The following is a 108,612-nucleotide window of genomic DNA, read 5'->3' as shown; positions in this document are numbered from 1 at the left end:
TTCGATGAAATCTGCTTCAAAATAAGAAATAGTTGGTATGTACTGACTACTGTACATGTCTACTGGAAATTCAGTTTCTTCAGTGGAAACTTCAAACACGAAAAGTATTAGAACCGATAGTATTTAGAACCGTGCATGGGTTGAAGATTAAAAAGACAGAAGATACTTGTTGACCTAGACTTTAATTTCTGTAGATTGGAATTTTCAGGAAATTCATGTGAAGGAAAATTGTTATAGGGAACAGAAGTAGGAGTGATAAAAGAGGAAGTGGAAAAGTTTGTTCTGTGAATTTGAACAGTGAATGTGTGCTGACTGGTTCAGGTACGTGTTCAGACTGGTTTGGAAGTGTGTGAGGGGAATAATAGATGCCAATTGAGAAGAACAATGCCCATAGAAGCAATGGAGGTCCTAGGATTTCTTAAAAAGTAGGAGAGGGAAGGACTAAAGCAGTGTTCAGGGGAAATATTTAGCTTTAATCATCATATAACAGTAAAAAAATCCACATTATTTTGATCATAAGAGTGGAACTATAGTCCCTACTTAAGACAGCCAGTGCAGGGAAGAATCTGTAGAAAACGCAAGCAGCAGAAATTGAACGTCTTAGAGACAGATAATTTTTGAAGATAAAGCACTCAAACCTACATTGGTATAATGTTTATTTCCGAATGGCAAATGTGTACATAATGGTGTCACCCGTTTCGTGCTATTTTCTTACCACTTCTTCAGTGACAGCTGTCTTTTCAATATCACCGTCACAAAAGGCCACTTTGGGCACAATGTCTTGTGACCGTGGTTAATGCTGCTCAAGGAATACCTTAGACTAGAAACACTTCGTAAGGAACCGATCATTAATTAAACTAACTGCTATCAGCGTTTAGAAGCTTGAGATTTTGCGAATAACGTTCCATGTAACGTAGAGTAGATTTGCACAACAAATAAAGGAAAAGTAACGTCGAGAGTGAAAAAGATTTTTTTTTTTTTGTAGAAGTAGGGAGTAATATTTGTGATGTGCTTATGCAGAGAAAGATTAGAAGTCAGGGTTATCTCTAAAAGAGATATGTGATCTTGTTTAGAAATCTGAGTGTCATCAAAGATGAATATAGGAACAGTAGACGTTTCCTGAGAACAAAAAAAAAAAGGTTGAATTTTAAAAAGATTGAAGTTAGTTGTGTTCTTTGTTCTATTGGAAAATTTCCTGGGGATCGGCAACGTCAGGAATTGGTGGTGGATATTCAAGAAGCTGTAGATATTTGTGCAGAACAGAGGTTCTCAAACTGGAAGGCAAGTTTATCATGCTATACTCTGCAAAACTATAGATAAGATTTGCAGGCAGTGAAAGAATGTCATTAATATACAAAAAACCCTCGCGAATAGCACAGTGGCTATAATCACTGTCCTTTCACACCGGGTAGAAAAGGCCTGAATTCGAATCCCATCAAGCGCGAGGAATTCATATGGTCTTTTTTTTTTTCATAACACAATGTGTCCGGGTTCGTTGGAACTCAGACAATGATGGCAAGGTTTTTTCTCCCAGAAAAGTAAATTTTTGGGTTTTTTTTTTTTTTTTTTTTTTTTTTTTGGTAGTTGTTGGCGCATCAGCTTCTGTGGCCATAATGCACCTCCCAAGGTTTTTGCAGTACTTTGATCCAAGCCCGAGGCGGGATTCGAACCCGCGACCTTTGAGTTGCCAGGCAGGCACTTTACCCACCCGGCTAGCCCGGTCGGCTAAATTTTTGGGGTGGCGAACGGATATGCAATTACTGACACGATATATTGACGCATAGTACTAGTTTCTTTGGCGCTTAAAAACATACCAAATCTAATACACGAGTACAAGAGAGAAACGTAGGGAACACCAAAATTAATTGAGAGGTTAAAAGACAGATCCATCCACCATTATCTACAGTGATCGCTCAGAAAGAAAACTGGTTACCACTTGAAAAAAATAAAATAAATAAAACACGCAATCCATAACATGAGAGCTTGTTTAGAAGACCTTATTGACAAGCACGATCAAAAGACTTTAAAGTGTTGAGTACCTGCTTAAGAATCAAACTTTTCCAGTGAATTTGTCCGAAGATGAGTAGCATAAACCAATATACTCTTATCACCAGTAGAGCGATATGGACGGAATCCATATTAGCAATCATTAATCAGATAGGTTTCCAAATAGTTTTAGAATTTGACAATTTGATGAATTTCTCCGTTACTTTGGAAAGAGTAGAGGTAAGTACAGTGGGAAGCTAATTGGAATTCAGGGATTTGTCATCCTCTTTAGGAAGAGGCTGCATATGAGCAAATTTCCATGCAGAAGAAAAAAATATCAGTGGAATGAGAAAGTTTTAAAAGACAATAGAAAACAGAAGTAAAGGTTTTGAGAATAGGACCCGCAGCTTTGCATAAAGATTGTTCATTTACACGCATCACTGGCTACCAATGAACTCATTTGCACTATTCTAATTCACATCTAAATCCGTCCACCTTCTTGCATTTTTAACTTTTAAGAAGCACATGAATTACTCCAAGGAAAAAGTTATGCCAACAAATACGGTACTATGAAATTTATATAATTATACGGGAGATAAAGACAAATTTGCATAAATCATAAATTTATATAAATAAATCATCGCATGAAATTCTGAATAAGATACACAAATTATAAATTTAATACAAGTGACTAGTTATTCACAGCCACTAATACTTTCGAGAGTTCATTAATCCTTCAGAAGTTATCATTACCTAATGATAAATGTCTGTAATATGAGAGTAGCAGTCTCCCAGCCCAGTAATGAGTTATCATCCTTCTGTATAGGGGTTTAATGGTGCGTCCAAAGAATGTCCGGAGAATGTGTAAAGTCAGAAATGTGTTGAAAGTCATTGGTGTGGGAAAATAACATTAGTATAAAGAACTTTCTTATTAGTCTAAGACAGGCGGTAACTAAGATGCTGTAACAGAATACAGACAACGGGGAATATGTGGCTGTTGTTTTTTTAAGATTGTTAAGAAGGACGCGACTTGAACATGAAGCCACGAAAGAGAGTGCACTTCAAAAAAGAAACGAGTCCAGCAGTAGGCGGAGATAGGCGATAAGTGTACGCAGATTTAAAAAAAAAAATTAATTCGTACAGGGGAGAAGTGTTATTGTTGAGAGATGGGTACTTACATCTCTGGACGAACAAGGAGAATGCATTAAGGAGCTCTATTTTCTTAAATATAGACGCTATTCTTAATGTTTATGAGAATATCTAGTCTATAAAAAGTAAATCCATTGAACGATTGTCAACACTCTCCTGGGAATTTCGCTTGTTCAGTTTAAATTTATTGGACACGACACTCAAACATGGTATGGTTGTAGAAACTCCCATGTAAATTTACCTAGATGGTCTTACAAGCCCACCAGTGGATCTAGAATTGCAAGAATAAAAAGAAAAAACAACATACTAAAGTCCAGAAGAATTCCAGTTAACCGAATTTTTTCACTTTTATCATCCCCCTAATTTCATAGATGTGTAGACAATTTCTTCAGCAGAATCTTTATGCAATTAAATCGATGTGGTTGGTTTTACATGGAAGTGGCGTGGATAATCTATCCAGCAGCCTGCTTGGCTCTTCACAGACACAAACTTCCTTTCTAATACATATTATCCTTCAATTTTTTATATTGCGATTTTCCGTAAAAGGGGTGGTTTCCTGTGTACAGTTCGAGGAACTATATTATACTTGTTGACATTGACTGCAATGCACAAAACTCGACACAGCACGAATTGAGAGTGGCTGCAGAATGTTTTCTTAATGAACGATTCAGGTTTGTTTTTTTTTAATGATAAATAGTATCGTCATTAATTATATTATACCAATCAGAATCAAAACAAAGTTTAAAATTAGGGACATTGTGATAAATGTACATCAAGGAAACAGAACAGCTAATGAAGCGGTTACCATCTTTAAGTTGGTAACCGCTTTCTGCTACTAGATTAGCAGAATCGCAAGAATTGAATGCGAACCAATTATGTGTTCAAAGAAAATACAGAATCTGACCAGAAGAGAAGTATCTTATAATAATTTTAAAATCTTATAAGTATGTACAGTACGGAATTTGTAAATAATAAAAAAATTGTAATTTTTACCTCTTAATTATTTTTTTCCTACTTTCGTTTTATCCTTGGAGTGAGAGTTCATTTAATACCAATTATCCGAACTAACACTCGATCCCGACTGTCTCGAATAATCTGGATTCGACTGTACATTAAACTTTATTGCACAGATCAGTAGAAACGATTGTTTTTTAATTCTTATTGGAAAAACGAAAGAATTATTTAGAAGTCCTCGAAAATATTTACATTAAACTGGTATTAGTCATACAGTGCAAAGAAACCACCAGCTCTTGGTGCACTGGTCAAAAAATAAATGTATACAAAAATAAAATAATAAAAAAAAACAATCCATGTGTTTCCCCTCCGCAGCACGTAGACAACTATCCAGATGATCTTTAACTTTCCCCAAACTGTCAGCTGCAACTATCCACCATAAATTGAGGTATTGGTTGAAATTCTTTGCTTAAATCCAAATACACTAATCTCGAAATTATTATTACAAATGATCTGGATGTATGAAAACTGTTTCAAAACAGCTAACCAAGCTTAGTTAAAGAGGATTTTCCCTTAACAATACACTGGCACTTATCCAGTCCAAAGGAATCTCTCTCGAGTCCAATGATGCCCTCATAATTAACCTTAATGCTTCAATGCACTCTCTCGCTGCCTCCTTGAATTACCGGGTATATGCCATCGACTCCAAGAAGCCTTGTTCGCCTTTAGGCTGGAAAGTTTTTCTAATAAACAAATTTTCAATACATGAACTGACTAACAGAATCTTAGACACAAACCCAAACCATCAGATATAAAAATTCTACGCAGTACATTTTTATTTACTGTTTCATTATACAGTATGAATAATATTTTTCGTCATCCTATCAGATAGTAGACCTAGTGGCCTGTTATGGTCTCCAGCCATCTCTTGGTTCGCCTTCCTGGCATTCTTCCTTTAGGGATGAAGAATCTTATTAATAATAAAAATACCTTTAATGTAAAATATTTATTGCAGGCGGATTGGCAAAATACACTTACGGAGCCTAGTAAGTCGCGTGTTCGAATCTGCACAAGGACCCAAAACACGCAGCCAGTTAACAATAAGCTATCTTACTGTAGCTATGATTCGAAGTTGGGGGAATTCCTCCGGTCCTATGAGAAAATTTATTACCTGATTTTACTTGCAGGTCTTCACTTGACCATAATAAAATCAGCAGGTCTCAGCAAATAAATTATATTGTTTTTTTTTAACTATTTAATAGAGAGGGATATTTTTAAATCTGCTGAGGTGGTGTAAGTCAATTACAAAAAAACTTTCTAGACTCCGAAAAAAGATATACGGATGGATACAGAGAGGAAAAAGACAAACGGATAAACAAAGATCAATTTCTGTAATCCCGGTCATAAACAAACACATCATGTCGAACCCACCATATTCGAGCACCTCCCAATAGTAAGGTACCTTGGCATTAGATGCTTGCATCTGTTTTCTTACAAAAGACCCTTCTTGTGGACCCAAAATGACCCTCTTTTATCATAACTGTGTTTATAAATCATTTTTTTTCTCCAAAAGGATGTTACGCGCTTCACGAAACTATCTACTTTGGACAGTTTCTTCGCCGATTCTTTTTATATTCTGGAAGAGGTTCCCGATATTTCCCTTCTAGGTCACCTTAGCAATAAAAATGTATTATTACTAAAATACCGGAGGGAGTCGCCAATTCACCAAACTCTGCCAGTGCCCGAGTGCTTAAGATTATGTTCTTCTGGGAACAGTTTGATGGAACAACAGCTGCCGATATAAGTGGGGAATTTTTTTTTTTTATTCTTCTGTTTCACTTATTTTAAACAAATGCAAATATCTCAAAAGACTTGTCTGTTCCTCACGAGATAGCAGATGAAGTCTAGATTCCTTTGGGTTAATAATCTTCTTGGTGCTGAAGGCTACAGTAAAAGATGTGCAGAAAACGCGTTGTTGCCAAGAATTCGATTTGCAGCAAGCAAGCCTCAGAACTAATGGTAGGGGGAAGAACCCACACTCAAAATTACTAGAGAGTCATTTAAAATATTTAAGTAACTGCTAAATTCTGTCAAAATTGCTAACATTTGTATATGCAGGAAACAGCGTCGCCAATTCAATTATATCATCACGGCACCAATGAACGGTCCTTTGCTTTTTAATTAGCTTGATTGACCTCTTCTTTTTGTTCTGATGTTTTTCTTCCAGTATCCGCTTTTATTTCTCACTTGAATAAATTTTTTGACGATCCTAGTAGTCAATAATTCTTATAAACAATTAAATGTAGGTACTACTATATCCTGTTTATCAAAACCTAAAAAGATGGACAAGATTTCAATTAAAACCGAATAAATTAATTTTAAGATCATATAATGGAAGTTGCGTTTTGTATGGAAAATACAGAAGGCTTTACCTAAGAAATATTCAAATTATTTATAAATTTTGTGCAATGGGCTAAAAATAAAATCTAAATATTAAAATGCATCAGTATCTAGCCATCCACAGGAATTGCAACCATTCTCGCTAGACAATATTCTTTACCAGGTTTTGAAGTTTGGTTTGTCGATATTTAAGTTTATCAAAATGGTGAGAAGGTTCGAGACTAGTAAAATAAAAATCGTCGTACGTAAGTGGAGCTTTTTCATAAACAAAACCTTTCGAATTTTAGTAGGTGTACATGTCGCGATCTACAGTATATTATCCAAACCATTCTTAAATATATATCTATCTTTCTTAATTTAAAAAAGATTTATTAAAGATTTATCTGGGTATACCTTACCCAGAAAAAGGTCTAGTTAGTTCAAGTTATTCAGCCTTCTTCTGGAGAGCACTGGCAAGGAGTTCTTTAGTGAGGGGAGAGGAGATGCTCCCTCTTCTTTTCAGCTTATCTTTCTTACAGTTTCAGAACCATGCCACCTATAAAAACATCTTCAGTTGTAAACAATATACTGAGAGATAGCAAATAACAGTTCTATTGCGTTTAGATTCAGATATTGTATAGTCACAAATACAGAATCATAAAACTAACGCGCAATGTTACTTTCTTTACATCATTCTAATGATCTACAATATCCCCTTATTGTACATATATTAATTTCAGATTTTAATTAAAAGTTAGATACCCTGCACACTCCACTTGTAACATCAAGAGATTTCCTTTTGGATATGGACTTTAACAACCCGTGTACAGTAGCGTGCAAAAAATAAGGTGCACCCAGTACCTTTCAACTATGTCGGGAAACAAATTAAAATGAACTGATCGGATGAATACGCTGGTCGACAAGGTTTTGGTAACGAAATTAAACTAATTTCCTAAATTGATTACATTAATTCCGCATCTGAAACTAAATTTTACAGTACGTCACACTCTGGGAGAGGGGGAAAAATACACCATGAAACTGATTTTCATCACAACGTTAGAAAATGCATGCATATTAGTCATCTGTGCGCATTCCAATTCAACATGGCGGTAGTCAGCGAGTGAAGAATTTAAATGAATATCCAAAAGATTCATTATCCAACAAATTAAATTATTGGAAAAAAAATAAACCCCCAGTGTCATGTATTAGTCCAGGTATTAGGTAAACTACTGACTTATACTACTGACTTATTATGCACAGTAAGTAATGAAACACAATCGAATGAAAACTATAGCACTATTGTTGTTGTTTCTGAAACAAATCAAATGAATCTGTGATTAAAGCGGCATTTCTTAGTGCGTTCTTTCATTTTGCATTCGGTTAGCCAATTTAAAACTACCGAAGAATTGCTCGATAGTTTTCAATTCACTGTTAAGATAACAATGGAATGATCAATAGGTAATCCATTCCAGTCGATTGCTCGAATACTGATCATTCATTGATTCACCTGAAGTTTAAAAAAGGTAGCAGTAGCGAGGGCAAATGAAAGAAAGCAAGCTTATATAGCATCAGCCAAAAACAAACAAAAACATTTACTACACACTTCATCCATCAGTACCATCCACGAAATTGTCTAGTTCTTCCTTGAATTTATTCAAACCATTCCCTTCCACAATAACAGATCGAAGCCTGTTCCTACAATCAACCACCTGCTGGCTGAATACATACTTCCGCATATCTATCCTACAACCATCCTACTTGAGTATGTAGTCTCAGCAAGAGGAGGAATGCCATTAACATTCAACATACTCGATGCATTCAAGGGCATTAAACACCTCAATCAGATCACCTCCGCAGGTGCCTAGTTTCCAGAAGCTGAAATTTGTAGAATTGAAGCCTTTCTAGATAAGAGCATCCCTTTTTTCCCTTCACTAATCTGGTTGCCCTTCTCTGCACACGTTCCAGTCCTTCTAAAACTCAGTCCTGTCTTATATCTCGCAAAAAAAAAACCTTCTGCTCCTATGCTTATCGTCGATGACACTCAGTTTTCTAGATACAATCACATATCTCTATTATGGATTGACTTCTAACTCTCTCTCTCTCTCTCTCTCTCTCTCTCTCTCTCTCATCATAAGTACATTACAAATATTGCTTAATTTGCATCTAAAAAACTTGGTTTTCTCTTTCGCTCTGGGCATTGCTTTTCTTTCAAACATCTACTCACACTGCACAAATCCCAAATCCGCCCTACCATAAAATATTGTTACCGCATCTGGGGTGGTTCCCCAAAATCCCTCAGGCTTCTAGACTCCATTCAAAAGAGGGCAGTTAGGTTAATTAATGGCCCATCGCTAACAGTCTCTCAACTGTCTCATACACGTTCTGTTTCTGCTGCATGTATTTTCTATAGATATTTCCATAGGCACTGTTCTTCTGAATTGGCATCTGTAATCCCCCCCCTTTCCTCTCTCTCTCTCCCAAACCAGTCCGGTCACGTGCAGCAACCACTCAACATCCCTTTACTGTACAACTTCTGACTCAGAACCAACTTCCCAAGTATTTCCTGAAAATCAATCTACAGAAATTCAAGTCTAATACCAACAAGTATTCTCCTTCATCTTTTCAACCTTCAACCCACGCACTGTACTAAGTACTACAGGTTCTAATACCTATGTATTTGGGGTTTTCATTTTAAAAAAAAATGACAAATTTCAGATAATTCCATTACGTCTTCTAGGGTGGCAAAATTTATCTGACACCGAGTATATGCGTCCATGATAATTAAGTTTAATGAAAGTGCTTTCTACTCGTTCCTTATACCCTTGAAGAAATACAGCACACATTTCGAAACAGTTTTCTGTTGTCACTGTTCTTTTTATACAGAACTGTGACGCATTAAGCGACCATAAAATACCACACTGATTTCATTTATCTTTTCCCACTTGCTTTTCTAAGAACGACATGTGATACTTAACGTCACACATATACATGACCTCTTCTCAAAATTTATGCAGAACAAAAATACAATTGATGGCATTCATGAACAAACGCCTACTCATTGAGCAAAGCCTCGAGATACCGGCGCCATCTAGTAGAAAGAACGAAAAATATCCAAAACAAAATTTGCATAACAGCTGTAATTAAACAGAAAATCTGAACGTCGTAACCATTCCATGAATTATTAAATGTAATAAGCCATCGCAGAATGCGAAATGAAATAAAATTTTAGAAGTTTAACTTCAAGATGTCATAAATGCGTTTTGTGGGTCCCAGCCAAATTAGTGGTAATTGCAGACATAATTGTGTTAATTAAAAGTAATTACAGTGGCAACTTCATTTAAATGAATTCGGGCAATATTCATTCGCCATTTTATTTTCGTATGAAATAAATGCTTTTAGAAGACACGATTCTGTTGAAGAGTCCCCTGATGGCTGGGAAAATGACGGTCAATATTGAACCCAAGTTTCACCGTGAAAAATCCAACTGAAATGGAGTTGTCATTGAAGATCAATCAAGACTAGAAATTGGCCAAAGATCATATTAAGATGACGTAATTATTATTATTTTTAAATCTGTCGTTTTTTGCCTATAAACAGTCATCCAAAGTGGATTTTATGGGCTTTGAAGCGAGACACTCCAAAAGCTAATTGTGAATTCTTCACGCAGCCGAAGACAGCGCCATCTAGTGACACTTAAGAAATCCCCAAGCGAATATAAAACTGAACCACTTAAGTTTTAATCCAAGTGGTCTTGAGCATACGTTTTCCCTACTAACCTTGACCAAATATAGTTCCGACCAGGAAACAGCACTCGAACCAACTCTCAGTGCTCTCCTGCATCGTAGATTACAAGTGGATTCTAAACAAGCGAGATGTAATTTCTACTCAGAAACCCAAGAACCGGAAATGAAAATACAGCGTCGATTTGCTTGATTTAACTAATTTTAGCCATCATCCGAGTACGCCAGTTATCAGTTAGCTACCTCGTATTACCCTTTCCGTTTTGTGTGGGCGTCAATCATTGTTGCCGGCGGTCAAGTCACGGACTCACCAGATCATAAATTTTAGTTTCCATGTGGCAGCACGACTTGGCAATCTTCCAACCAACGGAATGTTACAGAAAAGTATAAGCTATGCCATCTTCTGATGCTCAATTGCAGTTCTGTAGTTGCCCCGATAATTTAGCTTTAACAGCAGGGTTGGATTAACATTTAGTGTCTGGGAGGTACATTAAAATACACTTAGATTAAGCTCTTTTAAACCATTAAGAGAAATGGTCGTTTGTCGTCAATTGTAAAGACGCCCACGTTCCCAGACCCTCCTTTAAGAAATAAATTAGGAAGATTCTTCTAACCACGCAATGACTTCATGGCCACACCATTATGGCAAACTTAGAAATTTAAAGGTAGCATCACCTCCGATATAAACCATCTGCTTGTTAGTTCTTAATGGGATTGTTAGAGGGAGCGCTTGTCGCACCAAATATCTATACTGTAATTATCAACGACAGGCAAACTCCTATAAAAGCTTTTCACTTTTCTGTTTTCCTCTAATCTGAACTCGTATCATTTCTATTGAAGGTCAAGGACCTTCCTCCTCCCCCCCAAGCGCTCTTTTCCTCATGTACCAACATCTCCGGATGTCATCGACACAAATTAGATATTAACCTCTCGTTTCGCATGACTGCACCAGACAGTATCTGATAAACAGACAACGGGCACGTGTAGCTGTAAATCACACCGCCAGATGGCTGCCTGTTCTCTACCTATCAGTTCAAGATGTGCGAGGAGGGTAAACAACTTCTGAAAACTAACTTCTGACGATATCGACGGTAGGCCCTCCCTCTCTTAGCAAGTGAAGTGTGCAGGCAACGAACCAGTATACAGAAGCGCTTACAGTAAAAATAGGACAGCAAAACGGTCAACGCATTTCAGGTCATATTGATAAGGTCCTGGACCACATTGCTTACAGCTATGGTAATGCAGTTTTGCGAAGATGCCTTCTTAATCTTTACCGCAAGTTTTTTTTTTTTTTTACAACTTTCCGTCTTACATTTCTTTGCCTGTACTAAGGGAAAAACGTTTTTCTCGGTTACAAATAAGACCAACGTCCTCCAACATGTCTAACATCCAAATCATGTGACAATCAGCTTCTAGTTGAAAAGTGTGACCAAAAAGTTACTCTTCATTGATATAAAAAAAATTGTTTTGTCGCTTACGGGTATACTATGCTATTATCCCTAAAAAGGTAGCGACCCCTTGATACAGCCAATAAACCAACTTCCAATCTCCTTCAGTATGCTGCGGTCTTTTTGTTTGATCTGTGAAATGTCATGAGATCAAAACCCTTTGAGTTCGAAAGTTTGGTTTATTAAAGCAACAACACGGGGAGCCAGATCTGAAGATAGACTACAGTCCACAAAAAAAAAAAAATTTGCATAAACAATATTCAAAATTAATAATTTGACTGTGCACAGAAGATTGTAGAGTAAGTACCAAAAAATAAAGGTCAGCAAACCGAAGAATATGTCAAATAAGTTATCAGTTGGCTGGATGTTATACCGAAACAGGGTTCGAAAGAATTTAAGTCTATTATAATTGCACCCAAGTTTGTTTTTGGATTAATAGAGTTCCTGCAACTGCTTAAAAAAAATATATTTTACTTTACTTTTGAAAATCTAAATGTGTTTATGATTATACTTCATATTCGTCCTGATAGTGAAGCAAGTTCGGCACTTATCACTCGTTTGAAGATGTCTGGCTTCGAATCCCGTCGATAACTGGAGGAAATCGAAAAGCCTCTGCAATCGGGGCTGTAGTTAACCGATCCCAGTCGAAGGGAGTAGGGTCCTTCTCGTGAATTATTCGGTCTACCTGCTTCATTGAAAAGTCCTGCCGACGTACTTTGAGAATTGTTGTGGTGGTTTTTAGACGCTACTCAGGTCATACTGAGTTGCTATTATGTATAGAACTGTGTTCACCGTTCGATTTCCATAATATGCGGACTAAAAATCCTGAATAGCTCACGGAGAGGGAGATTACCCCCAGCACCCTGAGATCGGTTAACTACAGCCCCGAGTGAAAAAGACTTGAGAAATTCCTCGAGTGTATGACAGGACTGGAACCCAGACTTTCCAAACAAGTTGCATATGGCAAAACCACCGTCAGTGGCTTGACCACATATGAACCCCTCTCTCTCATGACCTTCTGCATTTATCACTTCTAGTTTCACCCTTATAGTGTAGGAAAACCATTTCTATTTTGTATACATGACAAACCATGGTCTGCCTCTACATAAATCTCAATGCAATGCGAGCAAATAGTTTTTTTATGATTATCCTTTGTGCAATTTTATGCATAAAACAAACTGTATTTAATATCTTCATTACAGTAATCCGTGGATGGATTTCTTGGATAAAATAAATAAATTCTCTGTATTCTTGCAGCTGAGTCAATCGTATAAGACATGCTAATGTGCGAGATCAAATAACTCGTGATAACTATAAGATTATGTATATGGTTTTCTTTTTCTATTTCTTTACTTAAAAAAAAAAAAAATTCCGAGTCTGTAACTTGTTTTACTCGATCCAATACATATATCTAGATGTTTATTCTGGTACATCTATTATACAATCGCAATGTTGCAGACACCAGGAATTATAGTCAGCGATTCCTGTATCCAACAATTCTATATGGTGTCAATCTGGGGATCGACAGTCCCCACTACCTTAAAGGGCTGTGTGCTGGAAAATACTGGTTTCTCAGGAGGATGGCATAAACATCGACGTCACATCCTCCGTGGAAGTTCGGAACTGGCATTGGCACTTGAGATAGCCAGACTTCCAGGATATTAGGCTAATTACCACAGTGTTGAAGATGCTTGTAGGACTTCATACACCGAAGCCTCGCCGATATGAAGCCTCAATCTCTTCAAACAATAAAGATTCCCTAAAAACCTTAAAACACAACACTACATTAGTAACAAAAAGAATGATTAATAATCCCGACGTTCCAAGGCATTGGTAAGCCTTTTTCTTCAGAGTGTCTCACACGCCATCTGTCTGACATAAATGGTGGTCAAATGCCATTACACTGGTTTTGTTATTAATGATGTTGCGTTTTAATGCATTCGCTTTAACCAATAACCACATCATGTCATTCAGAAACTATATTAATCCTTATTCCTTCTGTTTTACTTCGTAGCATTGTATGATAACGCAATGAAACTAACCAAGGACTTGCAACCAATTTTTTAAAAGCGAGAAAAAATTTCCTAGACGTGTCTTTCTGAAGAAAACTAAACCTCGTTACACTGGCAACCACCAGCAGAGAATATCATCAGACAGCGAGTGTTACAACTGGCTTTATCATTCCTTACAGAACAAAATAAAAGAAATCTTCTCTTAAGCCCAATCTCTGGAAACTTTAACAGGAGATGAAGATGTGAGGGCAACGCTGTCTCTCCGCTGCTAGGACGAAGCAGCTCAAGCTATTAAGACACCTGAACTAATTTCGACGGCTTGTTGGCGTTCAGCTGTCTCCTATTAACACCGTTGCTATGACACGAAAGGGGAGGGCCGTTTTCATGACGGGATGTTGGCCGAGATCATTGACGGGCGCTTCACACTGAGCCACGTGGCTAAATAAATAAAAAATAAATAAAATAAAAAAAGAGTGCAGGCTTTAAGGTAAGCATGTGCCAGTCTAGCGATCCCAGCGTAGAAAAACAAACTAATGAGCTTTAATTTTACAGTCTGACGCGCGAGGAGGATCTTGGAAGCAAGAGGCTCGTAGAGGTAGCCGTTAGCAGCAGTAGAGACTGCTGAAAGATTGTCTCTGTGAGAGAGAGAGAGAGAGAGAGAAAAAAAAGGGACGAAGACGTTATGGGGAAAGGTACCTGACTTTGAAGGGCCAGTGACCCTTCACCCCGGTCGTTTATATTTGGAATACCAAATGAAAATCTGTATTCTATTAGAGAACTTTGCGCGTACCTTGTTTTAACCCAATAACGGCCCACTTACAGCTAAAAGTAACAACGTCTCGTCACTGGGAAGGGGGGGGGGACTTGCTATGCATGTCTCCCTTCCCTACACTTAGGTTGGATTGTTCTGAATTGGCGCTGATGGGAAGTAAAGCAATGAGCCATCAGTGTATTTTGAATGTAAATTGCGATTCTACAGTTGATTTGTGTGTTTTCTGGATGAAAAATCAATGTTTCTGAGAGTAAGAAAAATCGGCAACCCTCGCCGGAGAACATAACTCAGCGACGACGGGATTTATTAGAACCCAGGCCTTTACTTGATGTTGGGAGCATGAGAAGAACTGTTTCGAATAAAATGATGTAAGTGGAAAATTTCCCAAAGATTCTGGTAGATGAAACATAATGAGGAAAGTTTATCGAGACGAAGATAGGAGTTCTGTATCCATTAAAATATTTTTATATGGATACAGATGAAAAATCCGATTTTCCAGAAGGCAACCCCGTCCGAGAGTCACTACGCTGGCAACGAGGGCTAAAATACTGAAAAGATGGTGCATCCAGAATAAGCCAGACTATTTTAATCAAATCACTCATGGGTTTCTTATTCGTAAATTTAACTTTATGCTCGGCCTGTGAAACTGTCAAAAAGAAAATTCGGACCAAACGAATCCGAACCCAGCAGAACAGAATTTAAGAAACACTGCTTTAAATATTAATAGCATGTATTACAGTTAATTTTTGTTCCATCGATTAACCCTCTGGAAAAAAAATTTGAGGCTGAAATGAAATATGTGAACTTTCTTGCTGTTTCTAAAGGTTGCAATTGTACAGTTGTTACATTATTCAACCAGATAAGTTCGCGTGTTGGACTTGTTTGAAGATATATCAAAGAGTTGTATTTAATTTTGATGTCCAAGTGCACGATCTTTCAGGAAACAAACTCAAGAAGGCTCCTTTATCTGGACAACCATAGATTTTCAGAATAAACACTACTTTTTTTTTCCTCTTCTCTCCCCCATCCTTCAACCATTGTTAGCCAGGGTCAGTAGTGTTTGCAGTAAACGTCTGACGTCACAGCCGATCACGCTAACAAGCATTAGAGACCATCTAAACAAGTAAAACTTAATCTTGGTGTCCAGTAAACTCAAAAGACGTGCCAGTAACGAGTGGCTCGGCTTGCTTTTTCCGTCTATTCCGCTTTTCTTTCTCTTCTGTTAAATAGACACACTTCGCTACCTTCCATTTCCTGCCATCATTCAAGTGTCAAGAGGCCTCTTTGTCCTTTTGTAGCAAGACACGCGCTCTTTCTGAACACCCACAACCTTTAGTCCTCCGTCGTAGGGGAATTTAGATGGTTTAACTTGAAGCCATCTGATTGATTACATCTTACCTTAAGTCAGTGAGGTTAGATTAGAGAGGAGTGCATGATGGGAATGAACTCGGTGGAGTTTTGCTAAAATAAGAAGAGCTAGATATCGGGAAACAAAGCAAGTTCCTTTCTTTAAAAAAATAAATAAAAAACTACAGAAATACATAACGTAAGTACTTTTTCTCAAACTATAAAAATTAGAATCGTTAAAACTGAAGAAAATCTTATTCAAAACAAAGATGTTTTCAAAATAACGTCCATTTTTAGGCCAATCTAAGAAAGAGCACTTACGTTATTAGCTTTCGAAAAAAAGAGCATCCGGTCTATCACTGTATTAAATCTGTCGTAGGGTTTTTAGGAGCATTAGAGACTCAGACCATATTGCTCCGTGTACATTATCTGTAAATTGCGTGTGTTCTGTGGTCGATTTTCTGTTTGCTGGACGAAAAATCCGAGTTTCTGGGAGGAAAAACATGCTACCCTCCCCTGAGACCGACTAACTCGGCCACGTTGTGGTATAGACCCATAAAAATTCCTCCTGTCGTCGACGAGACTCAAACTCGGGTCTTTATCACCTGGTGTGGGGAAGACAGCGATCCTACCAACTGTGCTACCCAAGAGGACATTCAATCTGAGAATGCACCACCCAGACACGTTATTATTATTAGCCATATGATGCAAGGAAGCCTAAGGTTTATGCTGCACAAGCCAAAACAAAATTTTTCGAGTTACCCTGAGAAAGAGGGAAGTAGAAAGGAATCACCAAGATATCCAAAAGTTGAGGACCTGGGGTTGCCAAGCCCATACTCATGTGAGTCCCTGTGGTCTCAAAGCCTTATTGGCATATTTTAAAAGGACGGAGTGATTAACTTCACACACCCACCTCAATATGAAAGTCAGTAGCAGATTTTCTGCCAAATAACTTAAACGGAAGATATAATTTCTCACGTGGCTCAAAACATGTCTAAACGGTATATCTTACTAATTCCGAAACTGGTGATATTATTGCAAATTAATCTAAATTTTATTACACATAAGCAGTCTTACTATAGAATTCTTCATATCTCATAATACCATCCCCCCATCCCATTCCGTGAGTTACTCCAGTTTTCCGGTCCATACATTATGCAAATCGTCCAGTAAGCAGATTTCTACTAACAAACACAGCAAAACACTGCCTCAGGTGCTAATCCGCTATGTAAATTATATTTAAAATAATTCAATATCATATGTATTATAATTTAATCGTATTCATCTTGATTTCATAATAATCATATTCAGATTAACAGCGTGATGATTATTTTAAGATTAAATACAAATTATCTAAAGAAATGTTTATTTTCTTTGCATTATCCTCAAATTTTAAATTACACAGACTACGTAGTCTTACTAGAGAATTCTCCATATCTCACAATACCATTCAGAGAATTACATGATCTAATCATGCAATTCTCCGAACTCTTTCTCGTAGATCATGCTTCAAGATAGCATCCGCATACAGAAAAGAGCGGCGATGTGTAATCAAATTTTTGGTGAAAGATGGGTCAAAACCCGCTGATATTCACCGAAGACAATGCAGTCAAGGACAGAGGAAAGTGTTTGGTAAGGGACCACCGGTCGCCCCCACATCTGCGCCATAAATACTCTTATGAAGAAATACAATACACTATGAAAGCCAGAAAAAGTATAGTGTGTAATATTGTGTTGGGTTCTGTTGTAGTGTTCGGGCTACTTGGCCGCAGCTCCCCAGTAGAACTAAGGTTCCAGGCCACCACCGCTGGGAGGCGAGTCAGGAGGTCCACCATACTCTGACTGCTCTCCGACAGAGTCGCCTGGGCTTGCTGATGGAGATTTTTTTTTTTTTTTGAAAAGAGTGAACAGGAGAAATAGCGAAGAACGGTGGGTGAGAATGAAGTTTAAAAAAAGGTAGTAGGCCAATAAGAAGAGGCCCTCCTAGGTTTGAAAATTAATGGGAGGAATGGGAAGGGGGGTATAGTCCCAGAGAGTAAAGTCATGGGAGACTGATGCTTCCATGAGATCGCCATAAGAGGCCCATATGGTGGGAATCAATTCTATCCCCGAAGGGGTTAGCAGATAATCCTACCCTGGATGGGATTTGGTGCTTGTCCTACCCTAAACAGGAGTAGTATACTGTATACGTTTTCTTATGTCAGTCCAAGTGTGGCCTCGTTCGTTCCGCTATACTGTACTCATAATCCAATTTGGATGTCACTTAGTGTGCTGGTAAGTTGTTCATACCGGTGGTCTTTAATATCACTGCCGTTCGTTTCAAGTTAGAGGAACAATCGCTTCTATTCTGCACAGCAACAAACCCGCAGTCATTCATGTAAACATTAAGCTCTAAAGCCTATTCTGGACAACAGCCGCATTTTAAGCATGAAATCTTATAAGAAATTTAGATATTTCTCACTGAGAAAAATGGCTTCTGAATTGAAAAAGAAAAGCCTTGGGAACCAAGTCAGTCCCACAAAGAAATTCCTTTTGTGATGAAAATTTTCTATAGTTGGAGAAAATTTTTATATAGTTGGTCCGTACCTAGATCTAATATAGTTCTCCAACTACATTAGATCTAGGTAGGACCAATCACAGTCGGTCAAATCTTATCGTTAAAATAACCTAACTAGAAATCTAGACAAAAATTTCAGTTATGATCGAAATTAACGTTTCTATTCCCATCTTTGTTAGTACATAAAAAGAACTTGTTATGCCGTTGGGATAGCTACAATGGGTTTATGGGATTTTAACTGTGTACTCTGACCCTGACCACTCGACTTACAGCATGATGCTGAATCACTTTGCTCCTTGTTCTGCACACAAAGAAACGTGCGTCGTCAAGTCAGTTTGCTTCCTTGTGACGTTCAGGATAACAGCATGGCAATGTGCGAGGCCAAAAACAATGCAAAAAATCCATACCATCTCCAGCTGCTTGAGTGGCGGACACTAAACAGTTGGTATGCATGACTTCATGAAGTTCGCGCTTTTGATTTGATTGATTGAGTTTTTTTTTGGCGCATCAGCAGCTATGGCTATAATGCGGAAGTTCGCGCCACACTTTCACCATAAGATTCAGTGCCGGATTAAGGCACGGGCTAGCAGGGCCTTGCCCGGGGAGCCGTTCTTTAAGGGGCGTTAAATTTTACAAATCATGAAAATATATCTCCTTAGAAAGGGGGCGTCGAAAAATCTTTATGCCTGCGGCGCAAAAATACCTTGGTGCGTCACTGATACCATTGGTACAAAACAAAATGTAAATTGAGACTCGTAAGATCAATCTTTTCCGTTGTACCCGCAGTCCAGTCTTAGAGTTAGCAGCACAATCCAGTCAAACCTGGTACCAAGAACTTGTGATCATACCATGCGACAACTTACATTTGCATACAGTACGTTTAATCATCTATTGTAACCAATTGCAAAAGGTTTTAATTTTTTGCATTAGTGAGTATAGAAACGTCGAATGTCATTTAATGTATTCAATTAAATGGCATTCGACGCGAGAGAGTCGCCAGCATGGCGAAAAATACGAAGAGCATACGATTAAACCAACAGGTGATAGTACAAAACAAGACATGCGTAGTTTCACACAACTTTATTACGGTTGCATGTATTTTTCGTATGGCACTTGAAACGGACGGTATCTCCAAAACGGCCCAGACTGCATCAATTCAATCCTTACCGAAATTATCGGAAAAAACCAGACTCGAGAAAGTATAACAGGAATATATCCACCAGAAGGTATCCGGAAATCCCTATTTTCATAATCCATTGGACCTTTCAGGGTAACAAAACGGTACCTAATGGTTATGAGCGAAACAAGTTAGCTATTCCCATCGTGGCAGGTGGAGCCGAACTACTGATTTCAAAAATGTCACATTTGCTGGCTTGTTGATTCGTGAGACTGCTGACACCCCCTACAGCATTCAAAATCGACCATTCGTGATATTATTATGAAATGGAGGTGGGACAGACTACAGTCCAGCAATGCTCAGGAGAACTGTGGGAGCTCGCTGCACACAAACGTAGGGTACTAGAAAAGAGAATCTCTTCAAATACCAGTGGAAAAACATCAAGAATTTAGCTTAAGGGCATCAACAGGGATTGAGGTCTGTACCAATGTTAGAGCTCCACAGCCTCAGTTTTCTGGGAGAGGGGCGGCGCATAAGCCAACCATTATCGTCGATCCCATAGAGCAGTTGAAATCAATACCGTTTAGTAACAAATCCTGCTCCATCAGATGGGTGGCGTGGAGGATGCGTGTATTGTGCCAACAATGAAGTTCGGAGGAGGAAGAATTATGTTGTAGCGCTGTTCCTCATGGTAATGGCCTAGGACATTTAATAGTTATGAGGGGAACCATGAAGCCTAGCTTAACACTTTGGATAATTCTATATTCCCTACGTGGCCGTTGTTTGCTACGGACCCATGTTTGTACCAAAGAACTGACATTTTGGGAACAGTGTTAAGGCTCCATGACATATCTCCAGTATTATTCGAGAACATAAATTTGCAGAAGTTAGAATGGCCAACAGAATGCGATTTGAGCCCCATGAACTGAAACATTAGATGAGCAACCGACCATGCCCCACATCGGTAGATCAGCTGGTCACTCTTTCACAGTGAGGAACGGGAGACTACCACCCGCTGCAGTCTATGACACACTCCATCCTCCTGGGTGAAATGTAATAGCGGCCAAAAAGACATACGGTATTGAAGCGAGTGGTAGTAAAATTAGTGTGAATCCAACATGCACCCGGATACTTTTTGGAGGGTAATGTATGTAGAATGGAGGAAACATCTCGCCGGTTAAAGTCGTGAAAAAAAAAAAGATAAAGTGGCATACACTATCTCGTGTTAACTGTTAACCCACCTCTCTAACGAGTTGTGAATCTTAACACTAAATAAATAACAAAATACCTCCTTTTGAGGTCTGTTTGAAAGTAGTGCTATACCGAGGCAGCTCGTTGAAAAGAAGATATTAGTGCAAACGAGAAAACTAAAGGCTTTTGTTTTTATCAAAGAATATCACAAAAATTATGGATTAAAAAAAAAAAAAAAAAAACACTGGAACTAGTGTTAGTGGTGGGGGGGGGGGTCTGCGTCAGGTTCTCAATCTAATTCATATTTGGCATTAAATTTTCGCCAATTGACGGACCTGTATTTTGACATCTTCATTTGTATTGATTTTGTTTAACTTCATCCGATTTTATTTTCCACTGTATTTTATTGTCTCGAACTAATATCAGGTTTCCGTTCATATCAGTTAATTTATGTATAAGTTCTTTTCAACTCGTCTTCCGATTGATGGCTCGCTCTCTGTGGAATTGGACTAAGAATGCGTTTGCATATCAAATATTATTACAAAGGCTGGCTTTCACAGCACGATATGCAAAGCAAGTTGTTTTCTTTCAGAATACGCCTTTTATCCGTTCCTCTCTTATTCACGCGAATGGCACCGAAAATGTCCCACAGGAAAAGCCATTAGGTATTCGTTACAATATACAGTCGCCTGTTGCCATCTATCGGTCATAAAAGACACTATTATCAATAATATTTCTTTTTATTCCTAATCCTTGCATCCATTGACTGTATTGCGCTGGTGGCGTTCATCATTCGGGATTTATCAGATGTCAACGTGGCCGTCTTTCCCCCGCTTCCTTAATAGAACGTTATGCATAATGTATGAAGCGGATTTACTCCAAGTCAGAAGTAGGATTATCCAAAGCTCCCATTCCCAGAGTCTCCCTTGGGGGCGTTTTATCGAACCCTCATTATCATCTGTGACTTCATTCAGTCGATTATGTTGAACAGTCATGATGATGCTGGAATTCTTCATCACTTTAGTGCAAAAGATGGTGAAAGAGAGGAGACGCGAGACACTCAAATATTTTATATCATATAAAAAAAATGAAAGAAAGAAAAAAACTCGTTTAGAGCAAAAGCAGCGTGAAAGAACTTCTCACAATAGAGAAACTTTAGCATAACAAAAACAGAAAACAAACAAAAAAAAAAAACTGATATAAATATAATTTTCTGATACATGCCTGACAATTATTTGAAGTCTTACCCATTTTCGGAACTATTTATATTCGGCTTCGAAGATATTTCTTTATTAACAACAGCTATGTACGTATTACCGAAGATTTAAAGCTCGTTTCTCTTTACTCTGTAATGACACTTTTCCAAAGCTCTATGATGAAACATTTCTTGTTTCATCATTATCTCAGACTTTAGTTTAATTTCGAATCTTTCACAATCAACAACGCGTAGGCTGAGACTTTTACTTCAGGCTTTCTTTTATCAGTCGCACACGAATGTTAGCCGGCAACTCCTTGGATTAGCAGTGTTCACGGAATAAAATTAAACATCCAGACTCTAGATACATCTTGAAGCTACTAGAAACAACTCAATTCTAAGTCAACAAAAAAAAAAAAATTGTGAGTCTCACGATAATCAATTCATTACACGAATACAGTACAGTTCTTGAAAATGCGGTTTTTTCTACAATCTCACACTTCAGTTTTGAATCTACATAGGTAATGTATATATAATTCCAAAGGCCATAGTGATGAATTGAATTTATGGTATTACCACGATAATTTCCAATTACGAAACTACATAATTGAATAATATTTTCAATCATGAAGTTTCACAATTCAACCGCTCACTACTGTGGCGTGGTAGTAAATCTCAATAAAAGGTAGTTATAAATATTTATTGCTTGAAAACAACTGATGTTGAAATTCGAAAACATTTTAGTAAAAAAATAAATGACTAAATTTTGTTTGAATACAACGAAAGCGTCTGATAGTGCGTTTGTAGTTGCTAAATCAACTACATGTTGTGTGGTTATACTTCTTTAAATGCAATAGCCAATGTCCTCGGAAGATCTATTATTGACCAACTTTATAATTACTCATCTTTTTAATTTGTTAGCAATTTTCTTTTTTTTTTTTTTCCTAAGTTCACTGTGTCCAAAAGATATTTTAAGATGCGTGTTGATAAGTGTTAAGAGTTAGTACTAAGTTTAGCGTTCTGTTCACTTAATACAATACAATGTAGTAATTCTGATATTACCCGACAATGTGTTTTGTTACCATACAAGACTGGGATGGCCACTCACAGCTTCTCGATGTGGGAGGGGAAAAAAAAAAAAAAAAAAAAAAAAAAAACCAACAACACGTAAAATTATCTAAATAAAAAATTTGAAAAGTCAGATATGAAGCTGAACACAAACAGCAGAATTTTCCTTTGGGTATCGCGCCGTGACCCAAATTCTCCATATTTTGGCATCACATCAGCATTGTTTCCATTCTGATTTCTTTTCCTTGCGTATATATATTGACATAAGTAATTAAAATACAATTATTAATTAATGTGTAAAACACGTACATTATTTTTTCATGTGCTTTATGCTTGGAGGACTGATTTCCACACTTGTTCTTTCTCTTTAAAATAGTCGATTTTGCTTGATCACGCCATTCCTCCATTGTTTGGATGTTTTTGGCTGGAAACAAAGAAAAGTTGTGTAACACCGCATTTACCACCAACCTAAACATAAGGAACAAAATAATGTGGGTGTAGAATAATTGCAAAATTCTGGTGGAGTGTTTAACTGTTTTCGGCATGTCGGAGTCAAAAAAAAAAAAAAAAAAAAAGTTTTGAAGGCACTGACATACAATTTAAATTTCAGTTTTATTATTAGAAATGATAACTCCGTTCAGCATGAACCTTATTTAGCTGCTTATATTTACTGCCGGTAATACTTCAAAACGGTGTACCCCTCCAACATGGCGGCAAGCAAATCAGTGATTGACAAGTCGACTCGCCCACTCACTGCGTCCCCCTTCTTGACATCACACGCGGATGTCATGTGACAAATCGTTACGTCGCAGCTGAAAATTCACAAAAACAAACAAAAAAAAAAAAAAAAACGATTCCACACACTAACGACGAAACAGCTCTTTCTCAATCCACAAAATGTCTAAAAAAATAGATTTCGAAATAAAATATTTACGGCTACTGCCCTCAAACCACCGCTTTTGCAACCCACCATTACCAAACGATGCCACGTGCAATTACTCTTTGTACATTCAGAAAATATCCAAAAAAAAAAAAAAAAATGCGCTTTTGTGAAACTCCAAAATCTCATAACTCCTCCTTACTCTATAAAATCGCTTCTATCTGTCCCGAATTACTACCGTAATATCACCAATCGATGTACAAAAAAAAAAAAAAAAAAAAAAAAAAACCACCTCATGAGTCCTGACCGGGCCAACGACCGGCTTTTTGTTCGAGTCCTTCCTGAAGTAGCGAAAAAAAAATACTTTTTTCGCTTAACTCAAAATACAACCTTTTTTTCTCAAAAAACTAGACAAAACCGGCTTCAGTTCCCCCCCCCCCTTTTCCAACTCACCATAACCAGACGATGCCACGTGCGTTTACAATGAAATTACGCTTTACGCACCCACAAAACGTCCTAAAAAATGCATTTTCCTGAAACTCCAAAACATAATTACCCCTCCTTACTTCGGCGATAAAATGGTTTCTATTGCTTGAAACCGTTACTAACCGAACTTAACCAACCAAACCAAACACAAAAAAACCCGCACTTCTTTTGCTTGATTTTGTCACAAATTCAGCGACACAAACAAAAATCACATGAATTGTAACCGCTAACAACGATCGGTTTTTTGCTTGAATCCCTCCCGAAGTCGCGTAAAAACCCTAACCTTTTTTCACTAAAAACTAAACCAAACGTAACCTTTATTCTCAACAAACTGAACGAAAACAAAGAAAACTCACCTCGTCAGTGGTCTCCTGAAGGCCGGTATACGCCGCCAACAGCATTCAAAAACTCCATTCCCGATACCCGAATGCATACGCCGCCACATATATTCTGCAAACTGACCATTTACAGTCCTCGGTGGCAGTTGCCGTATAATACCACTCCATGTTCCCTCGATACTGTTAGTACTACTTTCTGTCCCAAATTACTACCGCAACATAACACAACCCACACCTCAGCATAACAAAAATCACCCTGAACAAGTAAAACTCATTTTTTCGTATTTTATATGGTCTTCTACAATTCCAAACAATAAGGCTGCCAACAAGAAAATGATAATTTCGCATTTATCGCTACAATCCCAAACAACCTCGTACTCTCGCGTGACATCCACCTGTCAATCACAGCAGTCAAGTGTAAAAGGAAGTTGGCGGCATTATTAGGGGAGTATTGGTCGGTTTAGTTAGAGTGGGGAGGAAGACTGGGGGGAAACAGGTAGAAGGAGAAGGATGATAGAGTAGGCATCCCCCAAAGAGGTCAGTGGGGACGAACCCCACCAGGCGAAGTATGGGAGAGGCAAGGAGGGGAGGAGACAGAGACTCATCTCCTCCCTCCCCGGGGATGGGGTTTTAAAGGGAATCGGATTATAGTATCCAATACAGATGGTCATAGTAAGCCGCAATATTTCTTGGTCAGTGATGGTTGTCAGGTTCATGCAGTGTCGAATCCGGTAGGAAGGTTAAACTTCTCTTCCTTGGCGATTTCCTTCTACTTATCTCTCTCTCTCTCACTCAGGGTAAGTCAGAAATTTTTTTTTGGCTGGTGCAGCAAAAATCTCAGGCTTCTTTGTGCCATATGGCTAATGATAATAATGAAAATAGATGAATTTATATAGTCTTTAAAAGGCAACTTTGCAACGCCAAAATTAAATTAAATTTAATTTAATCCTCCGTGGAATGATAAATCGACACTTGTTTGGAGAATGTCTGGTTTCGATCTCCATCTGTGGTTGGAGGAACTCTTTACGCCTTTTCAATTGTGGTTAGCCGATTTCAGGTGGGAGGGGAGGGAGAGCAGGACTTCGGTGCGAGTTACAACAGCTTTTTCCACACGCAGGACATGCAAATCGGCTTGTGAAAATATACAGTCGTACAACTAACTCGCACGCTGTTCGTATTGGAATTAGTCATCGAATAAGCGGTGGGGGAAGAGAGTTGAAGTAAAGGATGACTACAAAAAGAACAGGAATTGCTTCCCTACCTATAGCTGTGTGGCAGTCATAACATTGTCATCAATTTAATTTAAAGACGGTGCACTACATGTGAAATTATTTCAGAAGAAAGCCAAAATGTTGCAGAAATAATCACGAACGAATGAACTGGGTTGAGATCCGATTAGACCAAGATGCCTACTAAAAATGGTTAGTAGATTTGAAGACTTTGGCCGTTGGGTGATAATAGCAACTGTCACCCAATGATCCCTACTGGATAACCAATTCTTGGTTACACATAACAGAGTGGCAACCCTTCTGCATAATAAGTTACAGAGGAGTTGCTAATCAGTTAGATGTAGCCAGTAAATGAGAGATATACTTTAAAGTAGAGCACAAACGGACGTTTATCCAAGTTCAAAGAGGTAAAGAAAATTTTCTTGTTATCCATTCGAGAGCCATCGTCATAATTCCCTGCTGATATTCCAACAACTCGATCTGCACGCAAAGCTTTTTTATGAATGAATTATTTATTACTTTTATTTTTTTTTTGTTTATTTATTTATTATTATTTTATATTATTTAATATTGAGAAGCAGTTCCTTAAATATCCGCCTAATAATAACTAATGGTTGAAAAGATAAAAATATGGAATTAATACCTAAAAGCAAATACTTACTTTTCTGCGGAGCTGTAAATCAGAACATTCCAGATATTTGCTTTCCTTAAAAGTTCATCATTCCATGGACATAAACGACACGAACAAATAAAACCAATTATACAGTGCTGTGTGGTTGACGATAAACAAAAACTAGCTGCATAATTGAATGAGGCATTGCTACAAATAACACTAATTTCATTTAGTGTACCGAAATCTAGCAATTGGCAATTTCACGTTCTTTTGCTTTTACAGAATTCGTTTACTTGACCACTTCGGAAGGACCCATATATGAATGACACTTCATTCAAAGTCCGTTTGACATGTACTGGTCAAGCAGCAACGAAAGTGTTCAAATGACAATACGCTTCAACATCCTGTAATGTGATGTGTTTCTAGTGCTGCACACGGCATAATGGTTTTGTTTGATGAGGAAGTTTATTATCAACTCTTTTTTTGTAACAGGATTTGTGCTAGGTTCGTAAAAAGTCAGTACTCCCTTTTCACTTCATGTGACGTGACCATACCGAATCTCCAATAGGGGTTGACTTCAGGACAATAGCTTGCCACCTACTTTCCTGAGATTTCAGTGGCTAGGTCCTAAAAAAATTCTTCTTTCTTTTGGGCCCAATTCAGGTGTTATATTATATGCTGTTTAGAGGGGCTATGAAGGATATACGAAGGAAGTGATAAGATTTTCTAATAGGTCGGGCATGAATTTTGGTGTTTTAAATTTGGACATGTGGGGCAGGCGCTGTGTAAAGGGAAAGAGATGGAAGGGGAGGCAGAAGACTTTCGTCACGTTCGTGTGTTGCGTTATGTATCTACTTCAGGTGGTCACTATTTCAGAGTTTTGCAGTCATTTCCTTGATGTTCACGTCTGTATTTTGGGAGATAGTTACATTGGAGTTATCTCTTGAGATATGGTTGTTTCTAGTGTTCCCTTTCTGTTTGTTATGTCCTTGTGTTGGTCCAGTTTGTTGCTTTTATTAGCCTCTACTTATGGTATCTCATTCTGGGCTTCTTAGTTCAGAAGTTCAGATATCAGCTCGTGTTTGGTATTTGGATCATAGGTTAGTGATGGTGTGGCAGGGATCTTTGTCTTTCAAAGAGTTCGCGAGCTAAAACGGTGAAAGCCCGGTAATTGTCTTCTTCTTACAATATTATGTCTTCTTGGTTCCTTGGCAAGGAGCTGATACATGTGCATAGCTGACATCTGGGGCCCTCATAGTTGTCACAGTCGTGGATAAGGTGTTCCCAGGTTTCCTCCTGCCCGCAGTTACAGCTCGTGTTGTCGGAGATTCTCAGCTCGTGGAGTTCCCCCCTCTGAAGGAACCGTGTCCCGTAAGAAAGAAGATGGTGTGTAGGCCAGGGGAAAACCAGGATAGGGAAATGGGATATACCCAGCTGACATCGGGTATAAATTTTTGGTGAGTTGCCCTTTTGTGGTAAGATTCCATCTATTTTGCCAGATAGATTTCAGATGTTCCATTAACCTCTTATTTTTTGAGGATTTGCTTTTCTGTGGATCTGCTGTGTAGTCTGGATAAGTTGTGGTTCTTCCTTCCGAATGTTGATGCAGCAGTTCACAGCACACAATCTCCAGGTCCAGGGGATAGAGAGCCCACCAGGACCTCGAGCGCATGGGTTATCACCGTGTAGAAGACTCTAGTCGTTATCAATAGTGTGGATCGACTCCAGCTTTTTCTTGTTGACTGCTGTGTTTGCTTTCTGATACCAGGCACCTGTGCTATAGGCCAAGATAGGGATGAAGAGAGCTTTGTATAGAAGGAAAAGGGGCCCTCTTCTTTAGTCCCCAGTCCCTCCTGGTGATTTTGGTTATCAGGGCCAAGAGCCTCCTTGTTTTGGTTCTGAGGTAGCAGACATGAGATATGAAAGTCAAGTTTCACTCTAGCATTATTCCTAAATATTTAGTTCCTGTTTGAGTTTGATGGTTGCTCCATTTATTTTGATTAGTGGGAGTCTACCAGGGTCAAGAGCACCTCTGAGGAGTATTGACTTTGTCTTTTCGGTTGAGATCATTAGAAGATTCCTCTTGGCCCAATCCTGTAGCATGTGTGTGAAATTATGGCCTATGGCCTCCAGTTGAGCCCTGCTGTCTGCTTGAAGCATCATAATCAGATCATCGGTGTATGCCTGTGTAGTGACATTTGGAATATCCAGATTTAAAAACCCATCAAGCACCAGGTTCCACAGGAGCAGCCCCAGAACGGATCACTGGGGGAATCCTCTGTAAACTGGTCTCAATACTCAATACAGCATAATAGGTTTGATGGGATTTGAGCCTGCCAGAACACTGGGCCACTAGAATGAGTCAAAGGCTCCAGCAAAGTCAATTGAGATGAGGAGAGAATATTTCCTGATAGTTTCTGGCTGCATGGATGATCCTCTCGAGTGCTTCAGTGGTGGGCATCCCCTCCTGAAACCGATCTGGTTTCTTTACATCAATTGAGCATTCTGGTATCGGTTTTCAATTCTGTGGTAGAAGAGTCACTCAAAGAGCTTGCTCAGCTTACAGCAGAGCGATGGGCCTGCATGAGCCTAGCATATCCTGGGGTTTAGTGTGGTTTTTCAGGATATCTGACTCGGACTGTCTTCCAAGAAGTTGAAAAGAAATCCTCTGCGAGACATTGATTTCCTAGGTTTAATACAGTATCTGGTATCATTTCCACTGCCTTTTTTAGTATTTCCAGCTCTATTTGATCTTCGCCAGGAGTTTTATTGTTTTGCATTTTCAGAGTGCCCGGCACATGGATGACTGGACCCAGGGTATCCCAGCAGAACATTGGCCAAAGCATGACGCTACCAGTTTGGTTTCATCCCATGGTGCATCCAGGTCCCATCACTCCCCAGGTAAACAACGCACACGTACCTGGCCGTCCACATGGTGCAACAGGAAACGTGATTCATCAGACCAGATGACCTTCCTCCAATCACTCAAGGTACAGTTTCGATGCTCGTGTACCCATTGTAGGCACTGTCACCAGTGAACCGTGGTTAGCATGGGCACTCAGAGCGGCCTGCAGTTAAGCAGACCCATTTTCAGCAGGGTTCATTGTACTGTGTTGTGACACATTACTCCCATCACCAGGATTCCAATTACCAGCAAGTTGTGCCACAATCGCCCTTCTGTTGCCACATACCATCCGGAAGAGCCTTTGCTCACCTTGAGCATCAATGAACCGTGGTTGTCCGACACCTTGCCGGTGGTTTGTGGGTGTCCCCTCCTTGGCCACTTTCAGTAGGTACTAACCACGGCTGACCACGAGCACACGACCAGCTGTGCCGTTTCAGATATGCTCTGACCCAGTCGTCTGGCCATTACAATTTGGCCTTTGTCAAACTTGCTTAAGTCAGCTGCCTTTCCCATCTGAAGAACGAGAGTAACACTGATTAACGGAGCTCAGTATCAGGTGTTTTTTTATACCGTGTCCCGACCCGCGGACAGGCCGCAATTCACCTGCAGTTGCTTCGATTTGCATAACGACTCGCTGGTCATAATGTTTTGACTCATCGGTGTATATGCCTATTACTATTATTACAAATATTTTGACTGAAGTAAAATATTGATACACACTCCCTTATCAAAACCAATGCTACTTTGGATGTTCTCTAATAAGAGAATGTATAATAGCATGAATGTCCAACTTTAGGGATGACGACTTTGCATGCCATGGATTCGAGTAAGTGACCACAATGCCCCAGGTGATGGATATTATACCATTCCTGAAAACGACCTTTAGATTGTTCAGTTGCAGAAGCCTATCACATGTGCTGATCCAGACAATCTCGCAGTTTCTCGATGGGATTGATGTCCACTGACTGTGCAGACCATGGTAGATGCTGCACATTGCTAGTGTTCTGGATAATGCATTGCTCGACAAAATTAACAGAACACGTAAAAAACGTTGTGTAACTCATGCAGCTTGTGATGAAGTGGGACAAAATTTAGTATGGTGGTGTAGCACAGAACAACAATGAAATGAGGAGACAGCGAGAAACTTCAGACAAGTATAAGTAACATTTATAGGGGTTGTATATGAATTGCCAAAAAGACCACATTACAGAAGTCAATGTAAGATGCTCGAAAATACGGTTATGACACCAGTATAGCGTATGATCTCCTCCAACAGCTAAACATGCTCAATATAAGGGTGTCTATAATATTCTGTGGCAACTAATCCCATTCTTCCACCAGCACAGACCTTAGCTCAAGTGACCAAGGAGTTGGTTGTCGGCATGCAATGCGATGCACAAGGGCGTCCCACATGTTTGATTGGATTTAAGTCTGTGATCGGGCTGGCCATGGCAGTCATTGGGTATTTTCAGTTTAAAGATATTCTTCCACCACTTGAGCTCTATATGCAGTGGTGTCGTGCATGAAAAGAAAATCTGGGCCAACCTCATCCCTAAAAAGTCATGCATAGGGTTAGAGGATCTGTTCTTAATACCTCTGCACAGTTACGGTGCCCCTATCAAAAAACATGGAGGGGTGCGGCTGATGATCACTATTCCACCCCACACGAGAAGTCTCTGTGTTCCTTTCTCTGATATTGGAAGGATGGTACCACATTCCTCGTCTCCAGGTGAAATATCCAGAATTTTTTTATAGGCTAAAACGGGACTTTTCAGAGAACAGGACTGTACCCCATTTCCCAGGACTCCAAGTCACATGTTCATGGCATCAATTGCGATGAGCTCTGCAGTGGTTGTGGTTAAAGGAATACAAACCACTGGCTTCCTTGCATAGAATCCACTTGATTTGTCTTCTTAACACAATCCAGTTGGAAATGTTTTCAGCTGTGGCTGCAGCAACCTCAAGAGACAATTGATGACAGGACATCGTAGTGTTCCATCTTGCTCTTAGAGCCAGATAGCGGTCTGTTCTGGTTGGCTAAGCCCTTGGGCAGCCCTGGTTCATGTCTGCTGAAACTGCCTCCATAGTGCAGTGCAAGATGACACATTAAACCAAAGTGTCACCTTCCCTCTGACTATAGATGTTACAGCAGCCACCCCAGACATTGCCAACAAACTAGCTAAATGGACTGTACAAGAAGCCTGGACCACGTCGGACCACAGAGCGATATCATTTTCTCTGGTTCGCTTTGTGGAACGGACCCCTCCGATCCCACGAGATGTGATACGGTACAATTCAAAAAAGGCAGACTGGCAACGTTTTCGGACTGAGCTAACAAGAAGACTTCCTGAAGACACTCCACTCCCTGAAGCACTCCCTTCAGACGATTGTGTACAGATTATTACCACTGCCATAAGATCTGCATGTGATCTCTCCATCCCACGCAGAAGGCCCTACCGATATGCAGTTCCCTGGTGGAACCCCCAACTACAGGATCTCAGAAGAAGAGTCCACCATGCAAGAAAAATGTTCCAGCAGGCTCGATCAAGGCTACCTCCCCATGAGGTAGATGCCGCCAGGGAGGCTTATCGCATTGTCAGAAATGAATACACCAAGCTAATTCGTAAAAGGAAAAAGCAAACGTGGCAAACGCTGGTATCCACTTCTGGGAATGAGGTAGATGCCGCCAGGGAGGCTTATCGCATTGTCAGAAATGAATACACCAAGCTAATTCGTAAAAGTAAAAAGCAAACGTGGTTCTTCATATCTGGCGGTTAAGCGGTTAAGCTGGGAATAAGGACCCCTGTGGCATAGTTTTCAAGATCGTAACAAACAAGCTGCCACGAGAAGAGGTACTCGATACGACACTAAAGATGGATGGCTCCTCTACTTACACCTGGAAGGATAGCATTAACAATATTCTAGACACCACTTATCCCATTGAAGCTGCAGCTATGACTCAACAACAAGAAATAGTAGATGAAAATCACAACTATCATCATGCCTCTGTGGAATCCCCCTTCACTAACATTGAGATGGACTTGGCAATAAACAAAATGAAAGTAGGAAAAACACCTGGTGCTGATCTGCTGGAAGTGGATGTGGTTAAAAAATTTGCAGAATGCTATCCTGTTACTCTCCTAAGCCTTCTAAATAGGTGCCTGACAGAAGGCACATTTCCAACATCCTAGAAAACGGCAACCTTGAAATTTATATTGAAAAATCCCGACAAGCCACCACAAATTCCAACCTCCTACCGCCCGATTGCCTTGCTCCCTGTAATGGTCAAGCTACAAGAACGCCTGCTCCTGTTTCGCTTAACCGCCAGATATGAAGAACAAAAACTTCCAAGTGACAAGCAATTTGGATTCAAAGCAGGTAGCAGCATAGAAGATGCCATTAACAGTTTAATCACTCAAGCAACTCACACAGCCTTTAAGTGCTCCCTTGCAATTATGGTAGACTTCGCTGGGGCCTTTGATCGACTATGGTAGCCAAGAGTTCTTCGGAGTCTTTGGCAATCAAATGTTTCCAACAACCTATACAACAGTTTAAGGTCATATTTAACTGGTAGAAAAGTCCAAGTTACCAACAGATTCCAGACAGTGACTAGGTACATCGATCGAGGCTGTCCGCAGGGCTCTGTGCTTGGCCCTTTCCTCTGGTCTATTGTCCTGGATGAGTTCCTGGGCATGGACCTGGGAGGTGTTGAGCCCTTGGCCTTCGCGGATGATCTTGTCCTTTTGGTATGTGCTAACACCAGGATGAACTTAGAAAAAATGGCAAATGGAGCACTGGTAGAACTTCAGAACTGGGCAGCCCTGCACAACCTTACCATTTCAGGAGAGAAAACAAAGTCCATACTCCTTAAAGGCAGGCTACAAGTCACAAGACCACCTACAATAAAATTAAACTTTATGCCCATACGGCTGCACACTGAAGTCAAGCTCCTAGGTATCTTCTTAGACTCGGGGCTTACCTTCCACCACCACCTAAAGTATCTAGCCAACAAAATTCAAAGGTACAGTGCTATGATAAGGCAGGTCAGCAGGGCAGACTGGGGGCTGAAGCACAAAGCTCTTACTCTGATATACCAAGCAGCATACATGCCAATTGTGTGTTATGGTGCCTCCATCTGGTACCGAAAAGCCATCCTAGCAAGAAATAAACGTAAGCTGGATTCAATCCAGATTCATGCTCCTTTCAATTTGCAGGGCATGCCGCACCGTGAGCACCCCTGCTCTGCAGGTATTAACTGGATGTCAGCCACTATAGTTAGAAGTGGTTAAAAGAGGGCTTTTTTTATCACTTAAGGAAGGGAGTTCCAACCCAACTGCTAAATTTTCAACTTGACACCACAAACGGCACCAGGCAGGAAAGACAACGGATAACCAAACATCTACAAGAGATATGGCAACATGACTGGGATACTACAACAAAAGGGGCCATCACAAAACGATTCCTTCCATCCATAAGTTCAACTCACCCAGAACCTCCACCCTGGTTTTCGCCTAGCCTCCATGTGACCTTTATCATCACCGGCCATGGATCCTTCCAACAAAAACTGATTGCCATGGGAATCGAGAATGATCCACATTGCCACTGCGGCGAAGAGGAGTCCTGGGGGCACCTCATGTATGAGTGCCCCAGCTACGACAACATTAGGCTTAAATTCCTGACCACAATACAGAGAAACACTTGCAATCAAGAATCCACTCTGCTACTCGAGGAAGATACCTATAAGGCATTAACCACCTACACGCAAGAAACATTTGCACTTAGGCGAGCTAAGATTGCAGAACTCAGAGCCCAAGAACTAAACCAGACCGGCGTGGGATAACTCTCCATTCCCCCGGAAAAACGCAGACATAATTATGCAAACCCTAATAGGGTAGGATCCATTGCAGGCACCATCCAAGGTGCGGGATGCTGGCACTCCTCGGAGTGCGGGATTTAAAAGTCATCGCAAACCCGAAATGGGTAGGATATACTGCTGGCACCGATCTAGGTGCGGGATTGCTGGCACTGACCTCAGTGCGGGATCTACAGGCACTATGCCATTGGCAATTACACAGGGGCACCTGTGCCCTGTGACTTTTAAACCCTCTTTCCTATACTTCGCCTAAATTAGGGTGGATTTATTCTCCCGTCAACCCACCCAAATTCATTCTCCCTCAAATCCTTTTTTCTATGCCCCTCTCTCTCTCTCTCTCTCTCTCTCTCCCCTTTTTTTAAAATTTATTTTTTTTTTTTTTTTTAATCTGTTACTTTATTTTACTTATTTTTTTTAATTAATTTTTTTTATTTATTTTTTTTAATTTTATTTCTTTTTTTATTTATTTATTTTTATTATTTTTTATTTATTTATTTTATTTTTATTTTTTTTATTTTATTTATGTCTCCGTCAGGAAGCTCAGGCAACCCTGGCGGAGGCCAGCCAGAGTATATTCCTGGCTCACCTCCCAGTGGTGGTGGCGGGCAACGTGGGGTTCCCTTAGGGGCCTTGCGGCTAAGCAGCCAGAGACAGAACAACAGAACACAGCACAACTCTCACAAACCAGACACCACACTTTTTCTGGCTTTTACAGAGAGTCTGTAAATTCTTCACAAAGTACCATGGTGCAGATGTAGGAAACCACCGGTGGCGCCTTCCACAAAACACTATGCTACTTCCCTCTGACTGCCCTGCTTCAAGTTGCCCAACAGCTCACCATCTTAAAGAATCATATAGACGATGACTTGCCATCCTGAATACTGGAGATGTGGCTATCCTACTGAGAAGCTAGAAAAAAAGGGGAATGAAGCAGTCACAACCCATGTTTTTTTATAGGCATGAATAAAGTGCATAACGTGCCGCTCCATAAAGTGGTAGATCAATTTCTATTGGATACTCTGAATTGCATGCCAGAATGCATATCATATCAAAGTCTCCTTTAATGACACCGTTCACAAAATATTCATAAAAAACATTTTGTCAAGCAGCGTATTCTGCAGAATTCCCAGTGTTGCAGCTGTGGCTCATTTCATTCTTGCCCTCTCTGCCAGTAGCATTGCCAATGAATGATATTTCTATAATCCAAGAAAGAATGCAGTTGAATCCTGACATTATTGAGTCAGTCGCTGTTCTAATACGTTATGGGATGAATGTGGTCAGCAAGAAAATTCAGATATATCATATACCCTCCACATTAAAGAGGACCCATGCCAATGACAACTACCAGTCAGGTCCACCACCAGGACCTACAGTTGATACAAAATAATTATTAAATATGCGAGATGCTTTTGAAAATTTTACCTTATCCCAGAAGATGCTGTTGTTGTTTGGTTTTTAGGAGCATTAGCAACTAAGGCCATATTGCTCCGGGAATATGCAGTGGTCATTCCCTGACCTTTCCACATCCTCCATGTTTGGTGGTGACGGCCCAGAAGGTGCAGTTAAGGCACCACATGAAATCAGTCCCAACACAAAAAAATCACAACCTGGTTGCTTAACAAATTTACCAGCGGCTTGCTAAAAGGGCAAAATAGCATCATGATTTTCTCCAACTTTTATGGTACTAAATAATGTGAACCATATTTTGTCTGACCACATTACTTTTCGGTGTTTCAACCACTGCCGCCGATTTGAAAACCCTACTGTCGATACATGGGTTAGCTCCACAACTACCCATAACAATACTCAGGCTACAAAAACACCTATGATCATCCTTCTCATGAGGTCACCGTACCTTATCACACGTCTTTTATACTGTTGTTCAGCATGTTACAGTAGTCCTGTATTGGGTCAGGTACCCTCACCATCCACAGTGCAGGTCGAGTCAGATCTCAAGTTATTTTGCGATTCCAGGCTTTATAATTCATTGCCACAAGACATTGAAAGACCAGAATTGAAAGGTTCAACAGAAAGAAAAAGGCCCAGTTTTTGACACTGATTTTCAACTGTTGAAGTGGTGGGAGCAAAAAAATTCTCGTTTATACTCTGAAATAACCATCAGGTCAGAGTTTACACCAAATCACAAATGCAATCATTGAACATATTGAGCAGTCATACAAGCTTGAACCACGATCCACTCAAAGAGCACAAGCTACTTCTCTCCTGACCGCTCGGCTGCATTAATTTCATTTCTAAATCTTGCAGCTGTGGCTCATTTCATTCTTTCCCTCCCTGCCAATAGAATTGCCAGTGAAAGATATTTCTGTAGCTGAATTTCTATAATCCAAGAAAGAATGCAGCTGAATATAGCTGCTGTTGTTCTTTCTGCAAAACAAAAATGTGTGAAATTGCCTATATTTTCATTATATTTTTCTATTAATTGTACTTTTTAATTTTTGTATTATATACAATAAAAATATTATTGATTGAATTTTGCTTTATTATTAATTGGTGTGATGTGTAATTTTTTTTTTTGCCGATTGTTGGTACAATGTTGCTCTGGTTCAGTTCCATTAATTGTGAATGCAGGTCTAAGCCCAGCTCGCTCTCTCAGATGGGAGGGCTTGGCAAGGTCCCACACAAGGGACTGTTCAACCACGGTTGGGTGTTACACAGCCGGCAGGCCGGATAACAATTGGCAATGCCAAAGCACCACCAGCCACCTTCCATCACCCACCCTTATGGCTGACAATTTCCATCTGGAACCCAACTGGTTGCAGCATCCAACTAGCAGAGGGAAGCAAGTCAGCAACCAGAGTCCTGGTTGCTGACCTGGCACAGTCCTTCTTTCAGACTTGCACCAGCCACCCTTACTGATTGAATTCCCCCACTTTCAAGGGCCCACCCATTTGCCTCCAAGTGGTTTCATGTACTCTTGAACTATTCAAAGTTCTTTGCAACATTCCCTCACAGTACTTGTTTGCATTCTTGAAGACAATCTTATTATATTGGTCATTATTTTATTACAGATCAACATCCGGCAAGGCCTACAGGAACACCATACCTACATTTTCTGTGGAAAAATTTGTAGGAACTATTAGAAAACACTCCTTGAAAACTAGAAACTAGTGGTTAATATTTCCACTTCCTAGTTTTTTTTTTTTTTTTTTTGTTTTTTTTTAATTTAAACTATAAGTGGTGAACTGGTCAGAATGACAGTCATTCTGACCAACCCATTGTTCATTCTATGCATGTTACCATGAAATATGAACTGAAATTTTATTTGGGAGGCTGCTAAAACCATTAATAGTCTGAAGTGACAAAACATGCCAGGGAATTATGGATGCTCATCTTTTAGAGATTTCAGTTTCATGTTTTTTGTAATTTATGATTAATGTCCTGTTTAATAGCTGCAATATATGCTCTGACATTTGTTCCATATACTTTTGAAATGCTCTGCATAATTTTTTCCCCTCACTGTCAGATTGTGTGGATTCTTTGCCATTTATGAGTACTGTATATACTATACACTGATGAGCAAAAACATTGACCAATAAGTAGTTAGGCAAATTGAAGCAACTGCAGGTGAACTACAGTGCATGCATGGGTCGAGACACTATATAAAAACACCTGATACTGAGCCCCGTTAATCAGTGTTACTCTTGTTCTTCACATGGGAAAGGAAGCAGACTTAAGCGAGTTTGACAAAGGCCGAGTTGTAATGGCCAGACAACTGGGTCAGAGCATATCCAAAATGGTATGGCTGGTGGGGTGCTCACGGTCAGCACCTCCCGAAAGCGGTCCGCGGGAAAACCCACAAACTGCTGGCAAGATCTTGGACGACCACAGCTCATCGATGCTCGAGGTGAGCAAAGGCTTTCCTGGATGGTACATGGCAACAGAAGGGCAACTCAAAGGTAATTGGAATGTTGGTGATGGAGTAATGTGTCACAACATACAGTACATCGAACACTACTGAAAATGGGGCTGCGTAGCTGCAGGTCACTCCAAGTGCCCATGCTAACGACGATTCACCAGTTACAGTGCCTACAATGGGCATGCGAGCACTGAAACTGGACTGAGTGATTGGAAGGTGTCTGTTGCACCATGTGGATGGCAGAGTACATGTGTGTCGTTTACCTATAGAAATGATGGCACCTGGATGCACCATGGGATGAAAACATGGCGGTCGTGTTATGCTTTAGGCGATGTTCTGCTGGGATACCCTGGGTCCAGTCATCCATGTGCCGGGCACTCTGACGTCTACCACCTACCTAAACATCATTCTCACCAGGTACACCCTTTCGTGACAGCTGTCTTCCCCTCTGGCGGTGCCTTCTTTCAGCAGGATAATTTGCTATGCCAAACCACCCGGATTGTTCGAGACTGGTTTGCGGAACAAGAGGAACCTCCAGGTATTGCCCTGCCCTCCAAATTCCCCAGATATCAATCCCATCGAGCATCTGTGGTTTGTGTTGGTACAGCAACTCTGATCTGCAGCATCTCAACCGTGGACCTTACAGGAGTTAAAGAATCTGCTGGTTACGTGTTGGTACCAAATACCACAAGACACATTTAGAAATCTTGTAGCGTCCATGCGAGCTGTTTTGGCTGCACCTGGAGGACCAACATCATATTAGGTAGGTGGACAATGTTTTGGGTCATCAGTGTATATGTGACACTCATAGGTGCCAATTCAAGAAGTTTATTAAATGTGATACCTTTTAACATCTTTTACGCCGTAAATCAAGGGAAACAAAACTTATTCATCATCCCAATAAACTGCTGTAAGTGGCCTTGATTATCTCAGCATAAAAATAAGAATATAGTATTCATTATAATTCTTTTAAGAAATATTGCCTGACCATTAGTCTTTAAAGAAGATAGCAGCTTTAATCCTCTTCCTCCTCTGCCCTTAAAAGGCTGAATGGTAGTGAATTCAAACCACAACAGTGACACCTCAAGCCTAATAAAGAAGTTGGGGTGAAGTTAAACTGACAACTTTATATTTAGTGTATTACTCAAAAAAAAAAAAAAATTCACAATAAAAATAAAAATTCCAAGCTTTTATTTTTGCTTTGTTTCCATAAATAAATCTTCATATTTAGAGAAAGAACATAATTTATATACCTATTTTTCTTTATACTTCAAAGTATGAGTGACAAACACTTAAACAGTGGCCCTTTGAAATTTATAATTTACCTAAAGATTTTTAAATACCATAAGTACTTTAAGTAACCACGTTACAATCATTTTTTACTCTATAATTACATAAATATTGAATATTTAATAACAATTTTAAATCTAAAAAATAGAATTATACCTTTTAAGCATGAATAACAAATGCTTGGTCAAACACTAAATAATTTAAGCTACATTTATGTGTGCGCTCCATTCAGTGCATAATACCTCAAAAGTAAAAAAAAAAACCTATGAATTCCTTACACTTTGAAAAATTAAGCAGTTATCACTATTTCATTAATTATCACAGTCATAGTAATCTACAACAATTTAATATTACATAATCTCATGTTATCCTTGAGTAATTCAAACAATATTCATTTTTAGGTGAACATGATTAACGAACAACATTAAATGAACATTTTCATTTATCACATGAAAATGAAAAGTTTAACGAAAAATTTAAACTATTTCATCATTGCTAAAACCTCAATATAAATTTCAAAGTGTTCCAATTTAACTTGCATAATGAACAAAATCTTTTTTTTTTATAAAATACAACAGCTGAAATATGAAATACTGCCTGTGAAATGTGCAAGAGTTAAGTAAGGGTAAATGAAGCATAAACAATACTTTGATTCAAAATACTTGGGATAATGAATGGAATATATAGTATTTATGAAAATTACAATTATATAGTACAAATTAGTGTGCATCTCATAACTTTAAGTACAGTGCAGAGGAGTATGCATATATGAATTATTCTAAAACTTTGACATAGACAAATCTGCACACATTACAGTACTTAAAAGCTACGTATTTCTGAGCCTAAATTGGCACATGTAAGCCTAAAAAAACTGAAATTTTATTACAGAACTACTCAATTTTTGATACAAATCCATTCAACTAAAAGCACTCTTTATATACACAAAGAATGGATCAACATTCCTGAATCTTAATTATTAATTTTAAAAAAATATCAGATGCAAATTTTTTTTTTTAAAGGGCTTATATGAAGTATATCATATCAAAAGGGTTCATATCATAACTCTATTCGCTTAACTGAAGTACATGAATGGAGATATGAATATTAATCACTAAGCCAGTCAAATTTTCCACAAGACCAGCTACTGAAGTTAGCTAATGCTATATATTGTATAACACTTAGAAACAAATTATAATTTTATTCTTTAAAGCAAAGTAATACTGTCAAATTAATCCATCATATTCCCATAATATGATTTTATCAAAGCATATATTCAAACTGAAACTTTACTAACTACCTTGTTGGTGTCAGTACCAATTACAAGCAACTAAGAGTACATGTAACAGTGTACCCGATACCACTCGCATAATTTATCGCATTAAATCAAAATTAATACACATTACCTGCATTTCATTACAATCACTTACAAATTTTAATTTGATAAAATTACTGTATTGGGATACCACTGCAGTTTTATCACTGACTTATCACAGTTAATCCCGACTGTGTTAAATCTATATCACTTCAAAGTTACAGTTGGCTATTGAAAACTACTGGTATATTTTTAAATGTTTCCAATCAGAAAAATTAAGAAGACTATATTAAAGCATTTGGAAGAAGTTTTCCACAGTTCTGGAACAAGTAATAAACATTCCAAGCACTCTACAGAACACTTCTTCCAAGTTAATAACTACTGGGTGTCACATAATACAATGGGAAAGTTGTGTTATGAAATGTAATAAACAGTAGTGTATATTTGCTTCATTCTTGAAGGTACTTTTCTTGTTTAATTACACAGTATTACGAGTTGTTGTTATTGTTGTTTGTTATTTTGGTTTTTAGGAGCATTAGCAACTAAGGCCATATTGCTCCAGGATATGCGGTGGTCATTCCCTGACCTTTCCGCATCCTCCGTATTTGGTGGTGACGGGCTCGAACCCCGGTCTAATCAAGAAGCATGTGCTACGCACTGCTGCTCCTTTCCCACCTGGCCACAGAGGCGCCTAGTATTATGAGGATATCAAATCTGTTTTCTGGAACCTATTTTCATGCGGGGGGGGGGAGTGAGAGATTAATGATAGTCTGTAGAATATGCAACAAGTAAAACAGCCAGAATTAATGTTACTTAAAAAAACAAACACTAAAATTAAAACAGATACATTCAATGAAATCCTATGTAAACACACAAAATGTTTCCTCAAAATATGTCCTACCAGATTTCTTCTTTTTTTTTTTTTTTTTAATACTTCATATGCAAAGAAATATTATTTTCTGGTCATGCAACATTATAACATCAGCAAAAACTGCCTTTTGTGACTCTAAGACAATATCAGCACAGGTTCCTCTAAACTCAAAAATATTTCTTGCTTCTGTTCCAGGTTCACAAAAATATTTCTGTGAACCTGCCCCCCCCCCTTTTTTATGCATATACATTTGAAATAATGCAATAACAACTACAACCTAACTTCTTTGTGGCCACAACAACTAAATATCAATAATGAACAACTATTAAGACTAAATGAAATACATATATTTATCCTTCATAGGTAAGAATTAGGAATGCCCATACTTCATATTATATAAGACATTAGGTAGTGAATAAGCTTTGAATGAAGTTGATTCCTACATGTTTCAAGAATTTTTCATTTCAGAGTGGATTCCTGGTATATACACTTAATGAAAATAAATTAATCCTTAATGCAAACTGCATATTATCAATACTTTTTTAAGAGCAGATAATTATTCTAAAATATGATGCCCCATGGCTTTATTATAACCCATTTGTGTGAACATTATGCAAATTTAGCAAATGCTGCACAGCATATGGAACAGATTTCTATAAGAAGGGTGTATGAATATTACTACTGCACTTTGTTCACTAGCAAATGGTGATAGGAAATGATCTGTATGGTTCCAAGAATGATTTGATCATCTGTGCAAGTTTGGCAAGTGCAACAGAAACTACTTTGTCAGGCATTTCAAGTTTACTATTATTCAAATATTCCAAAAATGAAAAAAAATGCAGAAGAAACAGAGAGAGGTTGGTGGAGCTGCAAATTTAGGATAACTGAATGAGACAAATGCCACCTGGAACAAATTATTATTAAGACCAACATCAAGCAACAGCACAATTAATTTATCATTGAGGATGTGAATCTTGAAATCCATTGGCCCTCGACATAGGGAGAACTCTGCAGAGAATGAACGTTGACAGTCTGAACCAACTACAAATTTCACTGATCTTGGATGTGAACTAGGAAAATACTACTGTACCAAAAGTAGCAATCTAGTGAATCTCACTTTACACTGTTCCACAGTAATTGAAGAGTTCACATATGGGGGAAAAGGCGGAAAAAAACAACAATGGACCTTGTCTGATGTGTACTAAGAGTGGGGGAGAAACAATGGTATGGGTCAGGTTTTCACAGCACACCTCTGATTCCCTTATCCCAATTAACTAGCAATCAATGCAAACAAGCTATTTAGTTAGAGCATCACCACAAATAAAGCTTCTGGTGATATCACAAATCTACTCCCAGAGATAGATATGTCTAGATTAGTCAGTATGCCAAATGTGTGACTAGTTTAAAGAACATGACAAGGACTTTGCAAATCTGTCCCTGTGAGTGTAACCCACAGATTAATCTAAATGGGAATCAGTGGTATGAAATAGAATAAAGTTTGTGAACACACTCCATTATATCTCTGCAAAGTTTTGCTGATTACCTGGTAAGGAATTCTTCCTGATACCTTTAAGGAGGCACAGCAGTATGGAAAATAAGGGGATCTACAGTACACAGGTTTAGCCAAGACCTTAGTATTATATATAAGTAATTAAATTTTTTAATAATTGGAAAAATTATACAAACTTAAAATAAAAATTTTATACATTTATCTTATTGATTTATTATATGTTAGAATTAGTTTTCAATCCCATCTACTTGTGAACACACAAACACAAGGAGAACACATCATGCACCTTGGACTGGGGCCTGCATTATCTCTTGAAAATACTGGACGGACAGGCATACAAGTTTCAGAAAAAGGAGAAGGCACAAATCTCAGAAAAGCTATGATACTGTTACTGTCCCTAAAGCCTCTTACAACACATACTTGGAGCACACAGTATTTTGTATTAAACATGAGTGGAGCCAAAGCCATAGAAGGAAAAAAAAAAACTTACTGAAGCCTACATCAGTAAATTTGTTATGTGGGTCTGTGTTTGAAAAACATAATGCAAACTTCACTGAAATTAAAAATAAAAGAATATTTTCAAAATGATAAAAAAAAAAAAAAAAACTTAATTTAAAGAATTCTTAGAAAATTGGAAAAGTTGACAGGTATGTATCTTTCCATATCATATTCTGCCCATAACAAATTAATTAATTTTTATATATATCTATCAACAATAGGGATAAATATATAAAAGTTATAAGCCAGATCAGATTAATGCCATCTAAATCAGATTGTACATTACATCAGTCTGTAATATATTTATTATAATAAAAGCACAATAAGTGCATTATATTTCATACGTCTATAATCTAGTTATTATAGTAAAGGCATAATAAGTACATACAGGTGCTGAATAAGTATATCAACACAACAGTATGCAGCTAGCAATAGACCATGAGGCCAAATTAACTTATAAAAATAAAATAGCCCAAGCAGGCATACATGGCCAAACCCTGGAAGTAAACATATAATTAGTAATAAAATAAATATATAATACAATGATGATTATTTAGTTAATTATTAGTGTAGAGATACATTGAAAGGGACTGAATTGTAATTTATGGTTGGCTTTCTTTTCCTATTCTACATATTTGTCTCGAAAGGTATCTGTTGGGCTAAATGTTATCTTGCCTGTTTGCTACTAAATTATAACATTATCTAGTTAAAATTTTGGACTTTGTTAAACAGGCAGATGGCAATCAGAAATAGATAGCTCTGTTAATTATAGTTGGGACACACTGAGAGGGTTAGCCCTTGTAAAAGTCCCTTTCAATGTATCTCTACACTAATAATTAACTACATAATCATCATTGTATTATATATTTATTTTATTACTAATTATATGTTCACTTCCAGAGTTTGGCCATGTATGCCTGCTTGGGCTATTTTATTTTTTATAAGTTAATTTGGCCTCATGGTCTATTGCTAGCTGCATACTGTTGTGTTGATATACTTATTCAGCACCTGTATGTACCTATTATGCCTTTACTATAATAACTAGATTATAGACTTATGAAATATAATGCACTTATTGTACTTTTATTATAATATATATATATACACACACACACACACACACACACACACACACACATATTACCACCTGGCCTGCTCTCAAAGAAATAGATCTCTTGCCCAACCTGCAAAGATTCTTTTATCAATTGAAAGACAAGATAAAGTTGGTTACTAGGAACCCTGAAAGGCTCCCTCTATAGGCTTAATTATTTAGAAATTTTGGCTTTCAACTCTGTCATATTTTTATTTTGAGAATGTAATCTTTTGTTAAAATATTCTAATTTGTATATTACATTTATTTTCATAATTCTGCACATAACACAAATGGATTCAAGTTACAATCCTCAAATGATTGAGTACATAAATTATTTTACTGTGCAACAAAAAGTTGGCATAGTTCTCACTGTGTTGGAACAGAATATACATTCTTATTATTATTATTATTATTTTTTTTTATTCTTGGTAAAGCATAACCAACATTTATCTAAATATGACAAAAGCCAAAAATTGTGTGCCATTACAGTTTACATCTGGAGGCTGATTTCAATCATAAAGGCTAGATCACACATATTTATACAGGAAGTCCTTACAGAAAACAAACTATTCATACATCAAGGTAAGATTACAACAGATTACATTAGAGTACAAGGTAAGATAACATTAGAGTACAAATTAGATAACATTAGAGATAACATTAGAGTACAGATAACAGAGTACAAATGTACATGCTGGGCACAGTCTATAAACAGTCACTGCCTGTTTTTTTGTCCAAATCTGGATTCAGACAAAAAGCAAAAAAAACTACTCCCAAGAAATGAATAGTCCAAGTTCACCAATTTGCATTCAAAATATAGAAAGCAGTAGCAGTTCTGACAGCAATAGATAAAGCGATGGAACACCTTGTATAAAAATTGCAAGAGCTTTCAAGCTTACCTGAATTTATTTTATTATTATTATTTTTTTTTTTTTCATAGTATGAACCAGAGTTATAATACTCAATATTTATTTATTTTATTTATTTATTTTTTTTTTTTTAACAAACCTTAGGTTTGGTCAAAAATAATAGCTGTGTTTTGACTGCACCCAACATTCATGTGCAAGCACCACTTCAATACACTAATGAATAACTATACAATAAAAGCAATATTTCACTGGTGAAGCATAATCAACATATTCTTTGCTGTCAATAATATAAACGATGATATGTTTTCAGTTAAGAGAAATCTGAATTTAAGGAATGCAAACAAAAGTTTGCAACCATTACAGTGCAAGATTAATACTATATCCTCTCAGTACAGTTAAGAAACATGTTTTAAATAAATAAAATATATTCAAGTAATTAAAGAAAGAAAGCCAAATTTAATTTGACACAATGATCTATTCATTAACAAATTATATAATACAATTACTCAAAAAAAAAAAAAAAACTTCCTCAATTTTAAAGAAAATTTAAATTTATTTCAAAACATTAACTCTAAATAAATAATTCAAAAACAATTTAAAACACAAAACAACTGCATCTGGAAACAGTTTCCACTTTTTACAATTTTTAACATTGTACAAGGAATACATAAGAATGAGTAACAAAAATAATCTTGTATTAATAAATATTAGGATGAATAAAAATAACTTGAAAAGTATACACTAAAAAAATTATACAGCTTATACCAGATCAAAGTTGAAAACAAACAAAAAAATCTCACGCATGATTCTTATGCCATTTGTAGGTACCATAAAATTTGAAACCATATTTCTGCATCAGCTGATCTGCTTCTTCAGGGCCACGGCTGAAATCAAAAATATTAACTTAGCTTTTCACTTCACTTCATTAAGTAAATACCTGATAAAATTACTTATTCACTCATATCATTAGCATAATATAATTTACAAAAGTAGATGGAGTAAAAATACTGAATACAAAGAAATTTGCTCTGAACTAAAAATTTTAAGAGAATAAATTCAGATAAATATAAAATATCACACAGAAAAATATACACTATAGGTAACCCTTCCAAATTGGCCTTACCTTCCAAAACGGTAACGAACAGGTGCTATTTTGCCTTGGTCTATCTGGTGTAACAGTGGAGTAAATATTCTCCATGCTTCGGCCAATTCATCACTACGTACAAAATGCATCTGACTTCCACAAAACACATCTAGAATTAGCCTCTCATATGCATCAGGCATTGTTACTCCCTAAGTCAGAAAAATTTAAGTATTACATTTTGCTTGGTACCAAAAATTACATTAATAGACTGAATAAAATACAAAACATTAAATGTGCAGGTCACTTTGGGAAAAGAGAATTTTACAGAAGGATTATTACTTGAAATTTCTAGGTAGATAATTTAAAATTAACAGAATCTGACCTATCATAATCTAAATTAACTAAAACTTATCTAGTCCAAGTGTTGAGAGAAGGATATGTCTGTTTAAAGTCTGTTTTCATAAAGAAACATTGCAAATTAAGAATAATATTAATTAAACCACATGAATGTTATAAAGTGAATTTGATTACATAAAAAGGATTACTTTATTATAAGTAGGCTAAAATTCCCATGTTGACTGCTTAGCTACCAGTTTCTAGATTCCATGCAGAAATTAGTCATCAAGCCTGTATTAGCATATTCAATTGTGTACCAACTTTGTGCAATTAATAGCTCAATACTTAGGCCTATTAACAGGGTTCATCATGGAATATAGGAACATTACTGTCTATTAGATGAAGTGTAAAAATTGTCTACTAGAAGATACTAGGTGGACATTTTCACTGAACTGCATTGTGAAAATTGCTATAGAATCCTTTTGTAGCATTCCTGGTTCACTCTTTGACCATGTAGAACAAGTTCATTATGGACAAAGCCCTGCAAGTCAAAAAATATGATAAGCACAATCTTAACATTTGATCAAGATTGTCTTGCTTCTTTGAGGTTTTGGAGAAGACAGAGTCCTCCACTGAGAAAGGACTGGACCTTTATTTCTGGGTCATAGTCATACATTTATTATTCTTAACCAATAATAGTCAGCAGCAATACACAGTAATGAAAATCCCGAAATGCAAGAACCCTCTGCGATCAGTAAGGATGTGATGCACAAACCTGGCTGAAACAAGTTGCATTTCCAAATCTTGTTTTAAAATTTACTGATATGTTCCATAAGGAATACCAGTTTCACTGACAACTTCATCAATAGTTAAATAATGATTGCAATCAACTGAATCATTGGTTTTTGAAGTTGAAGGGTGGCCAGAATAAGGATTATCTTCAACAGACCAGACAGGCCCTGCTTAAATTTTTTGAACAACAAGTAGCATCTTCTCCAAAAGCTGTTAACATAGTGGGCTTCTGTTGTGCTTTTACCTAATTTGAAACAATATTTTATGTATATTCACTGCTCAATAAAATCATTCATTTTAATATGTGACAACAGGCATAATGCTTTCTATTCAATTCACGTTAATTTGGGCAGACTGCAGATAAATTACCAATTAAATCGTTTTCTACATGAGACACTGAACATGTGATGATGCTGCAATTTCAAGATAAAGTCAGTCCCTGAACTTTTTGATTACAAACTATATATATACATAGTGAGTAAAATAATAAAAGAAGTTTACCTCAATATAATACGTAGAACACTTCCGTATGATGCTCTCCAGAAATCAAAACGAAAAAAATCAAAAAAAAAAAAAAAAAAAAAAAAAAAAAACTTACATTAGAGTAACAAATAATTTAAAAAATAATTAAATCAATTTAACACAATAAAACTCAATTTAACACAATTAAAAATAAGGAAGGAAAATCGTTTTGCAATTTTTTCGTTAAATTCTTTTAATTAATTTTCTTATTTTTAATTGCGTTTAATTGATTTTTAATTGTGTTAAATTGATTTTTAATTATTTTTTAAATTTGTTACTCTAATGCAAGTTTTTCAATTTTTTCGTTTTGATTTCTGGAGAGAATCATATGGAAGTGTTCTACGTACTATATTGAGGTAAACTTCTCTTATTTTACACATATTGATATCAACGTAGAATGTATTAAGCTTTACAGCTCTGATTCATACTACATATATAGTGAGAAATTTCCATTTTAATGCCACTTCTTCCCAGACGTAGGAAAAAAGCTTTTGCTGTGTTCCACCTTCATTCTTTTAATATCAGAATCTGTGCCGAAACACCTGTCAAATTTGCAGCTGAAGAAATGATTTTGTTATGCAATTTACCTGGATGACTTCCCTTTAAATTTACAGAATGATCTACCCAAATAATTATTATATAAGTATAAAATTATTCATGATGCATTTTCAAATCTATGCAATGTCACAAAATATGGAAATATGCTTGTAAATAGCTGAAGCACTTTTATAGGTCATAGTATTTATTTAAATGCCTACAGACTGATAAGCAGAAGCACTGTTTACAGCATAAATGAGGACACAGTCACTCAACTGTAGATAATCGATGGAATGGGTTACTTAAAAACATTGATAATATATGAATAAAAGACGTTGCTAAATGAATTCACATCCAGTATTTTATTAATTGATGGTTAATATAATTTTAATGAGGTTATACAGGTAATCAAACCCACTCCCTATTATTCACTGCAGAGATACTGCAATGAATATAGGGAGTTACTTATATAGGAAAAGGCTAAGGTTAGTTTTTAATACAATTATGTATGCTGCAAAGCTCAGATACATGAATGGGAATCTGGTATACAGGCTACTAAAAAAAAAAAAAAAAAAAAAGGTTGAACTTGGAAAATATGCCTTAACCTCTTTCTAGGAATAAAATATAGAATTTGGACATAAAATTCAAATTAAGGAAAAATAATTGCAGACCGGATATAAGAAATTTTGCCTTTAGTGAAAGAATAATCAACTACTGGAACAAGTTCCCACTTAGCCATGTTAAAGAAGAACTTATATACATTTAAAGAGAAATTATATAAATATCTAGATAATGGAGATAAAATATGAAACTTGACTCATTTTAAATTTTCTCATTTTTAATCCATTTTATTATTATTTTTATATTTTAGTTTTAAATTTTTATTTTATTATTATGGCAGATGCCACATGAGCTTTGCTTTCTTGAATCAATTTTGCCATATCAAGAATAACACCCATTCTTTTTCTGTAATGCTAATTAGTTTTTTGAAAATATTTCTAATTAAATTACTTTGAAATACATAAAGAAAGAATAGGAAAATTATATGCATTAAAACAAATTAAATACTGTTGTCCTAAGTAAAAAAGGAATAAATAAAAATAACTTGCCTCTAATATATATTTTATATACAACAGTACACAAGATTATACTAACATACGTTTTATTTATTCGTATGTTTGCAAAAAAAAATATTTTTTATCCCATAAACGTAAGTAGCAAAATTTAGCACCTAATATTAAAATGTCATCTATTAACAATAGATTTTGAAATATTACCTGGTATCTCTGACCATAAGTGAGATCTAATTCAGTTTCTTCCATATCAAAAGACATGCCTGGTTTTTTAGTCATCATTTTGACATAAATTGCTTCTCCAGGTTGCACTCTGATCACAAGTTCATTTCTTTTACAATTACCAGAGAAGATATCACCCAAAACATCACGATACTGTATACGAACTTCTGCTTTTCTCTCATTTACAGCTAAAAAAAAATCAATTATTATTTCTTCACTTTAATACTTTATTAACAGAAATTATTAAAAACATAAAAATGGATTCCATGTGTACAATATATGCCAAAGAATATTTTATAAAGTTACTTCGTAACAAAATTCAAAAACAAAGATTATATTATATTATATTTATAGATTATAGTTTATTATATTATTTTGCATGTATTAACAAAAATAGCAATCTCACTTTAACATTATGAGGGCTATCCCAAAAGTAATGCACAAATGCAGTTAATTTTAAATAAATTTATTTTACAACAAAATTTACATTAAAAACCTTCAGCGTAGTCTCCAAGCTTTATGACTGCTTCCCAATGTTCCAGTAATTTTTGAATATGGTTCAACTGTCTGCTAAAGTTAAGCTGTCTGATATGCTGAGTCGCAGCTGCACTCAATATTTCTAAACACAATCTTTGTCTATGCAATGGTTTCTTGAGCTTTGGGAACAGAACATAACTTTAAGAACTCATACCAGAAAAATAAATAAGCACTCTATAAAAACAAGATATGACATAATTTACATAATCAAGCTGGTGCACTTGTACTCATGGAGTACATGCACAACAGCTTCCAACATCTATGCCCACTTCTGATGGATTTTCAGGTGTATTTCTGATGAAGAAATGTTGCAGCATAATAGTCTCCAGTTACTGATCTTCCAAGTGGCACATGATCAGTGGCAATAATGCTCTCATAATCGTAGGCCATGATGACCATTTGCTTCACCTTTATTTTTCCAGCAACATTTAGAGGCGATTTTTGATTTGGTAGTTGTTGGCGCATCGGCTTCTGTGGCCATATTGCACCTCCCAAGGTTTTTGCAGTACTTTGATCCAAGCCCGAATCGGGAATCAAACCCGTGACCTTTGGGTTGCCGGGCAACATTTAGAGGTCTGACAAGGTTGGATGCTTATACTCCATAGCCTAGTGGTCAGGAGTGCAATAGCACACGCTCTTTGAATAGACCAGGGTTCAAGCCCTGAACTGCTAAATACAGTTGATCTGCCAACCTGCACTGGACCAGCATGGCAGATTATGGTCCATTTCCCTCAGCATGAATTGTTGAGGAGACTTCCATCCTGCACTGAAGTGGGTTGGTAATGGTTGCAGTTTACCTTTTACTGAGCTGATTGCACCTAATTCAAGATCAAAGTTGCATGTCCATGCCTCATTAATGGCAGCAATGCATTTTAACAACTCTTCACCTGTTGTCAGTGATGTGCAAATAACTGCATTACAAATTCTTTACGCTTTGCTTGTTACTCATCTGACAATAAATGTGGGGCTCATCAGATGACAGCCATTTCATTTTTGTTATAGCTCAGTCAAAATTCATCCATCAGATGATTCTGATATTCCAGACTCGTTAACTGTTTCTTCACAGATCATGACATCTATCTTCCTTCAAAATGGTGGTAATGATGACTAGAGATGTGTTGTCCACAAGTGTTCTCAGTCTACCCGAGCAGTGCTTGTCTTCGCTGGTCTGGCCTAAATGAAACTTTTGAGATCAGTGCAAAATCATGCAATGATCTACTGTTATTCACCATACACTTCCTGCAACAATTCATAAATTATAAATTAAACTATGTTAAGTTTCAATGTTGAAAAAAAAGATCTTTGATCTGAAACTGTAATCTGACCTGAAGAAAATATCACCATCCATTTTTAAAAAGATCTACACAAATGTTCAATGCAGGAACTTCATTTCAATGGATATCCCAAACGTGTCCATTACTTTTAGGATAACCAACATACATTTACATTGTATAACACAACAATTATATATACAGCCACTCCCCGACTTACATAAGGGTTTCATTCTGTGGAACTCTATGCAAGTCATAAGTTTATGCAAGTCGGAATTTCCCTAAATGTTTATGCAGCACTCACAAATTTGATTGAAGCAAAAAAGAAATGTTCGACAAACACGTAAAAATAATCATTTATTAATTTTTTTTTTTATCTTATGTGCAGGAAAAATTACAAAAAGGGAGAGGAGACAGGCATAACGTCAGCAAGTTTTACCTTTCGAACATTGCTGCCAGAAAAAGAAAAAAAAAAATAAGTTGCTACTACTAAAACCTCATCAAAAGTTAATGCTGAAAGTCTGCACATAAGTACAAATTAATCACCAAAAATCTTGCAAATATGTGCTGCTCCTATCTTTAAGTTAGGTTTTAAAGAAAAAAATAAATTCAACATAGTGTTTTTATACTACATTGAAAAATAAAACAAATACAAGTACTGCACAGTAGGTTACTAACCAAACCAGTGTGGACAACCAAAAAAGAAATGAGTACTTTTTTTCTGCAAGTGTTATGAATCTATTATTTAGATTAGGAAATACATTAGATTCTATTTATTAAACATTTTACAGATTAACCCTTATCTGCTTTTTCAGTGATTGCTATCTTTGTTGCTGCACTGTCACATACATTATCCAATCAAAATGTTAGGGCCAACCTTGTTTTAGCAAGTGGCTGTTCCTCCCCACCTGGATGCACATGTGTCATGGTAAGAACCAGGAAGTGAGATATTGCAGGTTTGTGGCATGCAGTCCATACAAACTATTTGATCACCATTTGATCACCTATTTGACTACAAAAAAAAGGTTGTCAGGTAGCAATTGAAATATGGATATTATGGAAACAACCTTGTTTTCATGGAATGCTGTAAATAAGGTGTTCCAAGAGTGGAAGGAGACTGGAGAGAGAGTGGCAATCACCAGACCAATAACAGGCACCCAAGCCTCATCAATGGTTATGGTGAACATAGATAGTCTTGTCTGGTGCTATCCAATAAACAAAATGGTGAAATGGCTGACCACAATCCAATGAACCATCCTCTGTATGGACCATCAAAGTAGGTGATGTCAAGGTACACATGCTTACAGCTACCCACTGCCAACAATGCATAAAATTTGCATCTGAACAGCATCATACCTCTAAACCATAGTTTTTCAAACTATGCTCTGCACAGCCCTTGGGCTCTGCCATAGTTATCTGGGGCTCCACGAGGAAATTTTAGAATGTTTTTAATAAAACTATAATTTTTTTTTTTTTTTTTTTATAAATGTAAACCCCAAACACGAGAGGTATTAGAACCTATAGTGCTTAGTACCGTGCTCAGGTTGGAGGTTGAGAAGTTGAAAGAAGATATTTATTGACATTGGACTTGAACTTCTGTAGACTATAATTTTCAGGAAATTACATATGAAGGAAGGTTGTTCCAGAAAACAGGCAGTTGAATGAATAAACGAGGAAGATGAAAAGTTGCTTCTGTGAGTTTGAAGTTGGATAGTAAATGGATGTTGGCTGGTGACGGCACGTGTCAAACTGTTTTGAAAGAGGGAGAGCGGGAATTATAGAAGCCAATTCAGAAGAACAGTGCCCATAGAAATATGGAGGTTATAGCATGGAGGTTATACCCAGGAAATTGAATTTGAATATGCTGTGCTTAAAATAAAAAGTAAATTTGGCCTTTTCTGAGTGACCTTGGACTGTCACAACATGCATGTTATATATGTATGTCTAAAAGCATGAAGTAAACTTGATCTGGTGCTAGTGACCAACTGTTTCTATTTTTAGTGTATTTTTTTTTTTTTTATTAAAGCTCCAGAATGTTTTTTCTTTCTGATGTCATGCTCTGCATGTCTAAAAAGGTTGGGAACCCCTGCTCTAGACCACACTAAGTGCTAAAAACTACTTGTCCATCGTGGCTGGTCAGGTATGTTCCTTCATAGTGACCTGAAGGAATATCTACCTGGATTGCACAGGTGTTACAGCAGGATAATATACCCTGCCAAATTACCAATATTGTTTGAGAGTGATTCACCGAACGTGAAAGTGACTTTAAAGTGCTAACATAAAGTGACTTCAATGTGTCTTGTGGTATCTGGTACTAACTTGGTATTGAATTAGTCACACATTAATCCAATTAAACACATCTGAAATTATGTGGATTGAGAGATTCAGGATTACGATCCTCCACCACAAACTAATGCAAACTTACAGGATGCAATCCTGGCAACATAACATAACAAAATACCTCCTGCAATGTTTGGAAAGCATAGAGAGTTGGTGCCTCACCATGAGGTAACAGCACTGGTGGCACAAGGGACATACACACTATTAGGTTGGTGGTCATAATTTTGACTGGACGGTGCACACCAATGAGCCAAAACATTGACCACCTACCTAATATGATGTTGGTCCTCCACGTGCAGCCAAAACAGCTCATACCTGGCAAGGCATGGATGCTACAAGATATCTAAATGTGTCTTGTGGTATCTGGTACCAACACGTAACCAGCAGATCCTTTAACTCCTGTAAGGTCCTTGGTTGAGACAACACAGATTGGTTTTGCCATTCCAACACAAACCACAGATGCTCGATGGGATTGATGTCTGGGGAATTTGGAGGCCAGGGCAATACCTGGAAGTATTCCTCATGTTCCGCGAACCAGTCTCAAACAATCTGAGTAGTGTGGCATGGCACATTATCCTGCTGAAAGACTGCACCACCAGAAGGGAAGATCATTGCCATGAAAGAGTGTACCTGGTCAGCAATGATGTTTAAGTAAAGTGTATTGATGTCTAGATGGGAGGAACCCACCAGGGGTTTCCCCCATCTCCACGTTGCGTACGTTATGGGTGTGCCAGTTTGCTGAGAAAGCCAGAGATTTAAAAGTGTGTGGGTATTGAATTTGTGTTATGTCATGTACCGTTGTTCATCTGGTCGTTTAGCCGCTAGACCCCTGCTGAGGCCCAACACTGCCCCACTTACACCCCATGGAGGCAGACCAGGAACCAAAGTAGACTATTTTTACTCTGGCAGGTCCTGCCACCTAATTTCCTGAGATTTCAGCAGCTAGGAGCAAAAAATAAAAAATAAATAAAATAATTATATATATATATATATATATATATATATATATATATATATATAAAATATATACATATACACGCACATATAAAATATATATGCACGTGTAATATGTACATGTGTGTTCAATTGCGTGAGAAAATATCACTTAGATGTAAAAAGGCCGAAAGTGGATGTAGTTAATTTGGAGTTGTTTAAGGTTTTGGTGTGGGGGCATAAGCTTGCATAAAGATAGAAGGGGAGGAGAAAGACAGAAGTATGGGGACAATAGAGTAGGCAACCCCAGTAGATCTGTGAGGCAGGCACATGACTCACCAGAAGGAAAGGAAGGGTGGGGGCCCTCCCACACCAGGATTTAAAGAGAGTTGGACTAAGTTGCGTCAACAGCTGGGCTGCGTGTCACTCACATCAACTCCGTCCGAGTTGTCGGTCTGGTATTTGTCCTGGAGCAAGGATCCCTTTGTTCCAGCTACGTGGATGTCCTCAGGTTCTGCTTGTGGTTGTAGGCAACTAGTCATGTACCTCGTGGGTGTTCATTATTAAGTTACTTCTTGTTCCTCCTTCATTGTCATAGTCTATGTACCTATGGTCCAGTCCAGTTTGTTTTTAGTCGAGGTCTCGTCCGTGGGGGCAATCCCCGAGTGCGTTTTTCTGTTCTTTTGTTGTGTTTATAGTAGAAGGCTGTTCGCCTGCTTTGTGAATTGACATTTTTCCTCAGTCGGGGTCTCGTCTGTGTAGGACACTGGGATTTCCTTTTCATTTCACCTTAGTTCAAGGCTTTTCTTGTTGGCTACTGTCCATATTTTTAAACAGTGCCTTGGTGCTTAGGTGTATCCTAATCCAGTTACTTTAGTCAGGACTGAATTTATCCTGGGAGTGTTATCAGTTGTGGGTGATGGCATAGTTGGCTCTCAGTCTTGCAAACAATTTCTGGGCAAAATAAGTGAACGCTAGGTACTCATCTTTGGTGTCCAGGTGTTGTTCAAGGCCTCTTGGTAGGTATCTGATCTTGGTGATTAGGGTGTTGCATAGGTCGTCATAGAGCTGGCAATCACACATGAGGTGCTGCCAGCTCTCTAATCCTCTGCAAACACAGGTGGGGTCGTCTTGGATCCCAAGGAGTGATAACTTTGCATTAATGGCCTCATGGCGTGTGAATAGATAGGTTGATTGTAAGCCAGGGAAGAACCAGTTGGGTGGCGTAGGGTATACCCGAGTCACATTATGTATGAATTTTCTCGTGATGTCCCCAGTATTGGAGTTTTGCCATCTCTCCTGCCACACCTATATTAGGTGCATGTTTAGTCCCTTCTTCTGTTTTCTGATTAGCGTCCAGGTCTGTTGTGAAGTTCAGGCAGGTTTTTGAGATGCCCTTGGTATAGCGGTATAGAAGTCCTCATTGACTATTTCCAGGTCCGGTGGGAGTACTCCTGCAATGACTTAGAGAGCATGGGTACTGACAGGACTACATACATGGGTGATGGACAGTAGTATGGTTCTTTGGGTGGAGTCTATTAGTTGCTTGTTAGAAGTGTAGGTGGTAGAAGTTAGAGTGCTCTTCACATGGATGACTGGACCCAGGGTATCCCAGAAGAACATCACCCAAAGCATGATACCACTGCAACTGGCTTGTTTTCATCCCATGGTGCATCCAAGCGCCATCGCTTCCCCGGGTAAATGATGCACACATACCCAACTGTCTACATGGTGCAACAGGAAATGTGAATCATCAAACTAGACAACCTTCTCAAAATCACTCAAAGTCCAGGTTTCGATGCTTGCATGCACATTGTAGGCACTGTCACCAGTGAACCACGGTTAGCATGGGCACTCTGAGCGGCCTGCAGCTATGCAGCCCCATTTTCAGCAGGGTTCAATGTACTGTGTGGTGTGACACATTACTCCCGTCACCAACATTACAATTACTGGCGAGTTGCACCACAGTCTCCCTTCTGTTGCCACATACTATCCAGAAGAGCCTTCAATCACCTCTAGCATCAATGGGTCGTGGTCATCAACACCTCTCCGGCAGTTCGTGGGTTTTCCTTCTCTGACCACTTTCAGTAGGTACTAACAAGGGCTGACCATGAGCACCCCACCAGCCATGCCATTTCGGATATGCTCTGATCCAGTCTTCTGGCTATTACAATTTGGTTTTTGTCAAAGTCGCTTAATTTCACTGCCTTTCCCATCTGAAGAACAAGAGTAACATTGATTAACAGAGCTCAGTATTGGGTGTTTTTTAATACCATGTCCCGACCCGTGCCGTAGTTCACCTGCAGTTGCTTCAATTTGCATAACGACTCGCTGGTCAATGTTTTGGCTCATCAGTGTATAGGCCAGTTGAACAAATCGGTAATTGCTGTGAGAGCACAAAAGTAAAGACAACAATCATTAAAGAAGCAGATAACGATTAATCCCTTAAATATCTGAATATAAATCTATGTATTTCTTACTAGAAATAGATTATAAACTCAGAGAGAATTTCTTATTATACAATACCAATGCAAAATTTAGTTTAACCCTTTCCCGAAGGGGTTTCCTTCACTAAATTTAAGGTTTGTTATAAAAAAAAAATATTTTTTTTGCATTCACAAAATTTCTTCTAAATTTGTAAAAAATCAAAACAATCAAAAAGCAACTGGGAAAAAAAAAAAAAAAAAAAAAAATTTAAATCACTTTAAAAAAAAATCAATGAATTAAAAACTTGGGTTTTTTTTAAGTAATAATATCTATCCTGTACATATATTTATGTATTAATTCATTCAATTTTATCACTTTTGGATTTGCATTCACAAAATTTCTTCTAAAGTTATTTTCATGCTGCCATATTAAGACTGTCTAATACTAGTCCGAAGAAGAGAGGATGGGCATGTACTGACACATTTGAAGACAATTCATACAAAAACAGGTGCATTTTTGAAGTGTACTTAAAATTACTCATAAAAATGGATCTACGTATGTACTTGGAATAAGGTTAAACCACATAGAAAGAGATGTGTTCTACATGTGTAGTAATAAATAATATTAGATGATTCAAATGCAATCATATCTTAATTATATTGCATTTGTTATATTTAAAAATTTATAAGTTTTTTGTATTTAGTTTGTATACCCTCACAATAAAAAGAAACCACTGCCAGCTTATAATTATTTTGTAAGAAGGCCCCTTTCAATGTAAACTTCTACAAATACCTCCACAAACATCTTTCTTCTGAATTGACACCAAGTAAAAAAAGTAAAAAAAAGTAGTAAAAAAAAAAAAAAAAAAAACCTTACACAATTCACCCATCCACACCTTCCAAGAATTATGTTGAAAGTGGAAGACTACTGTACAAATTGGAGCAGTATGGCATTAAGGGTAAGTTCCCACAATGGATAAAAGGATGGTTGAGTGGGAAAAGACAGTAGTAATCAATGGACTAATGGGCACTTCATAGACAATGTTAATAGTGGAGTCCCCCAAGGTTCAGTGTTAGGCCCATTGTTGTTTTGTATATTTATCAATGCTATTGATAAAGGTATATCAGAGTTAATGTCCAAGCTTGCAGATTATACAAAGGTTGGCAGGTTGTCATTAATGATAGTAATGACAGTATGCTACTGCAACAGGATCTAGAAAAGTTGGGCATGTGGGCTGAGAAATGGCAACTGAAGTTAAACATTAACAAATGCAAAGTACTGCACATGGATAGCAGTAACCCTAGGAGAAACATACCAACTGTGTAGTACTACACTCAGGATGGTAGAGAATGAAAAAGACCTGGGAATAACTGTGCAATAATTGTGCCAGAGAAGGTCATTGAGTCTTGTCAATGATATACGGGAATTTTGCTAATAAGGAAAAGGAGGCAATTATCCCTTTGTATAGAACAATGGTCAGGACATGACTTGAGTACTGCATACAAGTCTGGAGGCCTCATTTTAAGAAGGATGTAGATTTGCCAGAACGAGTACAGAGAAGGGCAACAACATTGGTGAGGGGAAAAAAGGGGTCGTCTTACCAAGAAATGCTGAAGTTCTGCAAATTTCAGTGTCTAGAGACTAGGCACCTGCAAGGTGATCTGATTGAGGTGTATAAGGCTTTGAATGGTTTGAGCAGGCTCAATTCTGATGAGATTCTTCCTCTTGCTCAGATTACAAACCTGAGGGGGCATACATTCAAATTGAGGAAACACAGTTGTAGAACAGATGTGCAGAAATTTGCCTTTGGCCAGCAGGTGGTTGAATGCAGGAACAGACTTCTATCTGTTGTTGGAAGTTGATAGCTTAAATAAATTCAAGAAAGAACTAGACAAAGTTCTGGAGTGAATGTACGGGTGAAATGGGAATTTTTTTTTTTTTTTTTTTTGTCCGATGCTGTATAAGCTTGCTTTCTTGCATAATATGCCTCTACTAATGCTAATTTGTCTAGTTCTTCCTCAAATTTATTCAACCAGTGCTAATGTATCAGGTTAGTGCCAATGTGTCACTTTGTCTTGAAAACTTCCTATAAAGTGCTGCCATCCCTTAGCTATGTTTCCAAGTAACTGTAGATTAAAATGAATTTCAGCTGTCAGCCACTGTTGTCCAAATTGGGCTTACAAAAGTTGAAGTTGTCTGGAATTCAGATCCAAAAGTATATGAAATTGAATCAAAAATGATATATAAATATATGTAGAAGATATTATTACATAAAAAACAGAAAGAATTAATGAGATTTTTTTATTTGACTGTTAAATGATTAAAAAAAAAAAAAAAAAAAAAAACACTTTTATATTTAAATTCTGATTTGAACCTTTGAACCCAAAATCTAGCTGAAATAACTTTTCTGTTTCATTTTATCACTCTGCTGCTTTCTAGGGTAGCCACTATGTGTACATTTTAAAAAAATTACAACTTACAGAAATTCAAATGCAATGTTTCTATGGGCTTCCCAACCCTAAATATTTATGGTATTATAGTTTCTAATATTATGGCTTTTGATAACTGTGTTTGAAATTACTTTAAAGAAAGAAAGCACCAAAAATTAATAAATAAATGCACTTTGATAGCTCTTACTATTTCATTTTGCTATTTGATATCTTAACTATAAACTTATTAAATAAATAAATAAAAAAAAACTACCTTTTCCACATCGCAAAAAAAAAGGTACTCCATCCCATCGCTCATTTTTGATGAAGCACGTGGCCAAAGCAAAAGTAGGAGTTGAAGAGTTTTTCGGAACTCCAGGGTCATCCAAATAGCCCTTTCTTGCATGTTCTGGTCCATCTATATCACCTACATACTGTCCTATTATAACATCTTCTAATTTGATTTCTGGCACACACCTGAGTACTTTGACCTACGATCAAGATTAATATGAATACATAAAATAACATGCATTTGGCAGAACTGTCTTGTATAGTTAATTATTTCCAAAAATAAAGGCTATTTGTGTAGGAATTTAATTAATATTAAATTAAATTTAATATAAATTAGTTGCACAGAGATTCTGTACTGTAGCGACTACTACACTAAAATTTTCTATTCCATCATGGCAAAATAATAGCAGAGACAGAAACTACAAAAGGTTGCCTAGGACGTAATGTACAACTTCTATACCCCCCCCCCATCAAAAATGTTTTAAAAATTTCAATATGTTCAGTGCTATAATGTTAAAATGTGTCATGTTTAGCTGCTCAGCTGAGAAGCAATCCAGTAGACAACAATGCTCTAGCAAGTCAATGAAATTGCATGTCAGTAAGGTGTTTGAAACACAGAGCTGCACTAAATTTCTTATAGCAAAAAATGAATTAGTAGGGACTATTCTGAAGCAACTAAATAATGGCTTTGAAAGCCATACATTTAAAAGAGACATGACAGAAGCCAGCAGGGTCCAAGTAGGCAACTATCAGAAGAACACAGAGCTTTAAAATTTACAATGCTCTAGCTGCCTCATGACATCTGCCATTTCAGCAATACTGCAACATGCCGATGACATTATTTGTAAGAAATGCATCACAGACTGTTGTTCAAACTACCAATCAGCAAAAGAAACTTCAATACAGATTATCCAGGCTCCATGTGGAGTGGATCCCGCAAACCTCAATCAAAAACACAAAAACTCTGTGCAAATGTCTTTGCAAAGTTGTGCTTTTGATTTATGCAAAGACATTTTAAGATTGGCTGGAGCATTATGAAGCTGACAAAGAGGCCTTCATGTCCGGAATTGTTAGAGGTGAATCCTGAAATCACCATTTTCAGCCAAAGAAAAACGGTAGCCCACTAAGTGGTACCACTCTATCTCTCCATATTAAGAAGTTTAGGTAAACTCTCCAGCTGTCAAGATCAGTTATCACTGTGTTTTGAGATTGTGAAGGGGCAATTTTGGTGTATATGATACAGACTGAGTGAGAGACTCTGAACCCTAGATCAAAGCGTTTAAAAAAACTCAAAGTATTTTTGACATTGTTTAAACACATTTCAAATCCCCAAATAAGTTTGAGGATTCAGGGAAACAATCCTCAAACTGTGCCATTCCTTCTAATGGAGTGGCACAGTTTTGAGATTGCTTCTCAATTACAGCAGCTTTACAGTTATTCCCAGTTAACAGAGGCCATGTATCTCACACATATATTACTGTTTGGTGGCATAAGAGCCTCTTGGACAAAACTGCCTGTTCACAATCTGTTCAATGCATTTAATCAAAAATATGCTTAAATTTGGTCATACAAATGGATGCACTTTTAAGTATTGGAATAACTGATCTTCGTTAGCATGATTTTCCAAGAAATCGTGCAACAATGGAACAAATTTAGTGGTTCCTGAAAGGTGGATAGCTGATTAAGAGTAGTTTTAAAGATAGTGAAATAGAGAAAAGTCAATGAGATATTTTTAACTATTAGTTCAGTCACAGCAGGAGTGATGAGGAAGGCTTTCTCCCATAAGGAATGATGAATTAGGAAGATATAGCTGATACAAAGTATAACCAATATAGTCTTTTATCTGTTATGCCCGAAATGCGATTCCTGTAATTTTGTTTAACCTTTATCTACAGGAGTTAGTAATTAACTTGGGCTTGCCATAGCTTTTTCAGCTTTTTTTTTTGTTGTTATTTGGAGCATTAGCAACTAAGGCCATATTGCTCCGGGATATGCGGTGGTCATTCCCTGACCTTTCCGCATCCTTCGTATTTGGTGGTGATGGGCTCGAACCCCAGTCTAATCAAGAAGTGTGTGCTATGCACTGCTGCTCCTTCCCACCTGGCTACGGAGGCGCCCGCTTGCCACAGAATGAGACCACTGATTTCTGCCTACTGCCTGTATAAGATGTTTATGGTCTGCATAAGGCACTTAAGAGGGTTGCAACATGGAGTTGTTAAGATTGTTAGGAGGGTCTCCACAATGAAAGCACTGCACATTTTAACCATGAATAGAGGGAAGCTGTCAGAACCAATTGTGGATTTATTGGGAAGTCTACTAATGGTATTTATAAGGTGCTGTTGAAAGTTGATATAGTTGAAAGGGGCTGTCTGGAGTGCATGACAAAATCACTTAGGTTTGGGGATTTTGGGTCTGATAGCACCTCATTGAAAGTCAAAGATATCCATTTCTGAAATACCTACTCATCCATATGGAAGTCCTTGTTGCATTTGGATGTAATACATTTGGAGTGGTTTATTCTGTTGAGTACCTGCTGCCTGCTCTTTCTTGTACATCTGGTAGTCAGCTGACTTATGATACCTTTTCCATTTTCTGAAATGCTTTGTTTCTTCTTGAATGCTTCTCAGACTTCAGTATTGAACCATGTGTTGGATGTATCAGAGAATTTTTATTTGCTTGGAAGCTCCTTGGGTGGCAATTTCAACTAGCTGGTTAGCCAGGCTTGATATAGCGATGTCTATTGATTCTTGCAGTAGATCCTTTCAGTTTATTTATGCGAGACATGTAAAGATGATATCTGGGTTTAAGTATTTGATGGAGTATACTGTTTTGGTCATCACCTCATTCCCGATAGCTTCACCAGCATTTGAGTCGTTAATGTTGAATCAAAAGTGATGGGAGATTGATCAGAAGGGAAGCTGTGGTGTTCAGTGGTCAGACCAAGGTGTGGGAGAGACTGTGGAATAACAGATCCAGCATCTGGTTTCCCCTGGTAGGAGGTATAGTTTGGTGTACTATGCTAAATGTGCCAATGCCTGATATGAGATCTTCAGATTTTAATGTAAAGGCTTTGTATGGGAGATGTTACGTAAGCTCCCAGGGTAATTCTGAGAACACCACCAAATGGTATTCAGTTGCTATAAAGTAGTTTTTCTATCATTCATATACTGGAGATCCAGAGTCTTATCCAAGATCTGATAATTCGTCTATAAAGTTTTAATAAGGTGTCGCAGTCGGCACCCCATGACAGATCTGAGTATACTTAATTTCCTTAGGAAAATAGTTCACAGGAGTCATACAGAGTTGCAAGTTTAGTTTGTTTTTTTAAGTATTAAGCCTAAAAACCAGACAATGTTAAGCAAAATTTGAATATTACTGATTCAAAAAAGGTGGATCGGGGAGTCCACATCATTTGATCATTTTCCAGACAAGACTTTCCCTTAACAATCCATGCTGTGTCTGAATTATTACTGCAGCCTTGTCTAGATGATCCTGCAATGCACGTTTAAGCCAGTGACTCCATTACCTCCCCCAGAACAGAAGTTAAACTAACTGCTCTGCAATTCACAAAGGGGGGATCACCCTTAGATCCCCTTTGTGAATTGGGGATACATTTACACATCTCCAGTCCATGGGGACTTCTCCTGAGTCCAAGGATGCTCTCATAATTATGGCTAAGGGTCATTGCATCTATATTCACACATGAGGAGTTATTAAAGAAGGGAAATACCAGAAGTTTATCAAACTGCAACAGGGTGCTTAATGATTTTGTAATAACTGAGAGCAAAGTGGAGGAGAAATTGAAGTTAAACATCAGAAAGGCACCTAGTGTGGATGGGATCTATCCAGTTATATTAAAGAAGGCAGCAAAGAAAGTAAGCAAACCCTTAGCCATAATTATGAGAGCATCCTTGTACTCAGGAGAAGTCCCCATGGACTGGAAATGTGTAAATGTATCCCCAATTCACAAAGGGGGATCTAAGGGTTATGCGAGTAATCACAGACCAGTTAGTTTAAATTCTGTTCTGGGGAAAATAATGGAGTCACTAGTTAAAGATGTATTGCAGGATCATCTAGACAAGACTGTAGTAATAATTCCAACACAGCATGGGTTTGTAAAGGGAAAGTCTTGTCTGACAAATTTGATTGGATACTATGATGTGGCTACAAAGGAACTGGATGCAAAAAATAATTTTGATATCATATATTTGGATTTCAGGAAAGCTTTTGGCACTGTTGCGCATGGAAGACTACTGTACAAATTGGAGCAGTAGGGTAATTAAGGGCAAGTTGCTACAATAGATAAAAGGGTGGTTGAGTGGGTGAAGACAGAGTGGTAATCAATGGAAGTGGTAATCAAAGTCTCCCAGGGTTTGGTGTTGGGCCCGCTGTTGTTTTGTATATTTATATTTATCAATGATACTGATGAAGGTATATCAGGATTAATGTCTAAGTTTGCAGATGATAAAAAAGGTTGGCAGGGTTGTTAATGATAGTAATGGCAGTTTGGCAAAATTTCTAGATCCTGTTGCAGTAGCAACAGGATCTAGAAATTTTGTTTAGATGGGCTGAGAAGTGGCAACTGAATTTTAACGTTGACAAATGCAAAGTACTGCATATGGGTAGAAGTAAGCCCCGAGAAACATACCAAATGTGTGATACTACACTTAGTGTGGTAAAAAATGAGAAAGGACATGGGAGTAATTGTGCAGTCAGATATGAAATTTTCTGAGCAGTGCAGACAGGCTGCCAGAGCAGGTCATGGGGGTATTGTCAATGTTATACAGGAATTTTGCTAGCAGGGAAAAGGTGATTATCCCTTTGTATAAAGGCAATGGTCAGGCCACACCTTGAGCACTGTATACAGGTCTGGAAACTTCATTTTAGGAAGGATGTAGAATTGTTTGAGCGAGCACAGAGAATGAAAGGGTGTTCTTACCAAAAAAGGCTTAAGTTCTGTAAACTGCAGTGCCTGGAGACTAGGCACCTGCAAGGTGATCTGATTAAAGTGTACAAGGCTTTGAATGGGTTGAGCAGGCTCAATTCTGATGGGATTCTTCCTTGTGATAAGATTAAGAACCTGAGGGGGGGGGGCATAGATTCAAATTGAGGAAAGACAGTTGTAGAATAGATGTGCAAAAATTTGCCTTTAGCCAGCGGGTAGTCGATTGCTGGAACAAACCTCCATCTGTTGTAGAAGTTGATAGCTTAAATAAATTCAAGGAGGAACTGGACAAACATTTAGATGGAATGGATGTGCAAAATGTTTTTTTTTTTTTTTTGGCTGATGCTACATAAACTTGCTTTCTTGCATCACATGCCTTGATTACTACTACTACTATTTGCAAAACTGAGTAGTGGCGGATTTCTGTTCAGCCAGGTATTATATAAGTTCCAGGATTCTATTTTAGACTGCAAATTGGAGCTGCCTTTTGATACTGCTCATGCTCTGTGATTGACTGAGAAGGTAAAGTCATCTGCATACATATACACTTCAATGTTTTTTTTTAGATATCTTGTGTAAGGCTATGAATATGGATTACAGGAGGGCCATGGATACATTATAGATCCTGTGGGACACCTCCCTCCTGAACATGAGATGTTCATAAAGCAATCCAATAACAGACCTAAGAAATACAAAAGTGTAAGGGGTTTTGAAATATGAGAGAAACAGCCCTTTAGCCACCAGATGATACATGTCCATAAGAATCCTATAATGCCAAGTGGAATCAAAAACTTTCTCAATGTCTAGGTTGATAATAACTGAATTTTGTCTCATGATGAAGGTTCTGTGGATATGAGATTCAACTCTTAGGAGCAGACTTGTTTTTATAGAAAAAAGTATTGATGGTTTAGATAGTAATTAGATTGAGTGTAGTGTGATCCAGGTAAATCCTGCATGTACCATCCTTTCAAATTATCCTTCTCAAGCAGCTTGTAAATGATATGGCTTGTAATTTTGGACTAGAGAAGTCCTTTCACAGTTTTGGTATATATGCAGTGATCTGGTATATATGCAGTGATTTGGGAATATGCAGTGATCATTCCCTGACCTTTCTGCATCCTCCGTATTTGGTGGCACCAAGAGAAGGGATGGGTGTTTTCAGAAACAACATGGTTAAAGAAATCTGACAAGATGTGTGGGTTTGGTTCACATAAATGTCTTGCTGTAATAGATACCATCTGGAGATCTATTTGAAAATTCTTTGAGTGCTACCAAAGTAAAAAAGGTTGGTCATACAGCGGTCTTGTCAAGAAATTCACTTTGTACTTTTCTGTATCTGCTCTAAAAGGAAGGATGGCAAAAAGCCGAGGCATAGTATAGAAGGAGCCGTCTAGAGCAGTGGTTTTCAAACTACTGAGATTTACAGACCCCCTTCAAAAATTAAAACATGTTTGTGGACCCCTATATATATATATATATATATATATATGTGTGTGTGTGTGTGTGTGTGTGTACACTGGGTTTTCTGGAAAGAAAATTCAAAGTTTTATGTGTGAAACAACTAAACTTTATTCTTATGAAAATATATAAATAACTTTATTTATCATTAATTTGCTATACATAGAATGAATAACCTGAAATGTGTATACAATTATATATAGTAATCGTATCAAAAATAAGTGATGTTCTATAATGAAATTCGTTGCAATTCTATCAGTATATTTTTTAAGAAAATAAAGATATTACTTGACACCTGAAAGCTTTGCAGACCCCCTGGAACTGGTCTACAGACCTCAGTTTGGAAAAACTCTGTTCTAGAGCATCTGCAATTTCAATAGGGGAGAACAGGCGACATCCATTAAATCTAATTACTGGAGAGTGCAGGATTTCCCATTCAATGCTTGTATTTTTTCCCCCAGATGATTAGTGGTTCAGTCTTTTCAGTAGTAGTTGAGGCAAAGGAAGTCCAAGAGTCATGTCTGGCTTTCAATCTAATCTGTCGAGCTTTGGCTTTAAAGTTTGTTGTAAGCACATCTTTAATACTAGCAGGGTCAAAGGTAATTATCAGATTAAGAATATCCTTGCCCCTCATACTTTCCCTAACATACTGATATAGATAATAATCATTCAGTTAATTTAAAAAAAAAAAAAAAAATTCCACCTGTGATGAATCCTCCTCCAATTGTCACAATCAAGGGGTAGGTTGAAATCTCCCATAAGGCATTTGCATTGTTACCTAATCCAAGTGCACAGAGTGGCTTTCATCATGCTCTTTAGGTCTATAGCATACTCTCACCCATTTTTCCTTTGCTTTAGTTCAGGCAAGCCTATTAATGCATTACATTTATTCAAAGGAAAAAGAAAAAAAAAAGAAATCTGGATGTGGCAGCTATTTTTAAATCATATTACTATGAGAGAAAGACAAATAGGATGAAATTAAAGCCAATTTCAAATTACATTTAATTTTTAACTGATACTCAGTACTAAAAATGAACATTAGAATAATTTCATAAACATTACAAAAAACACATACAAAAAATGAGTCCATCATTCTTTTGGTAAATCAGATACTAACCTTTTCATTTCTGATATCTTCTGCACTTGTTGATACTGGTTTCTCCATTGTCGCTAGAGACAATACCTGAAGCAAATGATTCTGCATCACATCCCTGAAAACAAAGATTAATCAATTCAGAACAGAACACACACACTGACAACCAAATAAGGTGTTGCAATACCCCAATGAAGCCCAACTAGAGAGATTTACATGATATAAGAATCAGCAATAACAACATAATATAAATCAAGTTTAATAGGGTCATTTTGATACCTTTCTCAATTCTAGCTTCACTGGAAAAAAACAAACATTCTGTTCACTACAGAGTAACTATGGGTGCTTTAAGATGCAATTTCTTTGCCACAGTTTATTAACTATTATATTAAGTCATGATATAGTTAAAATATTATCCCAGGGGCTCACATCTGGTCAGTATGAGCTTGGCAAACCCAGGGTCCTGAGCTACTGGATATCATCACCATTCTTCTTTTTTTTGGTGACACACAAACACGCGAATTTTTTTGGCTGGTGCAGCATAAGCCTCAGGCTTCCTTGCATCATATGGCTAATAATAATAATAATAAATAACATCAACTCTTCCTTTTGTTTAAAATTAAGTTGAATGAGAAGTAGTATTATAAACAGCTGGGTGATAGATAACTACAGTAAACATTCTAAATTAAGAAAATATTTTATATAGTCTATTCTAAAAAAATAAAAAAAAAAAAAAACCATTTTATATAGCCAATATAGCAACACAGTGGACTGTGTATGGCTTCAGATAGATACTCAGTTATAAAATTATTTTATTAAAATTCGTCTATTCGTCTGTAATTGAACGTTCCCTATAATTTCCAAGCTCTTTTCTGTCGAGAAGTGGGAAAAAGAAAATCGTAAAAAGAGGAAACCTGAAAATTAACCCACTGAATCTGAACTAGAATACTGTTTGGCACAAGATTGTTATGCATTGTTATTATCAATGTCAATTATCAATGTCCAATGCATAGTGATAAATAAAGTGCACTGAGAACACATATCACTGTGAATGGCAGAAATAAAATCTAAATCACCGTAGCTTTTACTGATCATGAAATCAGCTGCTGGTGATTATTGAGCATACAAGGATTATGAAAGATAGTCAGAGAAAAAAAGAAATTCATCCAACGTTAAGAAAATGGATGCTGAAAGAAATAATCATTCTAAGCTATTTATCTCCAGAAAAGATTTTTCACTCAAAATGCTCGATTCCAAAGGTGAGAGTCAGATAAGATAGCATAAGTAGATGTAAACATTCTTCAAAAGGAGTATTTAAAAACTCTGAAATTACTGCATGCCGAATGGATAGGTGGTCTTCTGATTATGCTGCAAAAGAAATATAGCAGAAGGTTGTCAATGGTTAATTAGGTATGATTTTCATTAATCTAGAGTTAAGCATTTCATAAATATACCTGTCTCTGAAAGAGTTTAATATTTCATCTATAGCTATTGCATTTATTGTCAATTTTGGGAGGGTGCTAAATAAAATACATCCTTACTGTCTACATCACAATGCTGATATTTATTATATTTTGAGTGTAACACAGACTTGGCATTGGTTTGTCAATCACTCCTATCCATAGAATGTCATCTGTAAAACCACTTACAATTTGAAGTTGTTTTTTTTTTTTTTTTTTTTTTTGATGCAACTGGAGCTTTGGTATTTAAATATCTTTTAACCCAGTGGTAGGTAACCTGACAGGTGAACCTTGAAAATAACATTACTCCATTAAATGTTAATCAATGATTAAAAATCTGAAATTTTTTTCTATTTCCCACATATACTCAACCTTTCACGGCAATAGGGTCTGAAATGATTTCTTTACAGTTTTCATACAGAAATTGCAGGCAAGAACCTATCAGACAACCACCATCTTTGCAACTATGACTTCTTGCTTGAAGAATAGCATGATACCAAACAAGCACTGATGTTGTATTTGTTTAAAGTTTCAGGTTAGGTTACCTGTTTTTCTTCTCCAACTAGTTCAATAAACATCTATAGTCTCACTCAAGTTGTTTTCACAAAGAAAACATGATACCACAAATTGTGGCAAAGTCATCTGTTGTCTCTACCGTTCTCCCAACTCCACTAATCACTTGGAGCTCTTTGACTTCCTCTCTTTGCAACTTGACTTTCTCCAGTCAAACTTTTCTAACAGTGAGGTAATTTTCCTTGGTGATTTTAATGTTCACAACTCCAGCTGGCTTCCGTTTTTCTAGTCACACCAACCCAGCAGGTCGAGATGCTGAGGCTTTTGCAATTACTAATGACCTAGCACACATTGTTCATTTACGTACAAGAATACCAGACAATCCTAATCACACAGCCAATACGCTTGATCTTTTTCTCACAAACAACCCTTCTAAGTACACGATCGAAGTGAGAGGTCCTTCAGATCACAACTTGGTGATTGTCCCTTCTCCAATGGAACCTTTATCTCATGGCTATTCCCAACCTCGTGTTGTTTGGCATTACAAGAATGCAAAATGGGATGACCTGCGAGACTTCTTTTCCTTGATCGGATTACCGTTTCAAAACTTCTGATGTCAACGTTTGCTCAGATAGTGTCAGTGAAATTATTCTTGCAGGAATGGTATCCTTTATCCCACACTCCTCTTTAAAATCTCGTCCTTTATCTAAACCTTGGTTTTCCAATAAATGTCCTAAGGCTGTTCAAGAGAAGAATGTTGCATATCATAATTGGCTTGTTTCTAATTCTTCAATTTCATTTTCTGCCTACACCAAAGCTCGCAACAACTGAAAAGCAGTTATTAATCAGTCCAAACTAGAGTTTGAACAGGCTAAGAGTAGAAAACTTGCTTCTTGCCCTAATGGTAGCTGAGCATTCTGGTCTCTTGCCAAAGCTATTGGCCGCAACTTTTGCCAATCTCTGCTCCCACCTCTGTCCAAACCAGATGGTTCTGTTGTCACTTCAGCCAAGGATAAAGCTGACCTGCTAGCATCCCATTTTTCTTCCAACTCACATATTAATGATCCTGGTAAAACACCTCCCACTATTCCCAACACACTCCATTCAATGCCTCCTGTGGTCTCCCGTCAAAAGGATGTTAGAAGGATTTTGACGAATCTTGATGCTAAGAAAGCTATAGGTCCCGATGGTATTTCTCCACTTGTTCTCAAAACATGTGCTCCTGAACTTACTCCTATTCTTTGCCACGTTTTTTCACTTTCTTATTCCAAAGGTGTTCTTCCATATGCTTGGAAATTTGCTCATATCCAGCCAGTTCCTAAAAAGGGTGACAAATCCCATTTCGTCCCATTGCAATTACTTCTACTCTTTCTAAAGTAATGGAGAAATCAATTAACCACCAACTCTTAAACTACCTGGAAACCTTCCATCTGATCAACGATCGCCAGTATGGATTCTATCAGTGTCGATCCACTGGTGATATTCTGGCTTATGTTACCCATTTATGGACTAATTCAATGGAAAGGTTCGGTGAAACACAAGTAGTTGCTCTTGACATCTCAAAGGCTTTTGATCGTGTTTGGCATAAACATCTTCTAAACAAGCTTCCATCTTATGGTTTGCAAACTGTTTTCAGTAATTGGTTATCCAGTTTTCTCTCTGATCGCTCACGGAGGGTGATGGTAGATGGCACTCTGTCTTCTAACTTCTCCACTAATGCCAGTGTCCCCCAAGGTTCAGTTCTTTCCCCTCACTCTTTTCCTCTTGAATATTAATGACCTTCTTCCATTAACTGGAATCCTATCCATAGTTTTGCCGATGATAGCACATTGCATTCCACTTTCCATTTTGAGAAACCTTGTCCTGCTCAATCAGCTTCAACTTCTCGAAAATCTGCTACCAATTCCTTAAATGCCGATCTGAAGGTAATTCTCCAGTGGGGCAAAGACAACTTAGTTGATTTCAACCCTTCTAAAACTCAGTCTTGTCTTATATCTAGCAAAAAGGATTCTTCTGCTCCTATGCTTATCTTTAGTGACACTCCGATTTCTAGGCAAAATGATATATCTCTTTTATGAATTACCCTGACTTCTAATCTCTCTTGGCACAAGCAGATTACAAATATTGCTTCCTCTGCATCTAAAAAACTTGGTTTTCTCTTTCGCTCTCGGCATTACTTTTCTTCCAAATAGCTGCTCACTCTGTATAAATCACAATTCCGCCCTGCCATGGAATATTGTTCCCACATCTGGGGTGGTGCCCCCAAAACCTCTCTCAGGCTTCTTGATTCCATTCAGAAGAGGGCAGTTATGTTAATTAATGATTCATCTCTAACAGAGTCTCTCCACTCGCTGTCTCATAGACAGACTGTTTATGCTGCATGTGTCTTTTACAGATACTTCCATGGGCACTGTTCTTCTGAATGGGCTTCTATAATTCCCGCTCACTCTTTCAAAACAGTCCAAACGCGTGTCGCCACCAGCCACCATCCATTTACTGTCCAACTTCAAACTCACAGAACCAACTTTTCATCTTCCTCGTTTATTCATTCAACTGCCGTTTTCTGGAACAACCTTCCTTCATACGTATTTCCTGAAAACTACAGTCTACAGAAGTTCAAGTCCAATGTCAACAAATACCTTCTTTTGTCTTCTCAACCTCCAACCCAAGCACAGTACTAAGTACTATAGGTTCTATACCTCTCATGTTTGGGGTTTACATAAACAAAAAAAAAAAAAAACAGTATTCTCTACAAATGGCTGCTAAACTGAGAGAAGCAAAATATGTAGTTTCAAATTGTGCACTGTGAAACATGCATAGTTTGGAATAAATTTTGAAATAAACCTGAAAACAGAAGAAATAATAGTACTGAATATAGTTAGAATTTTTTTTTTTTTTTTTTTAAATAATGTTTGCAGACATAAAAAGGAGAAATATGTACATGCAATGCACATGTTTAAAATTTTTTGCACACTTGTTGCCCTTTTAAACTGGAAAATGGAAGAGAATAAGATATTATTTCTATTTAAGTAATGTTTTTCATTTCAATGAAATTTATCTTTTGTTTTTTTTGAAAATAAAAGGGTTAAAAAAACAGAGTATGTTATATTTTTTATTAATAACTTCAAGTCCATATAATGAGTACACTGCCCATTAAGAAAAGAAAATATTAGCACTGTTAAGCAGAAATATTTTAAAAAATTTCCAAAAATTAAAAGATTCGATATTCGGAAGTTGAGCACTGTCAGGTGACCTCACCATTTTTGATATACGGGGCGTCTCAAAGGTACAAACATTTAGGGGAAGTAGGTAATATCTAAAGGAATGTGAATCGCATAGGAACTCATAACCAGAAACGTCACGGGAAAGTAGAAGCAGAGGCACAAGAAGTAGAAATGACACAAGACAGTAATTAGTGGCAAACATTTATTTGACATAATATTAACAATGGAGTACAAGATGGATGCATTTTATGATGTTACAACAGATGCTCGAAGGTTACACCATGAGTTGCGATGCATGCGTGACACTGACACAGCATGGATTGGCGGACACGGTCGAACACACCTGGAGTTTCTTTGACAGTAGCAGCAGCGCAGATGAGTCTCGCCACAAGATCCATTTCTGTCTCCACAGGCGATTAATACACGATAGATTTGAGAGCCCCCCCCCCCCACAGAAAGAAATCAAGTTTGATAAATCAGGTGAACGTGGGGGCCAGGCAACGGGTCCACCATGGCCAATCCATCAACACCCAAAATGCCTGTTCAAATGGTCATGAACACACCTTCCATAACGGGCAGGCGCCCCGTCATGTTGAAACCAAATTTTGCATCTCACATTTGCTGGAACATAGTCAAGTAACCCTGGTAGAACTTGTTCAAGAAAGATTCGATATTTAGTGGTGTTCGTGCGGGATGGTAACAGGTATGGACCAACTAAGCAGTCGCCGACCACACCTGCCCACACATTTATTGCGAAGCAATGTTGTGCCGCATGGGGGCACACATGTGTGGGCCCTCTGCTAATCCATACACTAGGTGCATGTCTGTGAGCTGGCAGACATACACTAGGTGCATGTCTGCCAGCTCACAGTTCGTATATCGATGCATGCTCTTCGTGTGGTGACTACTGCTTGAATGAGTAAACCAGAAATTTTCCCTCTCGCAAACTGATGAACAGCGCTATGTATCGACTTACAGTGACGTTTCCGGTTATGGGTTCCTATGAGATTCACATTCCTTTAGATGTGACCTACCTCCCCTAAACATTTGTACCAATATTTTTGAGACACCCTTTATTTTGGGCATTACAACTGAGTTAAAAACAGCCTTCAGTTATTATTTTAGTATGTTTTTTTCACTAAGCTAACCTAATAAAAAATAACCAACTCCATCAATAAAATCTTTTATAGTAAATAGTATTCATTACAAACATAGGGATGACTAATACCAATAATGTGAGCAATGTCAACAGGAACTCTGCTAATATTAAAATATGCTTTCAAAACTCTATATCAGCAATTTTCAACTGGTGTGCTGCAAAGGGTCTGCAGATGTGCCACTGGAGTTTGGGGAAGGGTCAAAAAGAAGAGAGAAAAAAAAATTGAGGAATAAACAAAAAAAAAAAAAAAAAAAAAAACCCGAAGTAAATTTTAGAATTACTGTATATTTTTTATAAAAGGCTGATAAGAATGAAAACAATAACAGCTGAATGAAAACAAACATTATTATAGTAAAATTCCAAGTACTTGTGTCCCTATTGTTCCAGATACCAAAATAACACTACTAACCCCAACCTTGTCAAGCCACCCATAACACACCCAATCCGAATAAGCTGCTGTTCGGATTGGGTGTGTTATTCCGCGTGAGTTTGCACTAATGCATTTTGTTTGTTATTTCTGTTTCATTATTTCTGAATTTAGTTGATTTTTATTAGGGCTTATTAGACATGGACAGATTTCTAATTAAAAAAAACATAAGTTAGATGATGACAATGAATCAAGTGTAGCTGGCACTAGTTCTGGCAATATAACACATGGTTTTAGAAGTAACACTAACTGTACTATCATGTGCCAGTATAATGAAGACTATTTCTCCTTCGGATTCTTTTCATCTGGAGAAGAGCAGTCATGTCCTAAGTGTATTGTATGTGGTGAGAAACTGGCAAACCAAGCTATGGTTCCAAGTAAGCTGAAAAGACACCTTCACACAAAGCACTCACATGCAAGAAACCAATTGAATATTTTAAAAGGCTTATAGCTGATCAAACACACCAGGCTAAACAATGGACCAAATTCACAATTATTTCTGACAAAGCTCAAGAAGCAAGCTATACTATTGCTGAAATTGTGGCAAAATAGATGAAATCACATACAATTGCTGAGTCACTAATTTTTACCAGCATGCTGTAAAATTGTAAATATTATGTCTGGCAAGGAATATGAAAAAGATTTTGAAAATACCTATGTCTGATAACACTATTAGTTGGCATATACAAGACATTGAGGCACAAGTGATAGTTAACATTAAAGAAGCTGATTTTTTTACCATCCACTTGGATGAGTCAACTGACATGAAAAGCTCAACTACTAGCATTCAGCAGGTTTGTTTGTAATGGAGATATCACTGAACAATTGTTATTTTTGCAAACCACTTCCAGAAACAAAAAGGTCAAGACATTCTTGATGCTGTCAACAGTTATTTCAGTTCTCACAATTTGTCATGAAAATCATGCATCAGCATCTGCAAAGACAGGAGGAGCACTATGTTGGGAAGCCAGAAAGGATTCGTTGCACTGGCCAAGCAAAAGAACCCTGGAATTGTTTTTACACACCATTTCCTGCACAGAGAAGCCCTCATTTCAAAATCAGTAGTGCCTGATCTCCAAAAAGTACTTGATGTGATGATCAAAATGGTTAACTACATCAAGAGTAGGTCATTAAAATCAAAGTTGTTTTCAGCACTGTGTTCTGCCATGGAAACTACTCACACACACAACTCCTACTGCACGTGGAAGTGAGGTGGCTATCTCGAGGGCAGGTACTTTCAAGGTTCTATGAACTGAGGGAAGAACTTATAATTTTTTTTACATCTGAAGATGTCTGAGCTGACTAACCTGCTGAATTTGTGGCTAGCAGTAATATAATCATAACATTAGATGCAAATGCTAAGTCTAAAATGTGGCATAGCAATTTTGGAGACAGCAGAGGGGCACAGTTGGAGGATTTTATTTTATGTTATAATTTGATTTTATAATTTGCCTAATAAGCCGTATACGTTTGACAATTTACATGGCAGTTCTAATATTGATATCACTTTAGTTAGTCAGGCTTTAGATAGAAGAATTTCTTATTGGGATGTTAAGGATAACTTTACTAATAGTGATCACAGATCCATTTTGTTTAATTTGAGTTTATACAAAGGTCAGTTGAATAAGCCTGTGTTACTAGATCAGCTACAGAATGTGTTTTGTCCAGTCAATGTTTTTTTTTTTTTTTTTTTTTTTTTTACGAAAACCCCAAACACAAGAGGTATTAGAATCTATAAGTACTTAGTACCGTGCTTGGGCTGGAGGTTGTGAAGGTAGGCTGTTCCAGAAAATGGCAGTTGAATGAATAAACAAGGAAGATGAAAAGTTGGTTCTGAGTTTGAAGTTGGACAGTAAATAGATGTTGGCTGGTGGCAGCATGTGTTCGGACTGTTTTGAAAGAGAGAGCAGGAATTATAGAAGCCAATTCAGAAGAACAGTGCCCATGAAAGTATCTGTAGAAAAGGCATGCAGCAGAAAGAGTACATCTTCACATATATAAATGCGAAGAAGAGCAGGACAAACCAGATCGGACCTTTACGTAAGGGAAAGGGGATAGTAATAAATACACCAGCTGCCGTTGCAGATGAACTCAACAGTTATTTTGCATCGATATTTACAAATGAAAAGCCTTTTGTGGCAATGGGAAATTCTGGGAGCGAAGTTAAAAAATATGTAATTAATGATATTGAAATTTCGCAAGATTATTTAATGAAAAAACTTTCAAGCCTACAGACTAGTAAGGCTCCTGGAGTTGATGGAATATACCCTATAATCTTGAGAGAGGCGGCAAGCGAGTGCATTGAACCACTGAGGCTGGTTATGCGAGCATCACTAGACTCTGGGGAGATTCCCTTGGATTGGAAAAGTGCAAATGTATCTCCCATACATAAGGGTGGCTCTAAAAGTGAAGTGGGAAATTATCGACCTGTCAGTCTGACTTCAGTAGTAGGGAAAATCATGGAGGCATTGATCAAGGGTGGAATTCAGGATCATTTGGATCGAATTGAAATTCTCAAGGATACTCAGCATGGTTTTGTAAAGGGAAAATCATGTTTAACAAATCTGGTTCGCTATTTCGAAAGGGTCACTCACGAGCTGGATTTAGGGAATAATTTCGACATTGTTTATTTAGATTTCAGCAAAGCTTTTGACTCAGTCCCACATGAGCGGTTGCTTTATAAGCTGGAACAGGTTGGAATCACTGGGAAAATCCTTAGATGGATAGAAGGATGGCTTCAGGGCAGGAGGCAGAGGGTTGTGATAAATGGCTATTCCTCAGATTGGGTTGATGTAAGAAGTGGGGTTCCCCAAGGATCAGTATTAGGACCACTGTTGTTTTTAATTTTCATAAACGACATTGATGAAGGGATAGAGGGCGTGATGTCTAAATTTGCAGATGATGTTAAAATTGGTTATTGTTATTTGTTATTTTGCTTTTTTTTGGAGCATTAGCAACTAAGGCCATATTGCTCCGGGATATGCGGTGGTCATTTCCTGACCTTTCCGCATCCTCCGTATTTGGTGCTGACGGGCTCGAACCCCGGTCTAATCAAGAAGCGTGTGCTACGCACTGCTGCTCCTTCCCACCTGGCTACGGAGGCGCCATTAAAATTGGTAGAGTAGTTAATGATCACTGTCAAGCTGAGCTTCTTCAGAGAGACCTAGATAGACTTCAAGAATGGTCAGAAAAATGGCAGCTGTGCTTTAATCCAACAAAGTGTAAGGTATTACACCTGGGAAACAGTAATCCCAAAATAACTTATTCACTTGGTGGAGCTCAACTAAACCCAGTACTGGAGGAAAGGGACTTGGGTGTTACGATACGGTCAGACATGAAATTCTCTGAGCATTGTAAACAGGTTGCAAGGAAGGCCCATGGTGTCCTATCGATGATCTATCGAACTTTTGCAAGTAGAGATAGGGACGTGATAATCCCATTATATAAGGCCTATGTTAGACCACACTTGGAATACTGTGTTCAAGTATGGAGACCGCACCTAAAGAAAGACATCGAGCTTCTTGAAAGGGTGCAAAGAAGGGTAACTCACCTGGTGAGATCGGCAAAAGGGCGTCCTTATGAAGAAAGACTTCGAATATGTGGGTTGCAGAGTTTGGAAACTAGACACCTTAGAGGAGATTTGATTGAGGTGTTTAAGGCTCTGAGAGGCATCAGTAAAATGAATGAGGACAAAATTTTCAAGATTATAAATGATGCTAGAACTAGGGGACATAAATTCAAGTTACGCGGGGAAATGTTTAGATTGGACTGCAGGAAGTTTTATTTTAGCCAGCGAGTTATAAATTACTGGAATAAGTTGCCTTCATGGGTGGTAGAGGCCGACAGTTTGGGGAAATTCAAAGGTCATCTGGATAGTACTTTCGGGTAAGGGAAGCGCATAGGATGATAGGATTAATTTCCTTTTTATTTAATTTTTAATTTCATTTTATTATTTTTATTTATTTATTAATTATTATTATTTAATTTTTGTTTTTATCATTGTTTTGTTCGGATTTTTTTTTTTTTTTTTTTTTTTTTGGCTGGTGCAGCATAAGCCATAGGCTTTCTTGCACCATACGGCCGTTACTAATACTAATACTATCTATGAGACAGAGTGCAGAGACTCTGTTAGAGAGGAGTCATTAATTAACCTAACTGTGTTCTTCTGAATGGAATCTAGAAGCCTGAGAGAGGTTTTGGGGGCACCACCCAGATGTGGGAACAATATTCCATGGTATGGAAGAAAAGTAATGCCGAGAGCGAAAGAGAAAACCAAGTTTTTTAGATGTTGTTATTTGGTTTTTAGGAGCATTAGCAACAAAAAGGCCATATTGCTCTGGGGATATGCGGTGGTCATTTCCTGACTTTTTCGCATCCTCCATGTTTGGTGGTCACAGGCTCTAACCTCGGTCTAATCATGAAGCGTGTGCTACGCACTGCTGCTCCTGCCCACCTGGCTACGAAGGTGCTATATATAGCATTTTATAATCCACTATAACATAAGCATCACAGGTGAAGATGCCCGGTTTTGTTTTGTTTTTTTTTTTTTTTTTTGGGATAAGTGCTTAAAGTTGCGATTCCTGTTTGTCAGAAAACAATCATTTTGCAAATTATAATAAAAATTTAGCATGAAGATAATTATTAAATTATGATAAAAATTTAGCATGAAGTTAATTATTAATTTATTTATATAAAGATTAATAAAAAAGAACAAATTTTTTTACTCAATGTTTTGGAATTTTCATAATATACATATTGAAAATTAGAAAATTCAACTGAATAATGTAACTACAACAAATGAGAAAGTAGCTTTTATAACCTAAGAAGGGATTGTGACAAATATCTGAAGTGACTCCCTCAAGTCTCAAAAGTGTGCTTGACAACACTGCAAAATGAATGCAAAACTGTTTATAGAAATTATGGACTTCAAAGACAACATTTCAATTGAGACCTATTAAACGGTTTCATATTTCAATTTTTTCAGTAGAAACTTACTACGTCATGCAACCCCATACATAAAATCAGTTTTATTGATTTTAATCAATAAAACTGATTTTATGTATGGAGCTATTCTATAACCACACGACCATTTACATACTCAGAGGCATGTCTGAGAATGTGGAACATTTTCCTTGAGAAAAGCTGCACACAAATATACATTAAAACTGATTTAGAATGTAATACCCAAGACTGCTATTTGATGTTTTTGTAGATCTATAAAAGCTAGCTTTAATCTTCAGTATGTAATGCAAGCCAATCAATTTCAATAAGAATTCGAAATTTTTCTCAATGCTATTAAACTGCAAGACATTTCCACACATAACATATTACTAAAAACAGGCATACTGTGCAGTTGGAGGTAAAAAATATAATTAATATAAACTGTCACTAACAAAAAGTGGGGGGAGGGGGTGTCAATGTCACAATTCAGGTGAAAGATTGCCAGAAAAAAAAAAAAAAAAAAAGAGTTCCACAAACCTCTTTCACTTCTTCAACATTTACTACTACAATTTAGTGCAGTAGTTCTCAAAGTGGGCACCACGGCACCCTAAGGTGCCACCTACTCTTTATAGGGGTGCTGCAATGTCAAATTTAGCATTGGCTTACATAGTGGCCGTCGCTACAAAAGGTCGCCGATTTTCATGCAATTGTGTAAATTAGAAGTCGTCATGAAATAATTGCCGACTGCATCGCAGTGTTTATGCACATACACCTACATATACGGAACAGCTGAGCCATCCGTCGCATACACTATATTTGAAACAGCACAGCGTCGCTGCAAATGCTCATAATCGCTTAGAGCAGATCTTAGCACTTAGCCCTAAAATTTCAATATAATTTTGTATATATATATATATATATATATATATATATATATATATATATATATATATATTTTTTTTTTTTTTTAATTTTGAATTATTTTAGTTTCTGGATATAAATTATAAAATGTACTTATTGTTCTAAAAACACTAAAATAAGTATGAAAAAACCAATCTAATATTATTTCTTTAATTTAGATTTTTTTCATACAAATTTATTATTCTTAGAGATATAGAAATTGTGCATAAAATGCGGTATGAGGCCAATTTTTAAATTAAAAAAAAAAACTGTTTAAAAATCCTGTACCAAAATCCAAACATTTTTTTCATGCATGTTTCAAAAAAAAAAATTCCCCTCATTGCCCTTCCACATGCACCATCTTACAAGATATTCTGCCAGCACCTATGCACCCAGTGCTGGGAATTTTTCATAATGGATTTAGAGTCTTCACATTGAAAAGTTTGAGAACCACTGATTTAGTGTGGACCCCAAGTAGGTAAAAGAGGCAGACCAGCTCCACATGTACCTGTGGGTTTACATTTTTAATGTTTCCTGCTTTCCTTCCTGACAATACTTTAGCTAAATAGTAGCATTGGCATGTACATTTTTGGTTAGTGACAATCAATAATTAATTAGAAACAGGATAATGTGAAATTAATTAATTCACATATTACTTAATTCACTGCCTATAAAAAAAGAAATACTTAATGGAAAAACACATTTAAACATTGAGAAACTTTGGGGGGGGGGAATATTACCTAATAATACCAAAGCTATCAAAGTATCCTCCTCTTCCTTCTGTTCCAAAAGGCTCCTTAAAAGATATATTTATAGATGCTATATTCTCCCTATTCCAGGTAGGCCCAAATATTCTGTTGGCAAATCTAGATTGAAGAATAATAGAAGTTATTATCTCAAAGAAGTATGAGAAAATTTTAGTAGCATTAGGCAATTGAATCTTGCATTTCACTGAATCCTATCAACTAAAATTATTCAGATAAGAAAATTAATAATATATTTTAAATTACATTTATTTTTCTATACAGTTTGCATTACTACAGCGAAAAAAATGATTGTGTAGTGGTTTATTTTATTAAGTGCTCTGTTACCTAAATGTCTTCAGCTTCATTAGTGACTTAACAGATCTGCAGACAAGAATTTCTGCCTCTAAATATAGATTAAAAAAAAAGTAAAGCCCAATAAATAATATTAAATCTAAAAACAGGCAGAGGTTGAAACCAGATGTTTTACTGTGTAAGAATGAATTACTAATTTGAAAATAAAATTTAGACCACCCAGTCAAAATAGCTTGCAAAACAGCTTATCTACAGCTTGCATGTCTAAAATTTCACAGATCTATGTCCAATAACTTAAATACTGGAACAAATACCCTTTTACTATGTTCAAGCTTGACTTAAAGTAAAATTCTATAACTCAAAAGGTTTACAAACAGTGTATTATAATTCTCCAACTAATTGCAAGCAACTTAGAAGGGAAACTCACTTTCTTCCTTTTTAATTTTGTCGCTAATTTTAAATGTGTTCTGTGTACTTCTGATGAAGCTGTTTTATTTTATAGAGTTAAGGTTCCATCATTGTTCAATATATAGATTAAAATTTAAATATACTACTTACGTTTAGTAATTATTCCTTGCCAACTCTGAAATGAAATCATTAGTTTTATTCACAGAGAGAAAGTTGAAACAAATTCATTTATCATTTGAGAGGGTCATGGTATCACAAAGCTTGAGAACACTTGCTGTAACTTAAGTTACAATAAATGAAATGTTAAAGCATTGCAGAAAGTTGAAGTGATTCCACAGCACACAACTTCTGAATTATTCTATTTATCAGAATTTATTTTATAGCAGACTCAATAATCCATACCCAATGTTTCATAAGCCTTCAATAAATTTCTTTTAATTCTCATTACCAGGTAATGAGAACTAAAATAAATTTAAACAACACACTGTCTATAAACTGAACTAAAAACTTTCATTTTCTCGCTCTTCCAATCTCACTCTCATTACAAAAGATATCGGTCATTCCTTGCAGAAAAAGAAAATGCCCACACATTTTTTTCTTGCATCTCAGCTGAAACAGAATAGTACTTTGCATTGCTAAATTGTATATAAAACATTTATTCTGAAGGTTTGCAGAATAAAAGCCCACATATATATATTTTTTTTTTTTTTTTTTTTTTGCATCTCAGCTGGAAAAGAATAGTACAGGCAAGTCCCATTATAACACGGTACTTCAAAACTGTTTCGCTCTAACATGGTTGATAATTGCAGCAATCCTTGCATAACACCGTATTCAGTTTCGCTCTAACACTGTTAAAGAATTGTGGCAAACCTCGCATAACAGGATATTTTTGAGCTTTTGTGCAGGGGAAACCCTACTATTATGTAGGATGTCATTTTTCAACATTTCCATTCTTTTTTGTGAATCCCTGCTTTGACTCTAGTTGTTATGCAAAAAAAATTACATTGGGAAATCTGAATGTTAGGTTCTGTGCTTTGAACTTGTCCTTGTTTGAGATCATAAATTGTGACTTAGAAGTGTGCAGCTCGTGACTTTTAAGGATTTTGTAAGATTGATTTGGTTTTTATTTGATCGTTTATAAAATTTTTTCCAAGTATGTATTACTAAACTTTGTTCTTAAGAACTGTATTGGAATAATTTCTTTGTTGTGAATTAAATTCCAGCCCTAAATTATGCCTAAGGAAAGTAAAAAGCACCACTCAAAAGAAACTTTATTTCTATAGAATCAAAGATACAAAAATTTTGGATCATCTTAAAAAAGGGCAGAAAGGTATGTTTTGCAAAAAGTTTAAATTTAAATGAAGCAGCAATCTGGTCCATAAAAAAAAAAAAAAAAAAAACAAACAAAAAATTAGAACTGCTGTTGATGAAGGATCTTTAACTTCCCCAAATATGATAAGCTCGTTCCCAAATGCCAATAATTGAGAAAATGGAAAAGCACTCATTATTTGGATTGACAATAGCAGTAAAAAATGGATCCCATTAGACTGTGATGTAATTAAACAAAAGACACTAAAAAATTAACCATTTAAAAGAAAACTGAGAATCTTCTGTTAACCCAGAGTTTGTTGCCAGTAAAGGGTTGGTTTGAGCAATTTAAAAGCGGCTTCGCATTACATAACATAATTCAAGGGGAAAGTGCATAGTCTGATAATGAAGCTGCCAAGAAGTATGCTGGGAAATTTCAAAAAATTATTGAGGAGCACCGAAATACACCACATCAAGTTTTCAATGCCAATGACACAGAAAGATGTGATGTATTTTTGTTAGCTTCTGGAACGTAACCCCCTTTTTTGTACTGTTTCTTAGTCCCATATAACAGTTTTGCACTACACAAGATTTTATAGGAACCTAACTATCGTATTATACGAGGGTTGCCTGTACTTTGCATTGCTAAATTGCACATCAAGACATTGGAGCCTATCCATGTGGCACTTTTTTTTTTCTTTCATTTCTTTACTTGTATACAAGTGTTTGCATAACTTACTTATTTTTGTTCTAACGTAAAGTTTATTTACCTTAAAGTCATTAAGTTTTGAACCATTTCCTTTCCTAGATAGTGGTCAATACGATAAATTTCCTCTTCTTTAAATAAAGAAGCTAGATGGTCTGATAGAGTTGAGGAACTTGCAGAATCCCTACCAAAGGGCTTTTCAATAATTATTCTGTTCCAACCCCTGAATGAGGAGAAAAAAATAAAAATAAAAAATAAATTATTTATAATAAATTATATATATTTTAAGTGATAAAGTTAAATCACCTCAATAATATTTACTATGGGAGTAAAAAAAAAAAAAAATCTCTAATGCTATTAAAAACAGGGAACATACTCCAACTGAACTAGTACAATTGTCAAATAGGGAATTAAACTACAAAATAAATACAGCAAATTAATACTGGTAATAGGGTCCCATAATACCTTATTAACAACATTAATCTGCTGTATTTATTTCATGGTTAAGAGGTTCCTATTTTAATAATGTTAGGTAACATTTTTCTCCCCCAATAGTGGCCGACCAGGCTAGCCAGGTGGGTAAAGTGCCTGCCTGGCAACCCAAAGGTCGCGGGTTCGATTCCTGCCTCAGGTTTGGATCAAAGTACTGCAAAAACCTTGGGAGGTGCATTATGGCCACAGAAGCCAATGCGCCAACAACTACCAAAAAAAAAAAAAAAAATCCCCCAATAGTAAATACTACTTTGGAGGTGGACATTGTCTAACATATACCCCCTACCCCCTTTTACTTTGATTGCTTTTTTTTGTCCCTTTTTTGTGTAGTTGAAAGTCCAACCTTAGATTCTTCACTATGTTTTAATTTATTTTATCATTTGGTTTTCATTAGTAAGTTAATTGCATCTATTTAATTCTACTTATTTTGATTTTAATTTTGAGTTTCATATTTGCATTTGTTTTGATTTGTTGACTGGAGGAGTCAACACTTAAATGTGCATTTTGTACATTGCATTTCCTTATTCATTCTATAGAGGAGGTGGCCATAACATATTTCATAAGTGGTTGGCTCATCATTTCTCTTGGTGACCAGTGCATATTCATACACCCATTGGTATTTGGCTGCGACAGCAACTAATGACTGGAATACACTTTTGATGTTTACAAATGCCCTGCCCATGTCCTTTTAAACAGATGGATTGTGAATTTCCTGTTTCTATTTTGTGCTATTTTATATTATTATTTAAGTGTCGCTCATTCCTTGATGGTGTTAGTACACATCTGGGTGATGAGCCATGAATTCACTCCTCCTTAAGTTGGTGTTGCTTTGGTCTTTCTTGCATTTTTATTTTCATTTCAACATACAAGTGATTAGATTCATATGAGGAAACAGCACTTTGCATTACCTATAAATCTATTAACATCATTAACTTTTTGTAATATAATTTTTTTTTTGTAGTAGTTTACACCAACCTTGCGTTGAAATAAAACAAAACAAAATTAATAATTTAATAAAATTAAACTGGTAATACTAATTTACAATAAATTAGTATTTACATAAAATTACAATGTTATGTGAGGGAAATGAAACGGCGTCTAAAGGATTGTCTGGGGGAGCACACGAATGCGATAAGGAATGCAGATTATGCAAAATCAGCCATGGCGGAGCATTATTGGGAGAAGCAACATCAAATCTCCCCGGACGAAGCTACTATCATCGACCGGGTGCATAGGTTTTGGGATCGCAAGTAGCTCGAGAGCTTGCAGATTAGTTTCATTTCAACATTAATAGAGATAGGGGTATGCGGATTCATTCTCTCTTTGAGACAGTGATCCTTGGAGGGGATGAACATTTCACCTGACGCATTCCCGAGCCACTTCCGGTTCCGTTATGCATAAGAACAATGCACGTTCGAAAGCTTCAGATTTTAGTGCTTTTAATTCTGTATATTTTATGGTATTCTTTTTCTTTTTATATACTTATTACTATCGTAAATAGTAATTTATTGTAAATTAGTAATAACAGTTTAATTTTATTAAATTGTTAATTTTGTTTTATTATTTAAATGCAAGGCTGGTGTAAACTACTAAAAAATTTATATTATGAATATGCCCAACCCCAGCGGCCTATTTGAAGAATTAACTGTTGTATTTATTCCATGGTTCACTATTCCTATTTTAATAGAGGGAAATCATCTCTACCCCATTCAAAAATATATTGTTTAAGGTTATTGTGTTCATTTTTTTTTTTTTATTGGTTATTAAATTGGTTTATTAACTTTTAGCTCAATAACCTTATTTATTGCTAGAATTTTAACTAGACATATTTCTGCTGACAAATTTAAGTTCATTTAACATCACATAACATCCATGTGCAAGTGTATTTGGAACACTGGAATCAAGTCTGCACATTATTAGGTGGCTGCACTAATAAAGTATAGAATGTCTAGAGGGCTCAAAGAAGAGCAAACTAAATTGTGAGGGATACTGATCAAGTAAAATGAATGATATATGATCTTACTAGTAAAGAACCCAAGAACAGGTAAGATCTTGGGGAGTAACAGAAGATTTTGCATCACATTTACTTTTGGGTAGAGTGTTGGAAAACAGAATAAATTTTCTCATTTTGACCAAACTGTGGATATTAGCAAAGTGCAATGCAGAACTGGATGGTCATTATTAGACCATGAGAAAAGACTTACTTTGGCAGAGGCAGAAAAACTGCATTCCTTGAATCATTTGGCCATTCTAATACTAAAAGTGAGATTAACATTAAATTTGTAGACTGTTTCTTTAATATCACTGCCTTCTCTTATTTTGCCTAGATTTTTGTATTAGCATTATCAGTGGCAAATTATGAAAGAAAGCAAACTTATACATCAGCAAAAAAAAAAAAAAAAAAAAGCACCTCCCATTTCACCTATTCATTCCCTCCAATAGTTTCCCTATTTCTTCCTTGAATTTATTTAATCTAACTTCCACAACAATAGATGAATGTTTGCAACGACAATCAACCACCTGTTGGCTAAAGGCAAACTTCTGCACATCTATTCTGCAATGGTCCTTCCACAATTTGAATTTCTGCCAGGCCATGTTTTGTTCTGAGCAATTAGAAGAATCTCATCAGCATTGAGCTCAATCCACTCAAAGCCTTAAACACCTCAATCAGATCACCTCACGGGTGCCTAGTTTCCAGACCAGAAGCCTTTCCTGGTAAGAGCTTCCCTTTGTTCCACTCGCCAATCTCATTGCCCCACTCTGTACTTGTTGCAGCAGCTCTACATCCTCCATAAAATGAGGCCTCCAGATTTATATGTAGTACTCAAGATGTTGCCTGACTATTGCCTTATACAATGGGATAATCACTTCCTTATCCCTGCTAGAAAAATTGCTGCATATCACTGAAAAATCCCATGAACTGTCCTGGCAGCCTATCTGCACTGCTCACAGAGCTTCATATCTGACTGCACAATTACCCCAAGGTCTTTTTCATTTTCCACTACCCTGAGTGTCATACCACACAGTTGGTGTGTTACTCTGGGGGTTACTGCTACCCATATGCAGTACTTGGCATTTATCACTGTTAAACTTCAATTGCCATTTCTCAGCTCATCTGTCTAACTTTTCTAAATCCTGTTGCAATAGCATACTATCATTAACTACCCTGCCAACTTTTGTATCATCTGCAAACTTGGGACATTAAGCCTGATATGCCTTCATCAATATCATTGTTAAATATAGAAAACAACAAAGAGCCCTTCACGGATCAATGTCCACTAATTAACACTGTCTTCTCCCACTCTATCATCCCTTTATCCATAATGCCACACTGCTCCAATTTGTAAAGCAAGATATCTTGTATGTGCAATAGTATCGAAAGCTTTCCTGAAATCAAAGTATATATCAAAATTATTTTTTTGAGAGAGATATCCTTGGTGTTCTACATTCTATATGAAAAATAATTTACTTCTTTAATTGTAAAAAAGGCATTGGTGTTGTATCTGATCAAAAATAAAATGAGCACAAGAAGACCTCCAATAGCTGCCAAAAATATCTAGCATTACTAGTATAATGAGTTGAAGTCATAAAATCAAACATAAAATGTCTGCTTAAACATAATTTCCATACCTCAGAGGTTGATCCATGTTGGAAGATTTGATTATCAAATGGAAGATAACTTTTCAAACAAAAAGGTTTTCAAATCAGCCTGACAACATACCAAAATTTTATCCTAAAGAACATTCACAGTTGGATTGCTCCACATCATCTTCAATAATAGAAGACTCATAATACAGTTATGAACACAGCTTATCTTCTCAAAATGCAAAGTCATCATGCATAATTATCCAGGTTTCTGTTGCTTTAGGAATTGCAAGTTTTGCTTACTAATATGTCAGATGAACAAGCCATAGTATTTATTTGAAAGAGAGAGAGAGAGAGAGAGAGAGAGACCAATTATTTATCTCCTCTTAAAGGACTGTTTCGTTTTTTTTTCCTTGTTAGTTGTTGGCGCATCAGCTTCTATGGCCATAATGCACCTCCCAAAGTTTTTGCATTTTACTGTGATTCAAGCCAGAGGTGGGATTCGAACCCGCGACCTTCAGGTTGCCAGGCAGGCACCTTACCCACCTGGCTAGCCTGGTCGGCGACTGTTTAGTGCACTTGAACATGTTCAATGTATACTGATTATCACGTTTGTGATAATGCAGGTAATACAAGTATTACCTGCATTATCAAGTTAAAAAAATATATATATATCTCATCTTTTACTATTTGTTGAACATGAGAATATTCAAAGTATCGTGACAGCAAGAAATAATCATATGATATTTCCATATTATTAGTATTGGTGTACCAATACTAATTACATGAGCTACTTTACTAATGATGTAGAGGTGGGGGTGAGCAACTTGCAGCCAGCCCATGGTTATTTAGGCAGCCCAAAGTGTTGCCGCCTCCGTAGCCATGTGGGCAGGAGCAGCAGTGCGTAGCACATGCTTCTTGATTAGACCAGGGTTCGAGCCCATGAGCCACCAAACACGGAGGATGCAGAAAGGTCAGGGAATGACCACTGCATATCCCCGGAGCAATATGGCCTTAGTTGCTAATGCTCCTAAAAACCAAATAACAATAACAACCCAAAGTGTTAGGGTTTCCCAGAGTTTAAAACTAGCATGTCACAAAACAATTGAATGTTAAGAAAATCTATTCTTAGTAACATTCAATTTTTTTTTATAATGTATCTTCCTTAATATTCAAAAATATTATGCCATTTTTTTTTTTTTTTTTTTTTGTTAGTTGTTGGGGCATCAGCTTCTATGGCCATATTGCACCTCCCAGTTTTTGTATTTTTTTTTTATTTTTTTTTTTTTTTTTTTTTTTTTTTTTTACTGTGATCCAAGCCCGAGGCGGGAATCGAACCCACAACCTTTGGGTTGCCAGGCAGGCACTTTACCTACCTGGCTAGCCCGGTCGGCTATTATACCATATACTGTACTAAGAATAGGGTATTATGTAATAATTGCTGGGTTTACATTTAATTATTAAAATGTAAAAAAAAATTACTATACAAATATAAAACATTAATAACAAAAATTAAACTACCATTTCAAAAAATGAGTAATTAACTGTTTTTATGACCCACAGTTCGTTTCCTCCAAAAACTCATGCAGTCCTTGACCTTAAACATTTTTTGTTTCAGCCTATAGCAAAAAAAAAAAAAAAAACAACACGCATACCCCAATATTTGTGGGTATTATATTGTGTATGGGAAAATTCATTTTCAAGCAAAATGCCACTTAGCACAAAGCTCCGAGTTCAAATACTGACTAACGGTTGTATGCCACACTTTATGTACTAGGTGGATTTTTAAGGCTCTGAAGTTTCCACAATCCACTTATTTATGAGATTTTGAAAAGAGATGCAAAATTTTAATTGTGAAGCAGTTAACTGAGTATTTTTGAAAGACACCTCAAAAATAATAAATGTTGTCAAAAAAAAAAAAAATCTGTACAGCTGAACGAAATCACTCCAGAGATCCAAGCAGATAGAGGCTATCAAAGGAATTGTTAAAAAAGGAACCGACATAGTTTAAAACTGGATTGTTGATTACTGTAAACTAAAATAAATGGAATTTCCTAACATGACATCCAGAACAAGGATCTGCATTCCCTCCCCTACCTTTTTTTTTTTAATCTATGATGGGTCATTTAAAATTATTGGCAAAGGTGCAAGCTACAAAAAAGCAGTTAGGGTATGTACCTACATTTCTTGCAAATGTACAAGGGAGAAAGTCAAAAGTTTTCACCCCAGTTGGCAGAATGGTATGGGAGGGAACTGTGCCCCTTCATTCACTGAAATAAATAGCTTTCAAGTTACATAATTTCACTTTTTTCTATACTGTAAGTATACAGAAAGTCCCCGACTTATGTAAGCAGAGTTACGTAAATTCAGACTTATGTAAATTTTTTTACATAATTTTTTTTTTTTTTTTTGGGATTGTAAAATTTAAAAAACAGAAAAAAATAAGCCATCAATAATGACAAACACAGCATGCACAAACTGCAGAAGGGATATACAGAGTAACAAGTTTTTGAAGATTAAAAAACAGGAATGAAGAGAAGATTCTGAAAATTTGTGTTGTATATGACTGAAGATTTTAGTGAAGGGTCCCTGGGGGTCCCCTGCATTAAAATATACAGAGACCATCTTCTCTGCACAAATTTAAAACTAAACGCAATATGATTGAGTTTACTACCCGTTTATAACAGATTGCACTAACAGAAAAGCCCAATAAACTGAAAACTGCAAATTGTTTTATGGTAGTGACCTCCAAAAATGTGCTTTAGCAAAATGTGAGCTCGCGTGAGGTGATAATGTGTTTCTGCTTAACCCTGTGAAGTTCTTCACAGAAAATTTCATCATGGTGCCGACTAATGTAATAAGTGACAGTGGTACTAGTAAATCTACCAAGAAAAGGAAAGCGATCGATTTGGATCAGAAAATTAAAATAATAAGGATGTATGAAAATGGTCAGACATTAACAAGTATCACGCAGAATTCAGAATGCCAGTGTCAACAGTGAACACAATAATAAAAGACAAAGAATACGAGAAGCAGTGAAGGGATTGGCACCGACGAAGTCAACTATAATAACCTAGGCTACGAAATACATATCAGTTTTTCATTGTGTTCTTTCTTCCTTTTGTTTTATTTTCTTATATATGCCACTCTGGCTACTTCACCACTGTCCCCAGATAAAAAAGTTTTTAATTGAACTAATTAAAAATATAACTAATATATAAAAAAATATATATAGCTGATTAATTGAAAAATATATAACTATTTTGATTCATTCTTCTGAGGAGAAAATGCGATTTTGTAATTTTGGCATATCAGGGATATAGTAGCAATATTTTATTAGTCATTCCCAAGTTATGTAAAATTCGACTTACGCAAGTCCTGGAATGTATCTCTTGCGAATGTTGGGAACTTACTGTATATCATTATTAAAACTGCTTTTCTTTTATGTCTAGTTTACTTAAATTTTAAAATTTTTACCTGGTTGACATGCAGCTGTCATGAATATTTGTAGTTACACATTCATAAACAGTAGGTGGTAAGGCTAAATAGAAGAGCCTATTAGTGGGTAATCCATTCTCAAGCATGGAAATTTTATCAGCCAGTTTCTTGAAACCATCAGGTGAATCATAAGATCCACTCACATAATCGTTCTGTTTAAAAAAGGACTCGTACATTTCTTCTTCACCATCTCTTATCTATGAGAAAAATCAATTCATAATATCAGATTATTTGTTAAAATACACTGAAATACCTAAAAATGAAACAAAATATTTTAATTGGGTCACTGCATCTCAAATACAATTAACACAGACTGGCTTGAATTCTAAGTAATTACAGTTGTGAAATGAAAGTACTTAACTTCGAAATATAGATCTTCTGGAGTCCAAAAAATAAGACCACAGAACTTTCCAATGAGCCTCAAAAAATCATTTTTGTAACAGATATTATATCTACTTGTGTATAAACACTGATAAACCTCAAGCCCTCAGTTTAATGTTAGAATAGGCTCTAACATTAAACTACTATGCACCAAGCCCTTCTATAAACTATAGAGCAGATGGCAGTTTCTTATACTATTCATTTGCATTAATCTTCAAAAATTCTTCAACAAGACACTCAATGACTGAAGATTTGAAATCATTCTTACTGGTACAGCTCCCAAGTTCACAACACGTGAAATTAATAGCTCATCACTAAAGTTATGATCTTCATCCAAATTCTAATGGAAAGTTTTTAATCATTTAAAATTCATTGTTCAAATGAATTTTGGATTATAATCTACATAGAATAAACCAACTCAATTTCAGCTGAAGCTGTAGATTTTTTTTTTTTTTCCCCTCTCTGTATTTCTAGGGAAAGAAGCCTCAGTTTAAAATTCAGCCAATGTAATTTTAAACCTCTCTTGTTTCTGGGAAGTTTTCAAATTAATGAATGTATTATTTCTAATTCAGAGTAAAGAGGCAAACTATATAAATATAGAACAGTTTATATAGGCAAAGACAGAAATCCCTGAAGTCCAATTCTAAACAAACAAAAATTAGTTATTTAATAATACACACAGTGATACATTTAGCATGCAGTTACAATATATGAATATTTCCAAAATACAGAACAGACATATCACATTTGTGATGCTATAATATCAAACTATTAAAATTACATTTTTTTTTTTTTTTTTTTTAATGTGAACCCCAAACACGAGAGGTATTAGAACCTATAGTACTTAGTACTGTGATTTAGTTATTATTCCCTTACTTTTATTTTCTTTGTATTTTAATTTCTTTTTAAAGGAAAACTTGAGCCTGTAAGTAAACAATTTTTTAAAATTAGTGGCATTCAGCTTATCTAGTAGTTCTCTACAGCTTTCACCATCTGTCTCTGCACAAATTTAAAACTAAACAGAATTTAGTTAACCAAGAAGTAGGCAACAAGTATTTCCTCTAGCAACATACCATCACAAATTTCCAGTACCATTATTGTTGATATACAGCAATATGCAATTCATAAATAAATTGCCTGTTGCTAGGACAGTCTGTATGAAGGCTCAATAAAATTCTATAAATCTGAGAAGGCTGATTATTATCTCCAATTCTTGGAATGTTGACATCAGAGGAAATACGGAATAGTTGCTGGGGGAAAGATAGAGAGGTTAAAAGCAACGGAGACTATGAGAGCTTAAGGAGCTCCATGGCCTCTACCAATTGAAAGATAGCATGGGGACAAATATATTAGAATGAAGAAATTATTTAAAGCAATTATCACAGAAGTCACAAATGCATAAATACCATTAAGAAAATATAGTACGAGGATAATGGCAAGACAGATGAATGAGTGAAAGAGAAGAAAGAGGTCATATGGGAAAGTTTCAGAGTAATGAAAAGTACTGAAGTCTACAATGGCAACACATTGATCTGTAGTAGTAGTACTACAAAAAAGTTTAAGCAGAAAAAGCTGATTATCAGAAGTCATTGCCTAAGACAGCAAAGAATGGGGAGAAGGAGTTTTAGATAATGTGAATACAAAGAAGAAAGGACAAATCAGATCAGACCCTTGCATAATGGATGTGGGAAAGTTTTAGAAAACCCAGCTGATGCACTGAACAGGCACTTTGCATTATTTACAGATGAAAGTTCTTCACAATGGGGAGAAACTGTGAAAGTGAAGCTTGGACGCATGAAATTTGCAATACTGAAATAACAGAAGACTGCTTATTAGAAAAACTTTTGAGCGCAAAGGCAAGTAAAGCACCTAGAGTTGATGGTATATAGGTGGTAATTAATAAGGCAGGTGGAAAGGAGACTCAGGAGAAGTTCCTGTGGACTGGAGAAGTACCAATACATAAAGGCAGTTCTAAGGGGGGGGAAAAAAAAAAAAAAAAAAAAGAAGATTACAACTACCAACTGGCCAGTTTGAGTATTGCTGGGTGGTTGGGAAAATCATGTTCTCATTTGATAGAGTCACTCATAAGCTAAGCATATGAAATAATTGACATTATTTATATGAATTTCAACAAAGCATTTGACTCAGTTCCACACACAAGAGATAGGTTACAGTGTATTCACGAACAAGTTGGAGGACAGGGAAGATCCTTAGATGGTTCACAGAGCGGAAGCTATTGTTGTTATTTGGTTTTTTTTTTTAGGAGCATTAGCAACTAAGGCCATATTGCTCCGGGATACGCGGTGGTCATTCCCTGACCTTTCCGCATCCTCCGTATTTGGTGGTGACGGGCTCGAACCCCGGTCTAATCAAGAAGCGTGTGCTACGCACTGCTGCTCCTTCCCACCTGGCTACGGAGGCGCTAGAGCGGAAGCAGCACAGGTTGCAATTAATGGCTACTTCTCACATTGTGCTAACATAAGAAAGTTCCCTTAAGGAACAGTAGTGGAACACTGCCATCCTGATTTTCTTAAATGACATCATTCAAGAGATACAGGAGACATGATTACAAAATTTACATATGATGTCAAGCTCAGGAGGGTAGTTAATAATCAGCTCCAAGCAGCACTTCTTCAGGATAGCTTACTTAACTTCAATGACAGTCAAAGTGGTAGCTATGTTTTAATGAGCAAAATGCAAGGTCTTGCCACTTGACAAATAGCAACTCCAAAATAACTTATTCCGCTTGGAGTTGAATTTAAAAAAAAAAAAAAAAAAAGCAAATGAAAAAAATTTGGTGGGGGGGGGGGTACAATACAGGAGGAGATGAAGATGCGCATGCAGTGCAGACAAGGAGAGCCCAGGGCATTCTGTTGATTTATCAAACATGGTTTTACGTCATGATCCCACTGTACAAGAAAACTGTAACTACACTCCGTAAAAAGTTATCTAAGCACAGAGACTTGCATACTTACACACACACACACAGAGAGAGAGAGAGAGAGAGAGAGAGAGAGAGAGAGAGAGAGAGAGATTCTTAGAAGGGTCCAAAGATGGACAATACACGGTAAGACTGGCAAAAGGGCATCCATGTAAGAAAAAATTTCGAATATTAATTCTCAATTAGGTCCCTTCTAGGATTTCATTTTAGAAGGGACCTAATTGAGGTTTATAAGGGAAGAGAGGAAAATGAATAAGGAATGATTAGCTGTTATAAATGATTCTAGAACTAGGGGCATAAATTCAAATTGTAGAAAGTTCTTAATTATTAGAATAAGTTGCCTCCATGGGTGCAGGAAACTAAGCTTTAAAAATTTTCAAAAGCTAATAAGCACATTTATGTGAAGAGGGAATCACATACATAATACATAAATTATTTTATTTTAATCTTTTTGACTGGTGCAGCAAAAGCCTCAGCACTTCCTTGCACCATATGACTAACACTAATTTCAAGAGTAAAGACAAATACAGCATATGTAAATCTCACTCTGACAATGAGTAAACTATATTTATTTGCATTTATCATGCAACAGCAATTGCATAAGTCCAGGACACTATGACACTAGAGCCACTGTGTCCTCTCCTGAACTAGTGTTTGTGCTGGAATATAAACAATATGTATATATTTTTTGAATCCTATTAATTTTTATTGATAAGTAAAAATCATTTCTAAGATTGTAACTGTTTATTCATCCTTTTTTTTGTGGCCATGGCCATTGTGTTTATATGAAGGCATGTACTCTGTTTTTTGTTTAATAATTTTAAATTGTCAGTGGAACAATAAGTAAGGATCTAATATTTTGGGAAGGGCACACCTAGTGCATAAATATGCTATCATGTTCATGCACAGCAGTATCAAGATTTTAGGAATGGCTCTTAGCAAAAAAGACAACCATTGATTGCAAATTTTTGACAATAGGCAAATCTTATTTCAGATTTGCAGAGAACTTATTTTTTTATTTCACTATTGGAACGAATGAATAGATAAAGTGGGAGATGGCTTTTTCTTTTTCTTGCTGTATAAGCTTGCTTTCTTACATCATTTACCACTACTTTCAGCTTAATTTTATTGTTAATTCATTTAATCATATAATTCACATCAAATCACTTCTGAATGCCTCTTAAAAACTAAAAATAGTCTCCCACTATCTTTAGTTTTTACAAAACTAAAGAACTAACACTGTGGTTCAAACACTAAAGAAAAGTAACTGGAGTCTGGTATAAAATAAGTTTATTTGGAAAATAAATTAATACTACAAATATTTTTATAATTAAAAAAATTCAAATCTTACCTTAACATATGGCTTTGTTCTAGATTTTATGTCATCTACTGTAAGTTTAGAACGTGCATAACCAATAAATAGTGTCTTTTTGGGTAATAATTCATCTCTGTATAATGCCCTAATGAAAAAAATGAGTCCGTTTAATAATATTCAAAATAAAAACCATAATAAAGAAATTATAGTTTATTTCTATACTGAAATGCCTATCAAGTTGTACAGACCCTGCTGAAGCTTTTGCTATAATGAACAATATTACTTATCTATTACAATCAGCTTTCATATATATATATATATATGACTGTCAAAATTGATATTTTTTGCAATAGCCAACAGATTTTTAATCCAGATATGAATGTATATCTGGAATATCTATAAATTAAAAATATTTTCTATATCACTGTTTTTCTGAAAGTCACAATAGCAGCACTCAAGTAATGTTTTATACATCATACCAATTGGTACTCTATACACCAAGTATAGTTTTTACTGGTAAAATATTTATTTGCCATTATTTCTACCCTTCCGCTGTTATGAATGTGAAACAGTAAGTGTAGTGCTAATGATCAGGGCCAAATTTATACCTGTGCAAATTAGACAATTGTCTAGGGTCCATAATTTGGTAAGGTCCCTGACCACTGCTGAGCGAGAGCTTCACATTATCTTTTGAAAAAATAAAAAAGATTATATATATAATTTTTTTTTCAAATATAAATAAATAAATAAATAAAAATCCTTTCTTAAATAAAAAAAAATTTTCTGCACATCATTTGTAATTTTCTTCTTCCTGGACATCCTCCTGTATGGACCCATATACAAAATTTTTTTTCTGGGGTCAACAAATTTATAAGTTTGTTGACCTATGGAGGAAATCCCTAATGATAACTAAAAACTTGAGATATCATAAATAAGCTAGAAAAGGAAAGTAAAAAAGAAAACTTGTAGGTGAGAATATAATGTGGATTATCATTACTCTAAAATAATAAGGCTTAAGAAACAGGCCTAATGAAACTTGCTGCTTCCTCCAATATTAAAAAGACAATGGATAAAATGTATATGCTGCACAATACACAAAACTTAGACAGGATTTTATATGAATGGCTTAAAATTAAACATAGAAGATGCTTCAATCTCCAAGCCAATACTAAAGTAAAAGGATTTTTTTGGAGGTGGTGTGTGTGTGTGAACTTAATTTTGGTTGATTGTGAATAATTTATTACTCCTATTACAAATAGGAGTAATTCATGTGAAATATGTCAAGGCTATAGATATAACCCCCCCCCTCCCCTCCTCATAACTGAATGTGTCATTTTTTGGGCTTCATTAATGTCCCAGTAGAGCCAGAAAAACAAATGTTTACCATACCTACTAGAACACTAGACAATCTTAATCACATTTCTACCACTCTTGATCTTTTTCCCTTAACCATCAATCCTTCAAGATACACAGCTAAATGTTCTGATCTAGGTACCTCAGATTAGAATCTGGTAGTGGTCTCTTCTTCAATGGGGCCACTATCCCACAGCCATTCTCAAATTCATTGTCTGGCACTAAAATATGAAGATTCATGCAACTTCTATTTCTTCGTTTTACTACTGTTTCATCATACTATTTCATAGCTGGACTTTTATCATTGAAATTATTTTTGTATGGAGGAAATCCCAGATTCTCCATTCCAGTCTAAACTTCCATTCTTTATCTAAATCATTATTTTTATAAAAAAAAGTTGCTAAGGTTGTTTTGGACAAGAATAAGGCATATCACAATTAGATCAAATCAATCAAACTCTATTCTATGCTTACCCTGAAGCTAGCAACAGTTGTAAATAAGTTATCAATATAACCAAACTATTTTGAGAAGTTCATGAGCAGCAAAAAACTTGCCTCTTGTCCAAATCTTGTACGTGCAACCAGTCTACACTACCTACCTTTTTACACATCTTTTATAATGTCTTTGTTACTCACAACTGGGGCTACTAAGTCTTACATCAAGGTATTCCAGAATACAACCTTTATGTCATCCCAAAAATAATACCAGGATAAAGTAAAAATTCGAACATAGTAATGCCAAGAAAAATAAAATAAAAGTCTACTCTACTTTATGAGTCAAAGTAATTAATTCAATATAAAATTTATCAGAGTAACCTTTTTGATAAGGTCAAACTAAAATATTAGTGCTGTCAATATGCTGACAATAAAATTCCTGGACTTGTGCTGATGCAGTCATGTTCAATGAGTTTGAAAATAAATGCAAGTGGTATGTTATAGTTCAAGCTTCCAACAGATGATAGTACAGAGACTGTCCAGTAGGCAAATAGATTGCAAGTAACAACCAGTTCTGTTACTAGTGTTAACATTCCATGTCACGATTTTGAAACGAAGTAATGAATGAATATCAAATTTTCCTTTAAACTGGGGAAATCTGTAACAGAAATGAATGAAATGTTAAAAACTGTTTATGGTGATGTTAAGTCACACCAGTGTGCTTGAATGCTATAAGTGGTTCAAAGACTGATGTAAAGATGTTCACAATGACAGAAAAAAAAAAAAAGGGGGCATTCCTCACTCAACTTCTTAAAATGAGGACCAAATTGCAAAAGTTTAGGAAACTGTGGCAAGAGATCATTGTTTGACCCTCAGAATGATAGCTGAGGAGTTAGGTATGGATAAGGAGATGATTTTTCAAATTCTGCACAAGGGTTGAGGGAAAAGGAAAGTCTCTCCAAAATTTGTGCAGCATAGTCACACGGATGAGCAGAAGCAATGAGGAGTCTGGATGAAGTCTTCATTACATGAAGACTTCATCCTGACTTGTCCAGACAATCCTAATCTCCTTGACTGTATTGTCACTAGAGATGAGTGTTGGGTGTTTCAGAAACGAAGCAGCAGAGCATGCACTGGACTTGAATCATCACCAAGGACCAAGAAGCTTTGTTTATAAAGTCCAGTATCAAGATGCTGACTGTGTTTTTCAACAAACAGGATAAGATTCACAAGGAATTTGTACCTGAAGGGGAGAGAGTCAATGCTGTGTTCTACACACTTAAACTATTGAAGTGCATTTCCAGGTGAGATTGCAATTTTGAGAGAAAGGCAGCTGGTTCTTGTTGCATGACAATACCCCTGCCCATTCTACACTCATTGCAAAGCCATTTCTGATGAAACATGGCACTGTACAGTGCCATGTTTCATCAGAATTCTCCCTATTCTCCCACTCTAACATCCAGCAGGTATGAGATTTCAGGATGTTGAGGCCATAAAAAAAAACATAACTGCTGAACTGAATGTCATCTCTTTGGACACCTTCACTGACTCACTCTTTTCAGAAACTTTTAGAATGGTGTAATAAGTGCATTCAATCAGGTGATGATTGAATAAAAATAAAACCATTTTTGAGCACCTTCACTTTGTGTGCTTTTTTTGCACCAGTTGCCTGCATTCTTTTGTTTCTCAAAAATTGAACTTATGTACTTCAGGTTTTTTTTGTCATCTTTAATATTACCAATTATGTGATAACATGATTCCCTATAGAGCTTTAGAGGCACATTGAAGGATAAGGAACAATAATAAAGGTGAAAAAAATTCATACTGACCAAGAGTCTTGTTTCTTACAAGTTGTCAAAAAAAAAAAAAAAAAAAAAACATTCCTGCTGATAATGCAGCTGCTGCACCACCTCTGGAACTCACTTGTTCACTGAAACATGAATCACGGTTGAAAGTGGAGAATAAATTTGAATTTGTAAAAAAAAAAATACATTAGTAATGAAAGATAATACATAAATGAAAGAATAACAACTGCAAGTGCTTAATCAACTATTAAAATTTAGAGTTGATTCAACAATGCATTTCATTCAATTAAGGACTACTGATTCCACAGTTTTTCAGGAGTTCTATTGAATAATAATTATGTAATAAAAGGAAAATGTTGTAATAATAAAACATTAATATGTAAATTTATTCCATAAAATTTTGTGCAATCCCTACAACCCCTAAGTATGCATACTGCTAGTTGACAATCACTGATAGTCAAACCAGGAATCATTCTACAACAGTGTACAAGATTTATCCATATGATGAACTTAAGCTACGTATAAGCATGAAGAAAATACAAGGTTAAAAAGTTAGAATGACTTCCCCATCCTCCTACATAGATATAAACATCAATAGCAAATATGACCATTTTGAAGGTCACGTGCTACGTAAGAGAGAGATTAGATTACAGTACCAATATTCTCCCCCTCCAGTTTCCAAGTTTGAATACACCAGTAAAACATCCCATATCATGTTAGATATGCAGATTTCCTTTCCAGAGGAAAGAAATTCACATTTTCATGATTTCACACAAGATGCTGCCAAAGTAGCAGCAAAGGCAATGCAACTAGTACCCAAGAAGAGGATGTGAAGTTTGGTTTGGAGGAGGTGGAACATTTAACCTCTGCATATTAACCTAAATCAACTAAAAACAACTCTGGTTACTGCACATGTCATTTTATGTGCAGTACACAAAAGTAAAATAAGCCCTAGTTACTCTTCCAAAGCTGGTTTCACACTGACAAATGTTTTCTATCAGGTGTCTGAAATTAATGAAAAACCAAATATTGATAAAATATTATCACAAAGACGAGGAGTGCAAGGCGTGAAATTTCTAAGGGATCATAACATCAGAATTTGACAAGTCTGATGGAGGCATTATAATAATAAACTGAAAAAAATAAAGGCAAAGCAAATTTTGTTCCATGTAATAACTGTTTGTTATGAATGATAATTTAAGTTGTGCAATTCCATATTAGCAGCAACTGATACACAAGGTAATTTTGGGGAGGTTTGACATTTCTGTGAATACATTATATTAACAACTAATTTGTATTATATAAAAAAGCATACCTACCATAATGTGGGATAAATTTTTTTCTTTGCCAGGTCTCCCTAGAAGGAAAACCAGATGAAATTATGCAAAAAACTGCAATGATAATTAACTATTTGGCATTGAAACAGAACTAAATATTATAAGAATGCAAGATTAAAAAAAAAAAAAAAAAAAAAAATTCTCAAATGTTACTATAGGGCCAGATTAATTGTACCAATATTGCTAATAATAATAGTTTTTATTCTGTTAGTGGAAAATTCTGAAGAATAAAAATTTGAATGATGCAGGTTTTTTTTTGGTTTTTTTTTTTTAAAGTTTGCAATACATAGTTACCAGAAAAACAAGTTATTCAACAAAAATGGTATATAATGTATAAGACAGTTTCTAAGTAACTATTAATAATCACTTAATTAATGAAAAAAATACATGCATTTCAATTTTATTTTTAATAATTAAAATAAATTGCTATATACACCTTGGACATGGCATACATCCTACTGCATTATGGAGTAGTAACATTATTAACAGTTTTATAATTTATCAAACATGCTAACTAAAAGTTCTAGCACTTCTCAATATAAGGAAGTGAAATTTAATTTAACTTCCTGTTACGCCTATATAATTTCATCTCACTGGAAAAACCTGCCAGTGATAATGATTTGGAAAGGAGCCAAAATATTTTTGTCTTTTGAATATAAAATGTTTTCAAAGCAATGTCATATTTATTCACTTTCAGCCTTCTGCTTTTCGCAAATCATTGATGACAGACAAATCCGGCAAAATGGACTGCACATTTATGTGGGGTATTAATATGAAAAAACAAATTAAAGAATGGCATGCAAATCCAATATATATTTTTATTAATGACAGTTTTCACAAGAAGTTTCTTCCCCTTAAATTCTTATGGTCATTTCATTTTTCACTTAATATACCTAGAAATAACAAATTAGTAGTTTTCATTGGGAATACTTGAAGGAAGTATTGCAGCTGAGGTTGGCACTACTGCTTAATTCCATGGCATGATGAGGAATATGTAATATTGGTTACAGTACTATATTAAAAATTAAAATATTTGAATTGAAGGTTTTGTTTTTTTTTTTTTTTTTTTTTATTGTTAGGACAAATTACTATTCAAATATCAATAGAGCTATATTACTTGGATATTTTCAATGTTGAATGATGATAAAGGTTTAAACTACACTATTTCCGTTGATATTTTATATCAAGGGTGGGCAACCTTTATGAATGGTGGGCCAAATAAAATGTCAGTGAGGTACATGTAAACCAAATTTTTTTTTTTAGATTTCCACAATTTTTAGGATTAAAATGGTGTATAATGAAAAAAATTGTCATAAACAGTTGTTATTTATTGTAATATTTTTATACATACACAATTAATTTTATTAATAAGAAAAACAAATAAGATAAAATTAGAAAAATACAATTATAGTAAAAAAAACAAATACAATTCCAGTAATAAAAAATTGCAATATTTTATTTTTATAATATTTAATGAGAGATTTGATATCATTTATTTTTTATCAGGGAATCAATGTTTGTTGTAGCAATGTGCAGAGTATTTTCAAAATTTAAATCAGAAATTCCATTAATTCAAAAATATATATGTATTTTGAAAAATAACCTCAGGCCAGAGTTTTCCCACCCTTGTTTTATTTATATATATATATATATATATATATATATATATATATATAATTATTCTTTTGTATTATGATGGTTCAATTCGCATTTTATTTTTAATATTCTATTATAGTAGTTTTATTTAATTTCTTTCTAGCTTTTTCTGTTGTCCCAGTAGCTGTTTTAGCAATGCATGGGTACGAACAGAGTACCTATTATTATTCTTTTGTATTATCATTCTATTGTGGTTTTATTCGTCTTTGTTCATCATTAATGTCATTGTTTTATGCCATGATGGCTAATTAAACATTATCCGTGCCGGTGTTTTTTACCTATAGATATTATAGTTAATACATTACTGGTCTTTAAGCTAGCCTATTCTCGGTTATCTTAAAATTCCCGTGGCCTATACATTTAGGATTTTGCAACTTGTTGCGTATTGCTAAAGAAATTGTCATAACACTTATCGATGAAAAACTGTAGCAATAGGCAAATTATCAATACTATTTTATAACATACAATTATATTTTATAAAATAGTATTGATAATTTGCCTATTGTTACAGTTTTTCATCAATAAGTGTTATGACAATTTCTTTAGCAATACGCAACAAGTTGCAAAATCCTAAATGAATAGGCCACAGGAATTTAAGATAACCGAGAATAGGCTAGCTTAAAGACCAGTAATGTATTAACTATAATATCTATAGGTAAAAAACACTGGTACGGATAATGTTTAATTAGCCATCATGGCGTAAAACAATGACATTAATGATGAACAAAGACGAATAAAACCACAACAGAATGATAATACAAAAGAATAATATATATATTATATATCAAATATTATATAATATTATATATATATTATATATTATATAATATATATCAAAAATGTCCAAATTATACATGTTTTGTATACATTTAGTGTTATAGAGTATGCCTGTGTTGCACACTGCTGAAAACAATATAATTATAACATACAATTATATTCTAATTATTCATTTAGTCCATAAAGTTTGGCTATGGAGTAACGGGTAAATCTCTAGAAACTTTGCTGAATGAAGGAAAAATTAGGGAAATATTTTGGAATAGAAATAGACACGCCTTCCTCTTGGATTGTACTTCCTTCTGCATTATTGGCAGGAAATTCAGGGCTGTCATTGGCGCAGATTAAAAGCTATGTTCCCAAAAAACCGAAGTTAAGAAGATAAAGCGTTGATATATAGTAAGCAAACTGCAGCCATTATCAACCCACTGCAGGATGGAAGCCTCCTCAACAATTCATGTTGAGGGAAAAGGACCATAATCTGCCACGCTGGTCCAGTGCGGGTTGCAGATCGACCATATTTAGCAGTCAGGGGCTTGAAACCCAGTCTACTCAAGGAGCGTGTGCTACTGCACTCCCGCTCCTGACCACTCGGCTACGGATGCCTCGATATATAGTATATGTATATATAGTGTTGAAATAAATAGCCAACTTTCTGTTGACCATTAATTTCAACACTGAGTTACTAAATTACCCAAGGGCAGGGGAGTGGTGTATAATTGCAAAACAAATATGCACACATTTGTTTTGCAATTATACAGGGAACATAAAGAGACAAGATTAGCTAGATACATGGATATTGGCTTACACACATTTGAATTGGGTGGGTTACAGGAGAGTCATATGGGACTTAAGCAAAAACTCAGTTAGTTCGACATGCTGAGGAATTGATTAAAGAATTGAAAATGACATTCAAATCATGCCATGCCTTTTTTTTTTATTCTTCTTTTTGTGCAGTGTCCTTTTAAATATATTTCTGCATGCTGGGTTGGAGATTACACAGAGGAAATAAGTGGTATCATACACACACACACACAACAATAAACTGAAATTGCAAATGCCAAAAGCAATGCTAAAAAGGTTGGCAGTTGCAGAGAGCAGGCTTATCTCAGACAGCCTATCACTTTTGGTAGATTATATTACAGAAGACAGAGGTTTTGGTGAAGAATTCAGTAGATTAATTATTGCTCAATTTCTTTAACATTTTGTAAATTTAATTCTTACCATTTGTAAAGATATTTCTGGTAACTTAGATTCTTTTCAATATCTTATACATTTAAATTCTTAAACTTACAAGATACCAAAAGGAATACTACTACTTATTCTTATCAATAGTTGATAAATTTTTGGCAACTGCTTAATTACTACAAGACAGGTGTATATGTATGTACACACACTTATTCATTTTGTCTATAAAATTTTGCTATGGGGTAACAGGTATATGTCTAGCAGCTTTACTGAATGAAGCCAAAATTATGATAATACTTCCAAATAGGAAAAATTTTGACAAACAAATAAAACAAACTAAGACAAACTTTTGGAGTGAATGGTTGGATTAAATGGGAATATGATGCTGTATAAGCTTGCATCATAGACCTCTACTAATGCTAATAGAAAAGACTATTGTTACTTATTCTCATTTGAGTGCAACCACCCAGGTGGCCAGAGACAGTCCCAGGTAAGGGCTAAAAGGGTTGTAGCCCACATTAAAATAAGGTGGATTTTTTCTACTGATACATGACAATTAAAGCTTAATGATTCCCTGGAACACTGCTTTAGCCCCCTCCTTTAGAAACTCCTGGAAATGTCCTTGCTGACAACACCACTTCAGGGTTGCTATTCTCTTCCATTGACAAGGAAATAGAAATCCATGTGTAACAGACAACAACACAAATGCAAAATATCTGACAACTGATGGATTGATATCAGGATATGTGAAACAATGGAAGAAGAGGTAAGTAGGTAGGCATTGAAGAATGTTGAGAATTAAGAAAGAGGAAAAAAAAAAAAAAACAGCTGATCCTAGCATCACATGGAATAAAAGCTAGGGAAGAAGTGAGTACATACCAAATGTCATACCATTAAAGAACATTTAATAAATAAATCATTGAATTTAATAAATGAAAAACTAATGACATATCAGAAGCAGTTTCTCCCTGAAGCACAAAATGCATATAAAAAAAAAAAAAAAGTGATTCACTCACATCTACCCACTCAATATATTATTAGAGGACACTGTTTTTATTACCAATAATGATTTCCTTTCAAAAATTATAAAATTTTGTTCTATAAATTTAAGAAAGGAAGAGCTTCGAAGCCATTCCCAAGCTTATCTCCTACTGCCAATTAAATTTGTGCATTTATGTAAATTTCTGCCAACATTTAGTGGCCTTACATACAGTACCATTCCAATGGCATCAACAATTCTAAAAACTATCAGTAATAACCAACATTCATTCCTCATTGTAGCTTCAATACTTACTTATGCATCTGTTTCTTTCTTAAAAGAAACCTGTGTTGACCCTGTGGCACAGATTTTAAACCACATCAGCTATGTCCTCTTATCCTAACTCAACTTACCAGTATGGATTCAATTTCACTCGGGTTCATTTCTTGACTCTTAAATCCTGCATTGCATCCAGGTATCATTGTAATGGGGAACATGAGGACCAGGTTTTTGAGTGTTTTTTTTTTAGATAGACCTAGGAACACTTATACACAAGGTTAAGGGGGCATATGCATCCTCTGTCACCCCCCTGAATACACCCATGCTTAAATCTACACCCAGATTATTCCCAATCTAATAGAAATTAGATTTGCAATTAAACCACAACCAACTAATGGCACTGAATAGTGACCATATTTGTTTTGCTGTCCCATTCAGGGGTAGGTTCTTGCCATCTTTAAGTGAATACCCCTGAAGGTACCTCTAGTTTGGATTGCTGGAGATATGGGACAACAGGCACTCAAAGGTTTAGCCTTTGCCTAACTTCCTACAAGCACTAGATTTCATTAGTTGTAGCTACTAGGGCACTGCCTGCCTCCTTGCAGCACAGACAGGTACTGGGAAGCATTCTTCTTGGTAGCAATGAGGCCAGTATTAACTAAACACAAGACATACACCACACTAACACAGCACCACACTCACTTATCATTTTACAGTATGTTTCAAAGTGTACCATGACAGAGTTGAACTACGGAATTCAGGAGCAGCCCTACATAAAATACAACCAGGGTCACATTAAAGCTACAGCTAAACCAGCCATGGCCTCATGTGAAGAGAGGTCTCATTTTCAATTGTTGTTATTTGGTTTTTAGGAGCATTAGCAACTAAAGCCGTATTGCTCGGGGATATGCGGTGGTCATTCCCTAACCTTTCCGCATTTGGTGGTCATGGGCTCGAACCCCAGTCTAATCAAGAAGCGTGTGCTACGCACTGCTGCTCCTGCCCACCTGGCTACGGAGGCACCCCTCTCATTTTCAGTGTAAATATTTTCTAAAGTAGTGATAAAAATTTCTAATAATAAACCAAGAAAACGTGTAATATAAAAACATTCTTAAACTTAACTTGTTAAGTGTTTAAATTTTATTCTTATACAATAAATAAGTTAAGTTTCTATTACAATTGTTTTCATTATTACTTTATTTTTCAAGTCAAAAAACCAAAACATTTTTGACCTCTTAATTTACATTTTTATTAAAGAATTATTATTCACAATATAAATATAAAAACTTATGTAGTATTTGTATGTGTGTAATATACATATATTAAAGGGGCCTTAAATTTAAATATGGCCTGGGACCTATTTCATCCTTAATCTGGCCCTGGATACAATCCATGTCCATGTACAGTCTAAAAGGATTAACTTGTATTATCGTACTAACCTGCAAATACCAAATATAAAAGATATGGATGTTGATTTATAGATACTGAATGATAAATGCAAAAGTAAATTTTATTTGCTATGAATGCACGGTATAAACTGTCCGAATTTAAGACTTTTAATCACTTTTTAGACTTAACATTGCAGAAATGCAGAACTGGAGGTCTGCATTTCCACTTTAAATTTAATTTCCACTGATATAGTTTTATTAAGTTTTCAAATACAGTTAACTACAGAAGCAGTCGTCATTGATTTCTATACAGGGACGTCGGAACACGGTAGGGAGGACACTGGGATGCCAACGTCTGGGGGGGGGGGGGCGCCGGAATTCAAAATTTGTATTACAATAATATTTAAATAAAAGTATCTCAGGGGCGCCAAAGACATTTCTGTCAAGGAACACCAAAAACCCTAGCGCCGGGCATGCTTCCATACGTCTCCACATGAGACTGCATCCAACATTCCCTCCAACTTACAAGCTGCATACATAATGCATAAAATACACAGAACGTGATGTATTACATTTCGCCTACTGAAATTGTATCATATCGTTTTGTCTTGAGCAATTTAATAATTCTTAATGCCAAGACGTGCACCTAAACTACGCAACGGAGTAAAGAGGAGAGCAATTCGATACATTTATTCGCTCAAGAACCTTATACACGATCCTTACCGGTATTGTAAAGCACGGAGCATGGTTTCATTGCATATGACACTTACCGAAGCTCCAAGGACAACAAAAATGTGAAAAACATCTTGATCGAAATGAGTAGACTTCTCCAAATTTTGTATAGACTGTTTCAACAGTCTGATCCCCTCCATGCAAGCACTTCTTTCGGAATTTGATGTCATCCTTTCTATATATAATTGTCCTATAGGGAAACTCGGCAAGGCACGTGTAGCAGCAGAAAGCCAAAGCAAAATGGCATGACGGAAAACAACCTGTGTACTCGCTTTATGTCCGTTCTCGGTGTACGATGAACATTGCGACCAATCACAAAGCCGAAGCAAAATCAGGTGAGGCTTCGGAACTCGCCTCATAACAGCCTGTACGAAATAACCGGTTTCGCTTGGGCTTTCCTTGGTCGTGATCTACGACTGTTATGTATCGTTATGTAACCCAGAGTATTTTTCTATTGTCTTTTGACCTATTAAAATACTAATGGCTGTTCAGCATTCAAATTGCAAACTGTATATGCAATAC

General features: G+C 36.4%; 1 protein-coding gene across 1 annotated transcript; it reads right to left on the bottom strand.

Moving 5' to 3' along the window:
- Nucleotides 1–46,282: 46,282 nt before the first annotated feature.
- On the bottom strand, nucleotides 46,283–108,366 carry Zw (glucose-6-phosphate 1-dehydrogenase Zw). Its single transcript, XM_090384961.1, has 11 exons — nucleotides 108,129–108,366; nucleotides 101,077–101,114; nucleotides 96,202–96,310; nucleotides 91,508–91,725; nucleotides 84,018–84,176; nucleotides 81,214–81,339; nucleotides 67,874–67,967; nucleotides 60,337–60,553; nucleotides 50,108–50,313; nucleotides 46,683–46,852; nucleotides 46,283–46,443 (listed from the first exon to the last, which is right to left on the bottom strand). Exons 1-11 carry the CDS (start codon nucleotides 108,258–108,260, stop codon nucleotides 46,356–46,358), a joined length of 1,557 nt encoding a protein of 518 aa, XP_090241087.1. The 5' UTR covers nucleotides 108,261–108,366; the 3' UTR covers nucleotides 46,283–46,355.
- Between the last annotated feature and the right edge of the window lie 246 nt (nucleotides 108,367–108,612).

Source organism: Mastigoproctus giganteus, chromosome 11, assembly GCF_048544385.1.
Source record: "Mastigoproctus giganteus isolate SK-2022 chromosome 11, ASM4854438v1, whole genome shotgun sequence".
Taxonomy (NCBI): domain Eukaryota; kingdom Metazoa; phylum Arthropoda; class Arachnida; order Uropygi; family Thelyphonidae; genus Mastigoproctus; species Mastigoproctus giganteus.
Note: the sequence above shows the minus strand (reverse complement) of the source record. Positions and strands in the feature narration are given on the sequence as shown.

Excerpts from the sequence above, each read along its gene's own strand:
- Zw (XM_090384961.1), bottom strand. The coding sequence starts at position 108,260 with ATGACATCAAATTCCGAAAGAAGTGCTTGCATGGAGGGGATCAGACTG. Across the intron at positions 91,726-96,201 it reads GAACAAAGCCATATGTTAAG|ATAAGAGATGGTGAAGAAGA; the intron begins GTAAGATTTGAA and ends TTTTTCTCATAG. Across the intron at positions 46,444-46,682 it reads GTTCGTTACCGTTTTGGAAG|CCGTGGCCCTGAAGAAGCAG; the intron begins GTAAGGCCAATT and ends TTTTGATTTCAG.